Source organism: Panthera pardus, unplaced genomic scaffold (assembly GCF_024362965.1).
Source record: "Panthera pardus isolate Hobbes unplaced genomic scaffold, ASM2436296v1 HiC_scaffold_15, whole genome shotgun sequence".
NCBI lineage: Eukaryota > Metazoa > Chordata > Mammalia > Carnivora > Felidae > Panthera > Panthera pardus.
Genome location: NW_026526710.1, coordinates 42382209 through 42526387, shown reverse-complemented (window position 1 = coordinate 42526387; position 144179 = coordinate 42382209).

The window sequence follows — 144179 nt, the reverse complement described above, 5'->3', positions numbered from 1 at the left end:
AACAGTTCAGCTCTTTTCATAAGTTGGCTATTGTTGAAAGTGCTGCTATAAACATTGGGGTACAAGTGCCCCTAGTATCAGCACTCCTGTATCCCTTGGGTAAACTCCTAGCAGTGCTATTGCTGGGTTGTAGGGTAGATCTATTTTTAATTTTCTGAGGAACCTCCACACTGTTTTCCAGAGTGGCTGTACCAGTTTGCATTCCCACCAACAGTGCAAGAGGGTTCCCATTTCTCCACATCCTCACCAGCATCTATAGTCTCCTGATTTGTTCATTTTAGCCACTCTGACTGGTGTGAGGTGATATCTGAGTGTGGTTTTGATTTGTATTTCCCTGATGAGGAGCAACGTTGAGCATCTTTTCATGTGCCTGTTGGCCATCTGGATGTCTTCTTTAGAGAAGTGTCTATTCATGTCTTCTGCCCATTTCTTCACTGGATTATTTGCTTTTTGGGTGTGAAGTTTGGTGAGTTATTATAGATTTTGAATACTAGCCCTTTGTCTGATATGTCATTTGCAAATATCTTTTCCCATTCCTTCGGTTGCCTTTCAGTTTTGTTGACCGTTTCCTTTGCAGTGCAGAAGCTTTTTATCTTCATGAGGTCCCAATAGTTCATTTTTGCTTTTAATTCCCTTACCTTTGGAGATGTGTCAAGTAAGGAATTGCTGTGGCTGAGGTCAGAGAGGTTTTTTCCTGCTTTCTCCTCTAGGGTTTTGATGGTTTCCTGTCTCACATTCAGGTCCTTCATCCATTTTGAGTTTATTTTTGTGAATGGTGTGAGAAAGTGGTCTAGTTTCAATCTTCTGCATGTTACTGTCCAGTTTCCCGGCACCATTTGTTAAAGAGACTGTCTTTTTTCATTGGATATTCTTTCCTGCTTTGTCAAAGATTAGTTGGCGATACATTTGTAGGTCTAATTCTGGAGTCTCTATTCTATTCCATTGGTCTATGTTTCTGTGCCAACACCATACTGTCTTGATGATTACAGCTTTGTAGTAGAGGCTAAGGTCTGGGATTGTGATGCCTCCCACTTTGGTCTTCTTCTTCAATATTACTTTGGCTATTCGGGGCCTTTTGTGGTTCCATACAAATTCTAGTATTGCTTGTTCTAGCTTTGAGAAGAATGCTGGTGCAATTTTGGTTGGGATTGCATCGAATGTGTAGATTGCTTTGGGTAGTATTGGCATTTCAACAATATTCATTCTTCCAATCCATGAGCATGGAATGTTTTTCCATTTCTTTGTATCTTCTTCTATTTCCTTCATAAGCTTTCTATAGTTTTAAGCATACAGATCTTTTACATCTTTGGTTAGGTTTATTCCTAGGTATTTTATGATTCTTGGTGCAATTGTGATTCGGGTCAGTTTCTTTATTTGTCTTTCTAATTAATATACACTTAATTATTGGTGTATAAAAGTGCAACTGATTTCTGTACATTAATTTTGTATCCTGCGACTTTGCTGAATTCATATATCAGTTCTAGCAGACTTTTGGTGGAGTCTATCAGGTTTTCCATGTATAATATCATGTCATCTGCAAAAAGTGAAAACTTGACTTCATCTTTGCCAATTTGTATGCCTTTGATTTCCTTTTGTTGTTTGCTGATGCTAGAACTTCCAACACTATGTTAAACAACAGCAGTGAGAGTGGACATCCCTGTCGTGTTCCTGATCTCAGGGGGAAAGCTCTCAGTTTTTCCCCATTGAGGATGATATTAGCTGTGAGCTTTTCATAAATGGCTTTTATGATGTTTAAGTATGTTCCTTCTATCCTGACTTTCTCGAGGGTTTTTATTAAGAAAGGATGCTGAATTTTGTCAAATGCTTTTTCTGCATCGATTGACAGGATCATATGGTTCTTATCTTTTCTTTTATTAATGTGATGTATCACATTGATTGATTTGCGAATATTGAACTAGCCCTTCAGCCCAGGAATGAATCCCACTTGATCATGGTGAATAATTCTTTTTATATGCTGTTGAATTCAATTTGTTAGTATCTTGTTGAGAATTTTTGCATCAATATTCATCAGGGATATTGGCCTGTAGTTCTCTTTTTTTGCTGGGTCTCTGTCTGGTTTGGGAATCAAAGTAATGCTGGCTTCATAGAATGAGTCTGGAAGTTTTCCTTCCCTTTCTATTTTTTGGAACAGCTTGAGAAAGATAGGTATTATCTTTGCTTTAAATGTCTGGTAGAATTCCCCTGGGAGGCCATCTGGTCCTGGACTCTTATTTGTTGGGAGATTTTTGAAAACTGATTCAATTTCTTTGCTGGTTATGGATCTGTTCAAGTTTTCTATTTCTTCCTGTTTGAGTTTTGGAAGTGTGTGGGTGCTTAGGAATTTGTCCATTTCTTCCAGGTTGTCCAGTTTGTTGGCATATAATTTTTCATAGTATTCCCTGATAATTGCTTGTATTTCTGAGGGATTGGTTGTACTAATTCCATTTTCATTCATGATTTTATGTTTGGGTCCTCTCCCTTTCTTTTTGAAAAGCCTGCCTAGAGGTTTATCAATTTTGTTTATTTTTTCAAAAAAACCACTCTTGGTTTCATTGATCTGCTCTACAGTTTTTTTTTTTTTAGATTCTATATTGTTTATTTCTGCTCTGATCTTTAATATTTTCTTCTTCTTCTGGGTTTGGGGTGTCTTTGCTGTTCTGCTTCTATTTTCTTTAGGTGTGCTGTTAGATTTTGTATTTGGGATTTTTCTTGTTTCTTGAGATAGGCCTGGATTGCAATGTATTTTCCTCTCAGGACTGCCTTCGCTGCATCCCAAAGAGTTAGGATTGTTGTATTTTCATTTTGATTTGTTTCCATATATTTTTTAATTTCTTCTCTAATTGCCTGATTGACCCATTCATTCTTTAGTAGGGTGTTCTTTAACCTCCATGCTTTTGGGGGTTTTTCAGACTTTTTCCTGTGGTTGATTTCAAGTTTCATGGCATTGTGGTCTGACAGTGTGCATGGTATGATCTCAATTCTTGTATACTTATGAAGGGCTGTTTTGTGTCCCAGTATGTGATCTATCTTGGAGAGTGTTCCATGTGCACTTGAGAAGAAAGTATATTCTGTTGCTTTGGGATGCAGAGTTCTAAATATATCTGTTAAGTCCATCTGATCCAATGTATCATTCAGGGCCCTTGTTTCTTTATTGATCCTGTGTCTAGATGACCTATCCATTGTTGTAATTGAGGTATTAAAGTCCCCTGCAATTAGCACATTCTTATCAAAAAGGTTGCTTATGTTTGTGATTGTTTTATATAGTTGGGGGCTCCCATATTTGGCACATAGACATTTATAATTGTTAGCTCTTCCTGATGGATAGACCCTGTAATTATTATATAATTCCCTTCTTCATCTCTTGTTACAACCTTTAATTTAAAGTCTAGTTTGTCTGATATAAGTATTGCTACTCCAGCTTTCTTTTGACTTCCAGTAGCATGATAGATAGTTCTCCATCCCCTCACTTTCAATCTGAAGGTGTCCTCAGGTCTAAAATGAGTCTCTTGTAGACAGAAAATAGATTGGTCTTTTTTTTTTAATCCTTTCGGATACCCTATGTCTTTTGGTTGGAGCAATTAGTCCATTACCTTCAGTGTTATTATTGAAAGATATGGGTTTAGAGTCATTGTAACATCTGTAGGTTTTATGCTTGTAGTGATGTCTCTGGCATTTTGTGGTCCTTGCAACATTTCACTCACAGAGTTCCCCTTAGGATCTCTTGTAGGACTGGTTTAGTGGTGATGAATTCCTTCAGTTTTTGTTTGTTTGGGAAGACCTTTATCTCTCCTATTCTGAATGACAGACTTGCTAGATAAAGGATTCTTGGCTGCATATTTTTCTGTTCATCACATTGAAGATTTCCTGCCATTCCTTTCTGGCCTGCCAAGTTTCAGTAGATAGGTCTGCTACTACCCTTATGTGTTTACCTTTGTAAGTCAGGGCCTATTTATCCCTAGCTGCTTTCAGAATTTTCTCTTTATCCTTGTATTTTGCCAGTTTCACTATGATATGTCATGCAGAAGATCGATTCAAGTTATGTCTGAAGGGAGTTCTCTGTGCCTCTTGGATTTCAATGCCTGTTTACTTCCCCAGATCAGGGAAGTTCTCAGCTATGATTTGTTCAAGTACACCTTCAGCCCCTTTCTCTCTCTCTTCTTCTTCTGGAATTCCTGTGATATGGATATTGTTCCATTTGATTGCATCAGTTAGTTCTCTAATTCTCCCCTCATACTCCTGGACTTTTTTTTATCTCTCTTTTCCTCAGCTTCCTCTTTTTCCATAAATTTATCTTCTAATTCACGTATTCTCTCCTCTGCCTCTTCAATCTGTGCTATGGCCGCCTCCATTTTATTTTGCACCTCAGTTATAGCATTTTTAGCTCCTCATGACTATTTTTTAGTCCCTTGGTCTCTGTAGCAATAGATTCTCTGCTGTCCTCTATGCTTTTTTCAAGCCCAGTGATTAATTTCATAACTATTATTCTAAATTCTTGTTTCGTTATATTGCTTAAATCGGTTTTGATCAATTTGTTAGCTGTAGCTACTTTTGGAGTTTCTTTTGAGGAGAATTCTTCCATTTCGTCACTTTGGGTGGTCCCTGGGATGGCGCCAAACTGCAGGGCACTTCCCCTGTGCTGTCCAGAGAAACTTGTGTTGGTGGGCCAGGTCGTAGTCAGACCTGATGTCTGCCTCCAGCCCACCGCTGGGGCCACAGTCAGACTGGTGTGTACCTTATCTTCCCCTCTCCCAGGGTCAGGACTCACTGTGTTGTGGTGAGGCTCCTGTCTCGGCTGCTTGCACACTGCCAGGCTTGTGGCTGTGGATGGGATCTGGCTGCTTGGATGGGATCTGGCCAAGGGTGTATTAGAGGTGTGGATCCACAAGGTGCACAGGGGCGGGAGGGGCAGGCTTAGCTTGCTTTGCCACCGGTGGTCCACTGTAGGAGGGGCCCTGCAGCACCGGGAGGGAGGCAGTCCCATCAGAGGGATGGATCCACAGGAGCACAGCGTTGGGCGTTTGTGTGGTGCAAGCAAGTTCGGTGATGGGAATGGAGGGGAGAATTTAAAACCTCTGGGAGATAGTACAAGAAGGGGGAAACCAGTAAGTGGTGATTGTAGGAAACATGTAGATTAGACCTGGATGTGAAGAAGAGGCAAGGATACAGTGGAGAACATGATCCCCAAACTAAGAAGCCTTGAAAGTCAGGAACTTGGGAATAGAAGGAACAAGGAAAATAAGAGCTTAGAAATGGAGGTAATAAGAGACTGGGACATGAGGTCCCAGCAGCTTATGGGTAGTAGGACCGGGGAGCCTATCATCAGAGTTGTCTGAACCGAGTCTGCAAGGTCAGAGACTCCTTACATATTACTCCCTGAGGGGCTAGAGCCTGGAGAGAAAGATCCCCAGAAATGTTCTTTCACATCAGACAAAGACTCCAGGGAGACAACTCCCTAGTGCCTGTTGGATTTGTTTGGCCCTGTCCCTCCCTAGTATAGGCTGGATTAGGAGTACAGATGGCTTATTTGGGGATAACACCCACAAAAGGAAAAAAGTGGGAAGCAGGATCGGACAGGGGATCATTGCCTCAGTGGCTAAGTCTCTGCTAGCCCACAGAGGAGCTCCAGAGCAAAGGCTGTCCATTAGAAGAGCTCCTCATTGGGCAGGAATGGCCAGGCTCTTTTGCCAAATCTTTGCATGCTCCATTGACTGGAGGCCTCTTCAAGAAGAATATGACCCCTCCGTGAAAGCTAAGGCACATCCTGAAGGTGCTAGCATCTGGAAGCTGCCCATTAATTGTATTCCTTTAAGCTGGGCAGCGAGTCTTTCTTGAAGGCATCTGAGCAGCATGTCCTCTAAATCTGTCACAGTCTATCTCTTGTTCTTCATGGATTCCCTTCTTCATCTCCTTTCTGGGAGCAGAAACTCCAGGGTAGTGGGCCTCTACTCTATCTGATGGGAAACTTAAAAGAGGGATGTACATTGCTTCAGTTAGTCTCAGGCCCGCAGCTGAAATTACGGTAATCTCCCCACCCCTGGTTTGGTTCATTGTTCTGAAATCCTCTCACCCTCAGCTGCTAACTCTGCTGACCAAACCCTCATTTCTGAGGGATCTGAGCCTCTGGTAACCATGACATTTGCAGGATGGGGTAGTGCACTAGTCCATTTATATTTATAATTGGACAAGGAAGTACTAAGAGGTACCCAAGTGGGTCACACATATATCTGTCTGCCTCTATTATATAACAGTAGCCCTACCTCTTCCTGATGAGTAGTAAAATGGTCCCTGACAGAATGGTGACTCCTCGCCTTGAATGCTGGTCTCTGGACATAAGGGAGCCCAAATGCCCAGGAAGCAGTCATGAGAACTTTGTTGTGTCCCTTGGAGAGAGTAGACCCTCTCTGGAGATGAAGGCCTCCAATTCCACAGAGCCCAGAGCTGCAGGGACAAGAAGCACAAATTCTCCCAATGACCCATTGGTCATTGTTCATGGTAAGTGAAGCCACTCCTGCTCTGACTTCTTGGTTCCCAGACCCAGGTATTTTTCCTGATGGGACACCATGCCATATTACGTCCCTGACTTAGCATATATACTATGCTTTGAAGGATAGTACCTTATACTCACAGGTTATTATCTCTGTGATGGTATTTTACCTTCAGCAGACCATTCCCACACCACATCGGGCTAGCAGCTTCTGGGCAGTGTAGCATGTGGTGCTGCCAGTGATTCCCAAGGTCATGGGCCCACTCCTGTACCTCAATTGCTGAAAAGTGTATCCTTGGTGAGCTGCTGTGTCATGTGGGACTTCAACCATAGGGATCCAGGCCAGGAGCCCCTGGAGAGTTGGTGCTGGCTGAGGCCTTGTGGACAGAAATATCAAGCCTATATTTACCATAGGTGTCTATTCATATGCAAATGAACCACTGGCCCTTCTAGAATGAAAGGGTTCCAATGTATTTAACTTGTTGCCAAGTGGTCAAAGGTTTCTTAGGGAACAGTGTCAGCTGGGGACCCTGCACTTCTCACTAGGGCTGGCAGGTTGGACATTCAGAGGGGGCAATAGCTGGATTGGCCTTGGTAAGAGGGAGTTCATGGTGTTGGAACCATGTTCACCTTCTATCTCAGCCACCAAGGTCTCTTTGTGTGCTCATCCTACCTTGACTGGGGTGGCCACTAATAAAATTTTGCCAACATCAAGTGTTCTAATCATTTTGTCTGCTTTGGCTATGTGGCTATTTAGTGCCTCTTCCATAGGGACTCCTTTGTGCTGAGCAGTAGTGTGTGATATAAAGGTCTTTGCACGTCATGTCTCCCGCTGTGCATGTGGCTGTGAGTCCCTTTGAAGGACTGGGGAGATCAGTATAGTATGAACCCGCTGTGGTGGTGCAGTGTTCTCCCTTCTAGAGACCCAGCCACATCTCTAGTTGTGGGTTCCAGGACTGAATACCAGCTCCAGTCCCAAAACAACTGGGTATGCTACTAAGAGTTTTTATTGGGGAAACCACTCTCAGACTCCTGCCCATCCATTCTTGCTTCAATTGACATATGCGTGAGTGCATACACATGCATGCACACACACACACACACACACACACACACACACACACACACACACACACATATATATCTATCCATCCCTTGTCAGCCATCCACCTATTTTGCCTCCGGGAAGACTTTGTTCTACTAACCATCTCCCTAACACTGTATTGCTGCCCTTGGCTACCACACTGACCTTGGTTTCTGTGCACCTCTTCTCACCAAGGATGAGTTCTCATTATCCTCCAGGAGGTGATTATCCAGTCCCCAAATCCCTCCTAACACCTCCTTTTTTAGACTCGTGTCAGCTGTCCCAGATTGAGTTATCTGGGAAGCAGATGCAGAGGCAGTTAGGAGTGCAGGTTATCAGGAGGTAACACCTATGAGAGGAAAAGGAGAGGAAGCAGGATTGGACAGAGAGATGCGTCAGCTCAACATTGCACCCTGGACAGCCTTTGCAAGTTCAACAGGGAGCACCAGAGCAAACCTTGGCTGTTACAAGCATCCCCCAGCAAGGTCCTGGCTCCATTGCTCAGGCATTGGCTAGGGGGACTGACATCCTGGTGGATGTTTAACAGTGGCTGTCCGGTGTGGGGGGGAATTCTGATTTGTAATGTTTGCTAATTCCTGTGGTACAAATACTTGTACCGTGGTCGATTTCAAGCTACCAGCACCATGTCACTGAACAGTCTTGGGAAAAGACGTGTATCTTACTGTCTCTGTTGCTTATTTGTATGAGCCAGCACACCACTGGCTAAAGGCCACCCTGACAAGGTTGTGACCCTCTTCACACCTAGGGTTTGCTTGGAATGAGCCTACAGCTGGCAATCCTCCTTGAAGCTGAGTGGCAGTCCCCTCCTTGAAGGGGTATCTGAGCAGCTCCTCTCTCTGCCTGCCACACCGGGGATGTGCACCGAAAATAGGCAAAATAGAATCACCTCTCGAAATAGGAAAAATGGGTTTCTTTATTGTACAAGCATGATGAAAGAAGAAATGAGGGAGGAAAACGAACTGTAGTTCAGAATGCATGAGCAAGAGCTCTTCTCTCTCAGTGTTATGAATCAATTTGTCATAATACAGAGATTTAAGGAATTCTCATTTCAACTGACAATACTCTCTCCTTCCCATCCTTCTATGTGTGGCATGGTTTTACGCTGCTGGCAGAAGATTGTTTCACTCTATTCTTTGATTTGAGAGAGAAGGAAAGGAAGAGGGCCATCGGGGCAGGAATGAGTATTTCTTTCTAGAAACGTCATGTCATGCTTTGCTTATTTCTCAAAGCAATACCATAGATGTACACATTATAAACTCCATTTTACAGATACGGGAAGTGAGGTTCAAGAACGTTAGTTCCTCATCCTATAAAATTCAGCTCTGTTTTCTTCTTCAGGAGGTTAAATCTGAAATCTCCTATCCCCGCATGATCACATAGCACCTACTTATTTCTAGGTTAGCGTTTGGCATACTATATCAACATTATTTGTGTGTTTTTCCATCCCAGATAGACTTGGAGCCCCTTGTGGCAGTGACTGTCTTCCCAGTGCCTAATACATCAGGGATAGAGTAATGGCTCAAAAATTATTCTTTCTCAAACTATAGGTCACCAGCTAAAAGGTAACCAAGCTAGACCTTGAACCTAAAATTATATGCTACAGAGCCACTGCTTCTCTTGCTGCTACAGTATTTTCTTTTAGGGGCAATATGCATGTAGGGCTCTGTGCATACGAGTGTGCATACACACACATATGTTTGGAATTTTTTTGGAAAACAAACATGACAGTTTCCAGATTTTGTGACAAAAGAGGGGGCAAGTGACTTCAATATTTGTTGATTTTGGCTTTTTATTTTCTTCATTCCCAAACACAGACCTTGCCAATCACTGCCACGGACATCTGAGTCCGTATGTGGCTCGAGACCCAGTGAAAAGGGCTGGGGAGGGACTAGCGCTTGGGTGGGCGAGGTGTCTACTCATCTCTCTAAAGTTTGCCTCCTGGTTGTCACTCTAGCACCTCTGAGCAGCCCATAAGCTCCCAGGCAGGCTAAGCTTAGGTAGCTTAATTACAGAGGCTGTTATTTACCAGGGCCCCAGCTGAATCCATCAAACTAACTTCACTTTAACCTGAGCCAGATTTGATTATGAAGCCTATTTATTGAGTGTTTCCCCCTTTGGCTGTGCGTGTTTTGATTTAGGTATATATACTTACCCATTTGAAAAGTAGCTGTGTTCTGACACATTTTCTATTTTTTAAAGTAATATTGCATGTAACATAATTTCAGGAAAAAATACACACTCAACACAAACAAACAAACAACAAGAAAAGGGTCTTTGAATTTAGAATAATGGATACCTGCAAGGCAGCAAGTTGCGTGAGAGATTTTGCTCAAGTAACTTATAACTATCAGTAGAAACCCCCAGGGATTTACGGCTGTTTTTGCAGAAGCTGTTTGCAGTGGAATAAACAGACAAGTGCTCTATATATCATTTTAAGTAAGACAAATAAAGCTCTGTTTCCACCTTACAACGATGTCATTGTCAGTTATATAAGAATAATTCTGTGTGACTTTTTATGAATTCTTCCCCTGTGCAGAAATACAATGGCCTAATTTTCCACTCCCTGTATTATAAATAAATGGCCTTCTTCAGCAATCTTAGGTCCACCCAAACTATCTCATCCTGAGCAAGGGGTATCTTTCCTACCACTAAGTGCTCACCTGAGCAAAGGAAAAGCAGTGGTCCACCTCTGGGCAGCTGGGATTCTCCCACTTTGTAACCTGCTCAGCTTCCCTCCTCTGCCAAGGGAAGCATCACATCCTCGGGGGTTGCCGTCCCCAGGCAACCATTGGTCTGCTTTCTGTCACTGTCAATTAGTTTGCATTTTCTAGAACTTTGCATAAGTGGAATCATACGATAGGTGCTCTTTTGTGGTCTTCTTTCACTTACCATAGTTATTTTGAGAATCATCCATGCTGTAATGTATTCCTTTTATTCTGAGTAGTATTCCACTGTATGGATATATCATAGTGTGTTTATCCATTCATGTGTTGATGGGTATCTGAATTGTTTCCAGGTTTTAGCTATTACAAATAAAGCCATGAACATTTGTGTGCAAGTCTTGTATGGACAGATGCTTTCATCTTTTCCAGGTAAATACCTAATAGTAGAATGGCTGGATCAGATGTACATGCATCTTTAACTTAAAAAAAAAACTCAACTATTTCCTAAAGTAGTTGTGCCATTTTCCACCAGCAGTATGTAAAATTCCAGTTCCTCTATACCTTCACCAGCCACTGGTATGGTCAGTCTTTTTAATATTAGCCATCCTAATAGGTGTGTCATGATTGTGTAATTTCATTGTGGTTTTAATTTGCATTTTGCTAATTACTGATGACATTGAGCATTTTTTCATGTGCTTATGTGAGATCCATATAGTTTATTTGGTGGAACATCTGTTCTAACCTCTTCCCCATATTTTTATTGGATTACTCTTTTTTCCTTATTACTGAGTTTCAGAAGTTCTTTATATATTCTGGGTACTAGTTCTTTATCAGATATGTGATTTGCAAATATTTTCTCTCAATCTGTGGTTTATTTTCTAATTCTCTTAACAGTAGGTTTCAAAAAACACGAATTTGTAATTACAGTGAAGTACAATTTATCCAATTTTTTCTTTTATTGATCATATTTTAGGTATCACATCTAAGACATTTTGGCTTAACACAAGGTCACAAAGGTTTTCTATGTTACCTTCTAGAAGTTTTATAGTTTTAGATTTTACTGTTAGATGTATGATCCCTTTTGAAATAGTTTTTGTATATGATGCTTGAGGTTTTTTTGTTTTTTGTTTGTTTGTTTGTTTGTTTGTTTGTTTTTGTTTTTGCCTATGGATATCCAATTGTCTCATACCAGTTATTGAAGACTATCTTTTTTTCCATTGAATTTTCTTTGCATTTTTGTTAGAAATCAGTTGTCCAAATGTATGGGTCTATCACTGAACTCTATTCCACCGCATTGATGTATCTTTATGCCAGTATCAAATGGTCTTGAGTACTGAAGCTTTCTAGTAAGTCTTGCAAGTAGGCAGTAATACTCCAGCTTGATTCATTTCAACATTGTTCCAGCTATCCTGGAACATTTACATTTTGAAAATTTAAGATAAAGTCCATATGAATTTAAGTGGGAAATTTCAATGAAAATTTTGTTGGGATTTTGATTGGGATTGCTTTGAACATATAGATCATCAGTTTGGGGTAAACTGACATCTCAAATATTCTGAGCGATCCAATCCAGGCACAAGGCATCTCTCCTTTCATTTAGGTCTTCTTGAAGTTTTCTCTGTGGCATTCCATCATTGTTTTTATTGTATGTGTCTTAATGCCCTTTGCCAGACCAGTTCCTAAGTTTTGTAATTTTTGATTCTATGGTAAATTATAAGTATCAGTTTCCAATCGTTTGTTTCTGGTATATAGAAATACAATTGGGGCGCCTGGGTGGCTCAGTTGGTTGAGCACTGGGCTCTTGATTTCAGTTCGGGCCCATAATCCCAATGTTGTGAGATTGAGCCCTCTGTCAGGCTCTGTGCTGAGTATGGAGCCTGCTTGAGATTCTCTCTCTCTCTCTCTCTCTCTCTGCCTCTCTCCCAGTCATGCATGTGCATGCATGTTATCTCTCTAAAAAAAAAGAAATACAATTGATTTTTTATATCCATATTTTATCCTTTAACCTTGCTAACTCACTTATTAGTTCCAGTAGCTTTTTTGTAAATCCTATTGGATTTTCTACTGTAGCCAATGATGTCCTCTGAGAATGAAGACAGTTTGATTCTTTTTTAAAATCAGGATCTTTCATTTTATTCCTTGTTTGAACTATCTAGGGCCTCAAATAGAATGTTACATAGAAGAGGTCAGAGCAAGCAGATATGATCATGTCTGTGGTTTTAGAGAGAAAACATTTAGTCTTCAACTATTAAGCAAGATGTAGGATGAGAAATTCATTTCTATTCCCAGTTTTCTAGGAGAGTTTTTTAAAAATCAATAAATGAATGTGTCAGTTTTTTCTTTTGTTATTAAAAAATTTTTTCTAATGTTTATTTTTTTGAGAGAGAGACAGAGTGTGAGTGAGGGAGGGGAAGAGACAGAGACACAGAATCTGAAGCACACTCCAGGCTCTGAGCTGTCAGCACAGAGCCCGACATGAGGCTCAAACTCATGGACTGTGACATCATGACCTGAGCCAAAGTCGGACGCTTGCCAGCTGAGCCACCCAGGCACCCATCTTTTGTTCTTTTTTGATAGGGTGATTTACACTAGTTGATTTTCAAATGTCAAACCAACCCTGCATTCCTTGGATAAACCCATTTGATAATATCATTTTTATATATCATTGGGTTGAATTTACTAAAATTTTATTCAGGTATTTTTTGCATATATGTTCATGGGGAATATCCCTGTGTGGTTTCTTTTCTCATGATATCTTTGTTATCAGAACAAAGCTAGTCTTGTCAAATGAGCTGGGAAATAATCTTTAATTTTCTGGGAAAATAAACAAATTGGCATTATTTTTACCTTAAATGTTTGGCAGGGGTCACTAGTAAAGCCACAGGGGTCTAGAGTTTTCTCTGTGGAAGGTTTTAAACAGGAAATACAATTTCTTTAACAGCTACAGGGCTATACAGATTACCTATTTCTTCTTGAATGAAATTTGGTAGCTAGTGTCTTTCAAGGAATTGTCCTATTTCCTTTAAATTGTCAAATTTATTGGAATAAAGTTGTATATAATATTTTCCTAATATATATAGAATCTCTAGCAGTTTCACCTCCCAATCTTCATATTGATAATTTGTGTTCTATTTCAATAATTAATCTGGAGGGAAGTTTATCAATTTTATTGATCTTCCTAAAAAACAAGCTTTTGGTCTCATTGATTCTATTGTTTTTCTTTTTTCCACTTTTCTACTCTGGTCTGTATTTTTTTCTTTCTTCTACTTACTTTGAGTCTATTTCTTAAGGTATAAATTGTGGTCAAATATTTTTGTACCCTCTCCTCTTTTTCAGAAACTTTAATTGCATGTATGGTAGGTGGCCACACATTGTCCAACAAATCACTGATGCTCTGTTCATTTTTTAAAATTCCCCTTTTCTCTATAAGGAAGCTATATGAATGTTCTGATCAGTACTCAGACTGATATTAATGGGAGACTCTGTAGATCTCCAGACCACTCTGTCTGTTCAGCTTTCTCCTCCTTGTTACTCTGTCCTATGAACTGTAGGTATCTTCATCTTCTCAGACTCTCAGCTGCATCTCCTCAATTCACGGAATTTTCTGGGTTCCACCATGATTCTCTCTCCCTGCATCATGGCCTGGAAAATCTCTAGACAGTATTCTGGAGGTATCTCAGTGCACACTTTGTTTGCCATCTCTCAAGGATACTGTTCTTTGTTGTCTGATATACGGTGCTTACAAACCAATGTTTCATATATTTTATTCCTGTGTTGGTTGTTTTAGGGTATGGGACCTCCAGTCCCTGCTACTCATCTTAACCAGAAATGTAAGTGCTATGTTACTTTTTCCTTTTGCTATTGTTTTTCCTTTGCAAATATGCTGTGTGACTAGAAAGACCTTAGCAATTCCATGATCCTGCTTAACTTCTGTTTACAGAGCTGGTAAGATCATTTCATTTTATACACAATTTACATTTTTGTTGTAGTGATTTCACAGAAGTAGTACACATCCTTTGCTCAATGCAGATAGTTCTGTCCTAGGCATGGCATGTGCATACGTTGGCATTTACATGTAGTGTATATATATTTTATATCTAGTAAATACCATAGTAATTGCATTAGGAAATTTAGAATAGATTTACAGTCATCTTCTGTAATAATTTTTTACACTTTGGAAGTCTTTTATTTAAACATTGTTTCTAAAATTAAAATTGGCACATTTATTGGCAAGCTCATTTTGGAGAAAATTTACTTTACTCACCTCTTCTCATACCAGCGGGTCCAGATTTCTTACTGGGGCAATTTTTAACATGGAAAGTTAGAAATCTCTTCCATCAGTGCAACTTAGGTGTCCCGAGAGTAGTTGCTGAAGGAATCTATAGTTATACAGCAAAACCCTAAATGTAGTGAAAGCCCCCTGTGTATTTGAGTTTCAAGGTGTCTTTTCCTGAATAGTTACACGTTAAGAAATTAGAATTTCTAATTTTTTTATGACTAACCATTAAGAAGATTGGTCTACTAATGAATTCTACCTGTATGGAAAAGGCATATGTGTCTGTGTCCATTCAAAAGAGCAGTCTAAATATGGCATTCGGGAAATCTACCTCAAAATTGATTTGAAACCTCTCCATAATTTTATGCTTATTATTTCTGTTACATTTTTGAATAGTACTTTAGTTCTGAACTCTGAGTTTTTACATTTCTCAGTAGCCTGGAAACTTTTTGTTGTATTTGTCCTTGCCCATTGTATAGATACAACAGTAATGGCATTTATAAATGATTATCTTATAAGACACAATGTTAAGCTATGCTATGTCCAAGGAAATGTGGATGTACATACAAACTACAGAAAAAGGAAAAAAAACTACCCATAATTTTGCAGATCGATATTCAACCATTGCTAAGAACGTATTTTTAAGTTGATCTTGAATATATAGCACATCCTTTAAAATGTCAACTTCTGACATTAGTAACCATTTGGGGAAGAAAGTGGGACTTTATGCTCATTATTGGCTTGCACACTGAAATGGGAGATGCAGGCATCTGACCGTTACGATCCAGAATTTAAAATCCAAGGCATACCTTAGAAGAGAAGGAGAGGAAACTGAGAGGTTCAAGAGAAAAGTGATTTGCCTCAAGTGGTGTCCCTGAAGCATCCTGGAGGACCATAGAAGGTTTCTCTTCAGTTGTCACCCATCTTTCACCTGTTCAGAGTCCTGTGCAGAGATTTGAAACATTAACTCTCAATCTAGGTTATACAGTAACATGGTGTAACAGGTGACACTGGATGACACATGGTGGTTGTGAAAAACAATCACATAGCAGGTGGCCCATCCCCACACACCTGGAATAAAAGACATACAGAGCTAGTGTGTGGACTGGAATTGACATTTGGAATCATTTTTAACCAATCATTCACAAATCTCATGACTGCAATGACCCTTGCTAATTTTCTCATTGTCAACTTTGTACTGAAGAAAGAAAACAAAACCAAAAACAAAGGAAGGAAGGAAGGAAGGAAGGAAGGAAGGAAGGAAGGAAGGAAAGAAGGAAGGAAGGAAGGAAGGAAGGAAGGAAGGAAGGAAGGAAGGAAGGAAGGATGGATTAATCTGCTGTTATATCCAGAGAGGCCAGGAGAAATGAGGGAGTATTAAGCAAATGCATAGAGAACCTTGCCTGGGGCTAATGGCCACCCAGTGGATTAGGAATTATTTTTACCCATGTTTGTCTCTTTCTTCACATAAAAATAGCAAACAGTATGTGACTATACTACACCATGTATAAAATTATTATAAAGATAAACTTGATATGGTACCTAAAATGCTTCATGGATGTAAAGACTCTGGACTTTGAATCCATTGACTCAATATTACTTACTCTGTTCTGAAAATTCTGGAATTTTAAATCCTAGGAAAATGTAATACTAGGAAAAATGTAAAATTTAAATAAAATTTAAAAATAGTTACTTTTTACCTCAAGTGAATTATTCATTTTGTGGATGTCCCAGGAGTGAGAACTGTTAAGACAAAACTTTATTCTCGAATGATTTGTTTCTATCACCCAACAAGCTTCTCAGCTACTTCCTGTCACCACTGGTTATGATGTTAAATTAAGATCAATAAATCCATATAGTAATTTTGTCTTGACTAATCATAAAATATAAACCTGGGTCTCTGCTTATGTCTGGTATGACATTTTATTACATCATATCAATGTCCCGATCTGTAACATGGTGTAATGCAGGGGCTCTCAGCTCTATTGACATTTTAGACAGAATAATCCTTTGGTGTAGGGGGATGAGGGAGGCTGTCCTGAGCACTGTCGCAAGATCAGCCACTCTCTCACTTTCTTTGGCAAAGTTAAAAGGAAGAATTGATATTTAGAGCTCACAAAAATATAATGGAGCCACTTGGTAACACTGTCTGAAACAGAAAACCTAAAAAAATTATATAACAAGAGAATGTGCGTGGCACAGTTTTAAACATTAACTCCTTTTGAAAGTAGAATAAGAACATGTAATTTATATTGTATTCAACCTGTTCAAAGAGATGCTTCCAGACACTATGATTTTCCTTTATATTCTTTGCTATCTGTTTTGACTTTATAACCATTAGGAACAGCTATTAGAAAGAAAGAAGATGTCTCAGGTATTAAAGTGATTGGTAGAAAGTACAATGATTCCTTCTTCCTGAGCATATTTTTACTACAAGTTGATACCAATTCAAATGTGATGCCAATTCTCACAGCTTTAGTTATCATGGAGGATTTTGCAGCCATCTCAAGATAGGAGTAAAAACATTTTTAGTCAGAAATTTCACTCTTAACTGAAGAGCATAATGTGGCAATATTCACTTTGGGGAATTTTAGTAGGTGGCAAAAAAAAATGTAATCTATTTAGATATTAAGTTGAACATAGGCCTGAATAATGTGGTTAAGAGTAATTGGGATCCAATTATTCAAAGCTTCAAAGAGGACTTTGACAAGCAGAATTTCCTAAATTTACATTTGTGGGATACAGCTGGAGTACTGGAATGATTTCAGCGCCACAGTCTAATTTCCTGCCTCCCTTGGTCCCTTGGGGAGATACTTTTCAGTAAATTGGAGAAATTTATTTCTACATTTATATGGAAAGAAATGAAAGGCAAAGCTGCGTACTTCTGAAGGAAGGGCTATGTTAAAACCAGAAGGGGTATGCGTGTGTGTGTGAGAGAGGGACAGATGGACAGGGACAGACAGACAGAACAGGTATACCCCACAGACACTCTTCTGGATATGTTCCTTTTAAAACTCGAACATGGTTTCTCTATTTAGCGGACACTGAGACCATAATAACCATGCCAGGATGTATATTTCAGCCACTATCACTACCTGTGCAATTTACCATGGTTAAATCAGTTATCCATCAGGTTGTTGGCTGTTGAGCTGGTCAAAATGGTTAAATTGATTTGAACTATCCAAGAAACATGAATAAAGGTAATGTTAGTATATATGAGAAGGAGGAGGACGGAAATACACTATTGTTTATTTTCACTAATAGTTTTCCAGTTACTGGTCCAAAGACTTCAAACATGTTATCTTATTAAGGTCTCCATTTACATATATATATATGTATATATATGTATATATGTATACATATATATATAGGGGTTGGAAAGATTTAACATCTTTCTTAGGGTCACACAGCTGGTATGTATATTTGGGTCAGGAATGTGAAAACAGTTCTGTCTGATCCCTAGGATTTTAACACAGACCATAATAAATATTCATCGAATTGTGTTGATATAAAGAACATAGCTGGATGGACTCTTGTAGCTGAATCTAAGCCAAGTTAGAAAACACTGCAGGAAATATGAGAATTAAAAAATAGAGGGATTTATGAGCACAGATAATGGGATTTTATCCTTGTTGTTTAAAATAATATCTACCATTTCATAAGCATGTTATTTCATTAAATTCTGACAATTCTGAGGTAGGAATTTAGACCACTTTACAGTTAAGAAAACTGAAGTTCAAAGATTAAATATTGACCCCAAATCACTCACCAGTAGGTTAGAATCAGGATTCCAATCCTGGCAGCCTGGCTTCAAAGCCAGCTCTTTACCAGCTTGTCCTGACCTTCCTAAGTTCACAGAGCAGCTCACTTCCAGAGAGTTCTGTCTCCCTGAAGCATTGCGAGAGGAGTGGAGATTGTGGCAAACCCATCTGTGTGTCTTACCTCCCCTCTCCCCTTCTGTCTTTTTGGTCCAAGTACCCATGAGAGGAAAAGCGTAAAAGTGGCCACGAGCCATCCTGTTCACTGGGACGTGAGGGAAGGCTTCCGGCTGATGGCCGATCTTGTAAATGTGTGTGGATTACAAAAGCCTCAGGATAGTTTCAGCTGGGGAGCTCGTTTTTCTTTTCTCCCCACATCCCCCATCGTAGCCTTCCTGAAATACTGCATCATCGTCAGCCCTGGCACCACCCAGGCCTGGGCCCTTGGGCACTGAACACTGCATGCTCAGCGCAGGGCAGGCGGCAGTTGTCCTGATTAATCTCACTCTGGAGATGGCTCTGCTCATTCATTCAGGATTGTTCCAAATGCCTTTGAAGAAGCACGAAAAGACTGAGTTTCATTACAGAGGATTCAAATTAGGTCTGGTCTCTAATTACTGTACTGGGGTTTGTTGTCTGTCTTTATTTGTTGGTTTTCTTAAAAGATGATGGTCTGCCAGCTTCATACTGTGAAAGTATCATTGCTCTGTCTAGACAGGCTTTCCTCAAAGTTTGGAGACGGAGTGACAGCTGGACAGGACTGGCAACCACCATGCTGCTTAGGAAACTCAAAGAGGGGTAAGTGAACTGACCAGTCAAGTGTCTATGGCGGTGATCACACCAGCCTTTGTCACTCTGTTTCCCATGCTCCATCACCTGGCCTAGAAAGTTCCATGGATATGCAGTGAGCCTGGACCTGGGCCTTCCCTCTGGCAGATTCCCAGCCAAGGCCTACATTCTTGAGGTAAGTGTAAGAAAAATAATTTTTAACGTTCATTTTTATTTCAAGATGCTTTGCAGCATATAGTAAAAGTCTATATATGTATATGTATGTGGGAAAAGAATGTATATGGAGAAAATATATCCTTTGTCTTAGTGTTTAAGCATGAATAAAAGAAAAATAGTCCACTGTCCACCTTCCTGAGAAATGGAATTTAGTAGAACTGAGCAACCATTGTACTGTCAGAGCTGATAATTTATGGTCTTTCTTAGGTAATTATAGATCTCTCTCTTTCTTTTTTTAAATTGAGATATCATCCACATAACATAGAATTCACCCTTTTGAAGTATACAATTCAGTGTTACTATGTTCACAAAGTGGTGTAACCATTACCACTGTGTCATTCCAGGATGTTTTCGTTACCCCAAAAAGAAATCTCATACCCATTAGCAGTCACTCCCATTCTGTTCTCCCCCAGCCCTTGGCAACCAGTAATCTACTTTCTGTCTCTACGGGTTTGCCTCTTCTGGACATTTCATAAATGGAATATAAATGGAATTCTACAACATGTGGCCTTTTGTGTCTGGCTTCTTTCACTCAGCATGTTTTCAAGGCCCATGCATATTGTAGCATGTGTGAGTACTTCATTCCTTTTTATGACTGACTAATACTCCCTTTTATGAATATACTACATTTTATTTACCCATTAATTAAATGAGGAACACTTGAGCTGTTTCCACTTTTTGACTATAATGAATAATGTTATGTGAAGATTCATGCGCACGTTTTTATGTAGAGTCTTTACATATGTTTTCATTTCTCTTGAGTATGTATACTTAGGAGTGGAATGGCTGCCTGATATAGTAATTATATATTTAATATTTTAAAGAACTGTTAAACTATTTTCCAAAGCATCTCTACCATTTTACATTTCAACTAGCAATGTATGAGAGTTCCAATTGCTGCATATCCTGGGCAACACTTGCTATTGTCTGACTTTTTGATTATAGCCATCTTAGTAGATGTGTGTAGTATCTCATTATGGCTTTGGCTTGCATTCCCCAGGTGGCTAGCAATATTGAACATATTTTCATGTACTGAACTGGCTATTTGCGTATCTTCTTTGGAGAAATGTCTATTCAAACATCATATTTTAATTGCATTATTTGAAATTTTTTGTTAAACTGTAAGGGTTCTTTATGTATTCTGGATGATAGTCCTTTTTCAGTTATGTGATTTGCAAATATTTTCCCCCATTCTGTGAATTGTCTTTTCACTTTCTTGATGGTGTCCTTTGAAACACAAAAGTTTTAAATATGGATAAAATCTAATGGACTGATTTTTTTTGTCACTTGTGCTTTTGATGTCATATCTAAGAAACCATTGCCTGATCTGAGGTCACAAAGAATTGTGCCTATATTTTCTTCTAAGAATGTTATAGTTTTAAATATCACATCTATATTTTTCATCCATGTTAATTTTTGTACATGATGTGAGGTAGAGTTCCAACTTCAATCCTTTGCATGAGGGTATCTGATTGTCCCAGCACAGTTTGTTGAAAAGACAATTCTTTCTCCATTGAAATGGATTGGTACCCTTGTCAAAAGTCAATTGACTGTAAATATGACCCCATGACACCACTTACTTTACTCCTGTTGCTGCATTTTCTGCTTTGTTTACTCATCTACTCTGTTTGCATACTGTTTTGTACACAAGACCGTACCCATTTTGAAGGCGGGAATTATGACTGTCTTAAGACTATATCCTAAGAGCCTTGTTCAAGGGCCTGGCACAGAATAGGCACTCAAAAGATTTCCTGAATGAATATATGGGTAAACAGATGAGGGTTTATGGGTCATCACTAACCATCTCTGACTCTCATTCTGTTTACCCATGTAAGTGAGTTTAAGAATCTTTCCTCAGTGGGTTCTTTTAAGAATTAAATGAGATGAAGAATATGAAGGCACACTGTTTGATTTTGGGCACAATGTGCATGCTCCAAAAATATTTGTGCAATCCACGTCTGAGTCTCTTTCATTTTAAGTATAGCTTAGTCACAAATAAATGCTTTATATTTGAAGTGGTTTTTTTAGACCTCTTCCTGCTTGGGGAGGTATTCTTGAAACCTAAGGCAGACTTCTTTAAAGTCAGATCATGTTCTTTTGGTGGTGTTGGTCAGAATTCCGAGACTCCAAAGTAGAAGCCTAGACATTTAACAAGATCTGTATAGACGGTTTTTATATCACACATGAATTTTAAACATCTATGTATATTCAGAGCAGGGCAGAAAGAAGCAACCCCTGGGGCAATACAATGGGGCATTCTTTTGAATAGACTTTTGGGTACCACCAGACCAGACATTGAAATGAATTAAGTGAACCATTTATTCATTTGTTTAGAGTCATTGAAATGCTCTGCTCTAAATTTCTCCCTTGGCCATCATTCCAATTAAATGGGTAAACCATTTCTCAGGGTGCCATTTTAATGGAATCTATTGTCCTTTATATCTATTTATTTATCTATGTATCTCCTAAATCTGTGCTTAACATTTTCTTAGGTTGTAAGAATTCAGAAAAATACTATTACTTAATTTTTATTTAATAAGTTTAATAGACTATTTGTCGGAAGGAATTGTGTTTTGTGGGAATGTAAATTTCACAGCAAGTTATAGTCACTTTCTACCTCTTTCTTCTCTCCACTCCCTTGAAGCCTAACTCCTAGCTTTCTGTATTATCTCCACCTTAAAGACCAACAAATAAGGTATGAAGACTAAAGACATTATAAGGATTCTATAGAGTATTGTGCTTATTTGTTGGAAAGAGACCCTTTCTACATAGGACCCAGTGCATTGAGTCACTCTAGAGGAAAGACTACAAAAATACAGTACATCTATATTATGGGAGGTTAATCACCCTTACAAGTCAGGCTTTCAAAATATTTCTCATGGAACAGGAACTTAGAAAATGATAAAGGTGGAAAGCAGGGTATTTTAAATAAAATTCTGTAACACACAAAAATATATGCAGTAAAAAAAATCAGAAGGAAACACAACATTTAATGGCAATGATGTTACAGATAGTTTAATTTTTTTTAACGTTTATTTATTTTTGAGACCGAGAGAGACAGAGCATGAACAGGGGAGGGTCAGAGAGAGGGAGACACAGAATCTGAAACAGGCTCCAGGCTCTGAACTGTCAGCACAGATCCTGACGCAGGGCTCGAACTCACGGACCGTGAAATCATGACCTGAGCCGAAGTCGGCCCCTTAACTGACTGAGCCACCCAGGCGCCCCAATAGTTTAATTTTCTTATATAATTTTTTTAATGTTTATTTATATTGAGAGAGAAAGTGGGGGAGGGGCAGAGAAAGAGGAAGACACAGAATCAGAAGCAGGTTACAGGCTCTGAGCTGTCAGCACAAAGCCAGACACGGGGCTCAAACCCCCAGACTGTGAGATCATGACCTGAGTCGAAGTTGGATGCTTAACCCACTGAGCCACCCAGGCACCCCTAATTCTCTTAATTAAATTATTTTCTGGGCTTTTCAAAGCTTGATCATGAACACAGGGTACTTTTATAATCAGAAAAATGACTCAACATAAATCAACAGCAAAACAGCCCAGAATGCAATTCTGCATGCATTTACTGAGTATCCATATTATTCAGAACACTATACCCAGATCTGCAGCAGGTGAATGACAGAACACACTCTGCCTCACAATCTGGAAGAAGAGACACACGTGGTTGAAAACAATAATATAAAAATATGAGACAGAAGTTTAAGTTTCAAGAGCTTCTCACCTACACCAGCCCCATGAGTCTTGCAAATTGTTGGTGTGGAAGGAGGCTCTAGGTGGAAGCCAGGTTGCACCTATGAGTCACTTTTATGTAAACATAACCAGTAAAATGCCTACAGAGGCCTAAGGAGAAAGGGATCCAAATCTCCAAGGCTCTGAGGAGCTGTGATTTCTTTTCCCATTCTAAATAAATAATCACTTTTGGATATTGCTTTGTATTTTTTGCTTAAAGCCCATCCAGTTGTATTGGTTCAGGCCCCAGAACACCTGGGCTTTCCCTGATATTGAGGATCACAGTTTGATTTGGCTCCAGAACACAAGAAAGAGTGGTTAATTCTGGACTAGTGGGATCTGGGAAGGTCAATCAGTGCATGAGACCACTATTTCTTAGAGTACGCATGGAGAAAATTTGCCCTGATGGGACGGAGACTTATTCCCTTTTAGGAATATATTATATGCATTACCAAATACTACATGACTCTTTTTCATGTGCTGTAGCATTGAACTTTACAGAAGTACTGCTAAGTCAGGAGTCCCTTCCAATCCGTTCCTCCGACATGAAGTGCTCGCCCTGCGGTGTGAAGGGAGCTGCCCCAGCCTTTATTCCAGGACACCAGAATGTCTCTTAGCAGTTATGTCCTCTAAACTCTTCCCCTGTTCTTTTACGGAAAGAGAAAAGAGTACGTCTTTTAAAAATGTGCTGTTTTCCTGCCCTACCCTGTAACTTTCTTGATATTCTGAAGGCAAACACGTTCAACTAGGAAGTGCCTCACGTTGGCCATTTTGTCCCCAGAGCAATAAACAAAATTACCCTGACTCCCAGCCCTAAGTGCACACATCTATGGAACCACATTTGAAATAGAGCACAGTGCTGCTCCTATAGCTTTTTACTGTGTGTGTGTGTGTGTGTGTGTGTGTGTGTGTGTGCGTGCGCACGCGTGCACTGCATGGTGACAATCATAAAACAGGAATTGGAAGGAACAAATCAGAAAAAAGTAGAATAGACCTCATGGAGAGCTGCTTCCCCATCTTTCTTCTCTGAAACCCTCCCATGCACCAACCTGTAACAGTGCTTAATGGCATGTATCTGCTTGGAAAACATCTAAACCAAGAGACACAGGGAAAATACACAAGCCCACGACTGGCTGGATAGAAACTGTGACCAGGGACTCATCTGTGTTACCTCACTAGGAGCCTGAGTTAGAATGATCTGCCAGAGGACAAATAAATCACTTTCCCTCTAACAGGAGAACCGGTAGGAAAGGAAGGAGGTAGGGGGAAAAAAGAATGAAAGAGTCCGCAGCCAGGAGGTCAGAAATAAGTCTGAAACTAAAATCTCGGAAGGAAGGAGAATAAGAGTTGACTTATTTATTTATTTAATTCCCCTCTCCCTTTCTCCCCACAACTAGTAGTGCTATTAGAATAAAGGAAAATGAAGGAAAAACCAAAACCTATTAGCAGCTATAAAGTTTAGGGGCTCCTCCCTAGGACGAGATGCCGCTGTGGTGGTTTTCAGTCTGCGTGCTCTGTGTAGCTTGGGGGCATGTCACACACTTGTGAGAACTTGACCGGAGTGTTGATGCAATATTGTGTCAGTAACTGAGTGATTTGTTTTTCCTCTGGACATTGATTGAAGAAATTCTTATTACATTTTATAGCTTGCTTGGCCTTCGTAGGAGAGTCAAGACATAAATTGGACCATAAATTGGCCTCTGTCAGAATCTACATCGGAATGACACCAAATACATGTCATCAGGCTGGTGTTCCAGCAAGCAGCAGGGATCCACTGGTGCTTGTCATCTTGATCAAATGTTCACCTCACTCCCTTTTTCAGCTCATGCCTCTACTTTGAAGAAAATACGGTAAAGACCCTGGCAAATTTGCTGTCTTGGTTCAGCAGTATTATACAGCAAAAAGGAAAGACTACTGGTGGGTTTAATTGATTTGCTCCAAGTTAAGTCTCTGCTCTGAGTATCAGAGGTAGGATGCATATAAATAAAAATGGATGCAAAGAAAGAAATATATATATTTATACAAAAAGGACGAGAAGGTATACATAACAGATATATTTATCCCACAAGTAAAGCCAAGACTTGATGATTCATGAGTGGCAGAGATATGGCTGAGTTACAGAGATTTAACCTCCAGAGTAAGATAAATTTGTCATTTCAGTTCTTACCATTACAGACTCTGAGCAGGAAATCAAATATTTTTAAGAGTTGGCTTATGTTATCAATGAACACATGCAGCCATGTGAATTAAGTGAAAAATTCAGACTGTTTCGTTAAATATAAATATGTATTTCATTTTGATGAGAGCAAGATTTGGTGATTTATAAAAGAAATTTTATAATTTTTAAACTGGGAAATTTTTATGTTAGTAAATTCACTTCTTAATGATTTTCATTATTTGTGAACACAGCATGGTCTAGACTTGATCTAAAATCACACCCATAGCACACCCAGAAGGTGTCTTTCAAGTTAGTAATTCATAAGAAATATTAAGGTATATTTGCATTGTTGAAAACCTTAATAGAATCATAGTAAACACAAATTTTGTGACAATTTTATCGTAATACTTCTTCCAAAATAAGCTTTAGAAGGAAATGGTTACCAGATGAGTTCTTTTAATTTTCCAAGCACTGGAGATATTCCATTCTAATAAATTTTGAGTATGGAAAACTGTAAGGGACTTGTCAATTTGTTTTATAATACTAACATCAAAACTGGACCAAAATATCACAATTCACCCCACTATATAAATATTTTGTTTATAGATACAAAGTTGCTAAATAAAATACTCATCAGAAAAAAAAAGATTAAAACACTACAACCAATGAAGATGATTTAAAATTAGACACATTTAAAAAAATAAATAAATAAATAAATAAAATTAGACGCATTTTAAATATAATAACATCAAACACCAAATTAAAAAAAAACACATGATCAGGCTAATTAATATAGAAAGAAATGTGTTTAATTCACCACTGGTAGCTGATTATCTTTTAGAAAAGCCTTAGAAACTAGGACTAAATAAAAAATTTTTTAGTAAGATAACAAATGTTGCTTTTACTTGTTAATTCTACTATTTCTGTTTTAAATGGGTTTATATGTATAAATGGTACCCACTTCAAAAAATGCAAAAGTATGTTCATCGAATATATTTCCTTGTCTGTCTGTCCCATCAATCAAATCCCTTCCCTTACTAGGGATTTCCCTTACAAATCCCTTACTAGTTTCTGGTTAACCCTCCAGAGATATTCTAAGTGGATACAAATAAACACATACAGATCAAATTTGTTTATTAAACATACAGTATCATGCCTACTAGTAAAACCAGAGACTTTCAAATTAAGTACAAGAAAAATCTCCATTTCTTTTAATGCGTTTTCTGAAATTTCTTTACTTTGTAGTCAGATATAAAGCAAAATTTTAAATGTCTATTTATTGGAAACAAATTATCATCTGTTTTGAAAATTACCTACTAAAACATTTTTTAAAACCTAAAAAATAAACTACAAAATTATTAAAACTACTAAGAAAAATTTTTAAAGTGTCTGGATTCAAGATAATCACATAGATCTTTTTATTTTATTTTACTTTTTATTTTTTAAAATTTACATCCAAATTAGTTAGCATATAGTGCAACAATGATTTCAAGAGTAGATTCGTTAGTGCCCCTTACCCATTTAGCCCATCCACCCTCCCACAACCCCTCCAGTAACCCTCTGTTTGTTCTCCATATTTAAGAGTCTGTTTTGTCCCCCTCCCTGTATTTTATTATTTTTGTTTCCCTTCCCTTACGTTCATCTGTTTTGTCTCTTAAAGTCCTCATATGAGTGAAGTCATACGATTTTTGTCTTTCTCTGACTAATTTCACTTAGCATAATACCCTCCAGTTCCATCCATGTAGTTGCAAATGGCAAGATTTCATTCTTTTTGATTGCTGAGTAATACTCCACTTTGTGTGTGTGTGTGTGTGTGTGTGTGTGTGTGTGTGTGTGTGTGTATACCACATCTTCTTTATCCATTCATCCATCAATGGACATTCTCTTTCCATACTTTGGCTATTGTTGATAGTGCTGCTATAAACATGGGGGTGCATGTGTCCCTTCGAAACAGCACACCTGTATCCCGTGGATAAATGTCTAGTAGTGTAATTTCTGGACCGTAGGGTAGTTCTATTTTTAGTTTTTTGAGGAACCTCCATACTGTTTTCCAGAGTGGCTGCACCAGCTTGCATTCCCATCACACAAATCTTTTTTATGAAAATATAATGGAAAACAGAAATCTCATTGATCATAATAACCAAAACCAAAAATAGAAATTACTAGCAATGAAATTAATAAGAAATATGAAACCTATAGGTATAACAGTTTAATCCTTTCCTGGGAACCAAAAAACAGAGATATAACATCTGGAAGAAAAAAGATTAAAAGTACACAGCTGTCAATATTTTCCCAAATTAATTTACAAATGTAGCAAATTTTGGTCAAAATATAAATAGCAAGTTTCTCTTTATGACTTGACAAATGCTTCTGTCATTCATCTGAAAAAAATGAAAGTATAAAACAAGTCAATAAAAAGGTTTTAGAAATCTATTTTCCCTGCAAGTTACTGAAATGCATTATAAATCTACATTATTAAAAGCATTAAGGAATAGGTCCAGAAATAGGACAGATCAACAGAACAGAATAGAAAGTCTAGATAGAAATAGATCCAAATATTATGAGAAATTGATAGAACAAAAAAGGCATTATTTAAGGTATCTTTGGAAGAGGATTGTCCAGTACGTAATTTGGGGACAAGTGGCTTACCATTTGGAACAAATTAAAATGAGCTCTTTTTTAAACATCATAATAAAGTTCCAACCAAATAAACATCAGGTAAATTAAAGACCTAAACCTCAAAAATTAAACCATAAAACTATTAGAAGAAAAACAGAACAACTATACACCTGTTAGAATGGCCAAAATCCAGAACACTGACGACATCGAGGATGTGGAGGAACAAATTCATCATTGCTGGTGGAAATTCAAAACGGTGCAACTATTTTGAAGAGAGTTTGGTGGTTTCTTACAACACTGAACATACTTCTATTATATGATACAGTAAACATGCTCTTTGGTATTTACCCATAGAACTTGAAAACTTACATCCACACAAAACCTGCACACAGATGTTTATAGAAGCTTTATTCACAATTGCTAAAACTTGGGAACAACCAAAACGTCCTTCAGTAGGTGAATGGATAAATAAACCGCAGCACATCCAGACAGTGGGATATTACTCAGTGCTAAAAAGAAACCCAGCCATGAAGACCTGGAAGAAACTTACATGCATATGACTAAGTAAAAGAAGCCAGTCTTGAAAAGCCTATATATTGAGTGATTCTAAACTATATGACATTATGGAAAATGTAGAACTATGGAGACAGTAAAAAGTTTAGTAGTTGACAGGGGTGAGGGGTTGGGGGTAAGGATGAATAGGCAGAGCACAGAGAATTTTTTAGGGTAGTGAAAATACTCTGTGTGATACCATAATGATGAACATGTGTCGTTATACATTTTTCCAAACTCATGAAATGTATACCACCAAAAGTCAGCTCTAATATAAACAAGGGACTTAGGTGATAATGACCTATCAACATAGGTTCATCAGTTGTAAAAATGTACCACTCTGGTGGGGAGGTCAATAGGCAGGGAGGCTATGCATGTGTGGTAGAAATATCTGCACCTTCCTCTCAATTTTGCTGTGAACCTAAATCTTCTTTACAAAAAAAAAATAATAATAATCTTGGGGCACCTGGATATCTCAGTTGGTTGAGTGTCCAACTTCAGGTCAGGTCATGACCTCACGGTTCATGGGTCTTTGCTCTGACTGTACAGAGCCTGCTTCGGATTCTCTGTCTCCCTCTCTCTCTGCCCCTCCCCATCACACTTATGCTCTCTCTCTCTCTCAAAAATAAGTAAACATTAAAAAAAAATTAAAAAGGGCACCTGGGTGGCTCAGTCGGTTAGGTTTCCAACTTCGACTCAGATCATGACCTCACAGTTCATGAATTCCAGCCTGGGGAATTGGGCTCTCTGCTGTCAGCTCCAACACCATTTTGGATCCTCTGTTCCCCCCTACCCCGTCTCTCTGCCCCCCCCCCCCCCACTTGTGCATTCTCTTTCAAAAAATAAACATTTTAAAAAATTTTAAATAATCATAAAAAAGAGATCAATATTTAATATTAGTGAAGATGAGGCCTTTCTAAGTATGGCATTAAAAACAAACTGTAAAGGAAGAGATCAACAGATTTTACTACATAAAACTAAACTTTTCTTTACAATTGAAAAAGCAAGTAAAAATTTTGGAATATTTTCAATGCCTATGACAAATCCCATGAAGTTTTGATAAGTTCAAAATTTAAAATACTTCTCACAAATAATTTAGATAAATACCAATAACACCAGAGATCATGAACAACAATTGACACAAATGCTAATACCTAACACCTTTAAACTGAACCAAAAACTGACACTTTAAGAGATGGACAGTGGAAGAGGAGCCTGGAAAGTGGGAAGATCAGGGCTGTATGTTGGGAGCAAACTATGAATAATTTCATGGCCAAGGGAAAAAAAATAGCTAGGTCAAATGATATAACAATTGAAAAATGGCTCTTAGAATTAATGACTAGAAAGGGACAGAAGCCACTTAGTGGTCTGGTGGGAGGGGAAGGCAAGGAGGTAAAGACAGTGAATGCAAACATCTTTTTCAAGATGCTTGGTTGAAAGGAAGGGGCAGGGAAGGGCATTTAAGGTTAAGATGGGAGCAATTTTTTGCTGAGCCAAAAGAACCATGAGAAGGAGAAGTTGAAGAGATAAGACAGAGAAAAGAAAACTGACAGAAGTCATTGGACCCAGAACTCTCCTTTCCAAGTGCGCGGAGGCAAGAGGCAAGGGGTGGATTGTGACTCCCTTTGTGGGATTGGGACCAGAAAGCGAGGTGTTCCCATCCAACATTGTCCTTATTGCCAGTAAAGTAGGTGATTCTTTGCTAAGAGTATTAAGAGAAGCTGAGAGGACACAGGTTTGAAGATTTGGAAGGTTTGACAAAACTGCTATGCAAGATGGAACAGAGCAGCGAGTAAGAAAAAATTATGATTGCTTGGCCTCTCTGACTTCACATCACATGGGTTTATAGTGACCCCAGACGGCCTGGTCATGGTTACAATCCTGGGCACGTGCCCGGGGAAAGGCAAATCGAATTTTCCAGGATTTAGCCAGATGGATGGTTATAAAAGTACAATGGGATGAAGAGGTTGAGGATACCAGGAGGAGAGAGACTGAAGTGATATATTGTGGAATCTGAGCTGGGGAGGGAAGGAAATGAAAGCATGAGAGGGCTCATCAGTAAAGAAAAAGCTGACAAGAGGCTCTGGTGAAGCCATCTCAGAAGATACATGATTGTCAGTCCTGTGGCAGCTGTTTTCTCCTCCAATCTCATCCCCGCACTGGGCAGTGCTTCTTGCTCCACAGGCAACCTCCCACTGCTCCCTACTGTTTACAGCGCCCTCTGGAAACCGTGTCTCAAGGCTAACAAATGCCCCTGTCCCTGCAAACTCTCACTGCACATCTTATTTCCCTCCACTTTCCTAACCCACCCCCATTCTAGTAAAGACTTTTATGATCCAGCATATTAAGAACTGAAGATGGAGACTACTGCATTTCAGAGGCTCACTTGAAACGTTCCAAGCACCAGAGTTCTTTGTGCTATTCAATTCAATCCCCTGAAAGCCATCAGGTAGATACAGCAACAGTTCAGGCGCTGATGGGATCCCTGCTGAAATCTTCAAACTAAAAAATGGGAACTCACGTTACCGCTTCACTCTCACTTAGAGATTTCTAACGATGGAGAAATTCTAGATGACATCAGGGTGGCTGTGATCATGACAAATTTTCGTTCAGGAGAGGGAAGTCTGACTTAAATCAAATTTATACTACTTTACTTTTTTTTTTTTTGCCATAGAAAAATCTTTCAGAATCTCCTTGAATCATTTTTCCCCCACATTATTGAAGAGATCTTTGAGAATCTCTGTTTGGTGGTAGTTGATAAAGAGGCTCCACTGACACGACTCACAGTTCACAGACTTGTCTAATGAATGAGAAGCCTCATGAAGAATTTTTATTAAGCAAGATTGTTCCCCCAAGTGTGCCTCCCCCCATAAACTTTTCTCCCTTCAGAGTGTTTCTCTTTGAAAATGTTTTGTTAAGATTCCTTTGGGAATAGCAGAGCTATCAACCAAAACTGTACCCCTGATCAAATACAGTTTTCAAAATTAGTGTTCATGGTGATTTATCTAAGTACTTAAAATTTTCCTAATAGAAGGAAGTGATTTTCTAAGTGCTGAATAAGATTTGATCTTCAACTATCTCCACATCAAAGCTAAGGCTGATCATCAAAATGCTAGACAGACAAATGGGAGTCAGATGACAGGACAAATTGAACAGGTAAATAAGGAGAGGCAAATTATCTACTAATAGAAAACTCTTATGTGAATATATATATTATTATAGTTATGTTACTATATATTATCCTATTAACTTGGTATTATTCCTCTTACATATACATATATACATGCAAACATGTATATATGTTTCATATCTTTTTAGATAACTCATTGGGAAAATGACAAATTTCAGGGTTGTTTATTATTACTATTATTAGTAATAACTACCATTTATTGAGCACTTTGCCTGGGTTATGAACTGTGCTAAATAAGTAATTTACATATATTACTCCATTAACTTTCCACAGCAATCATATGGGGTGAGTATTGTTAGCTAACTTTACAGTTAAAGAAAATGAGGTTTAGAGAGTATAAGTCATCTCACATGGCAAGTAAGTGACAGAAGGGAGATTTAAGCCCAGATTTTTCTGGCTCCAACTTCCTCCTCTTAACCTTATTCCTGCTTATGGAAACAAACAAAGTAAATGTATTCACTAGCCCTGGTGAATTTAAGGTACGGTGTTAACAAAAGAGTGTCAAGAGGAGAAGGAAGAAACCCAGATCCATACAGATGCAACAGAAAGAGAATGGAAGTGAGTTCTAGATCCATGGCTCTCAAATCTGAGTGCACACATCATTCCCCCAGGAAAGTTTTAAAATGCTGATTCCAGGATACCTTCCTGCCTTCTAAAAGTATTATTTAGTAGGTGTGCAGTGGGTCCCAAAACCTGCACCTTGAAGAAGTAAGTACCCAAGCGCTTCTGATTCCATGGACCATTGCATGAGCAACACTGTTCCAAGCTAAGGACCAGAGTGTAGAGACTGTGCAAAAACAGACTTAAAAGATCTGGTGAGCAGACGAATTGGTCACAAAGCATACTCTATAATATATTTCTCCTTAAAAAAACTTTTGATGTAGTCACTGAGTAATATTTACTGAATATCAACTGTGTCCTGGGGTCTGTGGTAGGACTGGGACATAAATCAAAACTCAGATATCCCTCTCCTCAAAGAACTGAAATTTCTAGGGAGAGAAAATGTTTAGAATACCTAAAATTAACGTGATAATTGCCATATATTCTTTGGATACAGAGAAGAGGAAAGATTAAGTTCCTCAGGAGAATAGGAAATATTTCCCTTGAGCTAGGTCTGGAAGAATAAAGGTAGTAGTGAGATATGAGGCTACTGGTGGTTATGCGCCAGAGATTGAAAAACTTTGGTGGACTCTCCTATGGCCTAAAGTTCATTCACATAGAATCCCTGGGAGCTGAATACTTCCTTGGATAGTTTCAGAGCATCTGTGAGTCACCTGAAATTTAATGTAAACTTTGGTATTTGTACTTTTCTGAGAAGTTCATATATGTTGTCAGACTTCCAAGGACATTTGATCCAAAAAGGTTAAAAACTAAAGCTATGAATAAAAGAAAAGCAACAGAGATCTTTAAGCCAAGAAATGATGTCCAATTTACCTTTTACAAATACAATGCTTGCTGTAAGATGCAGAGTAGATGGAGGCAAAGGCCAATGAAAGGGAAACCTCTTAGGGGATTGTTGAGGGGATATAGGTAGAGATGAAGAGAGCTTGCACTCAGGGAGCAGCAGTGGAGATGGAAAGGAAGAAATAGAGTTGAGAGCTGTGTCTATGGTCTTGGGACTAATTGAATGTAACGAATGATGGACAGGGAATCAAGGATGAGTTCCACATCTCTTGTCTTCATGGAGGAGTGGAAAGTTGTTTGGTCAAAGAGAGAACCCCAGTTTCATTCACCAGACATTGCCAAGGACTGAATTGCATTTTGTTCTAGAACTTGTGTTATGAAGTAAGTCAACAATAAAATAAGATGAAGATGAGAATGAAGCAGAGGAGGACAAGGAAAATAAGAAGAATGAGAGGAGGAAAATAAGAGAAGGAAGGGGAGGGGAAAGTATCTTTTCCTCTGAAGACATTTTTGAGGGAGAGTTGGAACCACAGGGTTCTATAGGTCATTATAAAACTTAGGCTTTTATTCCAGGTGAAATTTGGAGCCACTTCAACTTTTCAATAGAGGATGGCCATGATCTGACTTACATTTTACAAGAATCACTCTGACTTCTATGTATAGAATAAACTGTAAATGAATGGGATTGGAAGCAAAGAAACCAATTATGAGATCATTACGATAATTCAGGTGAGACAGAATGGTGATCAGGACCAGGCAGGTTTCATAGGGGTGGAGAAGGAGTCAGATTCTGCAAAAAATTTGAAGAGAGAACTAACAGAATTTGCTGACAGATTGGATTGGGGTAAAAGAATATATCAAGAAAGACTCAGGGGTTTGGCCTGAACAGCTGGAATAATGGAAGTGCCAGTAATGAAGTGGAAGGCTGTGGAAGAACTTTAAATGTGGGGAAAGACTTGTTCAGTTTGGGGATGTTAAGTCTGAGATAGCTATGTGGCATCAAAGTGGAGATGTCAAGAAGGCAATTGGATATATGAGTTTGGGATTCATGAGAGAGATTTGAATGAAAGATATAAATTTGAGAGATTGTCAACATATAGATTTAATTCAAAGCTGTAAGACTGACTGAGCCCAAAAAAGATCTGAGCATAAGTAAAGAAGAGAAGAAGACCAAAGATTGGGATGCTTTTGTGGTAAAGAATTAAGGGAAAGAGAAGGAGCCATTCTTCCACTATTTCTCTTAATTATATATTTTCCCAGTCAGTGTGGTACCTGAGATCAAGGACTTTGGGGTAAGAAAGCCCCTAAATCCATCACCTATTAACGCCTGTGTGAATTTGGTCAAATTGCTTTATCCTCCGTCCTTGACTTTCTCATTAAAAAAAATTTTTTTTAGCATTTATTTATTTTTGAGAGACAGAGAAAGACTGAGTGTGGGGTGGGGGAGGGGCAGAGAGTGAGGAAGACACAGAATCTGAAGCAGGCTCCAGGCTCTGAGCTGTCAGTGCAGAGCCTGACACGGGGCTCGAACTCACAGACCGCGAGATCATGACCTGAGCTGGAGTTGGCCGCTTAATCAGTTGAGCCACCCAGGTGCCCCTTGATTTTCTCATTTTTAAAATGGAAATAATAAAGTACTTGCTTCATAGATTTGTCATGAAGTTAAATGGTACAGAATATATTTAAGGTATTTAGAATGATGTTTGGCACATAGTAAACACTCCATAAATGTTATATGGTATTATTATCCTTATTTTGCTCTTTTCTGTCCCTTGGAATGGAGTTATAGAACATCCATGCCTTGAACTAGAATCACAATAATACTTAACACAAAGAATCACAAAGAACATGAGCACTTGGAGGCTCATGTTCTTCAACATTCAATTGGAGACCTAGTGTAGATGACTGGGTTACCCTCCATCTCGCTCTCTCTATGGCTCAGCTTCTTCTAGATCCCTGCTCCACTCTTTATAATTATTCCCTTTGACTGGGGTATTCATCATGTATCATAGCACTTGACACTAGGAGATTGGTTTGTTGTAGTTATGACCTTGAAGAAAGGTTTTTCTTTCCTTCCCTTCCCTTCCCTTCCCTTCCCTTCCCTTCCCTTCCCTTCCCTTCCCTTCCCTTCCCTTCCCTTCCCTTCCCTTCCCTTTCCTTTCCTTTCCTTTCCTTTCCTTTCCTTTCCTTTCCTTTCCTTTCCTTTCCTTTCCTTTTTTCCTAAGCCCCCCTTCTGAATGCTTTGTGAAAGTACCCTGCTGCTAAGAATGGCAATTTAAAGCACAAAGGCTCAAAACCAGAACCAGATAATCTGGTGATCACTGACTGAGATCCAAACTTCAGAGCCTACCAACACGGGTCCAAATTCCTCCAAATGGCCTCGTCTCTGCATAAAGAGAAGATGGCCTCTTCTCTGGGAAGAACAGAAGAATTGGGATTTCACAGTGAGACATAAGAGGCAAAGACCCTATAAAAAGTTTGGTAACTATACACTGTGTATAAAATGCAGCCGTTCTTGTACTTCATCATAAAGATAATATATGCATGTAAATTAAAAATAAATGATGACAAGGAAAGAAATATTGGAAAAATATAATTAAAAAATACTGTAACAGCTGACAGATTAGTTGGCTAGAAAAAAAAATGCAGCTACAGAAGACAGTTGTGAAAATAATGAAGCAACCGAGAATGAAGTTAATGAGATTGAGAAAATGAAAAAAGAGAATTTACAGTACTATCACACACACACAAAATCAAAATATAGTCTCCAGTCTTATGTATCCTTATCAAACAGAAGAACATCTAGCCCTCTTAATTTCATCAGGGCACTCACTAAATGACTTGGTGTCTTCCACTCCTCTAGAAAACAGGTTGAATTATGGAGCTTACCCTTTAGACACACCAGTAATCCTCAAAGATCAAGCTGTCTTTATACCCACCTGTGGTTCAGAAGCAACTTCTGTGCTACAAATGAGGCAAGCAAAGTAAAAAAATAAGGAAAAAAGAAAATAGAAAGTCCATTTGTTTGCCATGTGTTTCTTTCCTAGCTGTGGGGCTCTGAACCAAAAGTAGGCATTCTACAAATCTTGATGACACATGTTGACTTTATTTTTGTGGATTATTTCAAAGGCCTAATGCTATCTTTATTGTGAAATGCAGGTAGACTGGTGGTCTTCTAAATAAATTTGAGAGGAGGAACGGAACCAAGTTATGTGATGACTACGTAAAAACAGGATTCCCCCTTAATTTGTAGAAGGATATACAAACCAAAGTTTCAATAATTTCTCATATAATATAACTAAATTTTGATATAATTTTTAGTATTTGTTAAAATGTTTATTTATTTATTTTGAGAGAGAGAGAGCAAGGAGGCGCAGAGAGAGAGAGAGAATCACAAGCAACCTCCACACTGTCACCACAGAGCCCAACGCAGAGCTCAGTCTCATGAACCGTGAGATCGTGACCTGAGCTGAAATCAAGATTTCGTTGCTTAACCAACTGAGCCACCCGAGGCACCCCTTCAGTATGTTTTAATGTATTATTTTGCAAGTAATTTGTATTCTATTTCATGTAGTCTATCACCAATTCACTTATTTAACAATATTTACTGAGCATCTGTTGTTCTTAGTCACTGTTTTAGGCACAGGAATCAAAGAAGGCCATGACATAGACTCTACACCCAGTAACCTTGTACTTTCAGTTGGGAAATGTTCATGCATGATCACTGTGTATACTATGATAGAACCATCAGACACGCATGCTTACAGTAGGGTATGGATGTGGGAGCACCAGAGAGGGGACTCTTGAACTGGGACTTAGAGTCAGGTGAAAAATTCCAGGGGAAGCCACTTGGAGGAGTAAAGGGTAAGAGTGGAGTAGAGGAGACCACACCATGAAGGCAAGAGAGACTTGTTCCCATGCTACCACCTCTTTGGCTTGACTCAGCAAGTTAAGTGTGAAGAAAGCACTGGAAAAGGCTGGAAACCTGAGCATAGATCAGGTCATGAAAGACTGTGTGTATCCACTAAGGTGTTTAGATTTTATCTGGAATTTGATGAAGCACCTTAGAACAATGTAGAGAATGCTGTGACTATATTGGAACTTTAAAAACAATTCTCTGAATGAAGCGTGAAGAATGGTTTGGAGGGATTAAAGAGGTGATCTAGTGAAGATGAAGGCGACAAGGCCTTAAATTAAATTAAACACATACCAGGGACGGCCAAAAAAAAAAAAAAAAAAAGGACGTAGAAATTGAGAGCTATTTAGATGGTAGGTTCAAGCTGTGGAATCAAATTATAGTGAAAAAAGAGGAAATAGACTTGTAGACTTGTAGCTTGAGGGAGTGGGTAGTTGATGGGGTCATTTATGAAGATAAGGAATTCAGGAGAAAAAGGTTTGGGGTGGCAAGGAATGTGGTTCCCTGTTTTGTGTGTGTGTGTGTGTGTGTGTGTGTGTGTGTGTGTGTATGTGTTTACCTATGTATTTCAAGAGGCTTTGGTGATATATGAATAAAGAGGCAAAATACATATTTATGAAGTCCCTGAGAGAGAGCTTCACTGGAGCTTTAGATCTGGCTGGGGGAATGTAGCATATTAACATGTAATTAAGCCATAAGAGTAGATGAGGTTGTCCTCACAGCCCATGAAGAGTGACAAGAATAAGGACTAAGGATACAAATATGGGACCATCTTTTTTTTTTTTTTTTTTTTACAGAGAGAGCATGTGTGTGAGAGAGTATGCAAGCTGGGGAGAGAGGCAGAGGGAGGGAGAGAATCCCAAGCAGAGCCTTATGTGGGGCTCAATCCCATGACCCTGGGATCATGACCTGAGCCAAAATCAAGAGCTGGAAGCTCAACTGACTGAGCCACCCAGGTGCCCTTATGGGACTATCTTTTAAAGGGCCAGTGGAGAAAGAGGAATCTTTAACATGGATTTAAAAAAGAATAGTAAAGGAGTAAGAAGAATCCAGAAGAGAATAGAACCTCTGAAGCCCAGGTTTTCCCCGTCAATAGGCCCTGTAAGATCAGGGCTCATTGCATCCATTGAATCTGGCAACCAGAAAGTCAGTGGTGACTCATCCACAGAAGGTTCTGTGATGGGTGAAGGAGGTGAAAACAGAGTGTGATAACTTGAAGGCAATTCAGAATGTAGTTATTTTGGTTTTATATTTAAAAAAATTTTTTACTTTAAAATGTTAGTCATTTGCCTATTTTTTTTAAGAGAAAGGGATGGACCAGGAGAACTAGGGCAGTTAAAAATAATGAAAAATTAAGAGACACCATTAAGACAACAACCCAGAAAAAAGGAGGAGGTGGGATTCACTGCGAAGTAGACAGGACTCTTCAGAAGAAAGGAGACACCTCTTCTGCTCAATCAGGGAAGAAGATGGGAGGGATTTTACCAATAAGGTAGTTGCAGATATTTAGAGTGAACTTGTTTAAGCTTTGGCTTACTTTTTAAAGAAATAGAAATTGTAATCATTGCTATCTCATAGGGAAGGTTGAGATATTTATTATCATCATCATCATCATCATCATTTTCATAGGGATGGTTGTGAACTTAAATTTGATAATGCAAATAAAGTGCTTAGCACCAACAGTTATGTGTATTAAGATATGACTTAATGTTGTTATAATTTGTATAATTATACTGTTGGTATAATTCAGTACTCATTTTCTCCCTGTCTTTTCCTCCTGACCTGTACTATCTCATCACTGCCACCCTACACTCCTGCCCAGGCCACAACCACTTCTCCAAAATTAATTATACATATCCTACAAAGAGAAGCTCAAATTAGATGTCCTTCATGAAGATAACCCAGTCCATGGTTATCCTGAACTCTTAATGCACTGAGGTTCCATACCTCACTTCAATTATGTTCAATCATGTTCAAAAGTGTTCAATTCCATAACATTTCAATTGTCCCATCTATAAAAGGGTGGGATTAGTCAGGATGGGCTAGGTTATACTGTGGTAACAAATAAGCTGAAAATCTCAAGGCCTAATACGATAAAAATTGACTTTCTGGCTCATGCAAAGGCTCCTGGAGGGGTTGAGAGCAGCTGTGTTCCATGTTCCACACTCCAGGAATCCAGGCTTCCTGCCTTTTCACCATTACCATGGTCTGAATGTTTGCATCCATCCCTTCCTTAGCCCTTCCCCACCAAAAGAACCCCAAAACTGGTGTGTTGAAAACCTAATGCCCCAGGTGATTAGGAGGCAAGCCCTTTGGTAGGTGATGAGGCTCCACCCTCATGAATGGGATTAGTGCCTTTATAAGAGAGACTCCAGAGAGCTAGATTGCCCCTTTCCTCATACAAGGATACAATAAGAAGTCTATGACCTGGAAGAGGGCCCTCATCCAACTGTGCTGGCACCCTGACCTTGGACTTCTAGCCTCGAGAACTAGGAGAAATAAATTTCTATTGTATATGAGCCACCTAGTCTGTAAGATTTTGTTAGAGCAGGCTGAATAGACTCACAGCTATGAAATCTCCCCATTGCTACATCAGAAAAAGAAGGGAAATAGCATCTTGCGTCCCAGCTCTTAAATGCTTCTGTCAACATGTAACACACATCCCCTCACTTGCAATTTTTGGCCAAAGAAAAGTCCCACAGCCTACCTAAAACTCAAGGGATTGAGAATTCCAATTGTCCCAGGTACTCAGAAGAAAGCAGAGTCAAAAATATTTGTGAGCAGCAGGGACATCTAGGGACATCTACTACGAGGAAACTGGACTAGAGAGACTTTAAGGTCCTTCTAGATCTACTATTCCAATTAGTTCATGTGTGTTTTCCTTTTCAGTAAGGGTGCAAAATTTTTGAGCACAGGGCTATGTCAAGTACATCTGCTATTACCTCATAAGGCATAGTCTAAAATTAGGTTCATGATAGTCACTCAACAATTAAATGAATGATTGATGCTATTAGAATTTAAGGGCAAAATGGCTCATCAGTCAGATTTCATTTATCATACATCCACCGTGTCCAAAAAGTATATATTAGTGAGGGTTTTTTTTTTTTTGAGAGAATATAAGATATATAGTCTCTATTCTTTAAAAAACTTAATCCTTGGGGCGCCTGGGTGGCTCAGTTGGTTGAGCATCCGACTTCGGCTCAGGTCATGATCTCGCGGTTTGTGGGTTCGAGCCCCGCGTCGGGCTCTGTGCTGACAGCTCAGAGCCTGGGGCCTGCTTCAGATTCTGCACCTCCCTCTCTCTCTCTGCCTCTCCTCTCTCTCTCTCTCCAAAATAAATAAACATTAAAAAAAATTAAAAGAAAAAAGTTAGTCCTTTATTTGGGTGAAAGATTAGGTACTTTTTGGGAGCTACTAAGTAGTATATACATATGGGCAAAATAATTTAGTGTCCTACAAGGTGGCAAGACATGGTGCATTGTGGGCCCGGGCATTTGTTTTTCTGAGCTGCTGACAATTTACTTATAATGCAAACGTGACTTCTTTCAGCATACTGTGACTCCTCTGGTGTAAAGTTTTAGGTTTTATAGCTGTAAAATGCAATTTGCTACCTTGGATTTGCCTTGGCTCAGGAGTTAAGCCAGAGGATGAGCTCATTAATAAAGTCAGCTGCTAAGGGGAGTGGCTGGTCCAGACAAGGCTGAGCGTCAGGAGGATCAGTGGTCAAAACTGCCCCTTCATTGTCTCTTGTAATTTAACCAGGCTAATTGGGGGCAGGGGAGTCCTTGGTGAAATTTTCTAACTTAAAAATTATAACTAAGGTCTTCTGTTTCTAAAATGTCAACTAAAGAAGGATAAACTCTATAACCATCTTGAGAGGCTGTGTGAATGGACAGAGTATGTGCGCTTTCATGCATGACAATGAAAGGTGAGGCTCATAGAGAAAAAGAAATCCAGACTCTTCCCGTGATAATCATCTGTTGGGTCTTCTGGCAACAAGAATTGAATCTGAGAGTCATGGTTCTAAAAAGTTGCTGCAGGTCCAAAGCCCATTGCCTTAAGGGAAGTTGGGGGAAAAACAAAAAATAAATAAAATCTTTACCCCACTTTGTACCAAAGTCACGGAGCATCCATTCCTAAAACACTTTGTACAACTTGTTGCCTCCTCTCTGGAAAGAAACAGTGGTGGCGAGGTCTCAAGAAGACTGACAAAAAAAGATGCAGATTTATCAGACAGCGGAACAAAATGCTAGGAAGATATATCACCTAAATCTGAAAATCATGCCAGAAAACAATGAAAGGATTTCCCTTTACACTTATAAGAGCTGTATTGATGACAAAAATCAAAGAAAATTGGCTTTATGTAAGCTGTTTTTGGACCCCAATACCCTTAGATTATAAGGTTGTGAGCACAGAGAATCATCCCCAACCTTGCGTCCTCAGTGTATAGCACCTGGCATGTGGTGGGCACTCACTAAGTATCTATAGAATGAGTGGATAGATGAGTAAATGGATGAATGGTCTTATGAAATGCCTTTCTCCAAGCCATATGGTAAAGTGAGAAAAGCAGTGGACAGAAATTGTAAAGATAAATGCTGATTGTCTCCTCGCCATTACATTTGGCCACATATTTGTTTACTAAATAAAATATTTTTTTTTCTTTTTAAGCTAGCTAAAGAAAATAGTCTTGAGTAGGGTTAGTTCTTAAAGCAATAAACAGAAAAAAAATGAGTATATAATAAAAACAGAAAATGATAGCACGTCAGAGCTGGAAAGGACCTTGCGCCATGGTTCTCGTTTATTTCAGGCAATCTTTGGCTCTGAGAGCACACGCTGCATCAAGGTCACCCCTGTCAAGGTCACCTCTGTGCAAGCTCTGCACCAAAGTAACCAGGAATCTTTCACAAGTCCCTTAACCTTTTGGGGCTCAGTTTCCTCATCCACGGCATGGGGAGACAGGGCTGGATGGTTTTGGCGTGCCTTTGGGTCCTGTTACCAGTGGTACCTGCATAGACAATCGACCCCTAAGCTTAGTGAGGAAACATAAGATACTTATCAGAAGGTTGACATCAAGGACAAACTATGACCTTCTACCTAAAGTTCCTTTTTGTACTTTTTTGAGACAGAGACTGGAACTAACTGAATGATCCATTGTCTGAGCCAGAGTGATAATTCTTTCTGGACTGTGTTTGCAATTTGAGCATAGGGACCCAAGTTCTAATTTCCGAATCTCCAGTTACTAGCCTAGTGCTTTTGATGAAGAAATAGGTGTTTATTTGTTAAATTGAATTTAATTATATTATTATATTCTGGTTTTCTTTCCTCAAATGTAAAAAATAAGGGAACTGTTTCTTCTAATTCCCACTCCCCTGCCCCCTCCCCCACATTTATTACCAATCCCTGTCCCCAAACCTGGGTAGAAAACAATCCAGTTTCAACTTGCTTTGTCTTAACTCATAGGACTGTTTATCAACTAAGTACAATGAGTCACCTGGGATGGACTATATATTAAAATGCAGATTCCTGGGTACAGTTCTAGACTGATTGAATTGGAAGAACATCTCCTAATGTTTGAGAACCTCTCTCTTTGGGCAGGTGGTGAGAAGGCAACAGTACCATTGGGCAATACGGTGATGGTAGGATCTCAAGTCGATTGTGAGATCAAGAGATAAAATGATAAGGTAACATTTGACCAGTGCAGAATGATGCAAGTTATAACGGAGGCATCAGAAGATAGTATCAAAGTGCAACAACTGAGCCCCGTTCTAGGTCTCCATGCATCCCAATTCTCCCCATCTGGAGACAGTTTCCAGCGCTTTGATCTGGCACAGAGAAACAGAGGAGTGAGCTGAGCTGCCAGGATTTTAGTGTCATTGAACAAAGATAAGCAGCAGAAAGTGCTCTGAGTGGGAATGGAACATATTGATGTGGCTTAGATTTGTTCATGGAAAAAGGGGTCCCATTTTCATTTCTCTGATGAGACAGGAGTCCCACAGCCAGGGGCACCTGGGGTCAACTGTAATATGTTTCCCTTGTTGTCATTTTGAAATATGCAGACTGGAGGAATGGAGAGGAAGGGAGCTCGTCTTTGACATACTGGGATCTACAGAAGCCTCTCTTCCTTTCCCTGCTCCTTCTCCTGGTGCTAACATTCTCTCCAGGGGCCACCTGGGAGTAAGAACACCCACTGTGCTCATTAAATCCTCTTACAGTTAATGGTTTTACACACACCCTACCAAAGGTCTGGGACTGGGTGTGTTGGTTTGATCTCTGACATCATTAGAATATGTTTCCGTCCTCTGCTCATTCATCTTCATACCGTTCCCTATGGGTGGATTTAATTCCCAGTTTTTAGAAAAGGCAATTCAGTTCAGGGCACATTTATGAGGGATATTTTATGTGAAAGGCTCTATTCTCAGCACTGAAGGGGATATAAGAAATGATGAGAAGTGAGTCTTGGAGGCCTACAAGTTGGCATGAAGTCCCTTACAGAAATAACTTTAATCAAGGTAGACACAGACAGGAGGCTTGGTGAGGGGAGGGATTAACTTCAACCAGCAGGATTTAGAAGGACTTTTTGGAGTTGAGCCTTAAAAGCAAGGCGTGAAGCATGAACTGGAGTGGCTCATACAATATAGTAACATCCACACACTGGAAACCGTAGGTGCTGACTAGGTCGGACAACCTGAATTTTGAACATTTCCTTAAACTGGAGCAAATGGAATGAACAACAACAACAAAAAGCTTCCCCATTTGTCAAAATTACCCGTGATCTGTGTTTGGGTCGCTGTAAATAGGGCATCTCTTCCATTCTATCTAGATTAGAATGCTTCTCAAATCAACTTTACAAAGTTATGGACTCTTCCTACTCTCATTAAATTGACTAAAGTGTGGTGGGGGGTGAATTATGATCTATAAGTGTTACCTCTCATGTCATAAGTAGAATGGAGGGGTCTGTATGGAATCCAGTAAAATTAGGGGAGGGGAGTGAAAGCTTTTTGGGTTTCGTTTCAGGCAATTATCCAAGAGAAGTCTCTAAAATTATTTATATATCTTGTTTAGCTCAAGACAATTCTTAAGAACTTCTCTTTTTTTCTAATTGTAGGTTCAATTACATTTATGTTTAATGTTCTTGTTTTATTTAATCTCATAATTCTCTGTGATAAAGTTTTATGTGTGTGCATGTCGTTGTCCTAAGATATGAAGGCATGTGCTACCCAAAATGTATGGACATTACATCCAGGTATTACAGAGAGATTTTCCAGACATTTTCATCTACGAATACAGAAACCAAACCAAAATCACCTATAAAGAGATACCTTAGAGTGGAAACATTAATATACTGTATTAAATTTTCAGCTAACTATAACATGGTTTTCCAGTGGAGTATAAATCTATACTTTCATGTATTTTTGTATCTGCCCAATGGATTGCTACAGCTCAATTTCTTGTATCACATTAGTTTCATAACACAAGGGAGTTTCTATCTTTTTCTAACTCCTGGACAGGCAAAAAAAAAAAAAAAAAGATAGCCTAAAGAACATGAAATTGCCAACAGTTATACGTATTGATGCAACAAGAAGGAGCTTGACTAAAACTCATGAGAGCAAAGAAATTCAGAGTTAAGGTTAAAATTTATTACTTAACTCGCCCAACGTGCCCTGCAGGGATCTCAGAGCAGTGGGTGGTCTCTCATTCCAGATGTGCACAAAATCTGGGCTGTGAGAGCCGACATCCAGAAGGAATTTTAGGCTTCTTTCTGACTTTGTTCATTTTGAGCAAGTATAGAGCTTCAGGTCAATGTCATGAGTTCAGAGGGTGTTGGTAATGGATGTACCTGCCCTCTTCCCTTCCTCCTTCCTTCCTTCCTTCCTTCCTACCTTCCTACCTTCCTTCCTTCCTTCCTTCCTTCCTCCCCTCCTTCCCTCCTTCCTTCCTTCATTCCTTCCTTCCCTCCTCCTTCCTTCCTTCCCTCCTCCTTCCTTCCTTCCTTCCTTCCTTCCTTCCTTCCCTCTTTCCTTCCTTCCTTCCTTCCCTCTTTCCTTCCTTCCTTCCCTCCTTCCCTCCTTCCTTCCTTCCTTCATTCCTTCCTTCCCTCTTTCCTTCCTTCCTTCCTTCCTTCCTTCCTTCCTTCCTTCCTTCTTTCCTTTTGGAAGTTTAACAAGCTTTTGATGCTGCTCTTGGGAAAACTAACAGTTGCCATGGGACTTAAACAACACCACTGTGTGTGCTGAATAAATTCCTTTTAGCTGCAGGTAAACCAAAAGTTATGTTAAGTGAGAAAGAAAAGGTAACAGCTGCTGAATTCTTTTTGCTAGCCCAAGGAGACTTCATACTGCATGTTACAAGCTGATTGGCAAAATCTTAACCCCCCCGACCGTAAAGATAAGAGGGAAACATCCTAAGTCTTTTTTCGGGGGTACTATTCCCTTCATAGTTAAAAAAAAAAGGTGGGAGATGATTTCTCTTTTTCTGTTATTTGTCAAGGAGAATGGTCTGGTAGTAAAAGAATAAATTGAAAGGAACTCAGGTAGAAAAGGCCTAGAGTGCTGGGAATGTAATTTTACAAGACTCGTTTCCTTTACTCTGTGTTTTTCTCCTTGAAGGAGATAACTTGATTTTATACTTTACTGTCTTATTAACAGAATGCATTTTGGAACCCTGCCACCGCTAACAGTATCAGAAGGATTTAAGGCTGCTGAAATACACTTGAAGATTTAATTCTGCTGACTTCAGCTCGGATCTGGAGTAAAATCTAACCGTAGATTAAGTGTTTAGCACTGTATATTGCGATTGTGCTCCTGGTTATAAATACTTGTGTCTATTTCTGTTTCAGACAGCTCTCCATAGGTTTCCCACTCACTACGGCACAAAATGCTTGCTTCCCAAATAAGGTTATTCTCTATAAGGCTACCCCTTATATAACTCTTTTTATAGACCCAGGCCCCTGCTCTGTTGTGCAATTCATTATAAACTCCCTCGTGCACTTTGTGATAACAAACATTGGGTTACTGAGAAGAGACTTCTAGAGAGGGAAGCCTGTATTTCCTTCCAGACAATATTTAATCTCATAGCAGCACTGACTAATAAAAGCAAAAGATCAATACAAAGCTGTATTGCTGGGATGAAAATTTACTAACATAGTCATTCATATCACAGGAACATCTGGTTAAAGCTTCAGGGCTCCCTTACTTTCTTAGTTATGATTTTATGGGTCTCTCCAGACTCCTTTTTAGGATTTTAGCAGGCATTTATAGCGGGCTGGACATTTTAATCTTTTTAATGTGGTTATCTGATCTCCGCTTGGCTTTCTCACACTGACTGGTCACCTTCTCCACTTCTTGCTTATTGCACTTGAATCAAGTTATGATAAGCTCACACTGTAATAGCCCCTAGTCCTAAACGGGTCTAACTTCATGTAAGTGGCCTCCTGAGCTGCTATTTATGGTCATTTCTGTGAGGCACTGTCTTTAAAACCCTGGCATTTAATGCCTTCTTCCTATCCCCATGACTTGGAATACATGAGGACTACAATAAATCACATACCCAGGACTGTAGACATACTCTTTGCTCTAAGAGATTTCTGAGGCTTGAAGGAGGCAGGGAGGCGGGGGGGTGGGGGGGCGGGGGGTAAGCGAGGGGGTTCTGGTTTATGGCCCTGAACCAGACGGACGTGTATGAAGTTGACCCGATGACTTGGGGCCTGGGAGGGCCCAGACATGATCCTTGCTCATAGCCCTCAAAACGGCGACTGAGTGTGGAATTTGTTTGTGGTTGAATTTGTTTGTTTTTGTGTGTGAATCAGAATTTGGTCTTTTCAGGAGATATATTGTTTTAAAGGTGGTAGGTACATGGAATACTAAAATCCACAAGCTAATTCAATAAAATGACCTAAAGTACAGAAAGTAAATGTGAACATGATCTTATATTTAATGTTTTAGCAAATCCAACCACCACGGAGGGAGAGGGAGAGTAATAATATCTACCATACCCACTATGTGCAGGTCCCTTTTAACACATCGGCATATTTCATTTTACAATTATCTGAGGTAGATATTATCTGAATTAGGTTTTATTTATTGAACACTGACTGTAAAGCAACCACTGAGCCGAGGGCTTAACATATTTGTTATTTCATTGTTTCCTTTTAACAACCTCCCGCCCGCCCCCCCCCCCGTAGGTATTATTATTGCCTTCACTTGGCAAGTGAAGAAATTGAGTCTTTTTTTTTTTTTAAGTTTATTTATTTATTTTGAGAGAGACCCCAAGTGGGGAAGGGACAGAGAGAGATGGGGACAGAGGATCCGAAGCTGGCTCTGTGTTAACAGCAGAGAACCTGAGGCGGGCCTCGAACTCACAGACCGCGAGATCATGACCTGAGCCGAAGTCGGAACCTTAACCGACGGAGCCACCCAGGTGCCCCAAGAAGTTGAGTCTCAGATAAAGCAACATAATTGGGTCAAGTGGCAGCACGAGGATTTAGTCCCCAGTGTGTCTAACTGGGCTGCCTTTTCACACGATGAATAGCATTGTCTCTGTAACTAAAAAAGTACATACGTAGGTACAAATTTTCTCCTAAAATGCTATAAAATTTCTTTACCATTTTTCTGTAATGCCAGGTCATCTACTTCTGTTGACACACAGCAGACCCATCTCATTTCAGGAGATATGAGTTACCACAGCTCTTCAGATAAAAGAAAAAACACATTAATTCACTTAGTAACACATTCTTCAGAGAAGGAAATTGAAATACAGTTTTAACTTGATTACTTTGCTCCTTCTTACCTGGGCTAACCAAAGTTGTCACACACGCGTTCCCTGTCTGTCTCCTTGCTCTGTGACACTTCGGACAGGCTGTGAACAACACCCCCGCCATGCACCCCGCCCACCCCCTCCGCCAACGTCTACCTCATACCGCAGGTCAAATAAGACGGAGAGAATATTCATTGCAGATGGGATGGCTTTGTCATGCCTCCATTCTCAAAATTGGCTGCATGGCAGAGAAGATGATTTAAGTAAAACTGAAGTAATTTTCAACACCGAAACTTAAGCTGTTTACGATATGAGCCAAGCGTCGTTTATCTTGGACCCCCAACACTTTCTTGGCACCTGTTAGCAGCTCAACTGTTTTCTGGTCACATTAATTAGCTCAGCTACCCTAGACAGGAAGGATGGGTGGGGGGCACAGGGCTCTGACCGCCCAGCCTGCAGCACCCCTTGACTCTCGCAGACACTTCCCAGCATTCTGAGGTGTCTTATGAGTCAGAAACATTCAGGGGCTGGGTGCTGACACAGAGCAGTTTTCCCCAGTAGGATGACCAGGCAGCCTGCTCTGAGACAGAGCATCTGGGGGACAAAGGGGACAGAAAGCAGAGGAGAAACTAAAGACAGGCAGAGCTCCTGGACAAAGAGGCAAGAGGCTTCAGTGAAAGGAGACCGCGTGAGAATGGGCTCCTCTGAGCTTTAAATCTCACCCGTCCCCCGTCGTCAGTGGCCAGGCAGTTGGGTGATGACACATTCCCCTCGGGAACAGTGCCCAATCTCCCCAACAGCTGTGTCCAGAAGGCCGCAGATCCAGATCCTGGCAGCCCGCGAGCCTCCTCTCAGCCAGCTCCAGCCTTGAGGTACCCTCAGTACCAAAGATAAGAACACGAGGATAGGGTTTCGGAGGGTTAGGACTTGATCACAGCTTCCAAAGACTGACTCACAGGCACACACATCTCACACAGAAGGATTTTTGTGTTATCCGACAAATACTTGGCCCCCATTCCTTTTGTGTTTGCAGAAGGAAAGAGGGAAGGGCAGCTGTGAGTTTTGCTCTGTGATGCTTTCTTCCAGGACTGAAAACACTCTTACTGCATTCCTCCCCTGAAGCCACACTAAGGAATTCTGTCAAGGTGGTAAAGAAGTCCAGGTTGAAAATGGTGCCTGGGAAGTTCTTTGTGATTGTTACGGGCCCCGGGCTGGGGATGGTGGTCATGGTGGGTAGGAACGCAGGATAAATTCCGCCAGCCCCGTTCTATCTGGTTTTGCTTTTAGCAATGGGAGCGACGTTGATAGAGTTAGATCCTGGTGATAATGAGACAGTCATCCAGAATTCCAAGCGTCTTTCTTTTGATTTCTCTTTTACCAAGGGGCTGGAGACTGGGTCTGGCATCATGCGGGCCACATTTAACAGGGAGAATGCCTTTGGACAAGTAAAATAAGTTCTCTTAGGCTAAACCGACTCACCTGTAAAATGGGAATAATAAAGCCAACTTTGCAGCCTCTTTGTGCAAAGACTAACTAAGATAATGTAGGGAAAGTTCCTAGCCCAGGGTAAATGCTCCCTCAGTGGGGTTTTTTCATAATTAATAAGATTAACATGTTGCATTCACCATACTGATGCATATGCAAATTTCTCATCTTTTGCCTCTTAGAGGGAAGCTTCTGCTACAGGATCTCTCCATGTGTTAGATACAAAAAACCCCTTGTTCTGAGAATTGTTGAAATGCTTCTTTCCCTTTCCCAGACTCTGTTTGCTCCACAGTGCCCTGTCAAAACATCTGGCCCCTTTTGTCCCGTGGCTTTCCCTGTGCTATTAAAGCCAGTCCCCATCACGAGACACTTCCTGTTGACCCAAACTTTTTTTTTTTTTTAATTCACCTTAACACTTCAAGATGATTAGAGCTGAAAGGGTAAGACAAAGATGAAGGTTGAGATTTTCCTTTCCAGCACCTAATTTGATTCCAACAGCACTTGGAAAAAAAAAAAAAAAAAAAGGAAAACAACCTCAAATGTTTTTATCATAGAATGAAGAAAGCATTGGAAAAAAAAATTTAATTCTCTTCTCTGGCTGAAGGTTAAGGGTTCACTAAAAGAAGTCTGGTGCCCAGCACAACATTCCCAGTGGACGAATGCACTCATTCCTTTATCTAGAATATTCTCCCAACCAGGTGCACACAAGACTGTTGTACAAACTCTAGTTTGTCTTCTTGCTAGGAGAAAAGAGAGGTCTGCCAGGAATTCGGAATCCTAGAGCAAAAGTGTACTTCTTTCTTACAGGCAGCCGTAGTACTCCAAGTAAAACTCCCAGTAAAGAGTATGTCTGAATGGGGGACCTAAGAAACTTCAGGAGCATTTTTTTTTTTTTTTTTTTTTTTTTTTTTTGGTCTACACTGACTATCCTTCGCTGTGGATTAGGCCGCTGCTTATTACAAATTCAAATCCTATCTATATATTGTTCATGGTTCCTTTGTGTCATCAGGAAATTAAAGTTTGCAGCTGGCCCCTTCATCTTGGCTAATCATGCGGACATAAAGTCCTTAAAGGCCCTCGGAGTGGCCCCTGCGGGGGCCCCACTCAACACTTCTCTTCAGCAGGACATTGTTCTTCAGCTGTGTTTTCATCCTCTGCCCCCTTTGGTATTAAGCTCCCGCTGCTTGGAGCCCCGGCATCAGACTGTCATGCGTCATTTTATCAGAGCGAGCCCAACACCCACAGGAAACCTCGTCCCCACGCTGGGCCCGTGACTCGCCAGCGCCGGTTGACGGACGGCCAGCACCTTGTCCGGCTGCTGGGGATGGTCGTGGCCTCCCGAAGATCCACACGGTAGCCGGGGTGGAGCCGAGCGGGTGCCTCACTGCCGGAGCCTCCTCGCGAGGGGTTTCAGGTCGCACTTGCTCCCAGCCGAAAGACGCTAATTATTCGGGCCTGGTAGGGGGAGCTGGGGCTCCGGCAGGGGCAGCTGCCAATTTGCCAGCTCCTCACAAATTGATCTGACGCGCTCCGAAACCCTGTCTCCTCTCAGGGATCTTTTAATATCCGGCAGAGTTTACACCTGGTTTCTGAGATTCCTTGAATTAATTGAATTCTCATTAGAATACTTCCTGCCTTCCCCTTCCGCCCTTAACTGCGTGTGACCTGAAGTTCACAGTGGAGTGACTGGGCTAACCAAATCAGCGTCCCTGGCGTCTTCGATTTCATTTCCCACACCACTGTGTGCCCCCCTTTTTCCCCAGGGGACCGGGCCCTGCCACGCTGAGAGGGCAGTCCAGAAGCCTTCCACTGGCCTCCGGTCTGGAAGGGCCATCTCTACAGGCATTTTATTATTTGTGTTGTCTGATGCACGATATTGAATCTAATGTTCTTTGCTTTCTTTTGCATATTTACTAACATGTTTTGTTTTGTTTGTTTTTTTTCTTTTCCAATGACTATATTTTCTTTTGATGTGTCACTGGTTTTAGATACTCTGTTACCCTTAGTATATTGGAAACTGTGGGTGTATTTGTGTTGCCCAGTCACTGTGGAGGAGACCAGGAAAAGTTAGGCTTTGAAAAGTTTAAGTTTGTTTCACACTAGCACTAGGCAAGTACTGTAAGTTTGTAACCATATCCACCGTACATCCATTTCAAGATACAGGCTTGCCTTATGCTTACCATCTGGGGCAGTTCAATGATGTAAACCATTTTACATATCTCCCACAAAGTTGTAACTGTTTTATTATGTTGAGGCTAATTCGTTCTTCTTAAAGAGATCTCATTTCATTTCTGATTTGCTTTGGGATTGTATCCCATTTACACCAGACATAGTCTCATGGTGACATCACCCTGGCTAAAAAATGGAAGAATGTTTATGGCAGAATACCACACCATATAATCATCAGATTTCTAAGGCAGAGAGGGTGGGGAAGGGAAACATCAAAGACGGACATTAAGATTTCTTTTCCACTTAGTAAGAACACAACCATTTTCTGACATTCCAGAGTTTCTCCTTCTCTACTTTTGTAAATTCCTCCCTCCACCACCCATGAATCCTATACCAGTGTCTTCTCGCAGAGCTCCTAGATGGTTTTATCAACAAACTTATTTATATATCTGCATCCCCAGTTGAGGATAAGCTGCCTGAGGTTAGAGACTGTGTCTAACTTGGAATTAGATTCCCTTCACCTAGGAAAGTGGCTAGAAGTTGAATGAATGAATGAATGAATGAGCACATAAATACCTCTTCTCTCCCAAACAGAGACCTTTATAACACGAGGTGAGAGGTAGACAGGAAGACTGTAATTGTATGAGTGATTCTTTCGCTGCCTCTACTCTTCATGAGTGTTCTCCAAGCTCAGGACTCTCCTCCCAACCACCTAGTTTCCCACACAAACCCTCCCTCTTACTCTTTTTCTCTCCTGTTTATTTTCGGATCTCAGCCTAAAAGTTACTTCCTCAAGAAGGTTCTCTCTGATCCTCTAAAATAAGTGTGATCTCTTAGTTTATATACACTTCCATGGCACCACCACGTCACTGCAACACAATATCACACTCAGAATGTGGGGGTAGAGGGGCGGGCTGATTTCTGCAGGGCAGAGGAGAGTATGGGTCTGGGTGAGGCCAGTTAGAGAGGGGAGGGGCTGGCGAGGGAAAGCGACTGCACTGGGCATGTTCAGCTCCTTCTTCCCTTTCACTGGACAGACAATTCACTCCTCTGCCCCTAGGAGAAGCATAAGCTGTGGGGACAAGGGCCAGTGATGCACCTTTGAATCTCTCCTGCCAAGTGGGAAGTTCCTACCCTTTGTGGAAGTGCCTTCTCCCTTCCTCCTGCTCCGAGCTGTTGCCAACGTAAAATATAAACTTGCTATTAAAATATAAACTCCATTAAGGCAGAAAACATGTTTTCCCCCCCACTGTACCTCTGAACTTAGCAGAGTGCTTGCCATACAGTAGCTGCAACAGTTGATCAGTGGGAGGAGGGAAGGAAATAATAATAGGAGGAGGAGGAGGAGGAGGAGGAGGAGGAGGAGGAGGAGGAGTAAAGGAGGGAGGTGGGGGATAAAAGGAAAGAACACAATGTTTCTTCAGCCCATACTCACTACAGCCATCAAGAGTACTGCCAGTGTAGATCTATTTGGGACTTAAGAAAAGAAGGTAGAAAGGGCTGTATTAAATCTAACAAAGAAAAGCAAAGAGAATTTGAGGAGAACTAAGGCAATAGAGTCTTCTCTACCACATACGCATATACACCAACACTGTAGGAGGTATTGCTCCTATGCTGTAGATTCCATGTTAGACACAGAGTGCCATCTGAAGAGAGAAGTGATGGTCTATAGAACCAAATTATTTCATGTTCCCATTAATAAGTTCTATGGTACTGGTGATTGCAAAGTCTCGACCGCCAATTCTAACTTATTTGTATGTCAATTCCTATGGAGCATTTTCTCATTATTTTAACAAATACATTCTAAGTGCTCCTTGAAGGCAAGCAAGATCCCTATGCTGTGTGCCAGGGGTAAACATACGTGACATGGTTTTTGCTCTTAAGAAGTATACTACCTACTGGGGGAAGACAGACCAGGAAACAGGCAACTGTAATAAAGTACAATTAGTAGCTCAGTGGGGTAAACACAAGAGCTACAGTGACTAAGAATCTTGGAGATCAGACACAGCTTCCCAGAGAAAGGGGCACTTAAGCTGAGATTTAAAGGTTGAAAAGGATAAGCCAGAGGTGGAGGAAAGGAGTTCAAACAGATAGGATGGCACATACGAATGCCCACAAGGAAACAAGAACACGATATGGAGGAAAGTGGGAAGGAAGTCTGAGATGCTCAGGGGACTGGTCCACCAAGGGGATGTGGCACCATTGGCTTCTGCCCAGGTACAGAAAAGAACAGCATAATCCACCTAATCCCAGCTCAGGATCCCCGTGCAACCCACTGAAATTCTAGAGCGAAAACCTCCTCACTCCTAACAAATTGCTATAAGGCTTCTTCAACCTGCAACCAGCAGAGGCCTGCTACCTGGGTAGTTAAAAATAGGCTTAGGTGCTGCAGATTTAGGCATGCTTCAGATAGACATTTGTGACACGTGACAGTCCTGCCTTTCAAGGATTCCTCATGTGGGGGCCTGGCCTTTCTGTTGTCTCCCACCCTTCTTTACTTCTACCAAACGTTTGTTTATCATCTTTCTTATTCGCTTGGCCTCACTATATTCGTGGTGGATACTATGGGCCTCTGAGCCAACAGCCATTCTCTACTTTTCCTTGCTACCAGACCTCCATATTATTCAGCTCCTTGGAGCTGGTCTGCCCTTCATGGAAGGTTCAGTCCCTCCCCAGCCCAAGACAGTGAATGGAGAGTTATCTAAATCCTTGTGGATTTATACCAAGTGATTACGATGCAACCTCTCTGATTAGATATGAGGGAAGGTCTGTTCTTGAGAAGGGATACAAGGCAGAGTAGTTCTTATTTTTTTCTTCTCAATGTCGCCACCCACATATAAAACTTGTTGCAGTTGTATTAGGCCCATAAAGGGATCCAGCTTATAAGGAAAATATATAGATGTGCTGAAGATGGCCAAGGATTTTGTCAAGGCTTTTGTCCTTGAAGTTATCGTTGAACCAACAAGCTCTGGAACCATCTTGCCTCTGGACTTCTCATTATTTATTGAAATCACATCTCCTTGATTCATTTGGCACTTGTACCTTAGAGCATCCTAACTGATACATTGTTAGAGGTCATCTGGACCAAACATTCTATTATAAATAAAAGAAAACTAAGATCCCAAGGGATGAGAGATTTTTTTTCTTGGCTCCCTGGATAGGGAGCCATGAATGAAATAGCGTCCAGCCTATTTATCACCACATTTATGCCATGTCTATTTCTATGATAGATGGCTGCTGGTTTCCTAGGTGTCTAAGAAAAATTTTCAGAAGTACTGATGGAGACCCACTTAATTTATGCCAGGAACACAAGATAAGATCATGAGGAAGATATTTTTACATAACTAAGCCATTCAATGTCTCTATAGTTGGGTATATAGAAATGTTTATTTTCCTATTCCTTAAAATATGTTCTGCCATCTGATTCCATTAATTCATTGAACACATACTTTGCTAAACACTAGAGATAATACAATGGATAAAATAGACTTCATCCTTTTCCTCAAGAGACTGATTTTAAAACATCACTATTCTCTTTCTGCTTCTATAAAGTTGAGCCTTCATTCTAAGAAAGGAGAAGGATCTCAAGGTCAACAAACAGAAATGAAGGAAAGGACCAACAGTTAAGGAGAGAGAGCAAAGTCTATTTGGTCTTAGCCAGACAGCAGAATGGGGAGACAAGAAGTCTAAAGAACTGGTCCCCTCGGATGTGGCTTTGTTCCTAAGGGACCACGGGAGAAGGGATTTGAAAGTTGTCTTTCCCTGCCAGGGTTTTGTTTGTTCCTCTGGGACAGGGCTAATTTGGCTCACTTTTTAGGCATTTGGGAAATAATGCAGGCTTAAGCAAATTTGGGAAGAGACATGCCCCAATCCCTAGAAGATGAGGATAGATGGAGTGCCAATGGCAGAATCCCAAGGGCACTGTAGTAATGGGCTCCAAGTTTAAGGTAAACAAGTTAAAGCTTATATTTGGGAACTGATTCCTTTGGGACTTCAGATTACCCTGCAACTCCATTCGTGGGTGGAATGTGTCCTAAGGCATCTGGGAAACTCACATTCCCCTCCTCTACTAGTCTAGAAGGACAAAGGGGCACTGCCACAGCATGGCTTGACACCATTTCAGTCTCAAGATTGGTTTAAACAGAAAGAGCCTTTTTGAAAATTGAAAGTTTTCCTTTTGGATGAATTTGGTCTCTTGATAACTCAGAAACTCATTGCTGCTTTCTTGGACCTCTCTATTGAGAAACCAGAGAAGACATCTACCTAACCCAAAACGATAACAAAGGTAACATAGTACATAGCACCCTCTGCTCCCAAGCTAATATTTTAATAGGATTAAATTGGATAAAAACAAACAGTAAAAGCATCCTTTAAAAGAAGGAGAAGTCTGAATATAGAGATGGGGAAGATACAATATACATCTGCCTTGCTTTGTAGATTCAGATGGAAGGAGGTAGGGGGTGCAAGATGGCGTAATTGCATGTTGTAGAGGTTAGGGCGGAAGACTCTGGAACCAGACTTCTAGGCCATTAACTAGCTTTGTGACATAGAGAAGGTCCCTAGCACCTGTATCTTTCAGTTTCATCCTCTCTAAAGTGGAGTGATGATTATCTCTGTCTCCTCCCTCAGTTATGACAATTAAATGAGCTAGTACATGGAAAGCACTTAAAACAATGCCAGGCATATAGTGAGCACATTAGAACTATTGGATTTAGGGTGCTTGAGTGGCTCAATTGGTTCAGTGTGTGACTCTTGATGTGAGCTCAGGTCATGATCTCATGGTTGGTTCATGAGATTGAGCCCTGAGTTGAGCTATGCTGACAGCACAGAGCCTGCTTGGGATTCTCTCTCTCCCTCTCTCCCTACCCTTCCTCTACTCATGATTTCTTTCTCTCTCTCAAAATGAATAAATATTTTTTTAAATGTTGGATTTAAGGGATAAGATCTTCTCTCCAAATCAGCTGGTGATCTTCTCTTGCTGCCACTGTCTCTGTAAGTCACCATCCTTCTGTGGCATTGCGCAGGCCTCCCTTCAGAAGCATAGGGCCAAGGGATCGCCTCAATGTATTTCTCCCTGTGACAACATTGGTCATGCTGGAAGCAGGCATACTTCCTGACCTCAGTAGGCACTCAGTAAACATTTGTTGGATAGACCAGGGCACCACCCTGGTGGAACAAGAGTGAAAATGGCTGACACCCTAATGAGGAAAGAGGATTGACTTGATGCTCAAACCCTGAAAGGCAAGATAGCCAGAAATCCTCTCCTCAAACCTCTTATAATTACCATTGTTATTTATTCACTTGTAGAGGACTAGGAAGAGGCTGACAGGAAGAGATGGGGAGCAAGGCCCTGGACATCTAGGAAGGATTAAGGAATTGGGAGGTGACATATACTGAGTCCCTATTATATGCCAGACACTGAGCTAGGTGCATTACATATTTTACTTTAATTCTGACACCAATCCTCCCAGGTAGGTATATCATCCACACTCGATGGAAGTGATATGTCTATCCAAGGTAACTCTGTGGTGAGCTGCATAGATAAGACTTAGTTCCATATGTATTTGACCTTGAAGTCTTCAAACTTTCTGCTGCACCTTGCTAACAGAGTTTTCTCTCAGTTCTTCAGCAGAAACTGAAATCTTGAGCTGGGAATTCTGAATGTTCTATAACTAGATAGGATGGCAAAGGAGCTGAGTTTCTTCTTTCCTTTTCCTTAAGGATAGAATCATGACTTCTCCAAGGTTGGGTTCCTTCCCAACCCCTCTCCTCGCTTCCCACCATTGCCCCACTCCTGAGCTTGCACAGGTCCACATCCTCTAATTCAACTCTTTATGCCAGTAATTATGCACACTTTTTCAACTATAATTTTTCAAAGCTGTGAGAAAAACAAACACCAAATGCATTTTTAACCAGCAGTGTTTTCCTCCAGTTTCAAAGCATCCTTAAGATTTACTCTGGATTCCGTTAACCCCATCATAGCCATTGATAAACACCACCAACTCCATCTCGAGTCTGGACTCTACATTCTTTAGTGCCATTCATTGGAGGTATGAGGGCAACTTCAAGGTCTAGTTCAGATTCCTGTTTGCCAAGAAATGCCACGTTCAGTTAGGGTGGGCAAAACTTCCTCAAAACATAGTAATTGAGGTCTTCCCCTAGAACCTTTCAGCCATCACATCACATGGTGCACTACCTGGCCTTGTCTTCTTGCCTAAAACTGAGAACCTAGTTCACACCTGGTTTCTCATCGTCTTCCTGCCCCAGCCTTTAAAAAGGCTTGGTCCTTTAGGATTCTGCCTTTTAGAATTCCCTAAACGCTGTGACGACACAAAGCCACTCGACCCAAGATAAGCAATAGGTGTCCTTGAGCATGCAGGCCCCTTACCTAGCTAATACGAGGAGCTAATCCCCCAAGCGGCTAGGGCTTTAGTGAGGGGAGTATCACTCCCATTTTGAGCAGCAGTATGACCTTGGAGAGGCCCCAGCATCACGCACTTGCTATTGGCTATTTAGTAGCATTCCTTCTTTGTAATCCATTTATGTAACACAGATGAAAAGAGGGTTAAGGTCATTCATTATCCATTAAAACGCAATACCTAACATCAAATGTTGGGTAGGGGATAATTGGGTAAATCCATCTTTTTTTGGCTTGCATTGATCTTCCTGTATGATTCCTATAGGAAAAAGGAATCATAAGCAGTCACCCCTTGCCTTCATGAGCTCTTCTTATCTCCTAACACAGCACTGCACATGGGGCCCTGCCTCCTGTGGAGGGTCATGGGGAACACCTGACACTTGGGCTTAGCCCCCTTGGTCTGTACATCGTTACCAGAACTCTGGTTGCCAGATTCCATATGTTGCTCACAGCTAAGTTTTCACATTCCGTTTTCTCACTTCTTTAAGTTTTGCCAAGCATATGCTTGCCCTGCCTTCGGGGGGAATATCTAAGTGTAATATACAGAAAGCTACAATATCAAGAACTGTGTTGGCAAGTCTATGTAGTGTTGAGAAAATTTACCCTATTATGTTAAAATTGTGGTTATTTTTACACACTGTCAACACCAATACTTGGTTTCTAATGGATGTTTTTCTTCCTTCAAGCTGGGAGAAACTCTCCCAAACTCTCATTGGGGCACCATTTCTTACTTTTCTTGCTTTTTGTTGCTCTCCTGCTGTCATTATCAGGTTTCTACCAAATACACAGACTTGTCTAGTCATTTAAGGCCACTTCTTAATTCTCTTTACACTGTGTGGGTTGTTTGTTTGTTTTTGTTTTTTGTTTTTTTGGTTTTTGTTTTGTGTTAAAAAAAACAAAACTTTGACTTTCCAAAGGGAGTCAGCTCTCATTGAAACCATGACAAGCTTCTTATCCATTGCATTCCAAGGTAAGACTATCAAACTTGGCCTCACTTGCTATCTCTTAACTTTTGCCCTTGGCATCCAGACAGCTCCTCGATTCTCAGGATGCTTGCTGCTGAACTTCCTGTCTATATAAATGCGCTTGGGGAGTCTCTTGCTTCTCTAGCCTGCTTCTTCCTCCTCCCAGAGCTTCCCTTTCCCTTTCCATGCCGAGCAATTATTCTTATTAATTATTCCAGCTAGCAGTAATTATCAGCAGTACATGCCCCAAGCCACATTAATAACAGAAATCTCTAGGACACTGAGGAATCAGCTGGGAGGCCCCCTCCGCCTTTTGATTTGCCTGGCACGGCAAGTTATGCTCTCTGCTACTACCCGAGCCCCTCCCATCATGCCTCTGCTTGCTCTTACGGGTCCCCAGTTGCTCCATTCTCTAGCCCTGTTTGACGGTGTGATAAAACAAGGACAGCATAATCTAGACCTGTGTGGTAATAAGCTCCATGGAACCATGGTGTCACGAGAAGCATCTGAACCTTGGCACAATTGAAAACTGTCCTTAAGAGCCCTCAAAGTTGGGTCCTGCACACTCTATTAATCCTTTGACCCTTATTTGCAACAGTTTTTAATTCGGATGTCTTCTCCCCTATCACTCATTTGTCTTGGCAGTCATTTCTAAGTAGTTTAAAACCTCAGGAGCAGGTCATAGGTGTATTTAAATGAGCGCTCTTGTTTCATAGAGAAATTTTGAAAAATCAATTTGGTTTACATAAAAATTCCAAGAAATTAAATGATTAAGGTATTGTTTTATCCATACATGGAAAACTGTGTTCATAATGGCCTTCTGAAAACCAGTGAACTGGCCCAAGTCACCAAAATATTTGGGACAAAAAAAAAAAAAGCACATGACTAGGAACAGAAAAGAATAGATGGAATCAGTTTAGAATCGTGAGTATTTCTTCCCAGAGTCACTTTGTGAGTATGTGTGCTTGAGAAATGAGTTGCCGTGTTTCGCTAACGTAGCTCCTAACAGCGATTTGGAAATCATCTGCCCATTGGAATCTTCTTTTTTTAGTCCAAAGCAACAAAGTTTGAAACACTTGGATATAGTGTCAACTGTGACTTACTACAATTGCAAACCATCAGCAAGTTTCCAGAGATGTTGCAATGCAAGGTGCTAATTTGCAGATGTTATAGCAAAGATCTTATTACTAAACCACTACAGACCACATGTGGCACTGGTAAGAATCAGGTGGAAAAGAAAAAACTTTCAGCATTGTCAAAACAGTGCTTCTATCAGTTTTTGCCATGTGAACAACAAAAGAGATAAGCTAGTTTTTCTTAAAAAAAAAAAGGGATGGGGTGAAACAAGGAGGGGGTATGTGAAGCAATGCAGAAAAGATAAAATTTTAAGAGTGACACTATTTCACTTAAAGACACTACAAAGAACAAAAGTAAGAGGAAGTGCCTCATTCTGACACTGTGCATACCGGCTTCCAGCATGAAATACTGATGCATAATTGTTGAGGCCACTGGTAAAAATTCAGTCCTTTGCAAATTTATTTAATTTAAATAAGCTTCCCCAACATTGGGGGAATGTGTTCTCTCAGTGTGCTTCATTAGTGTAGCTTACACCACAAAACTGGCTGTATTGAGAAAGATTGCACCATTATCAAATAATTAGGAATGCCTTAGCAGGTGCATACACTTACCTTAGTAATTAAACCCTTGTTAAAACACCAAAATCCAGAGACTTTAAATGGTTACAGCATCCCAAAGGAGGTAGCCCAGAAAGTGATTCTATAAGGTAGTGTCATTTGGGAACAGGGATATTGAGCAGAATCTCTTTTCCTCTTGGGATGCTTACCAAGCACATCTGTGCACATCATGAGATGCAATAAAAATTGCAATGACAATGCTAGACAAACACCCACTGCACAAGATGCTGGGCAGATCCAGTGCCATCCTGCTTGGAAGCAGATACTATGCAACTGGGCTCTGTGCTGCCATTGTTTTAAGCTTGGATCGCAAGACAAAGAGGAAATAAAAGTGAGAATCTCTGAAATACTCAGGCTACTCTCTTCACTTTAAGGAGAGGGTAGCCCATACAAATTTCTCCGTAAAACCTAACTCTCAACTTTTTCCTTGACAAAATGCAAAGTTTGGATAGCGTTTTCCTCCCCATTGGTTTTTGAGGTATAGGCCCATATAAATATGACAAACAGTCCCCAATAAGCCAACATTCAAAAGCAGTTCCTAAAATCTTGCTGCCAGCAGTGTTAGAGTGATCCATATAATTACAAATTAGATCCATTTACTGGGGTCTGGTTGCCTATGCAAGAGCTTGCCTTCCATATATAAACATAATTGTGATAAATCTGGACTCAACAGCCATGGGGCATTCTGAAGATGATATCTAGAGGTTGCCATGACAACTCCCTAGCATTCCTGCTGTCTTTTCATGGTAGAGTTCCTAGCTAAAGCCTGGAAGGTATCTGAAATAAATCATCAAAAGGTGGGACAGCTGGAATTGGTCCATGGAAGAAATCCAAGTATGTGGGTCCATAAGTCGTGTGGTAAGGAGGTTGTCACTTGAGGACAAATTTCCATCGCTTTGCGGAATTTAGGCTGAGCAATAGGATTCTTAGGGAGCTTGGTGTTCCTGAGGCTGAGATAGTATGATATTGATACTAATGGCCTCAGTCAACCACTGATGTAATCACTTCCTGGGAGAAACATATTGTACATTCCTCAGACTCACACATACTGCAGGAGCTCTGTGGACCCAGTCATGTGGCAAAAGGTATCGTCGACCCTATAAATGCCAACCAACCTTCATGTGTGACTGTCTTCATAGCAGAGACTACTTTTCGTCTGGGAGGCCGCCTGATACCAGCAGGGGGGGCAGGTCGTCGACTAATTCTGGTTCTGAGGCTCCCTGAGCTGGGTGCAAGTTATACCATTCATTTTCAAGAACTTGGAAGTCTATAGTCATTTTCCATATTTGTAAAAAGAGGATACATACCCTAAACTAAACTGGTAATTGAGAGAATGGAATAAATTAACAAATGTAAAACACCAAACACAGTGCCTGACATTTACTAAACACTCAGCGAATTTCCTCTTTATTCCTCCCTACAAAGATTTAAAACACAACGTCAATGCAAGCCATGTTGTATTATTATTATTCAACTCCAGAATCTGCAGATTGACAGGCACTTCACTGAGACTTGCTTACTTGGCCAGATCAGTACTTTCTGTTCAATTTGCACGTAATAATAATGTAACTTTGCAAAGGGGAAGGGGAAGTGGTAGTTGTCCTATCGGCGATATCAGCAGCCACATAGATGTCATGTGGTAGTTTAAGTGATAAACAGCTGAGAAGACCAGAGTATTTAATCGTCCATTTCTTCATGCCATAAATTTAGGCAGGTGGTAGCTTTGCCCCTTTACTCTGCCCCGAAGTGAAGGAAAGTTTGAAGTAACAAAAAGGGGATTAGAGTTGTTTGAAATCATGCCATAACTCTGGACCTGCAGGGGATGTTTCTAACATATTATTCAATCAACCAAAACACTGTTTTCATCTGTAAGACAGCACATCTGCTAGAGCAAACTGTATATGTTTATATTTTTAAACTTTTCATTGAAGCACAACACACATTCAAAGAAGTACGCAAATCAGGGGCGTCTGGGTGGCTCAGTCAGTTAAGCATCAGAGTCTTGGTTTCGGCTCAGGTCACGATCTTGCGGGCTGTTCGTGGGTTTGGGCCGTGTGTCTGGTTCTGTGCTGACAGTGCAGAGCCTGCTTGGGATTTTCTCTCTGTCTGTCTCTCTCTCTCAGAATAAATAAGCATTAAAAAAAAAGTGCACGAATCATAAGTGTATAGCTTGATGAATTTTTATAGATGGTAATGTTGTATTTTAATGTCATTTAAATACATTGTTATAATAGGTTAACATTTTTGTCTTTGAATGTCATATCAAAATTTTAGAGTCCAAGGGTTACAGAATTTTTATTCCTTTTCCTCTTTTTTTAAGTGAACATGTAGTAGATTTGTCGTGTTTTAGGATATAGTTTTAAGAATTTTAAATGGTAGATCTGTACAACCACTACCACAATCAGGATACAGGACAGTGGCATCACCCCAAAATCTCCCTCATGGCATCTCTTTGTAGTTGACTGCTGGCGACTGTTAATCTGTCCTCTGTCTTGTAGTTTTGTCTTTTCAAGAATATCACACTATAAATGGAATCATACAGCACGTAACTTTTGGATCTGGCTTCTTTTACTTTGTCCTATGCTTTTGCTATCTACCCGTCCTATGCTTTTGCTATCTACCCACTTGTTACCTATATAAATAGTTCACCATTTTTACTGATGAGTAGTATTCCATTGTGTGGATGGTATACAGATAGTTTATTCATTCACCCACTGGAGGACTTTTGGGATGTATCTAGTTTGGACAATTAGAAATAGAACTATAAATATTTGTATGCATGGTTTTATGTGAACCTTTTTCATTTCATTGGGGCGAATATATGTAGGAGTGGATTGCTGGGTCTGAACTATATCTACTAAATCCTCCTAGCATTATAGTCTACATTATCTTGATCAATAAACTATTTCCTTCTTAGAGTAGGCAGAGCTTCATATTTTAGAGAGATGGAAATGCTCTCTTATGGTCCTCAGATCAGAAAATGCCATTTTTATCATTTAACTTCCCTTTTGTTCTTATGATATAGGCAATTTTTGATTATAGTTACTATAAACATAACAGGCATATTTTTTTATTTGCCAATTGAAAACATTCCTATATATATTTGAAAGGAAAGTTGAAGACCTCATTATCTTGTATCCCTAACTAGGTCAGCATCTGTCTCCTAAGAACTAGATGTTCCTCTGTTTAATTACAATACAATTTGCATATCCAAGAAATGTAAGTTTGGTTTTAGGTCGGTGGTTTTCTTCTTTCAACACTTTAAATATTTTATTCCACTCTCTTCTTGTTTGCATGGTTTCTGAGATGTTGGATGTGATTCTTATCTTTGCTCTTTTATGGGTATTTCTTTTCTCTGCCTTCTTCCAGATTTGTTCTTTATCATTCATTTTCTGTAGTTTGAAAATTATTTGCATAGGTGTAGTTTTTCAGCATTTATCCTGCTTGTATTCTCTGAGATTCCCGGATCTGTGATTTGGTGTCTGAGATGAATTTGGGGGAATTCTCAGCCAGTCTTCCTTCAAATATCTCTTCTATTCCTTTCTCTCTTTCTTCTCCTTCAGATGTTCCCACTGTACAAATGTTACACTTTTTGCTGATTTCCAACAGTGCCTGGATATTCTGTCCTGGTTTCTTTAGTCTTTGTTCTTTTGGCTTTTCATTTTTTGAAAATTTTATTGAGATATCCTCTACCTCAGAGATTCTTCCCTCAACTGTGTCTGGTCTGCTAATGAGCCCACCAAATGTATTCTTCATTTCTATTAGAGTGTTTTTGATCTCTAGAATTTCTTTCCAACTCTTAGAATTTTCATCTCTCTGTTTACATTTCCCATCTGTTCTTGTATGCTGTCTACTTTATCCGTTAGAGGCCTTAGCACATCAATCAGAGTTGTTTTAAATCTCCAGTCGGATAATATCAACATCCCTGCCATATCTGAATTTGCTTCTGGTTTTTGCTCTCTTCCACCTGTGTGTTTTGCCTTTTAGTATGTCTTGTAATTTTTTTTCCTGATAGCCAGACATGATGTACTGAGTAAAAGGACCTGCTATAACTAGGCCTTTAATAGTGTGGTGATGGTGTGTGGGAGGGAAGCATCCTGTAACCCCCTTTGATTAGGTCTCAGTCTTCTAGTGAGCTTGTGTCTCTGAACTGTGAACTTCACAAGTGCTTCTGAGACTCTCTCCCACGCACCCCACCAGGTGGGGGATGGCTAGATTAGGCTGCAGTTGAATACTTTCCTTTCTCCAGCTAGGTAAGCTCTGATAAAACCCAAGTGGGTTAGTCTCTGCTTAACTAGTTTCTTCTGGGGACAAACTTTCTTCAAAAGAACAGAATAAATAAGTCACAGGAATAAAAGGCACAGCATAAAAGATATAGTCAATGATATTGCAGCAGCATTGTGTCAGGACAGATGGTAGCTATACTTGTGGTGAACATAGCATAACATATAAGCTCGTCAAATCACTATGTTGTGCGCCCGAAATTAATGTAACATTGTGTGTCAGCTATACTGGAATAAAAATTAATAATAATAAAACTTTAAAAATAAATAATAGTAAAAGAAGAAAAACGGAATGCTCTGATATATTTCAGAAATGGTTGCTTCTCTCCATTTGCTGGAAGCAAGAGGGGGATTTTTCTCTGATATTCATTGTGAAAGCCTAGTTGAACTTCTACAGATAAAACTCAAAAAAAGTGTAAGGACTCCCTGGAGTTTTTGACTCTCAGACTTGTCCACATTGAGCCTCCAGCAATTTGTCAATTATAGCTCCGGTTTTCCTACCCTAGCCCTGGTTTCTGCAGAAGTTTCTGCTCATGGGTTTCCTGTTCTGGTAAGTTGTGATTCTCCATATTTACCTATCTGACTCTCCAATTTGGGGGCAGCACATTGATCTCCCTTCCTTTAGAGATCTAAGAAAAGTTGTTAACACTTCAATTTGTTCAGCTTTCCCCTTGTCGTTAGAATGGAGTGGTGACTTCCAAGCTCCTTACATGCCAGACAAAAACTAGAAATTCCAAACATTGATTTAAAATGTCATCTATATACAAATTTCTCCATTTACCCCAAAATGATCTTTTATAGTCTTCACAAATCTAGGATCCAATTAAGTTTCCCTCTTTATATTTCATCATCATGCCTCTTTAGTTTCTTTTAAGCAAGAATTGTCCCTTCCTAAGAAAAAAAAAATTTTGTCTTTAGGATATTGAAACTTTTAGAGTCCAGGCCAATTGTATTGCAGATTAACCCATATCTTGGATTTAGTTCATCATGTTTAGGCCTAGCTTAAGCACATGGCAAGAATTGCATAAATGATGTTATATCCTTTCCATTGCATCACATAAGGAGGTCTATATTGACCATTTTCTCTTTGTTAAATTTGATACTTGTATAAAAATACGTTTGCACTTTTGTAGTTAAGAGGTACTCTGTGCTGGTACTTTCTGTCTGTGTGAATATTCTATTCCCCACAACCACCCACCCAATGGTTTTAGCATCCTTTGACATGGCTTGCCTAAAATCACTTATTATTTTAGAGACTGCAAAATGGTGATGTTCTAATTCTATCAATCTTCTACATTTATTGTAAAAAAAAATGGCTGCCCTTTCTTTTGCTTCCCCTCCCCTCATATCATCATGGATACATGGACTCTTTTTGTTTTATTTACCCCTTACTTTTGTTGCTCCAATTGTTTCCAATGCGGCCAGTGAGGATCCCTCCTAGCCAGTTCCTGTGGGTTCCTGTGTCCTTTTGACATGGTCTCATTAATCTTTGAGCACTTCATTGCTTTTTGGCGCAATAAGACATCCCAGGTTCACCTTGTACTTTCTCTGCCCCAGCTTTGGAATCAGCCAAGGCTGGAATGTGTTACTTAGAAACCAAGATCTGGGGCACAGGTAATGCCATTTTTGGACACAGTCATCACGTAGTTTGCCCTACAACCCTCCATGACCAAGTCTGGTACCTTCCATGTAAAGCTTACTTCCCAATGCAGCTCCATCCATGTCTTTATTCCCACTGCCACCACTCCTTTACCCTTTCAGGTCTGGGCTCCGCAGAACCTCTCCACGGGCTTCCTTGTGTCCAGCCTCAAACCCCCAATCCAACCTCTACTACTTGGTAAGTGGGCTTTTGGGCTAGAGCTTTGATCCCAGCTCAGTTACCCTACGGACTGCATGAACTTGAGTAAATTAGTAAGCTTTTCTGAGCCTCCATCTCTTCATCTGAAAAGCAGCAATAAGAGTACTTACCTTACAGAAAATAAGGACTTAGAGATAAGATGCACATCTCAACCATATTTATGAAAACCAGCTCAGCAGTCAGCTTTTTCTGGAAACCCTGCTCCACCCACAGGTGTTGAAAGGAGAAACATCATGTGTGAGGTGACCCCAGTGGATTACAGCTGACTGGGCTGGGAGGAAGTTGCACAGTGGGGAGAGAGACAGAGAGAGAAACTGAAATTAGTATTAGTCAATGAAGCTAAAATGTCAATATGCAGAATTTGTGCCAGCTGACCAAAAAATCCATGCATAGAAGAAGCTGCTCATGAAACAGAAGATTGGAGAAGGCACCATGACTTGGCTCTCAGCCTGTGGCAGGACATCCGTTCTCCCCTCCCTCTAGAGGATGGTACTCTTCAATCACTGCTCTCCAGTATTCAGCCCTTCCCTCCACGTTAACTCTGACCTAAATGCAGAAAATCACACTTAGCATTTCTACTTCTTTGAAAAACATCTTTCCTGGATTCTACATTCCTTCTTGCCTCCATTCCATATACTTCCCATTCCACTAAACCATTTAGAATGTGCAGCCTACAGTTTCTATGACTCAGTGAAACTTCTGCTAGGGTTACTGCTTCCTTCCAAATTGCTCCTGCTAACTCATATTTTTGTTTTATTTTACTTGACCCTTCTTTAGAGTTCCCTCCTACCTCTCCAACTCCTTCTCAATATACTTCACAGTTCATTTTTCCTCTGTTCAATCCAAAAATGTTGGTATGACTCCCAGGATGTGACCTTCAGTAACTTGGGTCTACTCTTCCCACACTGCGCCGAGTGACCTTCTTCACACCCATGGTTTCCGGTTCCCACCTGTAGTTAATAACCCCCACATCTTCATCTTTCACTCATAACTTTGCTGAACTCCTGACCCTTGTTTCCACACTATCTCCACTTGGATGACCCCGAAATAAATCAGTCACGGTGCCCAAACTGGACTCACCATCTTTTGTTGAAACCCTGCTTCCTACATTCTCAGCCACCATCATCTACTCAGCCAGTCAACCAAACCAGAAAACCAGGAATAAATCCTGCATTCCTCTTTATATATACACAGTAGACATCGTGATGATTCTTTCATCTTAATCTCTCTCAAATACTCTCCCTCTGCACCTCCTTGTTGCCCCTGCCTTCTCTGGCTCTCATCACTTGCTGTCTGGCTTATTGGCCATCCAGCCTCTAGTTGGCCCCTCTATTCTCTACATAGCTGCTGAAGGAAGACTTTAGAATGCAAACCTGACCATGTGCATTGCTCTGCTGAAAATTCTTCAGTTTCCCTCCCTAAGTTTCAAAACTCTTAGCTAAAATCTTTCAAAATCCTGGTCACCAGCCTCATTGTCACCTTCTTTTACATGAACCTTTTATCCTACCCATACAGAGTTCTTTTCAATGTTGTACCTTCCCATGTTCTATTCATTTTCATACAGTTCCCTCCTTGCACCCCTCCCCCATGTGTCTAGCGAATTCCTAATAATCATCTTTTTTTAAAAATTTTTTTAACGTTTATTTATTTTTGAGACAGAGAGAGACAGAGCATGAACGGGGGAGGGTCAGAGAGAGGGAGACACAGAATCTGAAACAGGCTCCAGGCTCTGAGCTGTCAGCACAGGGCTCGAATTCACGGACTGCGAGATCATGACCTGAGCTGAAGTCGATGCTTAACCGACTGAGCCACCCAGGCGCCCCCTAATAATCATCTTTTAAAATCATGAGTCAGACCACATCACACAGACATGGCACATGTCCAAGACCTGCTGGTGGATTTCTGTTGTCCTTTGAGTAAAATCCAAACTCAACATCCGGTTCAGTGTCCCAGAGCATCCAGTCCTGCCTTCCCCTGTGGCCTTCTATCACACCCTACTCCCTCCTTGCCCTTTCCACACACCTGGTGTGCTTTCCAGCTCAAATTTTATGTCTCAGAGAGGACTTCTTAGATTTCCCCATTGCTACCAGTTACTTCTGTGAACTTATGTGGTCTACCTGATCAGAGTTTGAAACCAGGCTCTGCCACTTGCTAGCTATGTAACTCTGGGCAAATGTATTAAACTGTCCTTACCTCCATTTCCTCATCTACAAATAGGGGTAATAATGCCTTCCTTGGAGAATTATTCTTAACCATAAATGAGACCAGTTTCTGATTCAGAGTAAGCATACAACGTGTTAAAACCAGGAGGTGTTTTTAAAATGATGAGTATAAATATTTGTGTTCTGTTGAACACCATTGCCAGTGTAGTTAGCACTACTTGGAATGTGAAACTTGTATGGCCCAAAAAGCCTCAAAAATGCTTTATTTTCTGTAGCATTAAACACACACACACACACACACACACACACACACACTGAAAAAAAAAAAAAAGATAACCTAAAAAAGATAACCTAAAAGCCCCAGCATTAAAAGAGTTTTTTTGGTCTGGCTCTAGATTTTCCAGATTTATCTTCGACTACTCTCCCTCACAAGCTTTCTTAAGCCAATCTGAACTCTGAGACCACATGCCTCTGTCTTTGCTTGCACAGAGCATCTAGACCTCTAGAAATTCTACTTATCCTGTATTTTCTTTCTTATCTACCTTTCTTCGAGGATCTTCCAGATAAAACTTTCCATGATCACCCATGTTGGAAGTATCTCTTCTAAAATTTTTTTTAATGTTTTTATTTTATTTTTGAGAGAGAGAGAGACAGAGTATGAGCAGGAGAGGGGCAGAGAGAGAGGGACACACAGAATCTGAAGCGGACTCCAGGCTCTGAGCTGTCGGCACAGAGCCTGATGCAGGGCTCAAGCTCACAGACTGTGAGATCATGACCTGAGCCGAAGTCGGATGCTTAACCAAGTGAGCCACCCAGGTGCCCCTAGAAGTATCTCTTCTTATTCTGAACTGTTTATTCCATCATCTTGCATATCAGAGGAACCTCAGATTCAATGTGTCTAAAACAAAAATCAAAGTATGGATTGGGATTTCTCTTCTGTCACCCCCTAATCATTCACAGGCTTGATGAATTCGTCCCCTAAACTACCTAAATGACTTCCTAAATATTTTGTTTCTCCAAATGCGTCGCTTCTGCTCTATTGCTATTGTTGATCCTGGTCAGACCTCTGCCATCTCTTCCTTACTGCGACAAAGCCACACCCCTGGGCTCCTTACCAAGCCTTCCCTCACCACTCTGCCTGCAGAGTACTTGCTCTGGAATGGAGCTCTGGCCATCTCCCTCCACTTTCCTGCTCAACACCTATTACTGTCTCCTTATCTTCAGAACTGACCTGTGCTCCTTAGCTTGGCATGCGGGGTCACTGCTATGTCTCTTACTTTTTCTCAAAAACTGCATTTATTCCCCTCCCCCACCACATACCCCAAGTCATACTGTTTGTACTATTTCCTCTGCCTATGTGTCTTCCCTTTTCTCATCACATAACTCACCTTAAAAAAATAGTTTTTTGCTCATTTCCCCTTATGACAAAGACAATACATTTTAATTAGGAAATTCAGATCAACAAAATGAAGATCAAAAAATACTACCATTTTATCATTACCCAGAGATGAGCAATACTGACATTTTTTTCTATAATTAAATGTAGCTTTTATAAAAGTGGAAATATTCTTTATCTATTATTTTATAACTTTATTGTTTTTAATTAATATAAATCATGAATAACTTCCTATTTCGTCTAGTTTTATGTTTCAGTATTACATTGTGATGGCTACATAGAAGTCTATTGTGGGACAGTACTACAATTTATTTAATCAATCCCCCATTGTTGGATATTTACATTACTCCCAATTTTACTAGTTATAAACATCACTGTGATGAATAGCCTTATTGATAAAATTGTTTGAACATGAATTTTAATTTCCTTTATAGAAACTCCTGAAGGTGTATTTGCTGAACCAAAAAATATACACTTTAAGGTTTTGATGCATTGTCAATTTTTTTCAGGAAGCTGTAGCAATAATTAAATGATATTTTGTGGGTAAAATAGAGTTCCTGTTTTATTTTGTGTTTCTTTTTGGTAAGAGTAAACATTTCTATATATTTGATGATCTTTTATATCTCTTCTTTTGGAGTTTCCTTGTAATGTTCTTTCCATTTCTCTGTAGGAATGTTTAACTCTTTAAAAGTAATCTGAGGGGCGCCTGGGTGGCGCAGTCGGTTAAGCGTCCGACTTCAGCCAGGTCACGATCTCGCGGTCTGTGAGTTCGAGCCCCGCGTCAGGCTCTGGGCTGATGGCTCGGAGCCTGGAGCCTGTTTCCGATTCTGTGTCTCCCTCTCTCTCTGCCCCTCCCCCGTTCATGCTCTGTCTCTCTCTGTCCCAAAAATAAAAAATAAAAAATAAAATAAATAAATAAATAAAAGTAATCTGAAAATTTTTTGTAACATTAATGCAATTGTGTGTTGAAAACATTTTTCCAGATTATTGTTTGCCTCTGCCTCGCAATTTTATTTGAGGTGTTTTTGAATGCCGTTAGCCATGTTGCACAGTCACCAGACTCAATAACCAAACTGCCTGGGTTTGAATCCAAATTCTAACACTTACAAGCTATATAACCTTGAACAAGTTACTTAACCCCTTAATACCTCAGTTTTCTTATTAATAAAATGGAAGTAATAATAGAACCTACCTTACAGGATTGTTGTGAAGATTAAATTAGCTAATACATGGAGAGTGTCTAGCACAATATTTGGCACATATTGAGTGCTCATGATAGCTAGGTTACGTCAACAATGGTTCCACTCATTAAAGGGTTAGTATCCAAAAAATTTAAAGAACTTATAAACTCAACACCCAAAAAACAAGAACCCCATTAAAAATGGGCAGAAGACATGAACAGACATTTCTCCAAAGACACATAGGTGGCCAACAGACATACGAAAAGATGCTCAACATCACTCACCAAAAGGGAAATGAACACCAAAACTACAAGGAGGTATCACCTTGCACCTGTCAGAATGGCTAAAATCAGCAACACAAAAAACAACAGGTGTTGGCGAGGAGATGGAGAAAAAGGAACCCTCTTGCCCTGTTGGTGGAAATGCAAACTGGTGCAGCCACTGTGGAAAACAGTATGGAGGTTCCTCAAAAAGTTAAAAATAAAACTACCTTATGATCCAGCAATTGCACTACTGGGTATTTACCCAAAGAATACAAAAACTAATTCAAAGGGATATATTCACCCCTATGTTTTTAGCAGCATTATTTATAATAACCAAACTATGGAAACAATCCAAGTGTTCATCCCTATATGAATAGATAAAGAACATATGATATATATGAATGAAATCTTGCCATTTGCAATGACATGAAGGGAGCTAGAGAGTATAATGCTAAGTGAAATAAGTCCGTCAGAGAAAGACAAACACCATATGATTTCACTCATGTGTGGAATTTAAGAAACCAAATAAATGAGCAAAAGGAAAAAGAGAGAGACAAACCAAGAAACATACTTTTAACTATAGAGAATAAACTAATGGTTACCAGAGGGGAGGTGGGTGGGGAGGTAGGTTAAATAGGTGATGGGGATTAAGGAGTGCATTTGTCATGATGAGCACAGGGTGTTGTGTGGAATTGTTGAATCGCTATATTATATACCTGGAATGAATACAGCACTGTATGTCAACTAATTGGAAATAAAATAAAAACTTAAAAAAACAATAACAACAATGGCTCCACTCAGGAGTCATCCCTTTAGAAAGCCATTTCTGAACCCCCAATTGACTAACATGCTACTCACCTATCCTTCTAGAACATTTTTCTTAACACTACTAATTTTATAATAATGTATTTATATGTCAATCTTCCTCAATAGGCTGGAAACTAATATGGTGATCAGGGATTGCTCCTTAATTACCATTATATTCTCAATGCCCATCATACGCCTCCTTCTTGCGGGTGCTCACAAAATATCTGTGAACTGAACTATAGCTCTTCAGAACCACTCTAACTGCACATACTTGGATTATTATTGAATGTGTACTTAGTTAGTTCTCCAACTGGATAATACACTTCTTAGGAGCAAATACTCATAATTTTTTCTTTATACGACCAAGCCCTGAGTCCAAAATATATTAGATATTCAACAATGGAGTATTACAAGAAAGAGATTGAGAGGTAGAAAGGGGAAGACTAAGAAAATAAATAAAGGAAAAAAGAACAGCTTTTCACATAAGTACAAGTCACATGCACATCCTTCAGATCTTGTCTTGGAAGGTTTTACCTCTGGTTACTAACTCTAGTCTACCAAAATCTATGGTCAACACCATGAGCCAAATAGAAGGCCACAAAAGCCACAGATATCACTCTAGTAAACTGTGAACAGCCACTCAAGTCTATGTCCTTTTAGTCAACTACACTGTTCTCAAGGGAACACATCTTCCATAGATCCCTCCTCCTTCCATGTGCCAGTACTTTCATAAGGGCACTCCTGAACCTGAGGGTCTAGGAATGGCTCACACAAAACTGTGGTTGAAAGACCTTGGGTATATGGTGATGCACAGAATTTATCACACTCTGGGTCTCAGGCTTATTCCTGGTCTGAGTCAAAACAGGTGTCAATCCACTCCTGAAACAAATATTACACTATATGTTAACTAACTAGAATTTAAATAAAAAATTGGAAAAAAAACAGGTGTCGATCCAAGTTTCTGTGTTTCTTCTGTTGAAAATAGCAAGTCTACATTCAAAGAAGCTTCATAGTTGTGACAGCCAAATTGATCAAAAGTGATGACATTTTCTACTCTTTAACTATCCTGGTAGCCAGAGTTTTTACATATGATGGCAGCTCATGTTATTCCTGTAAGCCATTTATTTATTTGCTTATTTAATAAGTCAGTTAACAAATATGTACTTCAGTCTGTGACAGGCACTGTGGATACAAAGTCAAATGGGACAGGACATTCTCACCCTCAGGTTCTTAAGACAAGTGTGGCAGATTGACAAGTAAATCATGTTTAGAATGTGTTTTGTGAGCATTTTGATAGAGTTATGTTATAGGTGTTACTGGAACACAGAGGAAGTGTGCTTAAAATATTCAGAGCTGGGAAAGGGAGGTCATGGAAAGTTTCATGTAAGAGATGAGGCCAGACTGAATTTTGAGAAAACATTCATTCATTCATTCATTCACTCATTCATTCATTCAATATTTACTGACATGAATAAAAAAGCATACAATCCATTTAGGCATGGAGTTCATCTGTCAGCAGTGGACAAGATAAGGTTTCTAAACACATGGAACTGATTATTAAACCATCAAAAGCAGAATGTAGAAAAATGAAGTGAGATGATGTGATAAAGAGTGACAGGAAGCAGAGAGACCAGATCACCAATGGTCAGTGTGTGAGCTAATTCAATTCCAAGCCAAACACTGAGCATATATATGCACAAGGCACTCATCATCTGAGAGCCTGGATGGGGCTGGCAGCTATGGGAATGGGAAGGAAGGAATGGAACCAACCAGAGTCTGAAGGAATACTCAGCACGTAGAGGTGGCAGAAATGAAGGGGTTAATGGAAGGGGTGAATACTTCAAACAGGAATAGGAAGACTGGGAGAAGAGATCCTGATTTGAAGGAGAAGGTGTTGAGCACTGGAAGAAAACAGGGCTCAACACATAAGACCGTCAGTCAATGTCAAATGAATGTATGGATAGAGGGGTGGGTGGTTGGGTGGATGGCTAGATGGATGATGTGGTAGTAAGTGGTATATGAGAGTCAAGGTACTCTTCACTCCTGTCCTATCTTGGTCCAGTGGAAAGCAACACACACAGACACACACACACACACACACACACACACACACACACACCATTTGTATTTATTTCTTGACATTTTTATCTCTCACTAAACTATCAGCTCCTTAAAGGGAATAATTATGTCATTCCCCTGGAGCCTAACACCATGCCTCACCCCAGGCTGTATAAATGTATAGTTGCTGATTGCATATGCTGGCTGCCGTTCTTCTCTATCAGCCACCATTTGACTGCCTTTTTATGCCTGCTGGCTATGGCTGTCCACTGGCAATGCCGACCGGAGAAGAGCTGACTTTTCACCCGTGATCCACCACTTGTTCTTTCCTCCTTCTCTGACAAGTCTTACTGTGTACCTGCTGATTTAGTCTCCCAGACATAGCACCTGACTGTCAAATCCAGGCACCTGGATTCACCACACAGCCTACATTCAGGGAAGAAGGAACCCATTTAGAAACTGACAATACATTCAACCTGAAGTGCACAAATTATTAGGTCGGAATGAACATCAGGCTTATTGGAGATTGTAGCAGCCCTACGTAATTGGGCCAAATTGTGGTTTATTCAGCTAGCTTTTATCATAGTGACTCCTGTTAGTGCTGCTATAGTTAAGGGTCTGTCAGTTTTTCCATTATAAGACCCTGTTTCAGAGTCTTATAACTGCTACGGAAATTCACTGCTGCCTGAAACCTTGACACATTAGAGTGCTGGCAGCCTTTGGGTATATTTTGAAAATAAGAATAAAATAAAAATGACGGGGTTATTTCATTGAGATATGTGGCCTCAGCTTGCTAGCCTATGAGGATTCTGTAACAAGCCGACCTTAGTCAGGCAGTGGACAGTGAGCTGACATGATAGATAGTAACATTTTAACATTTTCCCCATTGTCATTATGCTCCCTCTTGCCAGTAATCTCCTTGTTAAAGAGCACTCGTTGACATGATGGACAATAACGGTTCCATTGCAGTTACTGCTGCCCATCACAGAGGAGCCCAAGTTTCAGAAGTTCCTATACATTGCACATAAATTGACTGTATAAAAGGTTGTGGAAATGTTTTTGATAGGACAAAGACCCAGTCAGAAGCTACCCTCCCCAATCAATTCTGTAGTTGGCTGCAAAATTTGTAAGTTGGCTATATTGCTGTCACTTTTGGGAGCTTGAGTTTACATGGGTAATAATGAAATAACCATTTTCTCTGAAGTTTGCTTGCAATTAGGACACGCTGCCAGTGGCCATTATGTGGTACTTTGGTTAGTGCCTTGTGTTCCAGACTATAGGTTTTCCCATAAGAGAGGTTAGCAGAAAAAATAATTAGCCTACCTCCCAACCCACAAATAACCTTAACCTTAACCTGAAATATTGATATACAATTAGAGTAAGATGTGAAGAAACACGCACCTAAGTAAAATTTGACATTTAAGCAATGTAAACTATTGTCAACTGCCACTTGACTTGACTTTGAGCCTGTCTAGGGTCTAAAGCACATCACCTACTAAGACATTGCTCGAAGTAGGATAGTTAGAACATAGGGTCTGACGTCAGATGCGAGGGCTTACAAATTTCCAATCAGTCATCCACGAACTCTGTGATTACGGCAAGCTGCTGAGCTATTGAAAGTCTCTGGTTCCTTTCTTTTTTTAATGTTTATTTATTTTTGTGTGTGTGAGAGAGAGACAGAGTGTGATCTGGGGAAGAGGCAGAGAGAGGGAGACACAGAATCCAAAGCAGACTCCAGGCTCTGAGCTGCCAGCACAGAGCCCAAGGCAGGGCTCGAATTCACAAGCTGTGAGATCATGACCTGAGACGAAATCGGATGCTTAACCAACTGAGCCACCCAGGCGCCCCTCTGGTCCCTTTCTAATCTATAAAATTGGAATGATAACAATACTTCTTTCACAGGGTTGTTATGAGGACTGATTAGGAAAACATATATCAAAGGCTTACAGCATCAGTCCCAACCTCTTTGATATTGTTCTTCATCAGTAAAAGCATTTGAGCCTGCATGTCTTAATAAATGTATAAAATATTTCTACATTTGTAAATTAAATTGCATGCCACTAAACTATTATACACATTATAAAGCATATACAAAAAATAGAAATTTTAAATGATTGAAATAAATAATACTAAAAAATACTTTCATTCTGTTTCATTAGTAATACAGAACATATTTTTGCACTCAGAGAAAATTTTTGCTAAAATAACATTTTATATTATTATGTTGAACTAATATTATTATGAGAGCAATGTGATTAAAATGATTCATTTTTCTAAAAATCTTGCTTTTAGTAATTAAGTGATGTAATTAATTTGCAGGTCTGTTTCTACTTTGTCTTAGTGACTGACCATCACAGCTTTATACATATTTCACTAAGATATAAATGTCCAAATGAAAGACATAAATTTCTGGCTACCACCTATTAAAATTTGCAAACTATATGACAATTATGGAAAACCTTGTTGAAACTCAGGAAATGTTTATCTTCTCTGGTTTTAGTTAGTTATTTTCGAAACTAATTAGAAACCATTGTTGTACTGAACAGGTTCAAAACACTGAATCTCTTCATTTGAAACTTTATGAATGGATAAGAATATTGTGTTTCTGGGTTTGTTTCTAGACTGAAAAACTTTTGTAGGTAACAGATAATATTTTTACCAAAAAAAAAAACCCTGTAATAATGAAAACATTTCTGACATCCTTTTTAAAAATGCTCTTTCCATACCAGAGATTTCTTTTTGAAAAACATCTATTTCTCTCTCATTGTTTGGTCACATTTGTCTGCAAAGTACAGACAAAGTGTGCTGATTTGAAAACAAAAAATAAGAAAAAACTCTAGATAGCATATTATTGACAGACTAAAAAACCGAGCAAATATGAGACATATATCTTTGTTTAAAAATGTTTAGCTCAGTAACTCTTAAGACACACTTCCAGGAGATAATGTGAGAACCTCTGTGTGGTCCCAAACATTTCACCCTATTTCACATCTATGTCGTGACAAAATGTAAAAAGTCTAAAGAATGCAGCCTGTAAATCCACTTATGTCATGGAAATTATAAGTCATGATAAACTGGAAAATGATGGGGCCACTGCCAAGAAGCCCTGCATGTTGTGGAGCCCCACCCCTCTTCAGGACCCCTTAACCTAAACATATGGATTGAGAGGGGGTGCTGGAGCTAATCCATATTATTAAACACCAGGCATGCTAAATCTTCTCTTTGTTATGATCAACAGAAATATAAATAGAAGTTCCATGTTTTCTGCCCATATCTCATTGGGTAGTTTCCCTGGGGTGTGGGCAGCCCACTTGGGGGACTATGGGCTCTGCAGGTACTGAGACACGGCAAGCAGTTGATGGTTGTCAGTGACCTCTATTACCTTTCTATTATACCCCAGTCTTTATCCTAAAAAAGTGTTCTTAATCTTTCAGAGGTGGTTTCACACTCTTTCAGCATCTGATGAAAGCTACGGGCTCTCCCTTCAAGCAAAACTCCTGCCTGTGACTTTGTGCACAACTTTCAGAGGGCCCGCTCCTGAGCTGGAGAGGGTCTTAGGACCTCATAGACTTGTTAAAACATGTGAAGGATTTTGCCACTTGGGGATTTTAGTATTGCTGGATATTAAGCCACTTGTAGACTTGCTTCTCAAAATCCTCCCACCCTCCCTATTATACATTTATGTAGATAGACTCATGAGCTTAAATGAAGGGATTCCCACCGTCTCTTCCTGTTCCTGTCTCTTGCTGCACAGAAACAGATGGACAGACACCACTGTCACTTGGTATTCACTGGAAACAAGCATAAACTAGCTGAATTTTATCTTGAAATGAATGATGTTTTCTCTGCTGTTTGAGGAAGTGTCTCCAGATTTCCCTAGCCTAACAGAGACCAAATGACCAGGTTTTGCTTCATTAACTTAAAAGTGAAGTTTAAGTTTATTCTTTAAAGGAACACAGTTCTGGTTCAGAAGTGGCTTTCTGAAAGTATGCCTGCTGGGAGATTAAAGTCTTGCCGAGTGAGAAATTTCATCCAAAGATACATATATATAATTTGGATATAATATGTATAATCCATATTAATATGTAAATTATACATATATGTGATATCTTTATATTTTATGTAATATATATATATTGTGTATATTATATGATTATATATGATATGGTATATCAATGTATATATATATGATATATATAAATTTTTTGGATGATAACGTTTTCATACAATACTGAAACAAAAACATAGTAAAAATTTTAAGTAGAAAAGGAAAGTTCCAGAGGCTATAAAAAAAAAAAAAAATGACATCTGAAAGTCTTCCTAGATCTTCAAGCTCTTTTTTTTCATTTGTCTTATTGTCTATTTAGAATAATTTCTTCCTCAATGGCACTTACTCAAAAATAAGGGATGGGTATCATAATTAGGCTTAACTGTTTCCTCGGCCAGCGTGTGTGTGTGTGTGTGTGTGTGTGTGTGTGTGTATGTATACATGTATATTCATTGGTTGCTGAAAAAGATGTTAGTTTTTCTCTGTCTACAAAATTGTAAAATGCCTCTTGTGTTCCTGCTTTGCTTCTCTATAATGTCCCCTGACCTTTCTACTTATAAAGAATGCCAGATATAGGTCATCAAAAGTCTCCCTGAAAAGGAGCAGAAATTAATGATCATTTTCCAGTGCATCTCAGCACCAAATCCCAGTGCTACGTTGTGCATTTTTTAATGGAAGGGCATGTGAGTCGTCTTATAGCAATACGTGTGTAAGAGGGTTAATTGGTTTTTGTTGCTTTCCTCTTTACCTTTCTAAATGCAGGATTTTTCTCAATCAGACAACCATCTTTTGGGGGGTAGATTATAACATTTACTGGAGGAATGTGAAGGCAAAAATGTAGGCAATATTCGGCTTTTGAAATTCAAAGTAAGTCAGACTAAAGCCTCACAAGTCAGGCTGTTGTCTTGAGAGCAGATTTTCTAAATTCCCTTATCTCCCAGTGTCAGGTGAGCCTACTCCATGGCTCCACCGTAGTAAGAAAATATAACATAGGAAAAGTCAAAGTCAAAGCGCACCATTCTTCCAGCTCAGGGCATTGTAGAGGGGGGTGGTGGTGGAAGGGGAAGAGGAGGGATAGAGGGCTCAACCTCATCAACACAGATATATTCCCCACTAACACAGGCGTTGTAGCGTGAGCTAATCTTTGCAACCCTGCTATAAGTGGAATGAGATGTCACTGCCACCAACTGAGGAGTTGTAGAAGCTGACGTATGAGTGCCAGTGCCTTTTTGAGTTATAAGCATTCAGAAAAATGCTTCGGTAGCTAGAATAATTACTGATTTTGGAGATACGGTCCAGATACGGAGATAGAAAAACTGAGAACCCCATTATTATAATTGACCCAGAACATATGTCGATATTTTTAAAGTTTATTTACTTATTTTGAGGGACAGAAAGAGACAGTGAGCATGAGCAGGGGAGGGGTAGAGAGAGGGAGGGTGGGAGAATCCCCAGCAGGCTCTGCATGGACCGCACAGAGCCCGACGCAGGGCTCAATCTCATGAACTGTGAGATTATGACCTGAGCCGAAACCAAGAGTCAGACGCCCAACGAACTGAGCCACCCAGGGACCCCTAATTTCTATTCTATTTATAAATACTGACTCACTGAGGTATCTTTTGGTTGATACCCAAAGGCTTGAGCTTAAGTTCTCCTCATGTTATTGAGTCATTTTGAAAGCTAGAGTACAGACTTGGAAAATGAGCCTGTACTTCTTCCCTCTCACGTAAATATTTTTAAAATGCTTGAAGTCACCTCTGAGGGACTGTCATGGATTGCCACATGAGAGAGTGAGGTTAAACCCCACTGTTGAGGGCAAGAAGCAAAAGAGAGCCAAGAACAGGCGTGACTGGACAGCCATAGCGTCTGGTCCTCATGCCTTCTGTCACCGTCACTATTAAGATTCTGAAGCCCTTAACGTTTTAGCATTAATTATTCATTAGACTTAGACATAGCCATGGAGTCATTTTAATGAGCTTTAATGGCAAATAGCCAAAACATCGGGCCTCTCCCCTTGCATGTTACCTGAGGGGATTCTCTCCAGATCTTTCCTGTCCTCATCTGTAATAAAAATACTGTTAACCCTTAATGCCCCTAGCAGGTCTGGTCAGTGGCCTGTGGGTACCATAAACGCTTACCAAAGAGATGAAGTCGGGGCGGAGTAGAGATCCTAAGAAACTGGAAAGAAATGTGAAAGAAGGAATCGGGCTTGCAGAGAGTGGTGACTCTCCGGTCATGGAAGGAGCTGCTTCTGTCTGTTCTCAGTTGTGAAGGAACATCACAGAATTAGAGACTGTATACAAAACGCTAGAAACACAGCAAAGGTGATGTTGAATTAGGGTTTTCCCCCTAAACTCTCAAAAGTCAGAATTCCCATTATAAAGACATCTGTTATCTAATATTTCCATGTATAACTCAGTACAGAATTCCCAGGAACACATGTACAAATGTAGCCTATAAACGCTTGCTAAATGAATGGATCCGAGGAAGAAAAAAAATAGAGGTGCCTTTTGTGGGAAGCTATAGAATTCCATCAGTAATTAACATATGTTCCACTTTTTGCGGCCTCACCATCCCTCCACCATATTCCAGGCTATCAATTATCATTGAAGACACATGGACAGGATGTGCCTACTCTATTCTTTCTTTGTCTCAGTCCCTCCCTAGTAAAAATGTAGAAGGTGGCAAAGTACGTTAACTTCTGTGGGCTTGTCAGGACTCTTTGGAGTACATTTCCTACAAAGCACTATCTGGTCCCCAAAAGCTTCAATGAATCTGAATGCTCCTCCAAATACTCAGATTACTTTCTGAAAACGACGTAGGCACTGGGGAGAACTAGACAGCCCACTTGATTGTGTCTGGCCCGACCGAGTAATAGGCAGAGCTTAGCAGAAACAGATATGGGAAGCCGAGGGTCTGGGAGCTCTGTCTTCTCTCTTGGTGTGACTACAGCACTGGCAGAAAGTAAGTCACCAGAAGTTGCAGCTACGACTCTGTGGGCAGAAATGAGGGAGGTATAACGATTTTAAAATAACTTTTGCTTTCCCGGGGCCGGCCTAGCACGCACAAATAGAACTTTGAGGGTTAGGCGGAGTGCTAAAGAGATGGACAGTCTTCCAGTTGCCAGATGTCTGGCTATATAACTTTTTGGCACTTTGTGCAACATGGAGGCAGATCTATGGATTGGATCTATAAACATTACAGTTACCATCTGACAACTGTTCAGTGGCCTCCATCCAGTTTCTAGTGGACAGGTGTTTGAATTACAAAAACAAAAAAACAAAAAAAAAAAAACCAACCACCCTCACAATTGGAGCTACTAATTGATATGCTCGTTGGAAGGCCCAGAAACAAGGCCAAGAATTGAACGGGCGTGAAGGCAGAAATGTTCCCCCTTCCTGGTGGTCCCTCTTGTCTAAATTGGAGGCATTTGGGGAGAGTTTTGCCTGGCCGCTGTGGTGGGCTGTGATTAGATGGCACCAGTTCCCATGCTTTGCATTTGAAGCATTTCCCGAGCCCTTGATTAACTTTTAAAAATATTAAAGATTACAGGGCTCCTTTTCTGTATCCAGTTCAGCTTTTGCAGGGTCTGCCGTGCCTGCGCTTATTTGCAGACTTGACATCCATACGTAATTTAGGTTTTGTCTGCAATTCCGAATAGAGACTTAATGAACCACTGTTGATGTTTCTCTGAGAACACGGACGGAGAAGGCCGAGAAGACCCAGCAGATTCTGGGCGTGCCGGAGGACATCTACGCTCCTTCACGGCTCCAGACACAGGGCGCTGGGCCTAATGGGCCATAGGTAGGATCAGTGGGAAAGCATGAGTGCGCCACACAGTTCCTGGTGTATGAGCACATTTGAATTGCTAAACCTCCATGTTTGCCCTTACAAGAGGTTCTGAGTAAAATGGGGGATTATTTATTTCATCCTATAAACGGTGCTGCATTTACCAACAGCTTTGAGGAACAAAGAACCCTTCCCATTCTCTGAAAAATAGGCCCTAAAAGAGCAAATCCTATTTTTAGTTATTTAATAAATTTCCTCCTTCACAAGTTTCTAATTTCGTGTGCCTCTGAATCACAGTCAATAATGTATCCAATGCTGATAATAGCATTGGCATAAAACACTTTTCACTTTGGTGGGGTTCCTGTGAGGCCCAAGTATTTTGAAGGTGATATTAATGGTGACAAATGAGAGAGAAAGCTTTCCCTGTTGACTCCTCTTCTTGTCAAGACGGAAGCTGTTTTTGTGGTGAAGTTTAAGTAAAGAGCTATGATGAATTGGAGACCTTGGCTCTGGAAGTAGATGCAATGTTAAATGTGGAAGTCTACTAACATGGAGGAAGTTAATCCTCAGCTCTCCATAAATGCAACAGCTCAGCACATGTATTGCTTTTTTTTTTTTTTTTTTTTTGAAACTGGGCATTTGAATTACTGACAATAACAATGTTTGTTCTAAGAAGAATTTGCATCGGAGAGCTATGTGTCAGTACTTTGGTAATATTTCTAAGTGCCTGGCTGACTATGGATGTATCTTTTTGTGCAGTATTAACAAACCAATCCATCAATTCTGCCAAACTACCAATCCAAATGTATTTTATACTTAACAAATGGATGGATAGTACGGTTCATTTCAACCAGTTACTGCACTGAAAACTGTTGAAATAGTTGTGAACAGAGGCTGAGCCCAAGGGAAGGCCTTGTACTAAAACCCTCCCTGTTCATTTCATAGCTTTTGCGATGCTGACCACAGACTCCGGGGGCTGGAAGGGACAGTGGTATGAGGTCCTGAGTCCTCAGCATAGAAGGGGCCCAGGCAGCAGGTCATAAGGCAGATGGTTAGCAGAATATACTACTAGACACAGACACAGACACAGACACACACACGTCCTGTATATGTGATACATATTATATATGCACACATAGACATACATATCCTTATATTAGAGTGAAAATCTTACCAGGAAAAATAAAAATCTTTATAGGCCCCATTTTAAAAAATCCAAAATGAAAGAGCTTTATCAAGCCTATGTTTATTTATTTTTTGAAAGAGAGAGACACAGAGCATGGGTGGGGAGAGGGGCAGAGAGAGAGAGGGAGACACAGAACTCAATTATTGAGCCTCAGGGGGAAATATATATATATTTATTTTTAATTTTTAAAAATGTTTATTTTTTGAAAGAGACAGAGAGATAGAGCATGAGAGGGAGAGGGACAGAGAGAGGGAGACACAGAACTCAAAGCAGGCTCCAGGCTCTGAGCTGTCAGCACAGAGGCCAAGGCAGGGCTCAAACTCACAGACCTTGAGATCATGACCTGAGCCAAAGTTGGACGCTTAAGTGACTGAGCCATCCAGGCACTCAAAATTTTTTTAATGTTTATTTATTTTTGAACGGGGAGGGGAAGAGGGGTAGAGAGAGAGGGAGACACAGAATCTGAAGCAGGCTCCAGGCTCCAAGCTGTCAGCACAGAGCCTGACCTGGGGCTTCAATTCAAGGACCGTGATAGCATGACCTGAGCTAAAGTCAAACACTTAACTGACTGAGCCACCCAGGCACCCCTTGGGGGAAATATGTCTTTAAAATAATTTTTTTATTATAGAAAACATCAAAATACACAAGTGGGGAGAATGATAAAATGAATCTTCATGTACTTACTCCTCCCCAGATTTCCACATTTATGAACACATGCCCCATTCTGCTTTATCTACAAGCTATCGTTACTCTTGCCCTTCCAGATTATTTTGAAGCAAATCTCAAAAATCATATCATTTCACCTAAAAATATTTCATCATGTATCTCTGAAAAATGGACTCATTTTTTAAAAACAATCAGAAAACTAAAAGTTAACACGTAGCCATTAATATTGCTTAATTTTCAGTCAGTGATCACATTTCCCCAATTATGTTGTAAAAATTTTTTCTTAAATTTTGCGTCTTTGAACCGGGGTCCAAAATGACCCACCCATTGCCATTATTTGAGTTGTCTCTTTTAAATCTATAGGTTCTTACGCCATCTTTCCCTTTTACTTTTTAATGGTTTTTGTTGTTGAAGAAATTGGATTTTGCCTAAAGAGTTTCCCACAGTGTAGATTTTTCTAGTGTCATTTAATGTGTATTTCTTGTAAGTTGGTAGTTATACCTGAGGCTTGATTTGATCCAAGTTTGACTTCTGTGGCATTGCTCCTTTATGGGCGGTGGTGCAGACCTCCATTGAGTGGGGCATAATGCCTGGTCATCTTCCTTGGTCATGTTGGCAGCCACCAAACATCTAGACATCTATCTAGTACCACTGGGATCTAATTCATTCATTTCATTCATCAAGATGGTGCTGTCTAATATATTAGAACATTCCTTCTTCATTTAGTTGAAAGAGGATTTCTATAAAGAGGAATTTCCTGGAGTGCCTGGGTGGCTCAGTCGGTCGAGAGGCCAACTCTTGATTTCCGTGAGGTCATGATCTCACAGTTCATGGGATTGAGCCCCGCGTCAGGCTCTGTACTGATGGCACGGAGCCTACTTGAGATTCTCTCTCTCTGCCCGCCCCCCCCCCCCCCAAAATAAAGAAACATTTTAAAAACAAAGAGGAACTTCATGATCAACAACCAGGTTAGACTGAGGTACAGCTCATGGAGAAGAGACAGGATTCATGCTCAGTTCTTTCCCTTTATTTCCCATTTTCCGAAACAAGGAGCTCTTCTCCTGGCATCCTACGAAGGTAACCGGTGAGCGTCCTCCTAATTATAATTATGTAATCATGGATTTAAACATACCTGATATGTTTCCATCAATTTTCTTATTACCTTTATTGCTGTTCATATTGTCCCATCTTTGGCCAGTGGTCACCTCTTCAAATTGGCATCTTAGTGATCTCAATACATCCCTGTCATCTTTGACAGCTGTCTTCGGTAGTTCCAATATCAAATTGTACATCTCCTGCCCAGACTTGGAATCAGCCATTTATCCCCAAAGTCCTGGTTCCTTTTGTGACTGAAAGGTTTTTAGGGACTGTGATGCCAGGCAATAGAGGTGCTCTTTGCTCTAGATTCATCTTTAGTTTCTGTTGTTTAAGTGGATAGAACTAGGATATATATATATTTTTTTCTATTACATTTTCTATTATGAAATAAATATATGTATACACACAAAAAAATACTGATACATATATGTACACATAGAAATTCATATAGATACAGACATTTGTATATAAAATACATCAATTCAAATTAATACCATTATACTACAGTTCAACCTTGGGACCATATGATTTTTGCTTCATCTGAAAATCACAATTGTCAGCTGCTTAATCCCAACAGTCTCAGCATAGCAAAACTAGCATTAGCACCGATACTATTTTCTCTATTTTGACAGGGCAAGGCAGTTCTCTTGTCTTTGTGGTGTTTCCCAATAAAAATGTACAATTAATATACTTTAACGTCACCTGCTTAATTCTGTATATGTTTACGCCACCAACTGGATATACATTTCAGTTCCGTTGTTTCATTTTTTCTTTTACTTTTTAGGGCTGCTTTTTTCTTCAAGTTTGTTATGAAAAATATTTACATGATTCCAAAATCAAGACTACAAGATGCATTTCAAGAATCCTAGCCACCATCTTGAGGATTTCTGTGCCTCCCACTCCCTCTCCACAGAAAACTAATTTATTTTATGATTTATGTTTATAGTGTTTAAGAAGGGTATACAGACAGACAGACAGACACGCATCCATATCTCCCATTCTTAGAGACAAGATGGTAAACCATACCTACTTCTCTTTATCCTGGGTTTTTTACCTAACGTTATACCATGGAGGTAACGCCATGGTTGGATTTGGATACATTTCTACTCCTTTCTACACCTGCATAATACTTCATTGAGTAGATATCCCATAATTCATCCAGGTAGTCCCCTATAACTGCATTTGAGTTGCTTCCAGGTTTGTTCCTACTAAACAATACTGGAATTACTAGCTTTGTGACTATATCTTAATGATTTTGCCAATGTATCTTGAAGATAGATTCCCAAAAGTAGGATTGCTGGGTCAAAGGGTAAGTGCGTATGCCATTTTGCTCAATATTTCCAAATTCCCCTTTACAGAAGTTGTACCATCTTTCATTCCTTTTAGCAATATATTAGCATGCTGTTTCCCCACAGCCTTGCCAACAGGATTGCTTGTCTAACTGCTGGATTTTTGCCAATCTGATAGGAGAGAAATAGCATCTCAATGTAGTTTTATTGTGCATTTATTTTGCTATTAGTAAAATTGAATAAACTTTCCTGTGTTTATGAGCCACTTGTATTTCTTTTTCTGTGTACTATTTATTCATTTCTCCAGCCCACTTTATGGTTGCTGCCTTTTTTGCTCTATTTTTAGAAGTTCTTTGCAGATTTGAGATATTGACAGAAATAATATTTTATCTTTAATAAGTGCAAAATATTTTTCTCAATGTAATTGGCCTTTCCCCCAATATGTTGTGCATATATGTATTCATGTGCAAATATTTTCTTTTATTATATATAACCAAATATGCCATTTTTTTGCCTTATTGATTCTGGATTATGAGTCTTAGGAAAGCTTTCTTCATTCCCAGGTTATAAAGGAGTTCACTTGTGTTTTCTTTTTGTGCTCTGTGATTTGATTACTTGGCATTTAAATCTCTATTCATTTGGAATGTATCCTGGCATATGCTGTGAGGAATGGATCTAATTTCATCTTTTTCCATATGGCTATCCAGTTATCCCATTATTGCTTCTTCAATAGTCCATCTTTTCCCCTATGATTTGAAATGCTACCCTTATTATACTAAATTATATGTACTTACCATATTTATTTGCTATAAATTTCACATGTGAGTGGATTTGTTTCCAGATTTTTCCATCCTGTCTCTTTGCCATTGCCAATATCAAGATGGCTTAATTATGAAGGTCTTACTGTACATTTTAATATCTGATATGCCTAGTTTCCTCCTCATACTCTTTCTTTTCATGAGATTCCTGCTTATTTTTTGCTTGTTTGTTCTTCCAAATGGACTTTCTCTATACTCAGGGGGAAGAAAATGATGGCATTCTTGTTGTTGAAAATTTAACTTTATTTATTCGGGAGAACCAACAATTTTATGATATTGAGTCTTCTTATTCAAGTACACGGTATGTCTTTTGACTTGTTCAAGATTTCTCTGTCTCTTTTAGAAGTATAATATAATTTTTATGATATAGGTTGTGGATATTTCTTGCTAATTTTGCACCTAGGTATTTTGTTTTCATTTTTGCCATTGTAAATGCATTCTTCTCTTTTGCTATGCTTTTGTATGTGTATATATATCTACATATCTATATCTCTATAGGTTATTGGCTTTTTATGCTAAATTTATAACTTGCTGAAGTTATAATTTTATAACCTAAATCCTCATATTGTTTGTAGAGGTGTTTCATTGATTCTTTTCCATCTTTATTATGATAATCTTATTTGCAACTTAACATAATTTTACCTCTTTCTTTTTCAATTCTTATGCTTCTTATTGCTTTCTCTTGCCTAATTGCAGTGGCTAATACCTCCAGCACAAAAACATGAACTATCTGGCCCTAAGCAGAAAAACTTTGCTGACACCTACTGTGGATTATATAATTTATTGAACAAAAGAGTCAAAGAGTTTATTCGCAAGTGGACTTTATTCTTTCTTTATGTTTTTAAAAATTTTTTTCTTAACATTTATTCATTATTGAGAGACAGAGAGACACAGCATGAGCAGGCAAGGGGCCGAGAGATGGAGAGACACAGAATCTGAAGTAGGCTCCAGGCTCTGAGCTGTCAGCACAGAGCCCGACGTGGGGCTCCAACTCACAAACTGCGAGATCATGACCTGAGCCGAAGTTAGACGCTCAACCGACTGAGCCACCCAGGCGCCCCATATGTTTATTTATTTATTTATTTTTGAGAGAGAGAGAGAGAGCATGAACAAGTGGGGGAGGAGTAGAGAGAAGGAGAGAGAGGATCCCAAGCAGGCTCCACACTGTCGGCGCAGAACCCGACGTGGGGCTCGAACTCACGAACCGTGAAATCATGACCTGAGCAGAAACCAATAGTTGGACGCTTAACTGACTGAGCCACCCAGGTGCCCCAGTGCATTTTATTCTTAAATATCCTTTTCCATCATTTGTTCCACAAATAAAAGTCGGTTCTTATTTTTGCATTCTTCCTCTTGTGCCCAGTACTAGTATGTAAACTTGCTGGAGGACTGAAATCTTTTCTTACTCAAATTTTTTACCTTCTCAGAAGTTTGCCCACATTAGGAGTTCAAATACATTTGGTGGATTAAATGGACTGGGATTTTCATAGAACTATTCCACTGAATATGTTGTATTTTTTTTCCGTGTCCACAGTAAGTCCTCATTTTCCCTTTTATCACTCACTATTTGTTATTACTTTCCCTAGAGCAGAAAGACTCTCCTGTTGACCTCAAATGAAACTCATCCCTGGTGCTGCCACTGTCACCTCTTATTGATTAAGTGCTTATGTCTCTAATGCCTTGCTCAGTCCCCTGCTCCCACTTTCCTCCTCTCCTCACACTTATAATTATTTTACTCCCACCTGCAGACTCAGTAGCTTTACAACCTGCCTTAATCCTTTTTTTTTAAGAAAGATGTGGGTTCTAAATTATCAACGCAAAAAAATGTAAATATAAAATGAATATCTTCTTCATTTTTAATTACGGAGAGATACAGGTTTATGAAAAATGAATTTCGGGGTCAAAGGAAAAGTATATATATTTTTTGTACTTGAGCACTGTAAGACTTTCTAATAATACTTCAAGTATATTAATATTTAAACAAATTACCCAATGCTTCTTGTTAGAGTGCAGGACACTGCTGTTGTATGTGTCATTCACAGTTCTGTGATTTGTTGAATTTCTGTAATAGGTTATGCGTTATAGGAGAATTTAAGTTGCAGTTTGCGACTAAGAAATGTTTTCTTGAAATGGTTGTTACTTCAGAAAGTGGATGTGAGCCCAATAAGGGAGCTCCTTACAGCAGGCAGGGCACCCAAGTTACCCAGCTCACGTTCTTTGCAGAAGATATATTGTGTTCACTGCCTCTCCTCTGCCCAGAGAGACCCCCAGACTTCTCCGGCTTTCTCTCGGGAGCTGAATGGGGCTGCTTTGTGATGCCAACATCTATGCTCAGGATGAAGGCCTTTACAGCCCAAGGAATTCAAGTTAGAATCCTGGCTTGATTTTGCCCTTGGTAATAAGCACAGACATCTCCTGCGGCCCTGGGAGGTTTACATGATTTCCGGCTGAAAAGCACTGAATACCATGACTGGCTCACAGAGGGCAGTTAGTAAATGTTAGCTCCCACTGCCCATCTGGGTCCCAGTCTCCCCATCCGCCCTTTGTGTTGGTGAATCTCCCATCCCTTCTGTAAATTCAGTAGGATACACTGCTACTTATCCCCAACTAACACCACCCCCCCCCCCCAAAAAAAAAATAAGGCAGAAAAGCCAACCTCTTGAGAGGACTTTGGCACCGTCAGTCAAGGGCTGCTCACCTGACGTTGGTCACGTGACTCTACAAACCGTTTGCCGGAGTAATTTGGTGCTGTGCCCTCTGAGAGGCTGAGCAACCAAGAGCTGGCAAGGCCTTGGAGATCATGTAACGTAACCCTCTCATTTTTCACATCAGGCCCAGAGAGGCCACGTGGATTGCCCAAGGTCGCAGAGTTAATTATGGCAGAACGGGGGCTGCTTTCCAGGTATCTGCCTTCCCGCTCTTTTGCTACACACCGCTGCCGTTTTCTCCTGATTTAGCAGTTCTCCCTCTGGGTGATAGAAGCCTGGAAGCAAATGTCTAAATGTGGCATATTATCTAAAATTAAATTTGCACAATCGCAGCCCACTCAATTCAAGAAGCCCTGAACTTTAATTCACTTGAGTCATACTTTTGCAGACGGAATTTTGGCCAAGATGAATTCTCAGTTCTGAAGACAAGCGAGACACAGGGACGTGGTTCAAGGATCACCTTTCTGATCAGGATCAGAAAGGAGACAAGCACCGTTCTGATCACCAGCTAATCAAATCTGACTGATTGCATCAGTTCCTTCAATGGAAGCTCTCACGTTTTTGGTACCGTCATTAGCCTGACCGGCCAGGCCCACAGACCCATTGATGATGGTGCGAACATGTATCATACTTTGGGGCTTTGTCATTTGTTGGTGACAGGCTATAGAATCTATATTTAGACAGTTACAAAATTTTTGAATTAGATATTGTGTCCTCTAAACTTTACACTGGCCCTTTCAAGAGTGAAGACTGTTAGGTTCTAGTATGTGAAAATACTTTGATGCTATTCTATGGCATTTACAAAGAGGTCAGTAGATAATGCTTATTTTTTTTTTTTTATCTTTATATATTTTTCTTGGGTTCTCTAACTGATGTCAGTTTTGAAATATTTCTTTTCAAAATTTCATGTCAGGATCTTCTTGGAGGGGGGAGTGTGTTCTACAAAGCACTCTAAGGTCATACCTAGTGCTTTAATTTGGAGATGAATAATTTAAATTATTTTAATAAACCAACAAGTCCCTTATGATGTGTTTAATTGAGATGAAATAGGCAAAAAAAAATGTGTTTCCAACAATTACCTTAAAAAGAAAGTTGGGGGTGCCTGGGTGGCACAGTCAGTTAAGCATCCGACTTCAGCTCAGGTCATGATCTCACGGTTCGTGGGTTCAAGCCCCGCATTGGCTCTGTGCTGACCACGTGAAGCCTGGAGCCTGCCTCAGATTCTGTATCCCTCACCCCCCTTTCTCTGCCCCTCCCCCACTCACGCTCTGTCCCTCTCTCTCTCAAAAATAAATAAACATTGGGGCGCCTGGGTGGCTCAGTCGGTTAAGCGTCCGACTTCAGCTCAGGTCATGATGTCGCGGTCCGTGAGTTCGAGCCCCGCGTCAGGCTCTGGGCTGATGGCTCGGAGCCTGGAGCCCGTTTCCGATTCTGTGTCTCCCTCTCTCTCTGACCCTCCCCCGTTCATGCTCTGTCTCTCTCTCTGTCCCAAAAATAAAATAAACGTTAAAAAAATTTTTTTTTTAAAAATAAAAAATAAATAAATAAACGTTAAAAATTTTTAAAAAGTAAGTTGAATCTGACAAGCCTAATTTTCTAGAAACTATTATTAAAATTTGTGGACTAGATTTTGCAGATCATACTTTGAAAGAGAAAATAAAAAATTAATATTTTTAAACTTAAAAGAAAGGTAGTGTGGGGAAGAAAACTCAATAAACAAGAGTAGATTTAAAAAAAAAAAAAATAGCTTCAATAGTGGATCCGGAGAACAGTGTCTGTATACTTAGCCTTAAAGGAACACTCCATGGAGAACAGAAGTTGTGGCCCACATCGTTATGTTGCACATAGCAAGCACGTAAGATAACCCAGACCCAGGTTGAATTTCAATTTCTTTTTATTAGAAAAGCAGGACTATTGACCAATTGCAATAAAATGGACCCTGATGCAGATTCAAGTAAATCTCTAGAACTGGTAACTTCACATTTGTGTAACTGAAGGTTAATTCATTTTAGAGAATACAGTCACAGCCACTGACACCACATGAAATAATTTCAGAGCAGGGCTTGCAGGTGTGTCAAATATGGTGAGCCAAGTTCACCCTCCCCACTCTTCTAACTTGCTGGGTGTATTCTTGTGGCTGGGCCCTGGCTCGTCCCAGGGAAGCAATACCACAGGGTCACAAAGAAGGCAGGGATCATAGTTGACGTAATGCGCAGACACTTACTTTGTAGAGTTCCCAAATTTCTCCCGCATGTAGTCCAAATATTTTGTCTGTCCTTGGACGCTATTTGTGCTATCTGGAATTGATCCTTCATTTGACCAAACCAGAATCCTTTCAATGTCACGTATGAGTGATTCACATGAAAAGGTGGAGGTGTGGGGAAGGCTGAGAAATTTAAGAGAGTTAGGAACCATGGCTGAAGACAGATTTTGATGAGGTACTCACCTGGAAAGATACAGAAAACCAGAAACTGTGTTCTTAGCACAAAGAAAAGGCACCCGAGGGGCGCCTGGGTGCCTCAGTGGGTTAAGCATCAGACTCTTGGTTTTGGCTCAGGTCATGATCTCATGGTGTGTGAGCTCGAGCCCCACGTAGGGCTCTGTGCTGGCAGTGCAAAGCCTGCTTGGGATTCTTGCCCTCTACCTGTCTCTCTGCCCCTCCCCAGCTCGTTCTGTTGCTGTCTCTCTCAAAATAAACAAATAAAAACTTGAAAAGAAATGGAGTGGGGAGAAATTACACAAAGAAAGACGATCGAGCCCGAAAGCCAGCATGGAGACTTAAGAGTAGTTTTGCCCGTTCTCTCAAGAGGTGATTGGGGCCAGTAGTGGATTGCAGCTCTAAATGTGATGGTAGGGCAGCGGCTGCAAGAATGGGAGAGCTTTTACAAATCGCTCACCTCCTATTTTTCTCACTCCGGCCAGAATGTGTCTGCTGGTGGCTCACAGTAGTATTTCTGCGAGAGCAGTTCATGGATCAGCTGCATCAGCAACACCGGGGACAACTGTTAAAAGGAAGATGCCTGGGTCCCCTTCAAGTCCCCGCTATCACAGTGTCTGGAGATGGGCCATAGAATTGGCATTTTAATCAGATTTCCCAAATACACATTTAGAGTGTGAGAACCACTGGAGCTGTTCCTTTGATGTGCCATATGATCTCTTCTCTTTATAGTATCTACTAGGATTGACACAGTGGTTCTACCCTAGAAAGTACATGTATATGTATCATCTCGTTTTATCCTCACAACAATCCTGTAGGATATTATTATCCCAATTTTACAAACAAGTGGATTATGGCTTACAACTTTTAAGTGATTTCGCCCACAGCCCACATAGAAGTAGTGGCTCTGGACCTTGACACTGGGGGTGTGAATTTCAAATTTAATGCTATTTCCCTCGGAGTGTGCTCACTCCCTCTATCCGTTTATCTTGAGATTAGGTACAGTGTCACCAGGTGAATGTGTGTGCCTCCGTCCAGGCCTCGGGCCTGGAATTCACCAGAACTGCAGGCCAAGGATGTGGGAGAAAATAAACAGCCTCAGGAGCACAGGTCTTCAGAGTTCAAACCTATAAACCTTAAAGGGATAGGAAATATTATTCCTATGAGGTTTACGGTGGTTCTTTGTTCCACCAAAGCAAATTATACAGTGATATCACGAACGGACGCAAATTCAGTCATCTGTCAACCTTTCAGGGGCTGCTACTCAGTAATATGAACTACCTTTTACTCTTTTTATCCTTTTTCTCTTTCGTTTCCGGTGTCCTCCTTTGGGCCATTTGGTGGCTTATTTATACTTCCATTCCCTCTCGGTGCCAAGAAACAGGTGAGAGAGGAAATAAAACTGAATGAATATTGGTGCCTGTTAGCAGCTTGGAGAAAAAGCAGTTGTGACTACTGTCTCTTTATACCAGGTTTTGGAATTATTTGTGTGTTTCAATTATCCACGTTGTCTACATCCCCTATTATCCCAGGTAAGTATTACGCTACGGTATCGACATAGCCTCTTAGCAAGTGTATTGCCTCTTGTTCGGTGCAATTGGCTGTGGCAATTCATGACTTTTTTAGACAAACACAGCATGAATGATCTCAAAGCAACTCTCAGTTATTCAAGGGTTAATGATCCAATGTGTGAGTTTTACAAGCATTTTGCTTCTTCCCTGTCTCTCTCCTGTTCTCCAGCCTTAGGTCATTTGGTTGCTTATTAGCATCTCCACCAGAGAATATTTAAGTTAAATTAAACTCAAACTAATCTTTCTCACTATAGTAGTGGCTTTTGATGTAAGCTATAATGAGAGAAGGAAGTCAAAAAAATATATTTTTCCTGTTTTTTTTCCCTTAAACAGAACTTCCCATCTTACCCCTTTCCTTCCTTAACACAGAAAAACTAGAGTTAGCTTTAGCTCTCTTATGGAATTGTGGTATTCAAGTCCTGCCATTTTCAAAAATCTTTCATCGAGCTGCTAAGTAAATGGGACAAAAATGTTTCAGTGCTCTGAAAAAGTATACAATACAAATTTCACTGATAGACCAAAAGGTTGAGAAAAACAACTTTAAATTGTCCAGTAGCCCGTCCAAGCAATTTAGCATGGTGTGAAAGTCAGGAATTAGCACCTCAAATGGACGAATGTGAGTTCCATCTTTTCTCCCTTTTTCTGTTCACCCTCTGTCGGAGGTGCTAATGAACAGTGAAGTGGTCAAAAGGTAGGCAGTAGCAGGGGAAGAGAGAAAAGCCTGGCGATTACCTTCCAAATAAATAAATGAGAGATAGCCAAATGTATTTTTCTTTCTCTTCCTTCAGGCTCCTGAGAAACTTCTCTTCCTTTCTGTCTAGCTGAGAAGACTCTGCCTGACTCATTCTATTGCCAATATGTTGAGTTCACCTAGAGCAAGGGCAACAACCTCCTGCTGTCCCCACTGTCTTTACAGGCTCAGGACAGATGTCCAACCCCTTCTGAGGCCCCCCCCCCCCGGACCTGAACATTCTTAAGTATGTAGAACGTGGTGTAACATCTCATTCAGCCAGGACGCTATATTATATAGTATGAACCTATAAATTAGCACGGATTTAGCTGTCAGGCATAAGGAATGCATTTTCTAGCAGGGGTACTTGGATGGAAGTCTCTCCACCTCTTTTTGAAAACATTCTCTTCTTTCTATAAATTATTCTAGAGAGAGATACAGAAATTGTGCTGGCTCTGAAGAATCCAGAACAAGGCAGAGGTCCACAATCTGGAAAAGTATTCACAACTTCTACCAAAGAAGTGGCAGAAACCAGCTCTGGCTAATTTCCAAAGATGCATATTGTGTAAGAAAGAGGGCCGATTGGAATGGAGTTCTGTCTTAGGCTTGCTCCCAGTCTATCTCAGTCAGATGGCATTGTAGACCACTTCGAATTTTTGTACACTTAAAATTTCTAGATTGTGTCATGTTCTACATCTCTTCAGGAGTTCCTACTTTCAAAAAGAGAAAATTAGAATTATATTAGAAAAATAAAACTCTATCACTGCATGACCTATAACTAATCTCAGACTAGCTTGTGTTCACACTTGTCTAGGGAAAATATATTTCTGTAAGGTGTTAAACGTTATTTTTTTAAGACTTTAAGGATGAAGTCTTAGGGATGTGTGTGTGTGTGTATGTGTGTGTGTGTAAAATTCTTTCTCTTCCTATCAATACTGTATCTGTTTTGCCTTGTTTTATTAATCTAGAAAATGGGGTCTCAGTGGCTGACATTTGAGAGTTCCTTGGCCAGTAGCAGGGACATGATAATACTGAAAGTCTCTTGTCTCAAGGGTAACTTGAGAGTGAATGGTAATCAAAGCATTCAGCCCAATATAAAACAAATAATATTGTGTGGACTTCACACCGCGTGATTTTGTTAACTCTAGACTTCATGTCTCCATGGCAAGTGGATCCCCAAAGCCCAGGCAGCAAAAATGTTAGTGTTTCCTCTGAAGATAAAGTTAACAATACCTAACAAACATATGATTTAATCCATTGCCACTGTTTTGCAGAAGAATTTATTTGTGGTGTGTTGGGGGGAAAGTCTTTTTTCTTTAAGATGTGCTGCCCATCTTCCTCAGGCCCAGAAATTACGTCCTAAATAATTAAAATAACAATGCACCTGCACTGAGACTCTAGGTAAACTGTCCTGATAGTGGAAATCTGGACAGCCCATGGAAGGGACGGAGGGCTGCCAAGGATAGAATTAACCTTCCTTTCGCATAGCAGACTGCTGAGTTTAGAATCATTTTCTTTATGGCTTTTCCTAATGATCCTGGAGGAAAAAAGTCCAAAACACCCCTGTCCTGAAATACTCATCCGGATACCATGTGAAATAAGATAAGGTGGTGATAAGGCTGCCTGACCTCTGTGTTAACTCCTAGCAGTTAAAATTCTGTTCTTGTAACAGGAATTCTAATTTGCTCTTCACATCACAGATGCAAACGCGTCAGATATTAAATGAGTGAGGATTACCCTGATGCCCTGCTTTGCAGGCTTCCTTTGAAGACTCCGGGGGATATAAGGCATTTAGCTGTTTCCTTTTCTTTCCCTCTAGAGGCATCTGGCTAAGTCAGGTGGAGCACATTCCGCACGCTCCCATTTATTACTTGCTCTCTTCCTGCACTGGCTTTTCCCCTTCCCACCTCTCTGTCTTGGCCTTCACCAAACATCTTTATTCAGAACCAAACACTATGTTTGTCTCTGGAATTTCCATCAGGATAAAGAAGAGAAGGAGCAGACTCATGTCAGGGACACTCCCCGAAAACCTGGAAACCTCTGATTGCACAAACACACACGTGCGTGTAGCGGCTGGTGGCCGCCTCCCTCCTGCTTTATGCGTCCAATGCTGATGAAGGCCTTCTTTTGCTCAAGGAGTGTAATTTGTTTAGCTGTCCCCCAAATATAAATCACATTTACCACTCTCCAGAAGACAGGCAGCTTGCTTTTCAAGGATTTCACAGAGAAGGAAATAGAGCTTGGTTCAAGAGTAGGAAAATATTTGCTATTCTTCCAAGTTCAGATTGTCCCCATAACTCTCCAGTGGACACACAAAGCAGGATCCCAGGCAAATGCATACAAGTTCTCTTCAGGATGTTGTTTTCTTCTTGCTGGTCACCTGGGTGGATTCCCAGCCAACCTGTGCCAGTGGTAGGGAGTGTATTTTCCCCGTGGATTGTAGGGAGCAACCAGATCCAGTGAGGCGAGACCGGATGGCTGACAGGTGCTTCCAGGATAGACACATCCGTAGGCTCTCCATCCACTTCTGCAATTGGATCCTACCTAGCATCCTATCCCTATTTCCACCCACCTGTAGGCTTTCTGCCTGTGCCTGCATCTGTAAGCCATGGTGACCAGGAGCAGGAGGGAAGGGAGGCTGCTCCCTGCAGAGCCCAGCAGCAGGTCCTCTTCTGGCGAACGGAGGCAGCAAGAGCACAAGGAGAGCAGAAGTGGCTGTTGGGAACTATGATTTTTTTCTCGTTCTCCATCCCCAAAACAACTATGGCTACCAATTGTTTATCCTTCCAGAAATAGTCTTTGTGTGTGCATACTTATATCTAGGGTGTGTGTGTGTGTGTGTGTGTGTGTGTGTGTGTCTAAATTTACAATCCTTTCCTTGGGTCAGGCTACTGGGGTGGTTGAGGGGAGTGATGGGCTAAGGGTACAGCTGCCTTTTATGGTTTTTATGTAGATGGTAGGACAGCCTGTTGGAAGGGGCTGCAGCCTTTGCCCTGGGCCCACAACCTTTTAGGGTGAGCACTGCTTTTGTCGTTCTTGTTTAAAAAAAACCCAAATCTATGTGTTTGTGTGTGTATGTTTTAGTAACAAAAACAAATGCTAAGTTCACATAACGAAATAACTAAGTGCATTTGATGTCAGTGTATTTAGAAATACCACACGCAATGAACACACTGTCATCATGGTTTTTCAAGTGACAAGAATAAGAAGCAAGGAAAGAAAGAAGGAAGGAAGGGAGGGAGGGAGGGAGGAAGGAAGGAAGGAAGGAAGGAAGGAAGGAAGGAAGGAGGAAGGAAGAAGGAAACAGCACCCCCGCTACTTACGGTTGCTATTTGCCAAAGTGTCTTTCTCTGTGGAGCAGCATCTATCATTTCTCTCTTGTGGACACAGGGCAGTGACAGTGGGTTTGTCCTTGTTGCTGTAAAATCTCAATTTAAGGTTTCAAAACCCAGTTTCATCTGTTGCTTTCTGTATGAAGGACGTGTGAGGTCCAGGGCCTCCTCCAGTACCCTTTCGAAGGAGGCACAGAGCCTCTTCTCCCTGCTTCACTAAGCAACAAGGCCACACATGGGGCCGAGTCGCTGATATAGCTTCTGCAACCCCACATCCTGGCCTGTCTCTGGGCAAGGAGGGAATACCCAGCTAAGGATGGAGAGGCAGGTGCACACTGCTTCCCTCCCATGCTCTGTCATGAAAGTAGACTTTCTGTCCACTTTTTCTGTCCATTTAAGCAGAGGCTAATGGGAAACAAGAGCCCATTGCGAAGAGTGTAGCTGTTCTGCTTTCCCGGTCTGCCAGCATCATCACGAGGCAAAGGGAGGAGAGCGTAACATGCCTTTGTTCTAGAGATGCACATGGAGCAGGGCAGAGGTGAGACCCAGGTCACCCGGGACCCATCTCTCTACTCGCATCCTAACCATAGGATGCGCATTCACACAGAAAATGTGTGCAGGTACCTACTGCTGGAGCTGAGTTTCAGGGTTCCAGGCGTTTCATCAAGAACTCTTTATGTTATCTGGCAGGTGGCGTAGGTGGCTCTCCATCCTGGGGTCATGACCACAGGAACTCTATGGCTCAGCGTCGGGCATTTTCTCCACTGTGTTGAGCCTTGCCCTACTGAACAGTGTGAAGCTAACCATCAGCCATCAAAAGATGAGCAGCAAGTAGTCCAGTGCAGAGACTAAGTACGGGACTTGGGGCGGGGGGCAGAGATGGGATCAGAACCTCATCTCCATCGTCGCCTACTCTGGATGCCTTTAACCTTAGTGCTTCGGTCTACTCATCTACAAAATTCGGATTAATCTTAGAGGGTTGCTGAGGGGATTAGATGAAGTGATACGTAGACCTGGCTAGTGCTTAATAAATATATTATTAAATAATCTCTGTCCTGTAAAGGAGGTAACTTTAAATTATTGTGGTTTGACAAAGGTAAATATTCTAAACATAGTTACTACCCTCAATCATTTCTGAGGCTCTTCCTGTGCTTCCAGAACATCGCTGTGCATTCCAGGCTGGACTCAGGAGGCCAGGATATGGGCCCAGCTGGGAATGCGGGTATGGAGTGTCGCATCACAAGTCAGCACAGAGGCTTTAGGTTCACATAGGGATGGTATTGGCTCTTGCCACCTGTCTGGCACTTTGGACAAGGTGCTGTTCTTTCTCACCTCAGTATCCTCATCTGAAAACTAGGGATAGTAACAGTTTCTGCTAGACAAAGTTGGGAGTGTTAAACGAGGGAACGTGTGTGAATAGCACATAGTAAGTGGTCAAGAAAACGAGTAGGCTTCAAGCAGCCATTGACCCACAGAATTGCAGAACTGGAAAGATTCATGGAGATTATTTAGTAAACTTCCCCTTGCTACGTAACACAGCTCCCCCTTCATTTCGTAGATGAGAAACCATGTCACGGAAATGTTGAGATTCAGCAAATGTTACACGGCCAGCGAGCTGCAAAATCGGATCCGGGACCCAAGGGTTCTGCAGCCCCTGCTGTGGGCTCTTTCACCCCCTGCAGTTTTCCTGCTCATGGCTAAAAGTGTTTGTTCTGTCCTGGTTAGGTAATCAGTCCTTCAAATTGGTTTGAAACCTTGGGCAACCAGTAGATTGTTCGAAAATTTGTAAGACTCAAGGCCAGGCACTGAATTCTCTTTGACATCCCAAGGTCTTGACTGATTTTTTTTTTTAAGCCCATGTTCTTTTCTATTGCATGTTCCTATCAGCCTCTCTATCCCCTTCCTTGCCTCAGAAAGCCGATATGCCCTCCCTCCCCACTGCCCTTATTTTATTCAACTACAGTCTGTAGTGAAAATCCTCTTCTCTCAAGTGAAATGAAGCAGCTGGCACCTTTAGGGCTCTCATATTATCATTATTATCATTTAACATTTATAAGTGTGCACAGTATGCTAGACCCTCTCACGTACAGTGGTGAGGAACTTGCCATCTAAATTAGACACAGATAGATCCACATAAAAGAGAAAAATAGAGGCAGGGGGTGAGTGGGAAGTGGATGAGGCAAAGGAAAAAGTCAGGGTCGCTGCCACAACACTTCAAACTCTTGCTGAGCCAATGGCTGTGGAAGACTTAGGAAGACATATCCAATTTTTAGCAAAGTGATATAAAATTGCCCCTAAAGGGATTGTGTGAAATACCGAGTTTTGTTTTGTTTATTTTTTTTCCATTTCTGCCAGAGAATTTCGGGAAAGCACCTTCTTGAGAGGAGAATTGTTCTAAATCTCTCTGCTGCCTCTGTGCATCCCCTGTCCCCCCACAGCCCCCTCCCCATGCACTTTTGGTTTGAACTCAGAGAACAGCAGGGAGGCAAGGGAATGAAGTGTGGGGCAGCCGGCATGTCTAATTCCATGACAGACATGTGGTGAATCTAAAGGCCACCCCTGGAAGAATCTTTGATCTCTGGAGCCCACTATGCATTCTACTTCCCCTCTGCGGGGTCAACACCCTGGTACAGCCTTCCCAGGGTCCCCCGCCCCCCACAGGTGAGCGTCCTACTTTTTAGGTCCAATGTTGCCCCAAACAGAGTTTGTTCTTGCAATCCATCCTAGTTCCCAGAAATTGTGCCTCTTCTTCCTGTTACATTTGTTATTTATATTTACTCTGTAGAACTTGAGCGTGGAAAGTGACACTACCCATAGCTGCAGGGAGGCCATTAACCATTAAGTCAAATAGATTCATCATAATGGGAAAGTCAATAATTGAACAGTTTAATGAAATAAGGCAAAAAATAAAATTTTTAAAAATGTATCTTATGACTGGAAATTCGTGCCTCTTCATCCCCTTCACCTATTTTGCTTACACCCCCACCCCACCCGTGTGCCCTGCCCCTCTGAAAAAATAAATACCTTAAGAGGCAACACTTCTAATCATCTCTCCTTCATAAAAGTTGTCCAGGGGCTGCCCCGCAGGCCCTCCCAGGAGAGAGGAGGAGCCCAGCCAGTTGCCCAGAATTCTTGCATCCCTAGCTTTAATGGGCTACTTGGTTTTCTCTCTTTAAAAACCAAGAGGTCCCTTTGATCAGAGCTAAGACACAAAACCAGCAGAAATACATCCCCATCCTTCAAGGAACTCAAAGCAAACCCAAGACTTCTTTCATTTGAAAGACTAAGTAGTAGTCTCTTCCCAGGGCTGCAAGAGTGGTGAAAATGACAAACAGCGCAGGAGGGGAGGGGCCTGCGGGAAGGGCATCCTGCTGCGGTGTCTGCACCTGGCATTCACCCCGCCCCGGAGAAGGGGGGGTGGGAAGCTACAATGTATGCAGGGAAGAGGAGGGGGGCAGCTCTCCTCATTTACTTTTTCCTTGCTGGGTATCTTAGCCTCTTAATTAGCTCCTCTTTTTTTGTCCTAGGACCTACAGTGGTTTGATACTGGACATTTTTTTTTAAATGAATTTGAACCCCAATTGACAAGTCCCTGAAAACCAGGTCTAGATTGGGGCAGTAGTTCCTGTGCTGCTCAGGCCAGGAGAGAAGCGGTTTGCCAAAATGGGCCTGCCCACTGCCCCAGAACGGCCAGCTGGAGGCGTGCGGGCTTGGTGGCGGATCCAGAAGGGGATCGGCTCAGGCCATCAGTCCATCACGCTATGGATGGCGAGAGCTCTGCGCTGCACATTTTAATCAGGGCTGCCTTACTTGACTTCATTCCAGTGAGGCAGTCAAGAGAGAGTAGGGCACAGAGGTCTCGACCCGCAAGCCAAGCACGGTTTTAGCACAGTTTTATACTAACAGCTGCCATTTATGCCCGTGCCAGCAACTGAACACAGTTACCATGTTACAATCACATAAATCCCATGAGGCCACTATTATTAGCCTATTTTGCAGACAGAAAATTAAGTCCCAGAACGATTATGGTCACACAGCAATTGCTGGTAGGGCCAGAATTCAAACCAAACGCTCAGTTCCAAAGCCACGACATACATTCCCTCTGAAATCACTTCTTGATCGGAGCAATATATACCATATGTAATTACCACGAAGCACTAAATAGGTGTTGTTCTATTCCCAAAATGCATCACGAGAGAAGAAACCTCTCCTAAAATCACACAAGACTTTGCACTCACCCAAGATATTTGGTTGGGAGCAGACGCCGCTCATGCTCGCCATGTCCCTCCATTTTCGGAAGGACCAAAGGAAAATTCTTTGTTCACTGAAGCTCTGCCTTAATAGAGCAACAACACTATTGGAATGTCCTTCTTGGTTACAGGGAGACAGTTCCTCCAAAGCTCACATACTCTATAATAACTGATACTTCCCAACCACGACCTGGCAGCAAAGACCCAGTCTCCCAGCTACTTACTGTGCTAGGAAACAAAAGCAGCAGAAAAAATCCTGGAAAGCTCCCCAGGGCTTCTATTAATAAAAGACATCAGGTATGCCTATACATCTAGGAGATACATTAAAAACTCATTCTTATGAGAGTTAAAAGTCCACATTGACGCTGTTCACATTTTACTAAAAGGATATTAAAACAACAAGCCTATAAAAACCACGTTAGCTTCATTGCAAAGAAGAAAGTACAGCCAAATTTGAATATTAACATGTAGAAATCTGTCACAGCTGATGGAAAATATGGCTCGGATAATACGCGGTTGTGTCTCGAAAAGCCTAAAAGCCTGGTCAAGTTTAACAGGCCTAAAATGCAGCACGCACACACATCCCTGCATGCAAATGTTACATTCACCATTGTTAAAAAAAGGCCTCTTGATAGATTTTTCACTCTCAGTCTTTAGAAATAATCTCAAGTAATAAATAAATAAGTAAATAAATAAATCAAAGCTTTGCAGCTTTGATTTCCTGCTAGTTTGTGAGAATAGATTTGCCAATAAGAGAGGCATGTATAATCACAACAAACCCAAGTAGCCTCCTTGGTTTCTTCCACAGCCAGCTAAGGACAGGGATTTTAAAGCCACCTCCACTCTAATTTCAGAAGGCTCCTAGATTTTCACTACCAGGGAGCATTCTCAAAGAAAAAAAATTAATTTACACAAGAGGCTTATCTTCTACTAGTCACTCTCTAGCCATGTCCTTTCAGAAAAGTATCTCATTGCTTTATGTAGCAGTTGTAATATGTGAGAGGACCCATTCCCAAAGGCCACCAAACATGTCCTAGCAGAAGCCTGTCCTGTTTATACTCCAAAACAATAAATGACAAAACACTAGAAAGGATTGCCCTATACTAAATAGCTAACATTTTAGGCACTAATTTCCCTCATGAAGAGGGTAAAAGAGAAAACATCTATGTCATATGAGAAAGCTTCCATATCATGGGGTTTAAATGAAAAAGAACCAAAGTTGGGAAGCCTGGCTGGCTCAGTCAGTTGAGGGACTGACTTCGGCTCCAGTCAAGATCTCACAGCTCGCTGCTGTCAGCGCAGAGCCCGCTTTGGACCCTCTGCCCCCCTCTCTCTCTCTGCCCCTCCCCTGCTCGCATGCTCACTCTCTCTCAAAAATGAATAAACATTAAAAAAAAAAAAAAAAGAACCAAGGCATTCATCCTCCTAGTTTTCAATCCCACCTCTCTGTGGATATGACCAGTTAATCTCCATAAAACATTGCTCTGATCATTCAATCATCCAGTACACACGGATTGACTGCCTACCTGGGACATGTTCAGCGAAAAGAGCATCCTAGTTCTCAAGAGCGTCGATGTTTATTCAGTGGTTATAGAACAAAGTTCAGACTCTAGCTCAGTAATGCAAGTTTCCCCCTAATCCAGCCCCCACCTGCCTTTGCAACCTTTTCTCGCTCCTGAGCTCCTAGACCTGCGCTGGTATCTGGGTGGGCAAAATGTGTCTGTGGCTATTAAGCAACTGAAATGTGGCTGTTCCAAGTGAACATGTGCTCTAAGTGCAGTCTACACACCAGATTTTGAAGGCTTAGCACCAAAAAAAGGATGTAAAACATCTCCCTATTTCTAAATTGGCTACACATTGAAATGAGGAAGTTTTGGATACATTGGGCTACAGAAAATAAGTTATAAAATTAATTTCAAGTGTTTCTTTGTTAATATAGCTAGTAGAAAATTTTAAATTGCGCACATGGCTTTGGTTATACTTCTCTCAGTACCCTTAGACTTTGCACTTGGTCTCCACACTGCCCATGCAATTCTTTCCACCGAATACAGTCATCTTTGCAAATTTTTTCTCATTTAAACGCTATCTGTCCTTCACATCTCTGCTCAAATCTGAAGTCGTCTCAGTTCCTGCTTATAACGTCTTCTATGGAAAACCTCTTTGACCCTGTACATCTCTTACCGCATTTATCACCTTGTGATCTGTTTTACACTGTTTGTGTGTACCCTGTAACACTCTTCAACCCACCTCCCCAGCTTCTATATTGCACCTCCTAGAGGGCAACTACCACATCTGAATCATCTTTGTTTTCCACGGTATCCAGTACAATGTCTTGCACAAGGAAGATAGTCAGTAAATATTTATTAGGAAAAGCTTCTGCACAACAAAGGAGACAATCAACAAAACTAAAAGGCAGCCTGTGGAATTGGAGAAGATATTTGCAAATGACATATCTGATAAATCTATAAAAAACTTATCAAACTCAACACCCCCCAAACAACCCAGTTAAGAAATGAGCAGAAGACATGAAGAGATACTTTTCCAAAGAAGACATCCAGATGGGTAACAGACACATGAAAATATTCTCAACATCACTCTCATCAGGTAAATACAAATCAAAACCACAATGAGGTAGCACCTCACATGTGCCAAAATGGCTAAAATTAACAACACCGGAAATAGCTGGTCTTGGCAAGGATATGGAGAAAGGGGAACCCTCCTGTACTGCCAGTGGGAATGCAGACTGGTGCACCTACTCTAGAGAACAGTATAGAGGTTCATCAAAAAACTAAAAATAAAGCTACCTTATAATCCAGCAATTGCACTATTAGGTATTTACCCAAAATATACAAAAACACAGATTCGAAAGGATACATGCACCCCGATGTTTAAAGCAGCATTGTCAACAATAGCCAAACTATGGAAAGAGCCCAAATGTCCACTGACTAATGAATGGATAAAGAAGATGTTGTGTGTGTGTGTGTGTGTGTGTGTATAATGGAATATTGCCCAGCCACCAAAAAGAACGAAACCTTGAGATGGATGGAGCTAGCATGTATTATGCTAAGCAAAATAAGTCAATCAGAGAAAGACAAATACCATAAGATTTCACTCATATGTGGGATGTGAGAAACAAAACAAATTTACATATGGGAGGGGGGAAGAGAAGAGAGGGAAACAAACTACAAGAGACTGTTAACAATAGGGAGGAAACTGAGGGTTGATGGAGGGAGGAAGGCGGGGGATGAGCTGGATGGGTGCTGAGTATTAAAGAGGGCACTTGAGATGAGAACTGGGTGTTGTATATAAGTGAGGAATCACTGAATTCTACTCCTGAAAATAATATTGAACTGTATGTTAACTAAAAGTTAAATTTAAAAAAAGGGAAATAATAAATGGATGGATGGATAAATGCATGAATGAAACAATGGATAGATGAATTAAGACAGTGCTGTATTGGCAAAAGAATAGATACACAGATCAATGGAACAGGATAGAGAATCCATAAATAAACCACACACAAGCAGTCAAATGATTTTTGACAAAGGTACAAAGGCAATTCAATGGAGATAGAATAATCTTTCAACACATGATGCTGGAACAATTGGGTTTCCATACATAACAAAATTAACCTAGACACTGACCTTATAGCTTTCACTAAAATGAACTCAAAATTGATGGTAGACGTGAGTATAAAAAGAAAAACTATAAAGCTTCTAGAAGAAAAAAGGATAACATTTACATGATTTGGGGTTTGGTGATTATATTTTAGATACAACACCAAAAACACTTCAAGAAAGAAAAAAATATAAGTGAAACTTTATTAAAAATAAAAATGTATGCTCTGTGAAAGGCACTTTAAGAGAATGACAAGACACGCCATGAACTGAAAGAAAATATTTGCAAACTCCATCTGATAAAGGATTTGTATCTAAAATATGCAAAGAACCACTAAAACTAAATAACATAAAAATGAAAACCCCCAATAAAAACATGGTCACGAGATCTGAGTAGATATCATACCAAAGAAGATATACAGATGGCAAGTAATCATAGGTGAATGCAAATAAAAACAATGATGCTTCTTATACAAAAATAACTAACAGTGGATCATAGACCTAAATGTAAGATCTCAAAATATAAAATGCTTAGAAGAGAAAAGGAGTAAATCTCCATGACTATGAATTGGCAATAATTTCTTAGATATGACACCAGAAGCACAAGCCACAAAAGTAATAACATACATTTGACTTCATCAGAATAAACTTTCGTGCCTCAAAGAACACCATCAAGGAAGTGAAGAGACAATCCAGTATAAGAGAAAATACTTGTAAATCATATAAATGATAAGTGACTTGTACATTAAACATATACATAATTCTTAAAAGTCAACAATAAAAATATAGATAATCCGGTTTTAAAATGGACAAAGATTTGAATAGTCATTTCTCCAAAACAATATATATACAACTGGTAAAGCACCTAGAAAGATAATAAAAATTATGCAAATCAAATCACAATGAGATACGACTTCATACACACTAAGATGGCTGTAAGTTCCTCAAAAAAGGTAAACATAGACTTGCCAGCAATTCCAGTCCTAGGGATATACCCACCCAAAAGAATTGAAAACATAGGTGCAAATAAGTACTTATGCATAAATGTTTACAGCAGCATTGTGCAAAATAGCAAAAAAGTAGAAACAACCCAAATATCCAAATATCCATCACTTAATGGATAAACAAAAAGTGGTATATCCATACAACGGAATATTATTCAGCCTTAAAAAGGAAGAAAATTCTGACACATGCCTCAATATGGAAGAACTGTGAAGACGTTTTGTTAAGAGAAATAAGCCATTCACCAAAGGATACATACTGTATGATCCCACTTCTATGAATTCATAGAAACAGAAAGCAGAATGGTGGTTGTCAGGGATGGTAGGAAGGAAAGGAATGAGGGATTATTGTTCAGTGGGTATACAGTTGCAGTTTGGCAAGATGAAGTTTCTAGGATTGGATGGTGGTGATGTTTGCAGAACAATGTGACTATACTTAATGCCACTGAATTATAAACTTAAAAATGGTTAGGATGGTACCTTTTATATTATGTATATTTTGCCACAGTTAAAAACAACTTAATCCTACATGGCATCTGATTTCATTTATATGACATTCTGGGAAAGACAAAACCATAGAGATGGTTAACAGATCAGTGGTTGCCAGGGGTCCCAGAGAGGTGATATTGTAAAGGTGAAGGTTGGTGGATTTTTCAGGCATTAAAACTCTTGTGTATGATACCATAATAGTGGATACATGATATTATGCATTTGTCAAAACACACAAAGCTTTACAACATAAAGAGTGAACTTTAACATATGCAAATTAAATAAATCATTTAGAAGGTTGGAGGATCCCAGAATGAAGCACACACTGTGATATGAGAATCTAACTGTATTACAAATGTATGGAACAACCTCACTAAAAGAGGTTGGGGGAAATGTACTGACCCAAGTAGCTTTGGAAATAAGTGAAGTCTGTAAGACTAAAGGCAGAAGAAGTTGGACATATGCGCTGTACTCCAGCTGATAAAACCATTTCCCATGAGGATATGGATTAATAATTCTAATGCCTCCTACATATATGCTGGAATTGAACAACTAAATAAATGGACAGTCATTGGTGGGACTCAGGCTTTTCACTGTTGGAGTAAGAATATGTACATAAGCCAGGGAAGAAGAAAGAATGATTCAGGTCGTAATGGATTAGTTGGAGACATCAGTATGTACTTAGGTTTAGCTTCATATAAAAGGCAATGGTTGCAAAGAGAAATATTTAGAGATATGTGTATGTGTGAGGATCAATATACACATGTATAGTTCTTTACTCTGTCAGCTGAGAAGGCCTAAAATCAACCAGGCTCCAGTAGCAACAAGCACACCTTGAACAGATCTTGGTTTCTGCAACCTTTCCAATAAGAAAAACCAGTGCTAAAAAGAAAGAAAGAAAGAAAGAAAGAAAGAAAGAAAGAAAGAAAGAAGAAAGAAAGAAAGAAAAACCAGTGCTTCTCGAGAAAATGGCTGATTCCAGAACAGAGACCAAGAAATACACAAGATGAGACTAGATGATCTTGCAGTGTCAGAAAGAAAGGAAAGGAAGGGAAGGGAAAGGAAAAACCTCACAATGATAGTGATATATCAAACTTAAGGAGCTCCCAAGAGCCAAAGCTGGAACTATTTGACAAATAAAATAAATATATAACCCAAAATATAAAATAAATATCTGTAAGTCCATACTGATGTAAATATATTATATGATTGATTAAATAAATAAATGGATCAGCAGAATTCCTCTAATTTATGTTGATACTTGGCTTTCAAGAAGGTGGAACATAAGTACTCACTCTTTAAATATGGATTGCATATTGTGACTTCTTTCAAAAGAATGAAGTATAGAAAACGAGAAGAAAAAAAAAAGGTAACTATACACTGAAGAAACCTGACAAATACTACCCCAGCCAGGTAATCAAGGCTAACCTCAACACATTAACAAGGTTGACATGTTAACTGTATGTACCCGTGATGTGATGAGATAAGAATGGCATTTTATCTTTGTAGTCTTCCTCCCCAAATCCACAATCCCAACATAAGCATGAAAAAAAAATCAGATAAACTCAAACTAAGGGATATTCTATAAACGACTTGTCCTCCTCAAAGGTGTCAAGGTAATTGAAGTCAAGGAAAATGTGAAACTGTCACAGTCAAGAGGACCCTAAGAAGATATGATGACTTAATGTAATATGGTGTCCTGGATGGGATTCTGAAATAGAAAAGGAACATTTTGTAAAACTATGGAAATCTAAATAAAGTATGGGCTTTAGTTAATAATGTATCGATATTGGTTCATTAATTGCAAGAAAAATACCATTCAAAGGTAAGCTGTTAATAACAGGGGAAATTGGGTGCAGTGTGTGTTCCAGAACTGTGTACTAACTTTGCAACTTTTCTTTAAATATAAAACAATTCTAAGCTAAAGAGATTTTTTTTTAAATTTTAATGGATTATGGATGTCTTCTAAGCCTTCTAAGAGGCTGGCAAAAATTGAATTTTCCGTGGCATATGGAAGTTACATCTGTCAAACCCTTCCCTCCCCATCACTGCTCTTCGTCTCAGAAAAGATAGTTCACTAACAACCACACTTTTTTTTCCCAATTATAAGTTGATCGATCTCTACTCCTATCCCTATCATCAGGGAGAATTAAAACTCCGTCATCATCATTTTCTGTTTTCCTTAGCTATACTTTTCCTCCTACTCATTCCCACATCCTGCAAACTTCTTCTGTTTTCCTTAACACCCTAATCCCTAAAATCCCAAAACAAAATTTATACTTCCTCCATTTTGGTAAACGAATATGAACAATACCTAAATTACCTGGAGAAAATATTTAACCCCAAATCCACATACAGTGCAATTCTCTTGGCTTCCAGAATGAAAGGCTTCCCAGCATAACCCATAAACTCGAATGCCTGAAAAACATCAGTAGGATTTTTTTTTTTCACAATATGTCCGTTTACTACATTCTTAAGGAACGACCTGGGTTGAATTTTACAAACTAAAGCTAATGCAAAAGCAAACAAAACCATTAAATAATTGAGAAAAACAGTTAGGATTGTACCTCATGGAATATAAAAAAATGTTCCATAAAGAAAGATGCAATTGGTTGAGTACTTGGGAATAAGTAGACGCAGAGACCATTGTTAAAACCAGATACTACTCTAATTTTTACCTGCAGTCAGTTAAGCCAGAGGTTAGCTCTGAAATGTCAAATGGCCAATGTGAAGGAATTTATTGCAAGAGATGTAATTCCCAATTCCGGCTGGTAAAACAAACTTTACGGAGGACTCCTGGACTTTTATAATGATGGAATACAACCCAAGGCTGTATAAATTCATAATCTCTTAGGACAAATAGCCTTTAAAAATTCAACCTAGTATTCAATTCACCTTTGAAATGAGTAGAATTTTCTATAGAAGTCACATGACATATTCATTGTATAGCATGAAACCTTCCATTAGCATGATCCCAGGCCCACCTACCCATTTGCTCTAATTCTGCAGGGTCGGTAATAACATCATTGAGCACATAAATTCTTGTATGGCTTGTACTTGAACTGAGGTAGGTTTTAGATAATAGCCGCCTATTAGAAATCTGTTATAGTAGTCTAGCAGTGTGTACACTATGTCACTTTGATATTATACAAAAGGGACCTACCTGTAATACTCAAATTGTCATTGTCACTAAACAAATTTCTTTAAATAAAGCCCCATAAAAATCCAATTAGATTGTGCATGGAGCACCATTAGGTTGAAATGCTGCAACAGTAAAAGTCAAGATTAACTTAACCTTTTAAAAAGATTATATTATAGGGGAAGCCACACTGGCATGTGGAGGACTTTAAGTTAATTCTGTGCTCTAAAAAGATCGGAAAATGGCAAATGTATGTATATCTCGAAAGCCCCTGGGGTATGTTGGAGTCTGGTTACCATTTCCCCCTCCCTGGGGTTGATCACTCCAGCCATGAAGGCCCCAGGACACAGCACAGCTCTGTATCCTACAATTCTGGTGGCCTAAGCAGCCGCAGTAACCCTCCCCCACCCCCCTTTCCCTTGCTTTTGAAGTGGTGACAGGAAACTAGCAGCTATGTGGGCTCCACCTTTTCCAAGAGAGTTTTCTGTCCCAGAGTGTTTTAAACACTACCAGATCCAAAAAGGATCAGGTTTATGGTGGTATAAAATCTCCTTAGATTTGGGTGACATTGGGAAGAAAAAGAAAAGACAGAAGAAACCATTCTATTACCTTCCATTGTATCACAACAGTATCCATCCGAAGAAAGAGTTTGGTCAACTAATTCAGTTCCCATATGCTGTCTCCTGTTCTCTGTCTTGGATCAGACAATTCAAACAATAGAAGACATACCACCTTGAGAAGCTTCTCTCCTGTTATGGGACAGTTTTCACTGCTGGAAATATCTGCCTTCTATTGAGCCAAATTCTGATCCCATTGACTTCTATCTGTTGGTCCTATTGGGTCCTTGGGAACTATAGAAAATACATCCTCATGTTCAACTGCCACTTGGCTATTTAAATACTTAAAGACAGCCATGAAAATAATAATAAAAAATTATCATTTCCTAATCATTTACTGGGTGACAAATATTTTATGTATGTAAGTGGATGAAGAGATGTCCTTCATCCAATTTCCTCATGGGAAGAGCACTGGATATGTTGCAAGGAAAGCTTGATAGCACTTGCCGTGAGGAGGTAGGAAGGGGATTTGGTGACACTCAGGACAAAAATATGTTGGCTATGGAAGGTAAATTCTGCTACATAAGTGGGTCTTTGTTCTGCTAAGAATAATGATAAGTTTGGTTTTTCAAATTCAGGCTAGGAACTTGGAGACAATGGCTTGCTCTCACAGACAAAGGTAAAGGAATTTGAAGACCCCACTATCCTGGGGAGCTAGAAAGAGCCAGTGAGTCTGATGGTGGAAGGATCCCCCCACCACATACACATTCCCACTCACTCCCTTCCCATTGTCGCTGTGGCAAAGACTTTGCAGAGAAGAGCATTATTAGGGATGGGGGGAAGCTTTAAGCTTTTTCCTCTGGGAAGTGTAAAATGTGAATCTCTTCATTGATCTAGTGGATAAAATCTTTTTTTTTAATTTTATTTTTTATTGTTTTAAATTTACATCCAAATTAGTTAGCATATAGTGAAACAGTGATTTCAGGAGTAGATTCCTTAGTGCCCCTTACCCATTTAGCTCATCCCCCTTCCCACAACCCCTCCAGTAACCCTCAGTTTGTTCTCCATATTTATGAGTCTCTTCTGTTTTGTCCCCCTCCCTCTTTATATATTATTTTTGTTTCCCTTCCCTTATGTTCATCTGTTTTGTCTCTTAAAGTCCTCCTATGAGTGAAGTCATATGATTTTCATCTTTCTCTAACTGACTAATTTCACTTAGCATAATACCCTCCAGTTCCATCCACGTAGTTGCAAATGGCAAGATTGCATTCGTTTTGATTGCAGAGTAATACTCCATTGTGTGTGTGTGTGTGTGTGTGTGTGTGTGTGTGTGTCTTTACACCATGTCTTCTTTATCCATTCATCCATCGATGGACATTTGGGCTCCTTCCATACTTTGGCTATTGTTGATAGTGCTGCTATAAACATGGGAGTGCATGTGTCCCTTCGAAACAGCACACCTGTATCCCTTGTAGTGCAATTGCTGGGTCGTAGGGTAGTTCTATTTTTAGTTTTTTGAGGAACCTCCATACTGTTTTCCAGAGTGGCTGCACCAGCTTGCATAACCATCTAGTGGATGAAATCTTTAATGAAATCTACATAGCTCACCAAGGCTTCTGAGCAAATATTTTAGAGAAACCCAAAGAGGAGCACGTGAGATCTGCATTCTGGAGGTTCTGGGCCAGACCCTGGAAAAACTGACACAGCAACCAGAAAAGACTGTGATCAGATCACAGTGTTATGTGGAACATGTTATTGCTACTTTATCAGTGAGGACCCTGGTGTCAGAGAAATTAAGTGACTTGCCCTGGGTTATAAGTAGAGCTGAGTCTGATTCTTTTCACCATATGGCAACTCGTCACACATCCCTTATGACTTAAATTTTTCCTCTAGGATTCACATTTGTATTTTCTTCAACTTTTCCCCATGACATACGTTCCAAATCTCTCTCCATCCTTACCTTCTCTGTGTACTTTCTGACAGTGAAACTGTCTAGTTTGCCCACTTCCAGTTGAATACGTACAGGAAGACATGTTATACTGCATATGTGTGTGTGTGTATATACAGTATATATAATATATAATAAATATATATAATGTATAATTACTTATATTATCACTTATCATTACTTATAAATATATTACTTTTATTATAATACATATATAATATATGCAGTATATATAATAACATACACAGTAATAATATATATAATATATAATACATACAAAAACATGATAATACAGTAAAAATATGTATAATATATGCTGCATATATAATATATATTAATAAAATAAGGCATTTTATTAATGCAACCCAAGATCTTTTTCATCAAGTTTTGGGATTTTTTTTTGCATAAATTAAAACAAGTTCTTCCCATCCATATTTATACACACCTGATATCTTACAACACTTGTTATATTTTTCTGACTACTAAAGTAATGCATTTTTATTATAGACAAAATTTGAAATTATAAAAAATATAAAGAAAAATAAATATCATCTCTAGCTCCAACAATTATGGATAATAATTGTTAACATTTGGGGACATATTGTTTTAGTGTTTCATATGCATGTTTACACAGATGTTATAGTTTCTAGTCTGAATCTAAGTGCCAGACCTAGCATTTATCATTAAACATGATAAATAAACTTGAACAGTTTTATTTGAGGATTTAAGCTTCTCACTGCAATTTATCAACATGAGTTTGAATTCTCTTGCTTTCATCTATCTGATTAGCTACACAAAGCAGAAACCTATAGCATTGTCCCTTCAACACCCTTTTTTATAAGCCTTGTCATTATGTGAAGGCATCAGCTCTCAGTTCTCACCTGCCCCAGCTTATGCTTTTGACACAACTGAGTACAGTTGCCTGCTTGAAACATTTTCAGTTGGTCTCTTGATCATTTCCTCCTGGTCCTTACTTTACTTCACTGCTCACACCTTCCCAGTGTTCTTTGCCTTCTTTTGTGTATTTTCAAACGCCTCCAAGTTCAATCTCTTGTCTCCTCAGTTTTCTCTCAATTCCCCTCCCTGCGTAAGCTTATCAAATTCCATGGCTTGAAAGGCCACCTATGCACAAATGACTCCTACATTTATATCTCTAGTTCCCATTCTATCCTGAACCCTCCCCAAACCCCATACTTCTACTTTCTGCTTCATATCTCCTGGATGACTAAGGACAACTCAAGCTAACATTCAAAAGCAAACACTTGATATTTCTCCTCAAAACCCGTTCCTTCCAGATTCTTCCCTATTGTAGTAAAATCATTCTACCATGCACTCTGGGGTGAACTTTGGGGTCATCTTTCTTTTCTTTCTCTCACATCCTGCATTTAATACTAGATTACTCAAGGCACCTTAAGACTCTGAGCACTTCCAACTCTCTTTACCACCAGAATCGAAAACACCATCATATATTATAAACACATCATTATTATAATAACCTTCTGGTATTCTTCCTGCTTTCAGGTTGCTACCAATAGTCATTTTCCACGTAGCAGCCCCAAGTAGCCTTCTAAAACCAGGTCAGTCCTTGTCACTCCTCTGCTCCAAACCTTCTCATGGCTCCCACCTCACTCGAAGTCATAATCCACATTCTCTACCATGGCCTGTCAAGCTCACAGGAGCCATTTTTGTCTCCATCATGTGGGTTTCAGAAACAGGAAGCCACTCTGTAAGGAGGAGGAAGAAACAATCACACCATATATAATATAACATTGAATATATAGTGCTTACTATACATCAGGCACCAATTTAAGGATGAGGAAACTATGGCACCAAGAAGTGACTTGCCCAACATCACGTAGAGCTGGGGTTCAAATGAGAGTCCACACTGAAAAGCATTGTACTTTATAGCCTTTTCCAGAAGTCTTGATTCTTAGGTGTCCTGAGGCTTTGTTACAGAACCTTTATAATTAATTCCTGTCTTGGTTATTTCATGTCAAGTTCCTCGCCACCAAAAGAATCCAATTAATACACTATTCCTCTTCACTTTGTGTTGATAGGAAATGTGATAAGCATAACTTCACTGAAGACATTATTAACACGGTGAAGTGAGATTTAAGTTCAGAGTCACAAAAACTGATTCTCACATGTCTCTATTGTCCACCAGGTTATCATGCAAAATATTCATCAAATGTTTTGTGGAATCAAGGCACTGTCATCATAGTATTCCAATGCACAAATCTAATAATGATATAGCAGGAAAGAAACATTCATTTGCCCTTAGGAAACTACCTGAGAAATCTTACTAGACACTGGACTTCCTACTATGTAGTATCCAATAGTGTCCACTTGTTTCCTCTTCCTGAAAATAGGAACATTTATTTGTTTTCTGGCACCTCTCCCGTTGCCAATGATGTCTCAGAGCAATCTGTAAGATCATGTCTTGAATTCATTTTAGCAATCTGGGATAGAAATATTCTGAGCTCACTGAAGATGATGAGGTAGATTATTGTTAACTCCTGGCCTGCTTGACGTCAGCAGGCTATTTTTCTGGAGTGCTGGGTGGGTCTATTTTCCCGGGTGGACAGTATAAGGCAGAAGGAAAGTTTGGCTGCCATCCCCAACATCTGTTAACTTTATGCCACCTTCTCCAGGTGGTGGGCCAATACTTGCCCTGTTTTTCTTGAGCTTTAAAGAATTTGTTCTTGTCCTATATGACTTCACTCATATGTGGAATTTAAGATGCAAAACAGATGAACATAAGGGAAGGGAAGCAAAAATAATATACAAAACAAGGAGGAGGACAAAACATAAGAGACTCTTAAATGAAGAGAACAAATGGAGGGTTGCTGGAGGAGTTGTGGGTTGAGGGGGGGGTGGGCTAAATGGGTAAGGGGCATTAAGGAAGACACTTGTTGGGATAAATACTGGGTGTTATACATAGGGGATGAATCACTAGAATCTACTCCTGAAATCATTATTGCACTATATGCTAACTAACTTGGATATAAATTAATTAACTAATTAATTAATTAAATTTAAAAAAAGAATTTGTTCTTGTCTTTAGTTTGTTTTGTGAGCCTCAGCTCAGCCTGGGTTTTAGACTTCCTCATAAAATTCCCTCAGGTTGAGCCACTTTGCTTTAAAAATCAATCCTTTAGGGGTTCCTGGGTGGCTCAGTCAGTTAAGCATCTGACTCTTGACTTCAGCTCAGGTCATGATCTCACAGTTCATGGGTTCAAGCCCCGTGTCAGGCTCTGTACTGACAGTGGATTCTTTGCCTGCTTGGGATTTTCTCTCTCTCTCCCTCTCTATGCCCCTCCACTGTTCACACTCTGTCTCTCTCTCTCAAAATAAATAAATAAGCTTAAAAAATCAATCCTTCATTTTTAAAAATCTTTTCTACAGAACTTTTTATAAAAACTTGAGCTCCTCAGAGAGCTGACTATATAATTATAGATAAGTTTTTGCCAGATAAAATACAGGCTGTCCACTTAAATTTGAATTTCAGATAAATAGCAAATAATTTGCTGGTGTATGCAATATTTGGGATATACTTATACTAAAAAATTCATTGTTTACCTGAAACTCAAATTTCACTGTGTATTTCTATAATTTATTTGCTAAATCTGGCAACCATGCATGTTGATTCTTTTTTGTTTGGTTCTCTTTGGTTTTAAATAGTTTTAACTTTTCTTTTTCACTCAGAGTGTAATCAAAAGTTTAGCTTCAGAAAATTTCCATTCTGAAGTTGGGCTTATATTTTGCTTTATATTTATATTTATTAATATAAAACATTTATATTTTGCTTTATAGTGTTTAAGGTACCTTGCTGTATTAGACTGCTTGAGCTGCCATAACAAAACATCCTAGGCTCAGTGGTTCGATGACATCTATTTTCTCATAGTTCTGGGGGCTAGAAGTCCATAATCAAGGTGTGGGCTGGTACATCTATCCACTGTCTCCTACCTTCATTGCTTAAATGTGACCCTCAGGGCATTAGTTTCTCCTGAGGCCAGAGCGCCCCCCCCTTTTTTTTATTTTTTTGTAATGTTTTGTTTATTTTTGAGACAGAGCATGAGCAGGGAAGGGGCAGAGAGGGAGACACAGAATCCTTAGCAGGGCTCCAGACTCTGAGCTGTCAGCACAGAACTCGATGCAGGGCTCGAACCCACAAACCATGAGATCATGACCTGAGCTTAACGAACTGAGCTACCCAGGTGCCCCCAGAGCTCTTCTTGAAAGCACTGTATCCCTACCTAGGGTACCTTTTTGATGCTTGAGGCAGAAAGCAGACCAAAAGCTGTCTCCCTGTGCTGAAATAAGAGTAGAACTGGAACAGTAGGATAGAGGGTAGAGGGGGATCAATAGCCTCTGCTTCAAGTAAGCTTATTACTATTTTCATTTTGTAGAAAAGGAAGACATTTATTTATATGCCGGTGTCTATACCGTGCTCTGGGTTATAGGAATGAATAGCCAACACAGTCCTTTCCTCATGGAACTTACTCTCTGACAGTTTAGAGGGGTTGTATAATTTATCTGAGGTCACCCAAGTAATAAGTAATAGAGCTGAAATTAAAACCCAGGTCAATCTGTTCCATTTCACCATGCAATGTCTCTTCTATTAGCTTTTGTGTATGATTAGACTTTGGAGTTATAAAGGACACTAGAGGTCACCAAATCGGCTATTTGACTTTTAAGTTAGGAACTGAGACCAAGAGATTTTACGTGCCGGTAGCAAGATCAGACAAATGTGAGGCAGAACCTGGACTAGAACTCAGATCTCTTGACCTCCATTCTAGTATCAAGGTCAAGTACGACCTTTTATGATGTCCCCTAGAAACTCTCTTTATAACTTCCATTATTTAACATCTTCATTGAGATTAAATTAAGTTAATTACAAAAACTACAGATATCTAAAGTGTACACATTGATGTGTTTTAATACACTTAGACACTCATAATCAAGATAGTGAATAACAATCAAGATAATGAACATATTCACATCCCCCCAAATTTTCTCCTTCCCTCACATATCTCCTTACCACCTTCAGTCCCCAACAACCAGGGATCTGCTGTCACTAGAGATTCATTTTTATTTTCTAGAATTATAAATAAGTGGAACCATACAGTGTACTTTAATACTGCCTGGCTTTTTAATGTTTATTTATTTTTGGGACAGAGAGAGACAGAGCATGAACAGGGGAGGGGCAGAGAGAGAGGGAGACACAGAACCTGAAACGGGCTCCAGGCTCTGAGCTGTCAGCACAGAGCCCGACGCGGGGTTGGAACTCACGGATCGTGAGATCGTGACCTGAGCCGAAGTCGGCCGCTTAACCGACTGAGCCACCCAGGCGCCCCAATACTGCCTGGCTTTTTAAAGTCAGTATAATTATTTTGAGATTCATTCATGTTGTATGCATCAAGAGGCCATTCATTTTAATTGCTGAGCAGTGGAATATACTCATACACAGGTGGATAAACCAGGTTAGTCTTTTGTATCCATTCACTGGTTGATAGACACTAGTGTTTTTTTCCAGTTGTTTGCTCCTACAAATATTGTGATGAAAATTTAAATACATATGAACATAGGGGCGCCTGGGTGGCTCAGTCCGTTAAGCGTCCGGCTTTGGCTCAGGTCATGATCTCGCGGTCCTTGAGTTCAAGCCCCGCATCAGGCTCTGTGCTGACAGCTCAGAGCCTGGAGCCTGCTTCGGATTCTGTGTCTCCCTCTCTCCTGTCCCTCCCCTGCTCATGCTCTGTGTCTCGGTCTCTCTCTCTCTCTCAAAAATAAATAAGCCTTAAATACATATGAACACAATATCTACACACAGAACAGCTGGGCCACATGATAGGTACAGGTTTAACTTTGTAAGATGCTGCCAAGCTGTTTTCCAAGGTGTTTATGTCCCAGTACATTGCCACCAGCAGTGTATGAGAGTTCCAGTCTTTTACACATGTCCATCAACACTTGTTATGGCCATTCTTTTTAATTTCAGCCATTTTACTATGTGTGTCGTGATCCCATTTTGATTTCATGAACCATTCTCAAATAACTAATAACATTGAAAATTTTTTCATTTTTATTGCTTTTGCATATCTTTTTTGTTGAATAATCTGCTCGAATTTTTCCCATTTTTATTTTATTTTATTTTTTTATTTTTTTTTATTTTTTATTTTTTTTTATTTTTGGGACCGAGAGAGACAGAGCATGAACGGGGGAGGGGCAGAGAGAGAGGGAGACACAGAATCGGAAACAGGCTCCAGGCTCCGAGCCATCGGCCCAGAGCCTGACGCGGGGCTCGAACTCACGGACTGCGAGATCGTGACCTGGCTGAAGTCGGACGCTTAACCGACTGCGCCACCCAGGCGCCCCCTTTTTTTTTTTTTTTTTTTTTGAATTTTTCCCATTTTTAAAATTGAAAAGCAATAAATCAAAGGTGGCACAAACATTTTGCTATTTGTTTTTATTCATTCCATCTCATCTGTGATCATTTTTACCCTTTTTTCTGGCTTCATTTGTACTAACTAAATTTTTTATTCCATTTTATGACCTCTACAGGCTTATTAGTAACAACTCTTGTTTTATTATTTTTGTTATTGCTCTAAGGTTTATCATATATTTTTACCTTCCTTGATGTGGTAGTCTCCCACTTTGTGTATTTTATAAGAACCTGACAACAGTATATTTCTATTTCTTCCCCTGACATTTATGCAATTGGTGTTACACATTTTACTTTTATATATACTATAAAACCCCACATTCAATTATCTTCTAAAGAGATTCAAATAGTAAGTTATGTTTACCACATAGTTATTATTTCCAGTGTTCTTCATTCCACTGTTTAGATTCATATTTCTATACAACAACAATTTCCCTGTTAAAAGACTTCTTTCAATATTTCTTATAATGTGTGGGCTGGTGATACAATCTTACAGTTTTTATATTTATGAAACCCATTGTTTCACCTTTGCTTTCAGAAGATATTTTTGCCTGGAATAGAATTTTAGGTTGATAACTTTTTCTTTCAGTCACTGAAGGTGCTGCCAGTACAAAGCACCTACTACATTCTCACTTGTGTTATTTCTTTTTCTTTTTTAATTAAAAAAAAATTTATTTGAGAGAGAGAGAGAGAGTGAGCGAGCATGTGCATGAGCTGGGGAAGAGCAGAGGGAGAGAGAGGTAGAGAGAACCTTAAGTAGGCCCCATTCTCAGTGCAGGGCTCTATCCCACCACCCCGGGATCATGACCTGAGCTGAAATCAAGAGTCAGATGCTCAACTGACTGAGCCACCCAGGCGCCCCTCACTTGTGTTATTTCTAATGTGAAATCTGCTTTCATCCATGTCTGTATGACTTTATTATCAGTTTTTAGCAATTTGATTATCATGTACCTTTGTGGATTTTACTTAATGGTTCTTGTGCTTGGTATTCACTGAGATTCCTGATCTGTGGGCTTATGGGTTTCCTGAAATTTGAAAACTTTCAGTAGGTATGTTTTCAAATATTTTCCTGCAGTCCACACTGTCTCATCTACTCTGGAGACTCTGATGACAGGCATGTGAGGCCATCTGAAGCCTTTCCACAACTCACAGATGTTCTCTATTTTTATTCCTGTCTTTAAGTTCACTAATCATTTCTTCTCTGTTGTCTGCCAAAGATCCCACCCACTGCAGTTTTTAATTTTATGCTTTATAACATTCACCTTTTGAAGTTTGAGCTGTATCTTCTATGTCTCTAGTTAACTTTTTGATCATATAGAATACCAATGCCATAACTATCATTTCTATCTGCTAGTTTTAAATCTGTGTCAGTTCTGAGTCAGTTTTGATTGGCTAATTGATTTCCTCATTATGGATTGTATTTTCTTGCTTCTTTGCACGCCTGGTAATTTTTTACTCGATTCCAGACTCCTGGGTGCTAGATATTTTGGCATTTCTAAAATATTCCTGAGCTTTGTTCTGGAATGCAGATAAATTGCCTGTGAATGGCTTGACTCTGTCAGTTCTTGTTCTTAAGATTTTGTTAGATGGGACTGGAGCAGTGCTCAGTCTAGAGCTAATAATTTGTCCTCACTACTGAGGCAAGACCCTTCTGTGTACTCGACTCAATATCTTGTGGATTTTGAGGTTTTCCGGTGTGGCAGGTGGGAACAAACTATTTTTAGCCCTGTGTGCACTGGGCACTGACTCCTTAAATCCAATAGTTCTTAATAGGCGCAATTTTGCCTTGCAAGGAACATTTGGCGATGTCTAGAGACATTTTTGGTTGTCACAACTGGAGGATGGACAAGAGTTACCAGTATCTAGAGAGTAAAGGTCAGAGATGCTGACATCCTACCATACAGAGGACAGCAACCATAACAAAGAATTATATAACCAAAACTGTGAATAGTGCCAAGATTGAGAAACCACACTCTCATCCTTTCAGGTGATTCTTCGCCCAGTTTCCTGGAGTTCCTTCACATGCCTGTGTTGATCAGCACACAACTGCATCCTTTTTTTTTTCTTTTTCTTTTTCTTTTCTTTTTTTTTTTTTTTTTTTTTTTTTTGAGAGAGGGCACAAATGGGAGGGGCAGAGAAAGAGAGAGAGAGACAGAGAGAGAGGATCCCAAGCAGGCTCTGCACTGTCAGCACAGAGCCCGACACAGGGCTCAATCTCACAGACCATGAGATCATGACTGAGCTGAAATCAAGAGTCAGACACTTAACTGACCGAGCCACCCAGGTGCCCACATAGCTGCATTCTTGAGGGGGACCTGCTGGATATCTCTGGAGCTCTTCTCAGTATGGCTCTCTCCTCTCTGTTACTCTTGTAAGCTACAGCTACCTTGTTTTCCCTGGACTCTCAGGTCTGCTTTCCTAATGCGGGAAGTTGTTTGGATTGACCTGGGTTCACTTTCCCTGCATCATAGCTGGAAAACTCATTCGGGTTAGTCGGCTGGGGAGACCTTAGGCTCATCTCATTTGTTTCCCATTTGTCAGGATCACTGTCCTTTGTGGCCTTATGTCCAGTGTCTCACAAATTGCTGTTTCATACATTTTGTTCATTTTTCAGTTGCTTCTGGTGGGAAAGTAAATCTATTCTCCATTACTACACCTTGGCTATAAGCTCAAATCCCGTAATTTCTTTTTTTATTTTTTCTATTTATTTTGAAAGAGAGAAAGAGAGAGAGAGAGAGAGAGAGAGAGAGAGAAAACACAGGCACAAGTGGGGGAGGGGCAGAGAGAGAGAGAGAGAGGAAGAGAGAGAGAATCCTAAGCAGGCTCCACACTGCCAACGCAGAGCCCGATGTGGGGCTTGAACCCATGAACCGTGAGATCATGACCTGAGCTGAAACCAAGAGCCAGATGCTTAACCAATTGAACTCCCCAGGCGCCCCTTCCATAATCTCTTTTTAAATGTATTCTATTCCATCTTGCCATTCCTTACCTATTGGCCTGGCTGCAGAGGACTGGTGACTCTGAAAGTATGTAGCAATCTGCAAGTATGTGCGCCCAAGAGTTTCTGTGCGCTTGCAATATTCAGACACACAACGCCTGCTACAATTAGCTGCACCTCGCTCACCTTCTCCTGCACTGCTCTTTCTGCTTCTGGGATTCTTTTAAGGGTCTTGAATTTTTTAAGTAGTTTACCCAACATGTACTTTAAAATTTCAAAAAATAAAATGCCCTTGGCCTGAGAATTCATATGCCAGTTGTAAGTTTCATTTGATGGTAAATGGCTGAAATAGATGCCCTGGAGAGAACCGGTCCTTTTGGCAGCACTGGCCTTAGGCAAAATTGTTAAGTAGGTGAAGTACATCTTCAGGGAACTCCTAGATTCCGCTGTCTATCCTCCCTGTATTCTGGAGCCCTGGAGTTCTTGCCCCTAATGCTGGAGGAAAGGCTGCTTGCAAGTTTTTTTTTTAACATTTCATTGTCAGTGATTGATAACTTAAATTTGTACTCTTCTTCAAATATTTGCATTTTCACAGAGAGCAAAGCATTAAGGCAGGTAGAGAAAATTGGTTTTAACTTCTCTGATGGGAAGTGGATGCTTGTGGCACTGCATTGAGAAGATGACTCAGCAGAAAAGAACTGTGATTGATTAGTGATGTCTGCACATACAAACACAGAAAGTGAGGAATTTGCCATCCCTGCTCTAATCTAGAAGTGTTCACTCCATTGGAACATTTCCAAGCACTAGAAATCAAGTGTAAAAAAGACTTTGGGGGACAATTGAAACTCATTAATGACCTTGCAATCAGCCCAAATAGGGCTGTTGTATGGCATCGCATAAAAAGTTGAGAGTGCTTTTTCTAAGTGTAACAAGAATCTAGTGAAAAATCATAAATAGGATATAATGCCATCAAGGTCTTTTATACCAATCCTTTAGTGTGTGTGTGACCTTAGAGAGTATTCCGTTTTGTTCCCACTTTACCTTTTAACTGTCCTCTTTAGGGCTCATATAGTAACCCATGCGAAGTAAGCATTTCCTGAGCCACTAAAGTATTTCTTTCATACATTACTGTCTTAATGAACTGAAAAATCCTCTAAAGCCCCAAATGTTTCACTTATTTATTTCCAAGCTATTTGACGTCTGTGTAAAATAACAAGCACCTTCTAAATTAGAAAGCGATTCATTTATTTCTGTTTACTTTCCGTAATATGAAAAAAATGAAGTATGTGCTGTCCTCTATGGTATGGAATCATAGAAAGGATGAGTATTCCTGACTGATCTTTAAAACGGTTTCTTACAAAGGCCGGGCTTGGAAAGGAAATTAGTAGAGTGCTTACTACATACGAGGCACTGTGCTAGCATTCTCACCTACGTCGTCCCATTAATCCTTAACTGAGGCTGCTAGAGGGAAGGACAGTATCATTCTCATCACTCCGTGTCATAGGAATGCCTCAAGTTTCCACCAGCCTATCCACGTGAGCGAGATTATGGTGAGGCGATACATACAGGCTGTTGGTTGAGAGGCGTCACCTAAATTACTGAAGTCAGCGGTGCTCCCTTACACTGGCCCCTGGGGCTACCTGGAGGCATCTCTCTATGTTTACTATTAGTTCACTCGTATTCTCCTGCTTCAGCATCCTGAAAGGCACCCTTTACCAGCCAGCCACCAGGGGAAGTCTCCTTTCCACTTCGCCGCCGCCAGGGCACTTGTTGGGAACTTGGTTTCTATAGCTCTAGTGCCATTTCTGGTACTGTGCATTTACGTACATGCTAAATGCTATCACGCCTCTGTTAGTCCTGTACTCTGTTAAAGACCCATCACAACCTTGCGGAAATGGAGGGATAGTTTTCTCCTTAACTTTCTTTTTTTTTTTAATATTTTAATTTTTTTTAACGTTTATTTATTTTTGAGACAGAGAGAGACACAGCATGAATGGGGGAGGGTCACAGAGAGAGGGAGACACAGAATCTGAAACAGGCTCCAGGCTCTGAGCTGTCAGCACAGAGCCCGACGCGGGGCTCGAACCCACGGGCCGCGAGATCATGACCTGAGCCAAGTCGGACGCTTAACCCACCGAGCCACCCAGGCGCCCCTCTCCTTAACTTTCAATTGGCATTCGGTACTTCAGGCTCTGAACTCCACTGCTTGTGCTCCAAGTTTAAGGAAACAAAAATCCCTTCTGAAAACAACTTCCTCAGCTTCTGCCCATAGCCTTTCTCACCTTGTGTTGACTGAGGAAAAGAACTTACTCCTTTTTTCATTCTTCCAAAATCGTGTTCGTGGGCATAAAACTTCTTCCTGACAGGTGTCCTTACCCTCGTGCAAATTAATCTATGCACACAAAGGTCTGGGAAGGAGGGGGTCCAGCGCCCCCCCTCCCACTTGGTGTCATGGCCCCCTGCTGCTGGATCCCAATTTTGGGTTGGCCACGATGCCCAGATAGTGACGGTTGAGGAAACTGACCGTCAGAGGTTGGACTGCCAGCCTGAACTCATACCATCCGTCAGTGATGTCTTGCAGTTCAACCTTAAGACATGCCCCACCACGAGCCCCTGCAGCAGCACTGTGTGGTGTTGCCTTTCATCTCAGGGCCTGTTGAGATTCCTTCCCCACCTTTCCCAAATTTTAAGTGGCAGAGTGTGGGGCTGAGGTCCCTGTGGCTCTCTCCTTAACTCTTGTCACTGCATACAATTCGAAGTGCCGGTATTAGGCTTCCTGGCATTTTATGCAGTTTTTACCACAACAAAGTCTGATCCGTTCTGAGTTAAGGATGAAAAGTAGCCTCCATCAGGGCTTGCGGTTGCTCTCCTAAAGGTTACAACCTTTCCATTGTTTAACTATGTTGCCTCATGTGAATATGGCCCTAGGGTAGCGCCATTGTTTCTCAGTGAGGGACTGCATGATTATCAGGTTTCTAAAAGCTCTGTAAACTGCAAATAAGGTGTGCTATAATGAGCCTCCTCTCTGCAAAACAAATGCCCATGCAGTGATGACTGTCCATGTTCGCGGAGCTCCTTTCTTCCCGTGACATAGATTTCTTCTCACACAGAACTGCAATGAGTCTGTGTGCACTGGCATGTGCATGTGGATATTAAGTCAGTGAGCTTGATTTCTGCATTTATCAGAGAGAAGAAAAAAGAGAGAATGTCTTGTATCCCAAGATGAAAAATTTCTGACTCAATACAGTTGGAAAAAAATCCACGTATGCATTATATAATTTTTAAAAGCTACATAGTATGTCTGTCAGGAATTCAATAATTTTTAAGATATCTTGATGGAACTATACGAATATACTTTTCAAGGTAATAATTAATTCCCTAGGGAGAGCACTCATTAAAAAAAAAAACGATGTTACCAGAGAGGAAAGAAAATAGTAAAAAGCTAGGAAATTGCCCCATAAGGTAGCTGACAGTTAAGTCTTTTGGAAGCTTCTAGAGGAAAATGAGGGCATTAAGTGTAGGTCATTGATTAAGAATTTGCTCTTCTGGGGCGCCTGGGTGGCTCAGTCGGTTAAGCGTCCGACTTCGGCTCAGGTCATGATCTCGCGGCCCGTGGGTTCGAGCCCCGCGTCGGGCTCTGTGCTGACAGCTCAGAGCCTGGAGCCTGTTTCAGATTCTGTGTCTCCCTCTTTCTCTGACCCTCCCCTGTTCATGCTCTGTCTCTCTCTGTCTCAAAAATAAATAAACGTTAAAAAAAAAAAAAGAATTTGCTCTTCTAGATACAAGTTGGATAGCTATACGGTACTCACGTGAAGTCGTACTGAAATATGTGCCAGGGGTTTATCATGGTGGCGATGGTGGCAAAGAGCTTCACACCCGCAGAGAACCAGTACGGCACTAACAGGGCCCAAGATGGCTGTGGAGGTCGGAGAAAGTAACATGAATCTGGGAGTAAAAGTAAATCTCTGGGGCCATCAGTCCATTCTCTTTTCCGTCCTCCTCTCCACCTCCTCACCCTCCTCTTACCTGTGGCTTGATAAAACATGGGAAACTCTCAGGCTCCTGCTGATATGCTTATAAAGACACACGACAAGTGTGGTTCTCAGGGGGCAGTTTGTAAGAGACTAAGAAACACCCTTCCTCATCTTGGCCCACATGACACTCCTGTGTTTGGCCAATCAGAGTAAGAGAGACATGGCTATTTCCTTCGTGGTTCTACTTTACAGAGAGATGTTGTGATATTAGTGACATCATTAGTGATATTAGTTGTGATTAGTTGTGATATCATTGTGATAGTGACTCCTTTTTTGGCTCCTCGAAGCACTGCTGGAACAGGACCAGTCACTTCTCACTTCCCGTTCTTCCTACTTCAGAAGTTAGGAACTTCCCCAGTCTCACTGATACCAGCGACTATGTCTTCTCCGGACCTTTTAGTTGAAGCCATAGCTCTGTCAAAGCTTCAGGATTTATAACAAGAGTTCAGACAGAGATGCTGTGTGAAAGATTAAGGATTTGCCTTGCTCCTTAAAACGATAGAAGGAACTGTGAATACGTGAATATGTAGATAAATTTGTACCCCAGAGCCAGGATAGCTTCCTAAGTTTTATCGTTTATCCCAATGAGGATTTGTAAAATTCTTGTCTTCCCTTTGATGTTTTGGTTACTGCTTTTATCTTGGAGTCAATAACCAGGTTTATTGCCACGCCCACTTTTTTTTTTTTATCTTTAAGTCATTTCAGAGGTTCCTGGGTAGTTCAGTCTGTTAAGCCTCTGACTCTTGATTTCTGCTCAGGGCATGATCTCATGGTGGTAGGATCGAGCCCCCCGGGTCGGGCTCTATGCTGACAGCCCAGAGCCTGCTTGGGATTCTCTCTCTCTCTTTCTCTCTCTCCCTGCCTGTCACCCACTCTCACAAGTGCATGCTCCTCTTTTTCTCTCTCAAAATAAATAAATAGACTTAAAAAAAAAGAAAAGAACTTTTCTTAAAAAACAAGTCATTTCAAATCCACTAGTGGGAGAGTGGGCATATATACTTGATAGTATATACTAATTAATTTAGAAACATAGAAAGTGGAAGAAAGGAAGTGGAGAAAACTCAGATCTCACCCTGGTGCTCTTCTCTTCACCTCTAATGGTTGTCATTGTTTCTCTCACAAGTCTGAGCTACTGAAAGTGTTCCTCCCACCTCGCCTGCCCCGGGGCCTCCTGCCTGCCCCTTCCAGTTTGTTACTCCATCGGCTGTATTCTTGGCATTTCAATTCACTGAAAATGTCATATTCAAATAAGATAAATTGGATTTCAACTGTGATGCCCTTAATTCAATAGTTTAAGCAATAGGTCCAGAAAGGGGCTGAATGGCTGGCATAATCAGAAACTCAAAAAATTCACCAGTGGTATAGGTTTTTATTTCTGATAAACACTTCCCTTTGGTGTCACCCTATGACTGATCTTCCTCGTTGTCACAAAGTGGCTGCAGTGGCTTGGAGGCACGAGAGGGACCAACATCTTCTGGTGTCTTCTTAAGAATGAAGCCAGGTCTCCTGGGGACCTCCAGCCAATCTTATCTCCTATCTTCTAGGGGAGACTTGGATCACAGCCCACCCTCAAATTGGCAAGGCAAATGAGATTGTCTTCTGACCGTTGGACTGTAAGCAATTTACTCCTTATCCGGGAATTGGGTCACCAGCCCTGTGAGATGGCAGCTGATCAACATCAGGCTTCTGTCAACAAGGATGATGTCGGCCATGGATAGAGAAAAGGCAACAAGCTATGTCTGCTACACATGTACATTGTAAAAGAAATCAAACCAAACAAAATAAAAAATCAGGTTCTCCCATCTATCACCTGTGGTTCCTCTCCCCAAAGGTCACCAAGCTAGTAGTTTTTTTTTTTTTTTGGTGTAGCCTTCCATTAAAAAAATCTTAATTTATAATCCCCCTACATATGTAGCTGCCATTAAGTATGTATGTAAATGAAATCATACTACATAGACCTAAATATCTCTAAGATCTTCCATATCAGTCCAACCAGATCTCCAATATATTATAAGTACGTCATAATATTTCATCATGTAATTAAATCGTGATATATGTAGCCAGCCCCCTACTAATGGACATATAGATTATTTCTAGTTTTTGTTTTTGAAAATTTTAATGTTAGAAATGATGCTTTATCGAACTCTGTTGTCTAATTAACTGGTTGTATTTTCAGAATATATTCATAGTGTAAATTTCTTCTGATAGAACTACTCGGTCATTTAAATTTTTGGTATATATTTCTAGGTTGATCTTCAAAAAGGAGGCATCAAGTTGCATTCACTCCAACAGCATGAGAGGGTGGTTGTTACATCTTCACCAACCTTGCGTTTAATTTTTCTCCATATAGCAGATGAAAATGGTATCTCACTATAGTTGTGTTTGTTGTAAATTTCAAATACGGTAGTGTTGCTCCACTGGGTAGAATGCTTTGATCATTTTCCTCTGCTCTCAGCCTCCAGGTTTGCTGTTTTATTGTGTGTGGCTGCGTGATTTGGCCACTGCTGATCATGCCAGTGTCATCCCATGGGACTTTTCCACCAGGTCTTTACATTCTGGACACATTGACCTCCTCTATGTAAGTGGAATGCGGTGATCCTTTTGCCTCTGGGGTTCTTGCTCATGGTATTCCTTATGCTTGAAACACTAACCTCCCACCCCCACCCCCATACCTATTCGGTCTTAGCCTACCTAACTCCTACCTACTCTTCATACTTCACCTTAAATGTCACTTCTTTAGGGAGACTTCTCTGGACTCCTCATCTACTTGGGTTCTCCTTTTTGTATGCCCTCATGGTACTTAATAATGCGTAGTCATTGCACTGAATGAATATGTAGTGTAATGTTTGTACCATCATGTTTTAAAATCTGTCTCCCCTGCTAGACCACAACCTCTCCGAGGCCACCTCTGTCCTGTGTGTGGTACTGTGTGTGCTCAGTGCAGTACCAAGTGCACATACATTCCTGAAACATGAACCACCAAGAGAGAGCAGTGGGTACAGTGAGGACTGAAGACAGCTGAAAAGATGCCGGGGAAAAACTGCTGAAATCTTTATGTGAGTGCTGCGGAAATCTTTCCATCAAAAACTCTTCTTGAACATTCATTGTGAGCCTGGACCTTCACTGAGTGCATCTGGGTCCACATAGTGACTGTGGATGCAGAATAGTCTAGCATAAATGACTATGCACTCCTATAAAGTAGATGTTGTCTGTAATCCACTAACAAGGTGTAAGAGGTGATTTTACCACTATGGGGTTCAAATTAACTTCCAGATGTTCATCTCCTCCATTCTGCAAGAGGAGACAAAAACTTCCTTTTGCCCCACTTGGGGTTCTAACCTCTTTCTGGGTTTCCTGAGCTCCAAGGGGCTTACGTGATTGGGCTCATGTGACTCTTGAGAGATCTGTCCCCTTCATTACTCGACTACGGGCCATTGTGCCACAGTGGTCATCACGTAATATCTTCATTACTGCTGGCAGCTCTTTTTCTTGCAACCAGGCACCTTCCACCATGTATTTTTGCTTAATGGGAGAGCACAGGAGTCTCCATAGGGCCCTTTATGGCCCCAGCAACCTAGAGATGGCAAGTGACAACTCTTCTCTGGAGTCTTACTGTGTCTACAGGGAAAGGGGCTCTGCCAGGAAGGTGGGCAGAGAGTTTCTCACATGGGCTTCACACTTGCTAAACCCTCTTTCTGACATTCACTGAGTTCTCCTCTTTTCTGGTCCCCTCCAGCTTTCCTCTCTACCCCAGACTGAGGGAGTCCTTCTGTAGACTCAAGGGAAAATACCTTTTTTTCTGAACCAGATGTTCTATCTCTGTCCTAGTCCTCTAAATTCCCTGGGTTTAGGCTTTGACTTTAAAATTAGGCTTTGGAATTAAAAACAGAAAGAAAGGGGTGCCTGGGTGGCTCTGTCGGTTAAGCGTCCAACTTTGGCTCAGGTCATGATCTCACATTTCGTGGGTTTGAGCCCCGCGTCGGGCTCTCTGCTGACAGCTTGGAGCCTGGAACCTGCTTCAGATTCTGGACCTCCCTCTCTCTCTGCCCCTCCCATGCTCACGCTGTGTCTCTGTCTCAAGAATAAATAAACATAAAAAAAAATTTTTTTTAAACAGAAAGAAAAAAAATGAAAGGTCGGGTACTCACATTCTTCTTGCTTTATACCCTGCCACGCTCTTCCACTGAGACCATGAACCCAGGCCAATAAACTGCTGGACAGTGGTGTGAGGGCAATCTGGGGAGGGGAAAGGGAAAGCTTTGAGGAAAATAACACAAAAGAAAACACTGGCTACTCTACTCTTTCAAAAATAATATCCTGTCACACATTTCCAGGAGGAGGTAATTAACACACTAAATGCAGCACACAGGTTGAGAAGATGGGCATTCTCGAAGATTCCCCAGGTTTCTTTCTGTTCGTGAAGAGCAACAACAAAAGCACATTTTATAGCAGACCGACAGAGGTAGAAGCCAGGTTTGTGGAAATTAAAGAACTTAGAGTATTCTTGTAGAGACTTTAAATCTCTCTTGTTGTAATCTATTTCATTTGGTTTCAGTTCCATGAAAATGAAAAAAGGCAGTTGTAAGCAATGTGGGTTTTTTTTTGCCTGTTTTTGATAATTTTCTATAGAGTCAAAAATAACAGCATTCAAACAACATTGAGGCTAAAAAAAAAAAAAAAAAGAGGATGAAAATCCTGCGTGGGAAAGAGTACAAATTATTCAATATCATCTAAAAATATATGTGGCAATTTTTAAAAGTATACTTAATTAACCTAGTGAACATTGTGGCTCCTCTGAAGTCATTAAGATGTGTCCATGTAAATGAGCATTTAATAAGGTCTTTTTAAACGCATCTTTCACTACACAGCCCATGAAATTTCTGAAATTTTTTGGCTCTTACGTATACACGAAGTGTGTATACCATTTTAATTAGAATTTAGTAAACATTTATTAAGCTTTTGACACCATGAGTCATACTTTCACAAGGTTATCTTATTTAATCTCCACAATAATCCAGTAAAGAAAGTATTATTATTCCCATTTTGCAGGAGGAGACACTGAGGCTTGGCTAATTGATGTAATTTGCCCAAGTCACATAGCTAGAAAGCAGTGAACCACTCTTCAAAGTCAGGCTTTCTATCTCCAATTTCAGTGTAAATCCACCACGTAGCTCATGTAATATCAGTGATTTGGTCATCTCTGAAAGCAGGATTTTACGTGAGTCTATAAAAAACTGGAAGTGGGGAGAGTTACATGAAGATTCCTTGATAAAGAGCTTTGACAGTTCCAGGAGGAAGAGAATTTGAAAGTTGCTCCAGAGAAAAGGGACCTGAGGAGGCTTTCATTCAGGACGGTGGTTCTCAAACATCAGCACACCAGAATCACCTAGAGGACTTGTTAAACAGGGTGTCAAGACTCCACCCAGGAATATCTGAAGGTAGGTCTGGGGTGGGGCTCAGTAATGTACATTTCTAGCAAGTTCCCTGAGGAAGTTGATGCTGCTGGTCTGGAGACCTCACTTTGAGAACTACTTGAAAAAATGGGCTATTTGCATGTATGAAAGACAGAAGTAAGTGAGTAAATCTAGAGTTGAAGGACCACAGGGTTATCTGGGCTGGGGACTTATCTGAGAGAACAGAGGCTTTGGAAAAGGCCAGAAGAGCTTCTGTTGGTGAGGTCAGCTTAGCAACAAGGAATAAGACCCATTCAGTCTGAAGAAGAAGTGAAAGGAGAAGACGAATGAGCCAGGGAAAGGGTTGGAGCAGAGAGGAAATGTGGAAGCTCACCCACATTGTCTTATTTGGGTTTGGTTGGTTGTTTTTATTTGTTGATTTTGGGGAAGGTAAAATTATTTCCCAAATTGGGTAGAATTCTTGCAGAGAGCGGGGAGGGCTCAGAAATCACATAGTGGATGTGTGCTGGGAATCCATAGTGGTATTTAAATGACCACAGACCAACAGCGACAGACTGGTTGAAGTTTGAGGAAGCATCCTTCCTGCCTGCTTTCCTCTGCAGGCTCAGTTGCCAGCCCAGGAGAACAAGGTGCATCAATTACTCCATTTAAATTACGATAGAATGTGATGGTTTATTTTTTCCTGTCAACTGCACCGGGTTGGATATGGCCAATTAGCTGAGAAAACGTTATTTCTGAATGTGTTTGTAAAGGTGTTTCTGGAAGAGATTAGCATTTGATTCAGTAGACTGAGTAAAAAGGTGTACCTTCACCAACATGGGTAGGCATCATCCAATCCACTGTGGGCCCAGATGGGATAAAAAAAAGAGAAGGAAGTGTGAATCCTCTTTCTCTTTTAGAGCTAGGGTGTCTACATTTTCTTGCTTTCAACTAGGGGAGCTTTTGGTTTTCTGACTTTGGGACTTGGACTGAATTATTCCACAGGTTTTTCTGGTTCTCCAGCTTCCCTATGGTAGATCATGGTACTTCCTGGCCTCATTAACTGCATGAGCCAGCTCCTACAATAACCCTCCTCTTATTATGTATATCTACATATATTCCACTGGTCCTGTTTCTCTGAAGAATCTTCACTAATACGTAGAAATAAAGTTTGCTGACACTGATTTCAGATATTTACTTGGCCATTTCTTTTTCACTCATCCACTAAAACTGAGATCAGAGAACATCACCCGCCAATTGGATTAACTCATTTGAACCTGTAGACATAGGAAAAAGGGCAGGTCTAAACAAGTGTTTGTTATCATCATTTGTATGGCACCTACACAAAGCCAAGGTTCGCAGCCTGACCAGAGATGTAGGCTGGGTGTGCAGGGGATCAGCAAAGTGTAAGAGGTCAGGCTCCACAGGGAGGAAAGTGAAGCTGGTGGAGCAGCTTCCTCTTCTGGGACACCTCTGGAAATTTCCTGAAGTCCTTGGGCAGCCGCAGTTTGGACCTAGTAGAAAGACGCTTCCATATAGGTGCTTAATGAACATGTGTTGTATGAGTAAGTGTGATTATTCTACCAGTATTTGATGGACAAGTTCTCTATTTCAGGAAGAATAGTAAATACTGGAGGAAAGTAGAAATAAGGTACATCTCTGCCTTGCAAGAGCTCAATGTCATAGAGGAGAAAATATATAATAGAAATATGTGTAAAATGCCACATGCCTGGTGGGAGGAGGGAGCAGGTGATTTGGATGGGAAGCTTAAAGAAAGACTAGAAGTTCTACAGAGAAGTAGAAAGAACAGCCCGAACCATGGCAAAGAGTTAGAGGAATGTATATCCTTTTTTTTTTTTTTTTTTTTGAAGAGTAGGGATAGAAAAACAAACCTTTCCTGATAACGATTCATCTGGAAGAGCGCTTGGAGTCTTTCATGCTGCTTCACTTACTAAACACAGCAACTCCATGAATCCATCTTAACGATGTAGAGAGTCTAAGATGTTCCAAATTTATACAGGGTCAGAGGAACCAAAGCCTTTACTAGCTTCTCTGGTAGAAAAAGCCAAGAAACCTAGGCAAGTTTCTTACCTTTCTGTGCTTCTGTTTCTTTATCTGACAATTGAGAAAACAAAATTTACCTCAGAGTGTTGTTGTGACATTAGCTGTTTTGTGAAGCGTCTAGTCCCTTATCTGGCATCATGTTCATGTTCAGGGAATGGTAGCTATTCTTCTGTGTCTTCTTCTCTTTATATTATTATTAACTTGCCTAGGGTCATGCAATAGCTGTTCGAGCTGTGATTTAGACCAAAGTTTCTTTAGATTTCAGAAGTCCTGCCTGTCCAAAGCCCATGCTTGCTCCTGCTCTGATCTTTAGCTATCTGTTAAGAGTGTGACACTTGTTATAAACCTCAGCCCCAGGTCAGACAGCATGATTTCCTAGAAAGAGTTTTGCATGTGACAGATCTAGAATTGAGTCTCCATTACATCATTTATAAGTAGTGTGATTTTGAGCAAGTTGTTGAACTTCCCCAAGCCTTTCGTTCTCTGCGAAACATCATAAAATCCTGTAGAGTTGGGGTGAGGATCCCTGAGGTCATGTCTCTGCAGAATGTAGTTCAGCAAAGGATCGCTTTCTCGTGCTTTTTTGTTGGATTCATACAGAAACTTCTGCTCTGGCTTCTGCTGAACTCTCCCTACAAATCGTGGACTATACTCTGAAGGAAGGTGCTGGCCCAGTCACATCTGGAAACAACACTAAACTATTAGGAGAGGGGTTACATTTTTATTCCTGTAGAATTCTTTGCGTGTATGTCTCAAGGTAATTGATGAAACAATGGAGAACATCCCTCTTCCTCCCTTATCCCTATTGTCAATATTGTTCTAAGATTCAAAAAGGACTCGGGAAGAAATTTCCAGGCAACTGACTTCCTTGAATGTTAAACTAGTGATTATTTCTAAAGGACTGATTATGATTTGAACTGCACGTTAAGAGTGGTAAACATTACATCCAGTTGAGTACTAATAGTGCCTAGAAGTAGTTTTCTCAGGGATTCTAAAGTTAGTTATTCTGGAACTCTATGGCCTGACTCATAGGAATATATGCTGCATGTGTGCTGATCCTCAGGTAGCAAGACACTGGATATGATTCAACACTTCCTGTCCATTGGGCAGTTAATGCTTGTCAAAGTCATCAGTCCAGTGAAAGAATACAGGAAGAGTGGCAAGCTCTTGCCCAATAAGAAAAAATGAGAGCGAGGCTGGCAGGCTCATTAGGAAGAGCATGCGACTCTTGATCTGGGGTTGTGAGTTAAAGCACCATGTTAAACACGTTAACATGTTACCATTTATGTTAAATGAAGAAATAAAAAAAAACTTTAAAAAAAGGCAGAAATGAGAACTCTTCATCATAGCTTTCAGAATGTGCCCAAATGCTTCAAGGAAATGTCAAAATGGGCCGTGTACCTTAGGGTCTGGGATCATTTGAAATTCTTTAATCTTTCGGTCTTTTCAAGAGAAAATTGCCATATATATCACCTTATGTCCTTTGATAAGTTGTTATGTTCAAATACTAAACCCGATTCTTTGGTTTTTATTCTCAGGTAAGAAATAATAAAATAAAAACATTACATTGGAAATACACATAATGACAAGATGCAGGCCATGTTTCTTTTATTGAAAAAGACATTTCAGAAGATAAGACAAAACAATACCATGAAAAGCTCAGAAATATTGATCATTTATGCAGTAGATTATTCCTGGGCTCTGGTATTTTCTGTTGGTTGAGTGAGATACCTGTAACAAACATACCTTAACTTATATCTGTAATTTTAAAAAATTAACATAAAAATCAGGGAACTTAGATATTTAAATGCCTTTAAGGAATGGAGGGGGGTACCATGTTCTTATTCTTCTTGTGTTCTACATGTTATGATACAAATGCTCCATATAATTTCCTGGATAATGTTTACTTACTTCTCGTCCTATTTGCTGATTTTGATAAATTTCTAAAGATGGAGCCCTGAATCAATCAATGGAAGGCAAGTTGTAATGCCGGGTCTACACCGCCAGCTCATCAGAACAGACTAAGCTCCCTTTTCTGCTTGGATGTCACCATTCTGTGACCAGGAAAGCATAAAACTGGAGACTGTTTCAGCAGGTCATTGTCGCTACAACTTGCTCAAACAGAAATAAAACAGCTTTCCATGCTTATTGATCTTGGACTTTTTGCCATTTTTATGCTCTGTTGACCTGAAGCTCAGTAAGGATGTATTTTGTAAAAAGAGCTGAAAGTTTTCTTTCTCAGTAGATGAGACATTTCACATTTTGGCTGCATGCAAAAAACAACTTCTTCTTCTTCTTTTTTTTTTCTAAATGCATTCTCTCTGTGACTTTAAAAGAATAGTTGATCTTTAAGTAACACATGTGATATTAGTTTTTCCATTTTAAAATAATCACATTATTGCAGACATTTTAATAGCTGTAGAGGTTGCTATGTATTAACATGATTCATGGTCCTTGACAGCACTGTGTCTGAAAATCCCCCAGGAATGCAAAATACAAAACTCCACACACGTTCAAATTTTACTGCCTGCAGCTAAAAGAAGGGAAAAAACTTAAAACTGTTGAAACCCTTCAACTTTAAAAGCATTAATAGATGGTCCCAGGGGATTAAATCTAAATCTTAATGTGTAAAAATCAAGTTAATAACCAGAGAGATTAATATGGCTGCATTTGATTATTGTGATAATGCAAACAATTAGTACTGCCGAAGTGAGATGTATTAGCCTCCGTCTTGCCCCTCACATCAGCAAGGCACAGGAAACAAATGGAAAGAAAACATTTTACTCCAAGGTTTTCTCTTTTTTTTTTTCCTGCCTTTGTCTTTCCTTCATTGTAGCTGACTCATTTTTGAAATTTTTTTTCAGACCAGAATCATCGAATCTTTTCATTTTAAAACTACCATTTCTATAAAATGAATGGCAATGATCAGACATCATAAATTTCATAATGTCAGAAATTTATTCATGTATGCTTCCTTAGTATCGGTTACTTTATAAGTCTTCATGAGAAATGAAAACAGAAGGCTGTTGGGGGGGTAGTTTGGGGAGGGAATAGAAACAAAGAAAAAGTAAAGGTAACATGTAAGGTATATACTATTTAGTTTTAAATTCTCAAGGTTTTCCAGGGAGGTGATAATTGGCATTTTATAATTGCTTTACTCCACATAGCAATTTTTCCTGATGGTGGTTTCCGGAGAAAGGGTGGTTTCTGGAGAAATCTGCCCGTGAGTACAGTATGTCTTTTTGTTAGGTAGGTTCCTACCTTTTCCTTAATCTTGTGCCAGGCAGAAAAATAGACTTTGGGTTGGTGGGCAGTGGGAAAGAAATCGCCGTAAACAAAGGAGTTAGCTTAAAAGGAGTAAGTCTGGCTTTGTGAATAAATGGATCAGATGTGGTGCCAACAATTAGCTGACGCTAGGAAGACAACTGCCCTTCAAATGAGATTGACAGAAAAGAGATATTTTAAAAGCCAGGTATAAAACCTTGTGAAGCCTCAGCAATAAACAGACATTGTGGCGAACAGAAGTCCATCTGAAACAGAATCATATATGTATATGTGTATATATATATATATATATATATATATATATATGCCTGGATATTTTTTAGATCTTCACAATTGTCAAACGATGCTATCTTGCTATTGAAAGGTGAAATTAAGGTAAAATGAGTGAAGAGTTAATAAGATGTATTTTTAAGCAAATGAAAACAAAGGAAGCTTAGAAAATGTACATTTTAGTGATTTATTTGGGTGTGGGGGGGCTCAGACGTGTTCTGGCCTATGTCACTTGAAACCTTTTATTTTGCTTCTCAGTTCAGATCTGTGTTGTGCATCAAATGGGTGTCCCATTCGTTATTTTTGTTTAAGCAGTGTCTGTAGGGAATTCCGGGGGACCATTTAATAAACTGCAGCAACAATGGAATATTTGTTCACTTTTCTTCAGCAAAGTATCTGCGAAAAGTGTGTTTAGAGGCAGGGAGTGGGTAGCTGTCAGTACCTGCTGCTCCCTGAGCCTGGCAGCCTCGTGACAGTTACTAATATCAGCAGATTTAATGTGTTTAGTCTAGTTGGAAGTTTGTGATGTGTTTTTGATTTCCTGCTTTAGAAATGCATTTTGGCTGGAAAACAGTGAGGCACACAATTCTTTTTCTTACCATACCACCGTCAGGAAATTGTTACCTTTGTACCCAATTTATATTACATCATAAGTTACCTACATGCAGTTTAAGATCGTTACTTCTTGGTTATTCAGTGTGGGAACAGGAACTAAAAGGGAAGAAGGACTGTGAGGTATGTGACTTGAGCAGAGGCCGGTTGCCACACCTAGGCTGTGCTAGGATTCACAAGTGCATTTTCCTTTCCTTTCTTCTTGATGCTTCAGTTTATCTTTATTCTCTGGAGACTAGGAAATTGCCTCATTGTCTTTTAAAATCTTTAACGTTCTCTCTTGCTTTAGAACCAATTTGGGAAAGAATACAGAAACCACCTGCACTCTGAGCAGAGCACTTTTCACGTTTCCTTCTATAGCAGTGAGTGGTTGATGCATCGTTCTTTTCTTTGCACCTCTTAAACATATTTCGTCCCTTTTCTCAGTATCAATTTAAAGACATCAAAGCGGGAGGGAGGGGGAGAAACCTCACGGTGGGCTCTCGCACTTTTCAGATTTTTTAGTTTTGCCTTAACTTTGCCTTATTATTCTGTTTCTTGCTTGGTGCTAAGCAGTCAGATTCTATTTTTAACATGCAGTTTTGCTTTACGGTGCATTATGCTAGGAAAGCTTGGGGTGCAAAGCTGGAGAAACTATTATTTTGTAGTTCAGAAATCAGATTTATTTTAAAGAAATGTTTAGCAACCGTGCATTGATAATTATACTTACTCTTCATTTGGTGCTGAAACAAAGAAATCGAAGAGAGATGTTTAAAAATAATTTTGCTAGGACATATTTGTGTTTCGTTTTGGGGTTTAAACATTTTTCATTTTAGCCTCAAAAGTTTTTTATTCATATACGTATAAATCATAAATCAGCATGCTCATAAATCAGTATGTAAATAACAGAAGTTGTAGAAAATAAACAGAAGAAGCAGTTAATGCATCCTGACAGAAAAGCTTGCATGCTCCAGTCAAGGACGTCCCCCCTAATACTAGTTAATGAAACAGTAAAAGAATCTACACACATATAGAACGATTAGATATTTTTAAAGCAAAGACAAATAACTTTTTTCTTTTAACTTAGGAACTACAAGAAAATCTCATAGAAAGTGTGCGAAAATGGGGGGAAAACGCACCAAATCACTCACCAGTTCAGGGACAACTGCTATCACATGTATGTTCTTTCCTTTGTCTTTGGGAAACGGCATTAGGCTTTTCATGTTAAAAACGTACTTTCTATTTTGTTATTTCAGAGTCCAAAAAGGAGAGATCGTGTTCCTTTAAAATAGAGGTCTTAAAATCAAGCATGCCTGAGGGGGAATTGGGGGCACAATCAGGTCTGTCTTCCAGCCCCAGGTCAGTGGGTGGCTGGGATGCACCCATCTTTCCAGGCGCAGGAGGATTTCCCGCTGTTTTTCCAGGAGTGACCTAGAAGGAGGTTAATGATTCCAGAGAAGGACTTTCCCCTCGGGGAAAATTTAATCTTGTGACCTTTTTCTCTATCTGTCCATTTCTTTTAAGTCATAGACTCCCTTCATTTAACTTACATCAAGCTGTTTTATTTTCTTCAAAAACATGGTTGAAGTGACTGCTTTGGTTTCATTTAACCCTTGAACTGAACACATTTCAAAATGAATTTTCTGTGCAGAGCATAAGCTTAAAGTTCTTTCCAATCTCTTTATTTCCCTCCAAAAAAAAAAAAAAAAATCATCAATCCTCATGCACAGTGTGATAGGGAAGTCCAAACACAAATGCTACTTGTATTACTCTTATAATTGTCTTTCCTGGTGTCTGCACACACAGGCAAGAGGCTCAGATAAAGCATTGCTTGATTAATTGATAAATTCTTTTCAACCATTGCTTGGGATTTGTGTGTGTGTGTGTGTGTGTGTGTGTGCGTGTGCGTGTGCGTGTGTGTGTGTGTGATGGTTGGATTTTCTGATGTGCTCAGAGTGCTAAGATCATTACAAGGAAGTTTTTGGTAAGAAATATGTAAATGATGACAAGATCTCTTCACAGAGAATTTAAAATTATGAAAAAAAATCTGAGCGTTATCTAGCCAGTTTCACTATTTTTCCTACCTGAAATATGCAGACATTAGTGGATCAAATTCAGTGTCAGAATTCAGTAAAATAAAACTATAATTATTTTATTATCCTCGTGGGTTCAGACTCACGGGTGCAATGAGTTCTTGAGGGTAGAGTGAAAACAGAAACTGCCTTGTGCTCAAAGTTGTTAGTTTTTTAAAAACAACTTTTTATTCTGCAACAGACCCAGGACATTTTCGGCATGATCATATTACTCGCTTTTACTGCCAACATAAATTAAAATAAATATTTCTTAATTTTTAGCATGATAATGTTCCATTTTGGAAACAGTAAATTCAGAATACTGTGGTTCTTGCGAGTGTATAACACAGCCTATGCCTAGATTCTCTAATATTTAAAATGCTGTACTGCCCAGAGAATTCTACTTTTTTCCCTTGGGGTCAATGCCATTTGGAGGCAGCTGAAGATAGGACAAAGTACCAAATAAAGCTCCAGCTGTTCAGCTAGTCGATTTCTGTAGGCTCAACCCACCCAATCAGCATGGACTGAAAGTATGCTGTGCCATGTTCTTAGCACTGTGCACACGTGATAACCAGGACCAGTCTTTGCCCTGAGGCTCTCATGAAACCACCAAAACTTATCAGCATGGGACAATGTGAATAGTAGTAGTACCGACTAGGAGGACAACAAAAGGGAAAAACAACAATAGTAAATGAACAGTGTCATTTTACAAAGTGTACTTACATACACCATTATAATTTCTGCAAGTTACTTGGGGCTTCCATTTTTTGAGAATAAGCATACTTTCCCATACCTCACAGGGTTCTTGGGGAAATCTGATTATATAGAAATAGTATATGCCAGATGCTAGGTCAATAGTTTTAGAGGTAAAGAAACCGAAGGGCAGAGAAGTTATATAATTTTCCTGGAATAAGATAAGCAATTCAGTGTCAAAGCTGAGATTGCTTTCCCCTCTTCTATCATTGTCCAATGTGTGACAGTGTCCAAATTAGCAAGTATAAGAACAAGCTTCCTATCATTCCCAACAATAGTTCTGCCTTTGCTACACCCTAATTTGGTTGATGACATTCTGTTCCCTGATCTACCCAAGCCACAGATCTGGGAGTCTTTATTTCTTCCTTCATTTCCCACCAACCAATCACCAACATGAAGGTTCAATTCACAGATTACCCATAAATGGTAGACAATGCTCATGCCTACTGTCAATGCCTGTAATCACAGCTCTGACCTCCCATGCCTGGCTCACCGTAATCCTCCCTCACTGGTCTTTGCCTTTCTCTTTCTCCCTTCCCTACACCCTTCCATAGCGATCTTTCCAGAGCACAAATCTGTTCCTATTAGTTCTCTGCTTAAAGCCTTCAGGGACTCTCTGTTCCAGTTCCCCCCATGCCTCCCAACATAGCCTTCGCACTTCCCAGCCTAGATGTTCCAGACTGTTTGTAGATCTCTGCTCATCCACATTTCCATCCTTTGTATATTGTGTGCCCTCTGTTTGGAATGCCGGCCCTTCCACATTATTTGTCAAGGAAACTTTGGCCATCCTTTAAAGTCAGGTTCTTTTTTAGGAAAAACGTCCCTGCTTCCCCATTTCCAAATGGTATTAATCATCCTATTCTCTATGCTACCTCAGAGTCTAGACCATGTCGTCTTTGCACTCATGATACCATAATGAAACCATTTATTTACATGCCTGTTTCCTCCAATAAACTATGAAATCCTCGAGGGAAAGGATTTTTATTTCCTTGTGACTTTATACAGTGTCTGGCATATAAACTCTCTATAAAATGTTTGTTGAATTCTAAGAAGTGGGTGGTCATCAGAGCTGAAAGTCACAGATGAGCCAAGGAGGGAGAAGGCTGAGAAAAACTGATGATTCTGAAAAGATAGGGGTCATTGATAACCTCCCAAGCACAGAGTCCTAGAGAGGTAGTCAAGGGCATGAAATAGAAATGGATCATCAGGATTCTGAAATAGAGGCTTAAGAACATGCACATCTGAATTTTGAAATGTTAAATTACTTTTAAACTATCCTTTTTATCTATAATTGACTATTAGAAGTCTTCTTTGAAAGATATATCTTGTAGTCTATAATCTAGGAGTATCTAGGAGTATAAATTTCAGAAGCTTATTTGTAACAAGTAATGATTGCTTCTTTCTTCCTTTCTTTTTTTTATTGGTTGTAACACTACAGACTCCATTTCAAAGTGTGCCCCTATTTCTACTGTGCCGAGGTTGCTCACCACTTCAGGTTGTCGAAGAATATAAATAATTTTAACCCTTTGCAGAAACACGGGGCCTATGCTTATGGCCATGCAGACTGGCCCTGCACAAAGGTTGCTCAGAAGGTGAGTGCTGCCTCAAATCCAGCCAGCGCTCTACTCCCCAAGGAAGGGGCTGGGGCAAGGGGCTATGTCCACCAAAGAGAACCTCTCTGTCCAATTCATACCAAGCCACTGTTTGGGCTAACTGTCCTGCAGAAATCCCTCCATCATCATTTTATTTTATTTGCCTTTCCCTTGACCTGTCCCTGCTCTGTTAGGTTTTTATTAAAGTGAAGCAACCAGAATTACAGCAATATTTCAGCAGTAGATGCCCAATGGCTTTATATAAGAATGTGCTGAGATTTTCTAGTGTTTTGTTGACTTCTTGGTGGGAGCCACACAAAACATACTTGTGTCTCATCAGCCACGTTTCAAGTGCTCATAGCCACATGTAGCTATTGGCTACCATATTGTGCAGCATAGAAAACATTTCCATTATTGCAGAAAGTTCCACTGAACAGAGCTATTCTAGAGGGACGAGACCAACAATAATAAACACACACGTGAACAAGGTAATTTCAGAGAGTGGTGAGTAGACTGAATGAGACAGAATAGATGGGATGGAGTGCAGAGTAATTGCAAGAGGATGCTGAATGCTGGAAAGTAGCAGCCAGGCAAAGCTCTGGGGGCTGATCCTCTCAGGCAGAGAGCACAGTAAGTGCAAAGGCCCTGAGGTGAGAAGGAGTTTGGCATGTTTGAGAAATGGAAAGGTCAGTGTAGTGTGGGCTCAGTGAGGCAGGAGAGGTGAATGGAAAGACAGCAAATCAGAGAGGTGCAGGGGCCATATCCTGCAGGGCCATATATACTATGGTAAGGGGCCTAGATTTTGGTCTAATTGCACTGGAAAAGCACTGGAGAATTTTAAACAAGGAGTGACATGACCCGATTTGTATTTTTAAAAGACTGTTCTGGCTACTTGACGCAGATCTTACAGAGGTGAAGTTTCAGGACTGGAGAGATAAGGGGATAAATATAAAAATGTTATGATAAAGGAATCTATGCATATATTTTAAATGGTGCATTTGTTAGTGCCATATTTATATGTTATCCTTAAATCATTTCTAAAAATTAAAACTTTGTGTGGACCTGTCAAAAAAGATGACCACAAATTCTATCTAAGAAAGAATAGCAGGGCTAAAGCTGATGTGGGGCTTAGAGTTCTGTCTTATGGGAGATCCTTTTTCTATGCCCTCTATAGGTGATGGCGGAGTACCAACAGGTGGTCAGATGCCAAGTGGAGAAATGATGGTACATGGGGCACTCAGCCCAGGCAGAGGACTGAGACCATTCTGGAGGAGCCCAAGAAAGCTCTAAACATGACATGGGCAAAACAACCAGGGGGCAAATCATAAAGCAGCACAAAAAGAGAGAAGCAAAGTCGTAAGTGTGTAAAAAAAGGTTAGCAAGGGAAAAATGGGTCCCCACATAAGTTTCTGATATGAAGAAGAGCAGATGATTCTACAACAATAAGGGAACACTGACAGTGGTCTCTGCTAAAACTGTGTTGTATATAGGGCACTTTGGTGGCCCAGTCACTTGAGCATCTGACTCTTGATTTCGGCTCAAGTCATGATCCCAGGGTTGGGGGATCGAGCTCCAGGCTCCTCGCTGAGCATGGCGTCTGCTTAGGATTTCTCTTTCTCTCTCTCCCTCTGCCTCTCCCACACTTGGGTTTGCTCTCTCTAAAAAAAAAATTAAAAAAACTATGTTGTATACATCTTTAAAAAATATAAT